Raw genomic sequence first — 144,179 nt, forward strand, 5'->3', positions numbered from 1 at the left:
AGGTTGACACTAAAAAATACCAAAGTGTCGATCACATCAAGCAAAAGCATCGCCGGAAATGAACCCAAATACGTCAGAGCAACATTCGGGTTGGATTTTCATTGGCCTTTTGAAGGCCATAATTAGTGCCATTGTAAAATTTGCTATTTCCCACATTTTTTTGTTTCTTTCACTCAATAAAATTAAAAAAAGAAATATATATGACTTCGTTGCAGTTTTTTATATCACACTGTATACCAAAATATTTCCTCCGCCATTAATTTCCTCATTTCCGTTCTCTTATAGATTTTTCTGGTCTTTCAAAATCTACTATTTTTTGTGATAAGTTGACCACACTGTCGATATATCCGCAGTAAGGGCCTCGTTATGCGTATAAATGTGTGAATTTATGAGTATGAGAAGTAAACAGACATAAGTGTTTGTCTGTCTGTTCGTTCGCCTCTTTATGAGTAATAATTGGAAAATATGAAATTCTTTGAGCGTTTAAACATTAGGTTGTAACGAAAAAATGTTGGACTTGTGAGTAAACAACGAAACCAGAATGTGAAATTTCTTAAACATCAACATTTTCCCCATTCTCACTATCACAATCCATATATACAAAAGTCCTTCAACTTTGATTGTATATGTATGCAATGCATGTGTATAAGTGTTAAATAAATGGATAAATTATTGTCGTTGTTGTTTTCTGTTCTTCTTGTATACGTGTGTGTGTGTGTGTGTGTGTACCAAGCACGCTTTTTCATCCATGACACGCACAACAAACGCAAAGTCGAAAAATTACAAAAACATTGCACGCACGTACGCTGGCAGGCAGTCACACATACATGCACGCCAAAAAAAACAAACACTTCATCGGTTCATTGTTAAGCAGAAGAAGAAACAACAACTTAACGTCGAGTATAAAAATCAGGATTTTTCTTTCTTTAGGCCATACAAAATTACAGAAACAGAAAAAAGTCGAAGGAAATTTGCTTTTGTTTCTCACTTTTAGAACTTCTTAATGCTCACTCTCTCACACACTCACACAAACACTTTGTTTTTCTTTATACTTCGTCGTGTTTTTTTCTCATTCCTCAAGTTCCCAATGGAACTTGACTTCGTTTCTACTTCACAGGATTTAATTTCATTACTTATTTTCCCATTCTTTTTTTTGTGATTTAAATTTCTTTAAATTATTTTGTTGTTGTTGTTTTTTTCTTTTTTAAATATTTTTTGCTCTCTTTCACACTTGTATCCACTTTATGCAATAACGTTGTTCATCACTTGCTTGCTAGCGCGCTAGGATACGTTTTCTAAAGGAGTACAATGAAGGACTAACTACTCAACGCAAAAAATATTGCCAAATTACATGGATTCTCCTCTATTGGTTTAAGGATATTCTCATTATTGTTGTTGGTCAAAAATATCCTGGCTGAATAAGTTTTGCAAAGGTTGTAAGCTTTTTTTAAATCGAAGCTTTTCTCGTGAGTTGTCAAATGCGACGAAACGCTTTCTCTTTGTCATCTCTGTTTTGTTTTTAGTTTATTGCGACGAAAAGCTTTTGCCATATATTTTTTGACATTTTCTCAACCCTATTCCAAAACTGAACTGTGCGGGTAAACCTTTTGTACTATGTTATATACAGAAATTGTTCAAGCTGTTGCATGCGGTGTACTCGATAAGAAGTTATTGAGGAAGGTCTAATTATCTACTGGTCGTGGAACTTTACTTGGAACTTAATAGCGGTGACTTTGCTTAAGGTTCTTAATTATTTATTTATTTCATTTATTTTATTTATGTTATCACTTTGGTGGGAAATTTGGCTAAAATCCGGGTTATACCAAAACATCAGTAACGTTAGAAACGCCACTGAAACTAACGACATATACAATAACAGCCCAAATCTCTAAAAGCCGATCGCCCAATCGCAACTGGGCTACTTCAACTTCAAACCATATCATATCGACCACACACCATTGGAGAAAGAAAGACCGTCTCCAACGTAGAAAAAGTACATCTTTGTGATGTTACTCAAAAATGACGAATTGAATAATTGAAACAATTGGATTGAATCCCTGCTCATGACATATATAAAATTCTTGAAACCATATTCTCACTACTAATACATATATGTTAGACCCTATACAAAATTCTTGAAACCATAATACATTCTTGAAACCTCTCCGCGCCTATAAAATACCGTTCAACTGCGAAGATCGGAGAAATTGTGGAGTTTATGAGTCGAAGGAGATAATGGTCGGAGTGATCCAGGAAACATAGCAGACCGAGAACTGTAGCTTACTGCGTTGCGATGGTTACAACTTGTGCGAAAGGATCGTACCGGAAGCTGAGGTGGGGGAATTGCATTATTGTTACACTATTCCATCCAGTACAGACCTATCTTGCTTTAGATAGATTCAATTGGCCCATCACTTCTGTTGGCAGTAGCACAGATACTTCAAGCGCTACTCCTCCCAGTCTCATGTGGAATTCAGAAATAGGATTTCCAAACCCAGTAGAGTGAAGCAGGGAGTTCACCAACGAGGTGTCGTATTGATTTTTTGATTTTTATACCCTTCACCATGCTGTGGTACAGGGTATTATGTCTTTGTGCATATGTTTGTAACAGGCAAAAGGAAACGAGATAGACACATGGTTCCTTTTGACAATATGCATAGAATTACTTTTTAAGTCGATATATGCATGTCCGTCCGCCTGTCCGTGTTAAATTGTAAACAAAGTACAGGTCGCATTTATTATCCGAATTGGATGAAATTTGGCATACATCACTTATTTGGCCTAAGGACGAACCCTATTGAAATTGGAAAAATCGGTTCAGATTTAGATATAGCTCCAATATATATGTTCGTCCGATTTAAGGTAAATGGTGCACCAAAGTCCCTATATATCTTTTGATTTGCACGAAATTTGGCAGATCGTACATAATTATTCCTAGAATGATGTGTGCTAAGTTTCATGAAAATCGGTTCAGATTTAGATATAGCTCCCATATATAGTTTCGCCCGATTTTAGGTAAATAGTCCACTAATGTCCCTAAATATCTATCGATTTGCACGAAATTTGGCACAGCGTACTGAATTAAGCCTAGAATTATGTGTGCAAAGTTTCTTGAAAATCGGTTCAGATTTAGATATAGCTCCCATATATATTTTCGTCCGATTTAAGGTAAATGGTGCACCAAAGTCCCTAAATATCTTTCGATTTGCACAAAATTTGGTATAGCGAACTGAATAAACTCTGGAATGGTGTGTATTAAGTTTCGTGAAAATCGGTTCCGATTTAGATATAGCTCTCATATATATTATCGTCCGATTTAAGGAAAATGGTGTACCAAAGTCCCTAAATATCTTTCGATTTGCACGAAATTTGGCAAAGCATAATGAATTGGGTCTTGAATGATGTGTGTTAAGTTTCCTGAAAATCGGTTCAGATTTAGATATAGCTCCCATATATATTTTCGTCCGATTTAAGGAAAATGGTGCATCAGAGTCCCTATATATCTTTCGATTTGCACGAAATTTGGCATAGCGTACTGAATTGCGTCTATAATAATGTGTGCAAAGTTTCGTGAAAATCGGTTCAGATTTAGATATAGCTCTCATACACAGTTTCATCCGATTTTAGGTAATTGGTGCACCAAAATCTCTGAAAATCATTCGATTTGCACGAAATTTGTCATAGCGTACTGAATTAAGGCTAGAATGACGTGTGCTTTGTTTCGTGAAAATTGGTTCAGATTTAGATATAGCTATCATATATATTTTCGTCCGATTTTATGTAATTTCGATTTGCACGAATTTTGGTATAGGGTACTGAATTAAGTCTGGAATGATGTTGCTAAGCTTCGTGAAAAGATCCATAGCTAGGCCGATTTTCACAACGTACTGATGTAATATAAATTAGTCTCTAACAAGTTTCACTGAAATCGGTTCAGATATATTCTAAATATGGTAGGATACATATGTAGAATATACCCAAAGTGGTGAAGGGTATCATATAGTCGGCCCAGTCCGACTTTACTACTTTCCTTACTGGTTGCATTTCTAGTTTGTCTGTCTGTTGTAATCACGCCAATATCTAAATTAATTGAGATATATCGCCAAAATTTTGCTTAGAATTTTGTTTTGTCTGCAGGCAGATTTAGTTGGATAATGAGCTATATCGGTCCACCTTTACATATAGCCCCCATATAACGGTATTCAAAATTTTTTTGCGAATTTTGCGTTTTTCTACCGAGTTCAGTCTTTTTATTGGGTATCAAATCTCCACACTAAACATTATCAATACCGATTCATATAAAGGTAACCCCAAAATCTCGATATTAGGCGGGTTTCAACCGGATTTTTGGTACCAAATATCCACACAAAAAATTACCAAAATCAGTTCACTTGTTGCAATTTGGTTTTTGGCTCCTTATTTGATACGGAAGCTCTCTACTAAAAATTATCAAATATCCTGAATTTGAGGATTTTGGACAGATTTTAAGATTGAATTGGCTGTAATTTGGTATGTTTGGGTTTTAATTGCGTCTCACATATTTATTTAACAATGGGACCAAAAAAGAACGACGGAGCAAAGATGAACGAGCTAGCAAAAGGAACTATGTGAACGAGAGTAAGAATGAACGATGGAGCAAAATGAACTAGGTGAACGAAAGATTTGGACGTAGTTCCGATCGTTCCTGGATCGGAATAGTTCCGTTGAACTAGTTCGATCCAGAACGACACAACTCTAGTAACTGATTTGTTTCCCGTGTTGAGATTGCCCCCGTACTCTGAACTCGAAATTGTCAGTTTATATCCTATAAAATAATTAGTGTGTATCAAGATACAGAACTGGAAGGGGGCCTATTCTAATGTAAATGCCGTTTAAATATACTTCGAAAACCAACTATTAGATCAAACATGAAACAACTTTAAATTCATTACACACATTAATTTTTATGTTGGACAACTCCGGCTAAGGGCATGCTGTCATTCGCTGTACAACAACCCTCCTTGCCCACTTCCGTTGAAAATTACAATATTTTTAATTGACTTATTAACAACTGTCACTAGTAACAAGAATTATGGAGATGATGAAAATATGATATAATATTAAAAAAAAATTTATAGAAATTTATTACATTTTAATTACACTGTATGTTTCGCACTTTTATTTATTGCAATCTTTCACAAAATTTAGAGTATGTGTATAAGAATTTGTATTTTTCGCATTTTCATAATTCCACAACATATTTTCCATTTGGAATATTTTCTTTACACATGAATTGATTCACATCAACGAGAGCAGCAACATGTTTTTCTTTCACGTTTCGCCAATGACGTTATTTTTGTTTGGAGAAATTTCTATGGTACCAACACAAGAAGTCGAGTTGTAAAAATGTTGTATATTGTTTTTTTTTAATAATATTGTTGTTCTGATATATATTTTTACTCTCAGATAATTAATATATATATTTTTTTATTTTATTTCAACATTCGTCTGTCCGAAGTTGTAGTATTGCGAATGACCACAACGATGACTGTGTGTCAGTTGAATTTCTCCAATCTCTACTTCTTCGTGTAGTTTTCATTTTCTCCATCTAACGTGGATGTGCGTGTTTCGTTTCTACTTCGCTCTGTCATTCTATATCTTCAAGTTTTCATTATTTGTTCTTTTGTTATGTTACCGTTTTTGGGTTTTTTATTGTTTTGCCATTTTTCATATCTTCCATTCCATTTAAGCAACCTTCATGGTTTACTTGATGTCACCCCTTAGAGCTTTTTAGCTTTATGGAGCGAAACTTTAAAGCTCTATTGTGCAACGGTTTGAGCTGAATAAGTTTTAATTGTCTAAGAGTGCCATCTATATATCATTTTTCCCAGCAGTGAAGTTTTGTTGTATATAAGGTAGAAATAAATATTTATAGCAGTATACAATAAATGTTAAAATTGGATTTCTTTTAAGTTCGTTTCACAACCTCGTGTCCTTTAAAGTTTCGCTTGTATGTATTGTTCTTATAGATATAGAGGTTTGGCTCTTTTAGTTTTGGTTATGATCCACAACCTGCAATATTTTTAGAAATGTTTCATAATATGTTAAGTGTGTTTTATGCACCTATATTCATCATCAGGAGATGATTTAGCCCTGTTCTTCAGTCTGTTGGAATCCCAAGTAATTTTGAAGACATCGATATATAATGCAATTTCTAAGGTGGTCTATGTCGGACCACGAGAGAGTTATAATTTCCTGAAATAGTCATACCAAAAAAGGTTTTGACCACGTTTACAATGGAGTTGGCTTTAAATTGATATTTTATATTCTTATGGTACGTTTACATTTAACCGGATGTCGTTAACCCAGTAGGTTTCAATTGTCAATTCCTTTGCATATATGTCAAATAAATCCTCATATAGTAGGTTAACCCGGTAAAAAGTTCTAATGTATATGCCGTTTTAATGGGTGACACACATCCATACAAAAAATTATCAATATCCATTTCTTTTTAAATTCAGCCTTTCCTTTTCATTGCACCATTTAGATAAAATCGGACGAAACTATATATGGGAGCAATATCTAAATCTGAACCGACTTCAACAAAACCCCACATGCATCAAACCGGATTTAATTAAGTACGCTGTGCAACTATATGCCACTATGGAAGCTATATCTAAATCTAATCCGATTTCCATATTACTTCGCATACATCAATATGGACCTATTTGTTTGGTCAAACCTTGGGAGTTTGGTGCACCATCTACATATAATCGGACGAAACTATATATAGGAGCTATATCTAAATATGACTGGGCCTAATTCAGTTCGCTGTACAAAATTTTGTTTCAATCGGGCAAATATCGGGTGCTTGGTGCGCCATTTAGATCAAATCGGACAAAAATATATATGGGAGCTATATCTAAATCCGAACCGATTTTCTCCAATCAATAGGGTTCGTCCTTGGATCAAATAAGTGAGCTGAGCTAAATTTCATCCAAATCGGATTATAAATGCGTTCTGTAATTTGTTCACAAGAATACATGGACAGACGGACATGCATAAATCAACTCAGAAAGTGATTCTATGCTTATTCCCAAAAGAAACCATGTGTCTATCTCGTTGCCTTTTGCCTTTTACAAACATATGCGCAAAGACATAATACCCTGTACCACAGTGTGGTGAAGGGTATAAACTGTAAGAAAAGTTCACCACCTTGGGTGTATTCTACATATGTATCCTAGCAGACGTCGCCTTTTCGAAGGCACATTGACATAAAATTAAAGAAACTTATTCTGCAACCTATGATAAATTTCATTTCATTCGGCCATATTGAGAGTCGTTCGCATACAATTGGACTAATTTAGGTAAATCGATTTAAAACGTACTTGGCGCACGCTATTCGGTATGCCGCACTGTTCAAAATTTAATCTCAATCAGACCTCCGTCGAAAATATATAAAAGCAATTTCAAAGAAACAAAAAACGTCATTCTAGTCTAAACTTGATACGTTGTGCAAAAAAAATGTTGGTGCAACATTTACCTAAAATCGTACGAAAATATATATGGGAGCTATATCCAAATCTCAACTGATTTCAACGAAACTTGCCAAAGACTAATATATATTAACTTCAGTACGTTTTGCAAAATGTTGTGTCAATCGGAGCCGCTTGGGGCCTTATAATTCATTACGCAAAATTTCGCTCAAATCAAAAGAAATATTGGGGCTTTTGTGCCCCTTGTACATGAAATCGGACGAAAATATATATGGGAGTTATATCTAAATCGGAATCGATGTTCACGAAACTTAGCACACATCATTCTAGACCCAATTCAGTACGCTATAATAAATTTCGTGGGAGGACAAGTAGTGGATGTTTGGTGCACCATTTTCATAAAATCGTACAAAAATATATGTGATCTATATTTAAATCTGAACCGATCTACTCCAATTTCAATATCGTAGCGACGTGTTCTTTGCTCACAAAAATGAATATTCAGCAGAAAAATCCGTCTAAAACACCAATATCCATATGTTAACGTTTGTTTCCAGGACAACATAATAAGAACCAGTGAGCGGAGCAGTATAGTCGGACGGCGCCGATCATATGATACCCTACACAACAGTGCTATATTTTCGCCCTCTAGTTGGGTAATGGGTTACTAAATAATATTTGAATGTACGTAAACAGTTGTAAATATTTAAGTGTAACTCCCGCATCCGAGTACATACGATAATATAATTGGTATCAAATTAAAGGCCTTCTCTTGGATATACTACCAACTTCTCGGATCTATGCTTTTCAGGATTAAATCTATTCGCTATATAATACAAATTTTGTAATTTTTCAAACAAAAGTCGGGGTCCGATTGACCGATATTTATTAAAACAGGCATGCATTTTCTTTGGCCCTATCCCATTACTTACTTACTTAGCTGGCTTGTTACAGAACGGTTGTTCCATAAGTCGAGCTTAAAAAAGATTTCCAAGCGCGTCGGTCTTGTGCGCATATCCACCAATATGGAAGACCACGTTCCAAGATGTTGTTTTCTACTTGGTCTTTCCATCTAATTCGTGGCCTTGCCCTTCTACGGGAACCAACAATAGCCTCGTTTTTATATGCCTTTTGAGCTGGGGCATTCTCATTCATCCGAACAACATGGCCTAGCCACCGTAGTCACTGCAACTCAATGCGACTAACTATGTCGATGTCCACGTATAAATTGTAAATCTTGTGGTTCATTCGACGCCGATATTCACCGTCGACGCAGATCTGCCCGTAGATCTTTCGGAGAATTTTTCTTTCAAGCACCCCAAGAGCTGATTGCGCAAGTACCCATGCTTCGGATATATATAATAGCACGGGTAGTATCAGCGTCTTGTAAAGTGTGAGTTTGGTCTGGCGGGAGGTGGCCTTGTTTCTAAACTGCTTACTTAGACCATAGTAGCATCTGTTGGTCATTACAATCCTTTTCCGAATTTCAAACCGGATGTCATTCGTTTTATTTGTGGCGGTACCAAGGTATATAAAGTCTTTAACTACCTCGAAGCTGTAGTTCTCAAGTTTCATTATCCATATAAAATTTCGCGACGTTCGGGACATAATTGCGGCCTCTGGAGCGACCAGAAAATCCGACAAAAATTATGTATTTGGTCCATTTCATCCCCTAAATATTAACCGATCTTTACCAAAATCAATAGGGTTCTTCATTGGCCAGAACCCATTCTACAAATTATAATGGACAGACGGACGGACACAGCTAGTCGAGATATGACGATCGGTATACTTAAAGGTGGATGCGAAGAATTCTAATAATAGAAGTAGCGTAAATTATAATCTGTGCTAAAACTATCGAATGTTCTTATATAAATTAATGATTTCCCTACATAAATTTGTAAATTATATGGAAATATGTTTTTTATCCTCCAAGAACCGGAAAGTGACATTACAACCATATTAGTGTATTGCAAAAACGCTTACTCAAAATATCGAAAATTGGGCGGTACCGTTTTATAGGGGCAATACCGAAACATATTGTAATTTATAATTCTCCTTGTGACGGAGAATATCAATTATATCCCTATTCGATTACATTTTATCCACTATGTATATAGAAGTGACATCCTCTCTAGCCACTGTTTACAATTGAAAGTGTAAAAGATTTTACGCAATCCCAAATTGTAATAGATTAATCGAATAGCAACAGTAAAATGTTTTCAAAGAGTATACCGTTAAAATTCAAACGAAAGAAGACAAACACAACGAATGGAAAGAGCACACAGCAGGGTTAACATCATCCTAACATCCAGCAATAAGGATTCCACGCACTGCTACCAAACCAAAACATATAGCTACGGAGAAAAACAGAAAATCCGCAATAAGCAACAAAAAAGGAGCAAAACAAAAAATCACCCCAAAGCGAATAACGAACGGAACGCAACGCCTGGCAAGTTAAAGAACCACAACGAAAGAATGCGAGAAAAGATGAAACAAATCGAATGGAAATCATCAACCAACCAACCACCCACTCAGTACACCTTCTTTTGTGGGGGGTACTGACTGACTGAATACCAGCGAATTTTTGAATGCAAAGGATATTTGTGAAAACAACTGAGAAAGAGAGAAGTCTGTTCGCGCTCCTAGAATAATCTATTGTGTCCCTCACACACACACACTCTCGCCTTCTCAATACCCCCCCCCCCCCCCCCCCAAAAAAAAACCAGAGAACTATATGAATGTATCCCAATTTATGAACCTGTAAGGATGTGGGTGTGTGGAAATGTATACAGAAGTACACTCGTGTTAGCTACCCTTGAAGAGGCACAACATTGCAAAGCACAACAAACCATAAAGCATCGCGTAAAGGACATTGTACGATATGCCGGCGATATAGTGAATGGAACAAGTATTTGTATGATTGTAGGTCCAAATTTATTTTTTCCTTTTAATGAGGAAAATTATGTTATGACCTCATATTTTATAGAATTGAAATAGGAAATTGTATCCCTTCGATATAATCATAAGGTCCTATTTGAGGCATACTAGATTATGTAAATCAATTTACGAATGTATTTTTAAGGCTGGAAATATTACCAATATGGACCTCTATTTGCAATACCAAACCCTTCAAAATTTTTGTTCTTGTACCAAAGGTTTCTATTTTCATCTTTTACTTCAATACGCCTTTTAATATCTTCATAGTCAAATCCTCGAAATTACACTTTGAGAATTTCATCAAATTTAGGTTCGACTGTATAAACACAAGCAAGACGGACTTGTGACTTGGACAGACAAAACAGTAGCATAAAGTAAAATTCGATTTATGACCAACACATGGAAAACGCAACGAAATTTTCGTGTTTTGTTTTTTTTTCTTTGAGGGAGAAAATGGTGAGAGAATCCGATAAGTGCGTCTACTATGATGACAACACAGAGAGTGGCGAAATATGAGGCGAAATAAAACAAATAGTATATTCGTGCTTGGTACTCGTAGAAGGATTTGTTAGAGGACACACACACACACAAAGAGAAGATATCGTCATCACAATGGGAAAACTCATAAAGAAATGTACACGCGACCATATTCATAGATATATAGTGAGAGAGGGGGTGTGAGGGTAATGAAAAAGGAAAAGGGGAGCTACAGCTGTAACCACGGTAGAATAAATGGAAAAAATACCAGGGATGGAAATTCGAAAATAATGACATTCCTTTTAAAAGTACATTTTAGGAAAATATTCCCTCGCGACAGGAGAAAAGTAGAAAAGGTGGACGGGGTCGACTTTACATGATACCCTTAAACTAGACTTGCCTTGGGCAAAATAAAATTTGTGATCTATAAGTTATATCAACCGACTTCAATAAATCCAATACACGTGTCATTCGGTAATATGCAACTTTGCATATCAATCGGACAGACTTAGGGACTTTGAATTTCCATTTATATAAAATAGAAAAACATGAATAAATTCGAGCCAGTTTGAAATCTGGAACGACATAAAGCAAAAGTGGCACGGCCCACTGCACAAAATGTCATCTCAAGTGGACAAATGTTGGGTATTTGGCGTACCATCAAGACTATCTCGGTTAAAAATATATATGGGCAATATTGTCAATTTTTTAATATTCCATTTTCAAAAAAATCAGTTTTTTTGTTTTTGTGGCACATCAATGATTTTTGGTACACATATAGAGAAAAATGTTCTGACTCCGAAACCGTTCGCGATCAATTTTTTGGTTGATGCGCGCAAAAATTATCGAGGCTTTAATTTTGGGCACAAGAAAAAAATCTTAAAATTACGCCGTTTATTATATTGACAAAAAACGTTGATATATATATTCCTCCGCAAAAAGAGAATATGAATAATCGCATAAAAGTTGCACATCTTCGCAAAATATGAGAAAAATAAAAAAATACAGGAGATGACATCAATATTTTTATTATATTAATGATCACTTTTTGTGTATAAGTATAAGCCTTACGGATTATATCAAGACCCTTCAGATAAATCATGGGGTTCTATAAATAGGAGTAAATAAATAATAATCGCGTAATTCTCAAAATCATTTGATGCGCATGCGGTTTCCAGGAAGTACTGAAGTTTATCTTCCAATCCATATATATTTAGCGGAATTTTATTTCACGGCTAAGATGTGCTACATGTTGCATTGCAGTACCCAAAAACTCGTAAAACGCGAATTCAATGTGGTCCATTAAGAACCATGGATGTGCCAGCTCACACTATTTTTGAGATAAATTGGGTACATCTCTCTTTCGGTTGACGTCTTTAAAGTTCTCTTTTTGAAAAAGATCAAAATCAGTGTCAGGTCATTTATTGAAGCGGAAATGATCCACAGAAAACGCAAATAAATCCGCGATATTTTCAAAAACATTTTTTTTCCAAATTTCGTGTTTTTGGAAGGTAAGTTCCCGCCGTTCTAGTAGATGGATATTCACGAAGAAGATTTTATATCATCCGAAACGTAAAAAACCTTATTGATCGCGGGTAACCATATCATTCAGTTGACAGATCTAAAAATTTGGCCCGAAAAATGGGTTTTTTAGAAATTTGATCGCACAAAATTTTCACCATCGGTTGAGTATTTCTCTGAAGCTGTGCACACTACATACACAAAATACATATCAAATTACGCAGATTGGCGACTACAATAATCTTATAATCGATTTTTAGAAATTCCTGTTTGCGTTTTAAAGCTAGAAGTAAAATTCCAAAAACACTCAAAATCGAGCTTCAAAATGTCAGCATCAGTTAAAGGTAGATGCAGTTAAAATTTTGAAAAATGATACATAAGGGGCGTAGTCCCCATTTTGTTGGCTTCTACTTTTACTTTGACATGAAGACCGTGAAATGAGTTGCTTAATTACAAATCGATAGAGAACATAAAAAACGTGTTCGCCTCAACCTGTTTTTACACATTTTTTTACATTAAAGTAGACACAGCTTCCACCAAAATAAAGTTTGGAAGTCAATATCATGAACAATTTGCAACGACAAAAAATTGGAAATATTGCCCATATATTTGTTATGTTTGATCCAGCTTTTCACACCTTCCATGTCCAGCTTTCAACAGTTTGAAAATATTCACGAGATTCGAGTTAATCGTGCAGACGTAGAACTTAATGATGGACCGTTTTAACACAAACTTGACATATGCTATTAGGTATGCTGCAACACTATGGTGCACAATTTGCACGATATACATGGGAGCTATATCTTGTTGTTGTGCATACTTTGGGTATTGGGTGCTCCATTTCAATAAAAAACAGTAGCGAAAGTAGTAAAGTTGGACTGGACCGACTATATGGTACCCGTCACCACTTTAGGTATATACTACATATGTATCCCAACCAGAGACGTACGCATTATTATTATTATTATTTTGTTTTTTTTTTTAATAAACTTAGCTCGGCAACAGAAAATTTTTAATTCTACTAGAGTTCTCCAAATTTCTACATGAACAAGAAGAATGTAACAAAATCCCAGATGAAATCATAAACAAATTGGTGGAGAATATGCCAAATCACATTAAAAGTGTAATGAATGATGGATGTGTCGAGAATGATGGATGTTTCAAAACTTATAGAACATGTTACGGACAAAAAAGCTTTAGATATATATGAAAGAACAAAATTATAATGTTAAAGTGGCCATCGTCTTGAGGGGAAGTAAAGCCTCCTGAATTCTGATGATTTAACAAAAAAACCCTGCGATTTGGAATACAGTTAATTTTTATACCCTTCAGCACACTGTGGTACAGGGTATTATGTCTTTGTGAATATGTTTGTAACAGGCATGGTTCCTTTAGAGAATATGCATAGAATCACATTCTGAGTCGATTTATGCATGTCCATCTGTCCGTCCGTCTGTCCATGTATTTTTGTGAGCAAAGTACAGGTCGCATTTATGATCTGAATTGGATGACATTTGGCACATCCCATTGGTTTGGCCCAAGGACGAACCCTATTTAAATTGGAGAAAATCGATTCCGATTTAGATATAGCTTCCATATATATTTTCGTCCGATTTTAGCTAAATGGTGCACCAACGTCCCTGAAAATCATTAGATTTGCACGAATTTTGGCATAGCGTACTAAATTAAGTCGACAATGATGTGTTCTAAATTTCGGGAAATCAATTCAGATTTAGATATCTGAATATATAGTTTCGCCCGATTTTAGGTAAATGGTGCACCAAAGTCCCTTAAAATCATTAGATTTGTACGAATTTGCCATGGCGAACTGAATTAAGTGTAGAATGACGTGTGCTAAATTTCGTGCAAATCGGTTCAGATTTAAATATAGCTCCCATATATAGTTTCGCTCGATTTTAGGTAAATGTTCCATCAAAGTCCCTGCAAATCTTTTGATTTGCACGAATTTTGGCATAGCGTATTGAATTGAGTCTAGAACGGCATGCGCTAAGTTTCGTTAAAATCGGTTCAGATTTATATATAGATCCCTTATATAGTTTCACCCGATTTTCGGTAAATGGTACGCCAAAGTCCCTGAAAATCTTTTTATTTGCACGATTTTTGGCATGGCGTACTAAATTAAGTCTAGAATAATGTGTGCAAAGTTTCGTGAACATCGGTTCAGATTTAGATATAGCTCACATATGTATATTCGTCCCATTTTCGATTTTGGTATAGCGTACTGAATTACATCTCGAATGATGTGTGCAAAGTTTCGTGCAAATCGGATAAAATTTACAAACACCTCCTATATAAATTTTCGTCCGATTTGAAGTAAATGGTGCAGTAAAGACCCCTAGCTTGCCCATTGATACAATGTACTGAAGATAATATAAATTAATCTCCTGCAAGTTTCATTGCAATCGGTTCAGATATAGATATATCATAGCTCCCATATATAATTTCGACTTATTCATGTTTATTGTACTCCAAATAATCAATGGGTGTTTGATTGAAATTAAATTTTAAACAGTGCAGCATACCGAATAGCGTGTGTCATGTTTGCTTTAAATCGATTTACAAAATTTAGCATAGGTTGCAGAATGGCATGTGTAGGGATTTATGTTTCGTCTGGATATTGATTGTCATGTTTAGTACCTTTTAATACTTTTCGTAACCTTATAGTTCGAATTTCCCCAAATCCATGCCTTAACGTTCATCTACATATCAATACTGACCCACATTCAAATTTTTTGCGATTTTTTTGGTCTTGCTGAATAAAATTCGACTCAAATATTTAAGATAGATTTTTGAAATTTTACGCATACATTGCTACTACTCGGATATTGTTTAGTATTGAAAATAGTTATATAAATATTTTGATGTGAAAAACATCCTTGAAATAAATGATATATGCTGTTTCACACGCATTTGCCTGTCGATGTTTTTTTTTTTTGCTGAAAATCTTCAATATTGGTCCATCTGTCCTGCCATACAAATTATTAAATTTGATTATCGGTATAATGAAGTTCCTAGACCAGTTTTCCAAACTGATTGGTATTAATTTTCTATGACACTGTCAATATATATTGGTCTCGACCGATTTAAGGCAATTTGAATGCAAAGAATCCTTTGTCCATAATGTGTAAATAAAATATTAGACTCGTTCCCTCAAAATCAACATTATTCATTTTCCATCTCTGCCTTTGGGTAATAGCAAAGGCAATTGACAGCACACCAACAACAATTCACGTTTCTTACACACACACATCTACTGATGTTTTTCCTCTACACTCGCACTCACTCACTCACACACCCATCCATCCATCCACACTTAAATACGGTACGTTTTGTTGTTTCTGTTGTTAGTAAATTGTAGTACATTTTGTTGTTTATGGCGAAATGGCGAATGAAGGGAGCGAACAAATCCTGCCTGGCTGGATAGCTGGCTGGCTGGCGACTGAGACGTCAACCGACGACGACGATAACAACGATGGGTGGCAAATAAACTTTCGTTTCGTTTTCGCACATACTGACAGCAACTTTCAAACCAACCATAAATAAAAAACTTTTTCATTCCGACGACTGCGAAAACGGCGAATGACACGAAATACCGAAAGAAAAAATTCACGGTAAACGGTAAATAGAATCAACCAACCAACCGACCGACGACCAACAGCCATAAAGAAAAAGTCCTTTTTTAGTGTGTGTGTGTGTACGATTTTTTTCCAATACGAAATGAAATTTCAATAAAAATTAATTATCAATTAATAAAAATAATAACGGTAAAAAGTATGTGTGTGTGAGAGCATTTAAAAAATAATATAAAACAAAGAAAACGAAATGTGCGAATGGTGTGAAAATTTTTTGGAAAACGGCACACCAAAAACGAGAATTGTGAACAAAAAGCTGGTGGCTGGTGTCTGTGTGTGTTAAACTGTGTGGTGTCACTTAAGGATAAGGATTTTTTTCTAGAATTGAATAAACTGAACTTTGGAAACATAATTGAGGATTCTAGAGAATTTCCCAAGAAGCCTAGATTTGCCACGTCATGTGGAACACCAGAAAATCTGAATGTAGAACTTGCTGTATGTGTTTAAATTTCCGGTAACAGGAAATGGGCGTTGGATGATGGTACTCCCCAAGGAGTCTACTACATTCAAATGAACGGTTTTCCATGAAAATTCAATACACAAGATTGTCAGGAATTCGATTTGGGGTATTTTGGAAAATTTTTCTCAAAATTTGTGGATATATATTTTGGTTTTTGGGAGGTGTTCCTTAGAGGAAAAAAATCGAAAAAAAATAACCAAAATAAGGCTGGTGGAACCAAATCTTCTTCACAGGACGAAGACGACAAAGAAATTTTGTACACTACACATGTACACAAACATCAATACATGCACGCACGCACTCAAACATAGGGAAAATATCAAACACCAAACAGCCAAGCACAAGCCACAGCCAACCAGCTAACCAGCTAACCAACCAACAATAATCGTAGTGTTCTTTCTCGGCGACGGTGGCAGCCAGCAAAAGCGGGAGCGGGAGCAGCCGGAGTCGCGTTAAGCCATGTCGCGTATTGAAACGTCGTCTCGCGGGTGTATATAGAGAAAAACGAACGAATATGAGTACAAAAAGTAAACGCAATCAATTACAATAACACAATATACAAGAGCAACAACAACAACAAGAGCCAACGAAACAGCCATCCAGCTAGCGAACAAATAAAGTGTACTCATCGTTATCCGCATCCTCAGCAAATGTTGAGTGTAGTTGTCGCCGACGTCGTGTGGTTTCTAACGTGTCCTCGCAAAATTTGCTTCACACACACACATGCACGCACGCACACGGAGTCACTCTCACAACCACCAAATTCAAATTGAATTCGCTGTGAAAATAACGGTGAAAAGAAAATTGTACGAAAAACAACATTGAAACGGAATGTCAAATAAAATTAATATACCATAACAGTGATAAACAACCAAAGAAAGAGAGAGAAAACATCAAGAAGAAGAAGCATCTCCAACAAAACTGAAAAGACGAAAAAAATAACAACAAACCCCACTTCCACCACAACAAATTGACTTCTTTGAAGACAAATCTCAATACAAAAATCGTGGCTCTCTCTCTTTCTCTATATGTAAGCAAAGTGCGTGAGAAGAGATTTTATAAATATCCCCCACAAATTCTCAGAGAGTAACAGGAAGAGGGCAAGTGTCCTTACACTCACCTTGCATATGCAATGAGCATGTCCGTGTGGCGAAAAAGGGTGTTTGTTTGTTGTATAGGTATGAACAACTAGCAGGGAAAATTTGGAGCTTATACTACAAGTTAGAGTGGGTGTGTAGGTGTGTGAGGCAAACGCATAAAAATTTAACACTACGAAATTTTGAAAAAAATATAATATTTAAAATAAATGCAATTTTGCCAAAGTTTTAATATTTATTCTATCGAAGTATTTATAATTTAATACAAATAATATAACCACTCATTTTCTTTTCTACCCAACTTACAAAAATAATAACAACAAAAATAAACAAACCCCCTCCCCCAACCAAAAAATAAAGTTTAGAGAAGAGCACCAACCAACCAGAAAAAAAGGAAAACAACAAATAAAAATATAAATTGTGACAGCAGACACAATTAACATAAAAATACAAAAAAGGAAATAAATTTTAAAAAAGGAAAAGAAAAATTGTGAAAACAAGAGAGAAAGTAAAAGAGAGAGTGAGCGAGTGTAAATCTCGGTTTTGTGTGAGAGCATTTTTTTTTGTGTAAACAAAGTAATAAATTTTAAAGAAAAAATAACACATTTATATTAAATTATTACAATAACAACAACATGATAATAAAATAGAAAATAAGGAAAGAAAAAAACAAAAAATGTGTAATTAAATTAAATGTAAGTGTGATAATAAAACAAAAATATTTCAAAACATATTGTGCTCCATTAAAAAAGTGTTGAGTTTGTTTGTGTTTTGTAGTTTTCGAAGTGGGAAAGTTTTAAAAAAGTTTTCTTGTATTTTTGCCGGCTATACAAAAGTTTTTTTTGTAATGCAAACAAGTGTGGGAAGGTTGAATGATTTTATTAAGAATAAAATTGTCTTTGAATATAACCGGTCGATTTTGTACACCCTTCACAAATATATGTGTATCAGAATATGTATCAGAATAGGAAATATCCGAAGTATATTTACATATGAAGGATATTTACATATCCATACATTTTATATCGAACTTCTATGTTTCCACTACGACTTCATTTTGGCAGGACCGTTAACCTTTTCATACCCTTCACCACACTGTGGTACAGGGTATTATGTCTTTGTGCATATGTTTGTAACCGGCAAACAGGATCGAGATAGACCCATGGTTCCTTTTCAGAATATGCATAAAATCACTTTCTGATTTATGCATGTCCGTTTATCCATTCGTTCGTCCATGTATTTTTGTTAGCAAAGTACAGGTCACATTTATGATCCGATTTAGATGAAATTTAGCACTTGTCACTTATTTGGCCCAAAGGCGAACCCTATTGAAATTGGAGAAAATCGGTTCAGATTTGGATATAGCTCCCATATATAGGTTCGTCCCGTTCTATCAATATGGTGCACCGAACACCAAATATCGGTTCGATTGAGACAAATTGCACAGAGTACTAATTTAGATATAGCTCTGATTGGTAGTTTCGACCAATTTTATCATACTGTCAATGTTTATCCTAAAAATAAAAATAAAATCGTCCGATTTTGTTCTATATTCAAGAAATTTAGAAGCGGGCATTGAATTTAGTCTAGAAACTTTTTGTTAAGTATGAAATCAACTTTTGAACTTTCCTTACTTTTTATACCCTTCACCTCACTGTGGTACGTCTTTGTGAATATGTTTGTAACAGGCAAAAGGAATCGAGATAGACCCATGGTTCCTTTTGAGAATATGCATACAATCAGTTTCTGAGTCGATTTATGCATGTCCGTCTGTCTGTCAATGCTAAATTGTAAACAAAGTACAGTAGGCCTATTCTGTAACTTTTAACAACATTCAATATTGTTTAATTTTCTTTTTTTTTATTGTAAAAACAACAAAACAAACAAATGAAATTGTTGTAAAATAAACAATGTCGAATGTTGTTAAAAAGTTACAGAATAGACCTACAGGTCGCATTTATGGTCCGAACTGGATGAAATTTGGTATAGATCACATATTCGGCCCAAGGACGAACCCTACCAAAAAGCGAATTGATATTGGGAAAAATTCAGATTTAGATAAATCCCATATATATTTTCGCACGATTTTAGGTAAATGGTGCACCAAAGTCCGTGAAAATCATTCGATTTGAAATTTGGTACAAAGTACAGAATTAAGTCTAGAATGACGTGTTTGAAGTTTCGTGAAAATCGGTTCAGATTTACACAAAATTTTGCACAACGTACTTAAGATAGTTTAGACAAACGTGTGTCAAGTTTTGTTGGAATCCGTCCAGATTTGGATATAGCCCCCAATTGTTTTCGTCCGATTTTAAGTAGGACCCAAAATATATCTATTAGGAACAAAACGTGCATAAATTAGTGTAACCTAACCAATTCATATTTGGATATAGCTTTCATATCTATTTTCATCCGATTTTATGTAAATGTTGCACCAAACTCTTCATGTTTTTTTTAGAATAGAATGACGTAGTTGCGTGTGGAAGTACAGATGTAGCCCATATATATTTCGAACCGACTTCGTGTTCCAAGTATTCAACGGGTGCACGATTGATATTTGCTTTAAATCGATTTACATAATTTTGTCCCATTGTAACAATGAACGGCATATTTATGGATTGGTTAGACTTAAATCACATTTAGATAAAAGCCACATCTTTTAGTTCACCCAATTTCATGTTAATGGCCCTTCTGTTAGGATGCATCTTTTAAATATATTCATAGTGGTGAAGGGTATCATATAGTCGGCCTCGTCCGACTTTACTACTTTTCTTACTTGTTTTTACTTATTTTACCTAATTTCTAAAACAAATTTTGAACTTAGTGGAGTAGAAAAAAAGTTTCAAAAAGTTGCGCTCTATTTTTTTTTATTTCAGTGATGAAAAATGTGTTAATTAACGTGTAAAAAGGGAGTTATTAATTATTACTTGGTAAAAACGTTATCCGAAGCGGACATTCTACCACACTGCTTTTAAATAAATTTTCGTCAGTTTGAAGTTTATACATAGTTATCGCATTATTTACGACATCATAAGGAAAATAATAATCTAAATTTAGAGGACGCACACTGATTACCTTTGTGGAATGTTCATACAGAAAAATTTTTGTTCATGACATTGGATATGCAAAGTGCAGTACATTGCGCCGCAAAATAATTAGGATCAACCCGAACTTTTGTTAAAGCCGAGTCAATTTTTCTATTTGTTTCGAATTTTGCTGAATATTAATGATTTATAGGCCCGAAAAGCGAATTTTTCTATATGAGAGGTATACCAAATCTTGGTCCGATCCATCCAGTGTTAGTCGCTTTATAGACATAAGTAACTATAAATAGACAACTTTCATTGAATATGGTTATATATTGTATAGGACAAAAGAGTGAAATTTTCTAGACCCATTATATGGGAGGTACATCTAATCTTGGTACAATCTATCCCATTTTATAGACGATTGCTTTATAGACTTATGAAGATGTAAATTGCTCCATTTCATTGAATTTGGTTGAATAGTAACTGTTTTATATGTCAAAAAGAGTGAATTTCTCAAGACCCCTTATACGGGAGGTATACCAAATTGGTCCGAACTCTCTAATTTTTGTCACTTTCTCTTCAGGCCACCAGTAAGAACTTGTTCAAAATTTCATCCACCTACAAAAGCTCCTTTTATTTTTGGCCGATGTTAATATGAACTCCCAATTTCGTGCGATATTACGGGATATGGGATACATACGATATGGGAGATACATCTAATCATGGTACGATCTATCCCATTTTATAGACGATTGCTTTATAGACTTATGAAATGTAAATTGCTCAATTTCATTGAATTTGGTTGAATAGAAACTATTTTATATGTCAAAAAAAGTGAATTTCTCAAGACCCCTAATACGGGAGGTATACCAAATTGGTCCGAACTATCTAATTTTTGTCACTTTCTCTTCAGGCCACCAGTAAGAAGTTGCACAAAATCTCATCCACCTGCAAAAGCTCCTTTTATTTGAGGTCGCCGTTAATATGAACTCGCGACTTCGTGCGATATTACGGTACCCCCAAATATTCGGTATATTATAGGTAGAAGCATGCTTCTACCTAATTGGTTGTAATTTGTTATTTTGGGTTGCGATATGGTAGTAAATCTTCCCACTAAAAATTAATATTGGTCCACTTTTTTGGAAGCCCCCATATAAAGCTACACTCCAAACATCTGTACTTGAGTACGTGTTTCAACCAATTTGGGAACAATTTAATATTTAGGATCCTCAATGAGTAGAAACTGTCCCTACCATATAATGGCAACCTCCATTATTCGTTATTTTGGTGGTTTTGGGCACGTCTTTTTACCGATTTGGATCAACATTTGGATCACTGAGTAGAAAATCGCATTATAAAAAATAATCAATATTGGCCCAAGTTTAAGGTAGCTCCCATATAATTGTACGCCCATTATTCGATATTAACCGTTTAGGCACTTTAGCCCAGAGATGGCCTGTCAGAAACAGTGACGTAAATGACATACATTTCCGACGTATAATACATACGTCAAAAACGTCGGAAACCCACCCAAAATCATTAGGTTTTTGATAAAATAGGTATTTTCATTTATCGATTTGGAATAAACGTATGCATTACTCAAATTCATATCAAATTAGGTGGAGTCATATCATAGCTTAGACTTTTGGTATGACCTAAAAAAATTGTATATAAGCCAGCCTTCCAGAACGGGCTGTGATTAGGTTCTGGAAGGTTTTTTAAGTATATATATATATAGGTCCAACTTATGATATAACCTCATCTAAATTTCAGTCTCTTTTTCGGTATTAATAAATATTTGATCGAATTTCTCATGGAAATTGGTATAATTCAAAATAACGGATTCCTGGTGAACAAAAAATAAATTAAAAAGTTCCGTTTAAGTTCTCCAACTATAATGTTTGTAATTTGGAACACTATTTTTTCGGAACATGAACAACCTACTATCACATAACACCATAACATAAACCCCATATAAATGTCCCGAATTCACAATATGCATCCTAACAGACGTCACATTTTTGAAGGACCCTTGACATGAAATTGGACATATTGTAATATGTGATCTTTATCTTCATGTGAGCCGACTTAAATCAATCTATACAAATGCCAATCTGCAACCTATGCTAGATATTATTTCATTCAAAAAGATGTGAGTCGTTTGTTTAGAATGTAACAAAATTATGTAAATTGATTTAAAGCAAACCTGACAATTACAATTCGGCATGCTGCAGCACAGCGCACAGTGGAAAAATTTAATAAATAACAAAAAGTGGGTCTATGCTAAGGGCTATACTTAATTCAGTACATTGTACCAAATAGTGTGCAATCGGCCAAACCATAACGCTTTAGTGCACCATATACATAAAACCAATCGGACGATTTCATAAAAACATGACACACGTTAAGGTATACTAAACTCTGTACATTTTGCAACATTTTGTGGCAATCGGTCAAATTTTTGGTCTTTGGTGAACCGGTTTATATTATTTTAGATTTAAGAATTTCAGGAATACCTCTTGAATACACCGTCCTTTCCTTGCCGGAACAAAACTAATTGTTAAATTAAAGTTCCCTTAATAAATTTCTATCTTGTTACTCCTCTTGGAGCATAGGACTTCCACAAAGCATCGCCACTCGGCTACTTGCTGTTGATTTTTTTATCTTCCCATGGAAGATTATTCCATCTTAGTTCAAAAAACGATGAACTGTCCATAATTTCGATAAGTACACTCATTGAAATTTATAATGGACGGCAAAATATGGGTCTAAGTCCAATATTTCGAGTTACAGACCATTCAAAATTAGAAGAAGAAACATTACTGAAATATGTTGATCTTTAGTCATGAATCCTTTATTGAATTTTGGAATGATTAATGGCCAAACATACTTTTCAACATTAACTCCTTTCAGCTCGACAATTTCCTTAGAAAACCTCCTTTCATACAAGTATTAACACAGGTATACAAACGTGGAAGTACCACATAGAGTGACCCATATGCTACACCTTTGGGCTGTGGGTATTAACAAATGTATAAGAGCCCCGACCGATTTTATAAATTTTTAATGCGCCATTGTTGTTCGTCCGAGCTATTATTTTGTATGTTGTACATAATGAAATATTTATAAATCTTTAATAGCACTTAAATCGAATCCAACTAAACTACAAAACACAAACAAAATCCTACAAAAAATATATAAATTCTCCAAAAACCTTAATATGGTTCCATATTCCACCTTCCATATAGAATGAAATCGACTATACGATTATAGTTAACATATTTTTCCTCGTATACGAATCGTAAAATAAAAAACCGCCACCATTACGGAAAGAATTGTGATAAAACTCTCGAAAAAGAGATACGAAATGTCCAAGTCGAACGCCGATTTTAGTGCGTTCGACTTCAATGAAAGCTCTGATAATTCCGATGGGGAAACACGTGGGCCGTTTGTGAGACGTTCTGCTGCAGCTGCGGCTGCGGCAAACAACACTGGCAGCAACAAAAATAGCATTGCTCACAAGAACAGCGGCAGCAGCAACAATAACAACAGCAATAACAGAAAGAGCTCAGGACATAATAACAATCAGCATAACAAAGTCAAGTCCACCACCACCAACACCAATAATAGCAGCAGTAGCAACAACAACAACTCCATTAGTAATAAAAAGAATTCCGGTCATATGTCCAGTAGTGCTTCCAACAGCAGTGCTTCAAGCAGCGAAGATGAGGGCGAAGAGGAGGAAGAAGAGGAGGAGGCTAATGAAGATGATGAGGATGAAAATATTTCATCAGCGGAACAACAGCCGTCACAGCAGCAGCAACAGCAACGTCAAACAAATCAACAACAACAGCAGCAGCAACAGTTGCACGAAGCTCTTACCAATGGAACACAACGCACCACTGATCCACCCGATGATGAGGACAACAATAGCAACAGTAGTGCCAGCAGTACCAGTTCTAGCGGCAGCAGTACTAACGACACTCGGGGCAATGCTGGACTTGGTCCACTTGGTACCAATGGCAGCAATGCTCAACAGTCTCATAACTCAGAGGCCTTGTTAATGGCCGCCATAGGTGCCAGCAATGTTCCACAAAACCACTCGCCAACAACACAAACAACGTCAGGAGGTGGAGACGGGGGAGGAGTAGTGGGGACCGCCTCAGCATCTTCACCATCATCTGTGTCACCATCAGGCCAACAACATTCAAATGGTTTACCAGATTCTTCGGCAGCAACCGCCAATATTGATGGCAATGCCCGTGATGGTAGCCTTGGTGTTGGTGGTGGTGGCAGTGGTGGTTTAGCCTCTGGCCTAACAAACGAATCCAACAACTCCTCGCACTACCAAAACAATTGCAATGTGAACAGTTTACTTGATTCGGCACTGGCTGCTGCCGCCAACAATCATCACAGCCAGAACAATGGCCATTCGAATGCTAGCAACAGCAATTGCAACGAATTGATACGCAGCAATAGCAGTGCCAGTTTAAGTAATGCCAGTCATGTTGGCCTAAATGCCATCGGTGGAACTAATGGCAGTGGTGGTGGAGGCGGTGGCGGTGTGGGTGGTGGCAGTATTGGTGCTGGCCTCAGTCTTAGTGGTATTGGCGGAGGATCGAATAGCGGGGCTGGTGGCATTGGTAGTCTTGGTGGTGGTGGTGGCGGAGGAACTGGTGGAGGCGGCAGCCTTTGTGGTGCACCTACATCGATGGGTGGCGGCTCCAATTTTCCCATGTCAGCATCCGAACGGAAAAAATATCGCCACCAGAATTTCAGCAAAAACATCTACATCGGCACAAAAAATGCTGAGAAATGGGAATACATGCGAACGAGACTTCAATTTAAAAACGATGTGGAATTTGTGGCATATCTTCTTAATTTGGCTGATAATGATACGGAACGTTTGGCAAAGTAAGTACCGAAGAGAATATTTCATTTATGTATGTACACTTTTTGTTGTCAAGTTGAAGTTCAGTTTTTGAATATTGATTAGAATCGAAAAATAAATAGATTGTTGATGTCGTTGGTGTTTTTACCCCATAAGGTCAGGGTGAATATATATTTGAGGTTATAATGATGCAAAGCAACAATTAAATTCGCTATACATAATCGCTGGTAGTTCAAAGTTCAAAAATCTCTTTAAAGTAAACACTCAAAAGATATTTGCTCTTAAGGTCATAAAGATCTATACTGACGTACCTGGAAGAATGCGGCCCAAATTGTAAAAAAATGATGGCCTCAATATATCTAAGAAAAATTCATTGATAAACCAGTGAGCGGAGCAGTATAGTCGGACGGGGCCGACCATATGATACCCTACACAACTTCCACGAAAATCTAACTTTGCGTTATACCTGGATCCTCATGGAAAATTTCAGCGCTATACTTCCGCCCTCTAGTGTGGTAATGGGTTACTAAATAATGTCTGAATACGTAAGCACCTGTAAATATTTAAGTGTAACTCCCACATCTGAAGACATACGACCATATAATTGGAATCAATATAAAGCTCAAACACTCCTCTTGAACATACTATCATTTTCTCGGTTCTAGGTCCTTCAGGGGCAAATATATGCGCCATAGAATACAAACTTTGCCATTTTCACACAAAAGTCAGGGTCCATTTGACCCGCTAAATATTGACCGATCTTTATCAAAAAAGGCATGCTTATTCTTTGGCCCGATCCCCTTCTCCATACAAAAATTCGCGGTGTTTGGGCCATAATTGCGGCCTCTGAGGCCGACAAATTATAATGGACGGACGGACACACATGTCTAGATCGACTCAGCTAGTCGAGATATGACGATCGGTATACTTAAAGGTGGGTCTAGGGCCAATATTTCGCGGCGTTGCAAACTTTTGGAGCTGCACAAAGCTATAATACACTGACAACATAGTTGTGTTGGGTATAAAAATTGGATTGCCGAGGTCCCAACCATCCCCAGTTTAGCCGCATTTTACCACTGAAGTGGTTGTAATTTCAGATACCCAGAATGGTGAAAAACATCTTAAATATAAGACCATGTTTCATCATAACACCTCATTTTAAAGGTAACGCACATTTTGTAAGAATTTAGGCTAATTCTCCCTTATCTTTGGCGATTAATGTCATGTCTTACTTTGTTCCATAAGGCGAACTTAAAAAAAAGATTTCCAAGCGCGTCGATCTTGTGCGCAGTTTTTACAATTTGAAAGACCACGCTTGGATATGTCATCCTCCACTTGATCTTTCTATCGAATACGTGGACTTCCCATTCTGTTAAAGATCGGGTTTCATTCGATGGCGATACTCATAGACCTTTCGGAGAATTTTCCTCTCAAACACTCTGCCTCGTCTGCTTGCGCTAGTACTCATACTTCTGATCCATACACCAGCACGGGTAGCATCGGCGAGTTTGGTCTGGTCTTGTTTCGAAATTGCTTACTCCGAATCCTTCTCAGAATCTTGAAAATTTGTTTTATTTATGGCGGTACCGAGGTATATGAAATCTCCGATTACCTCAAAGTTGTAGTTTTCAAGTTCCACAGTTGGTCCAAATCTACCATGCGCGTTAATACTGTTACGTTCTTGGATTTTACTTAATCCCGTGTAGACGTTGTTTTATTTCCCAGCACAGTTCGTACTAAATAAAACGCGGGTTCTTTCTGATTACGATTATTACAATGATTTTATTCACTCAACTTTACTTTGCACGTTACTTTACAGCTTTACGTTGACGGTTTCAATTCACGGTTTCAATTGACGGTTTCAATTCGCGATCTGATTCACAACTGACTGACTGCCTTTCCATTTCCCCTATTTATATGAGCCTCGCCTGTCGCTACAGAAGTTTCTAGACGATCTGGTAACACCTAGATTACGAACAATCTACAAATGCAACAAACACATACAACCTTACAGTGAGTAAACAATAACAACAACACATATACAGGCGAGGGGGTAACAAAGAAAGAGGATTTAAGCGATCATCAATGATGACGTTTAACAAGAATTGTACGTCAACAACAAAAAATAGACCATGAAAGAGGAAATGGAAGGATGTAGAAAAATCTATACAGTAGTTGTTGTTGTGAAGTTATTCAAATAAACTGCGTAGTAGAAATTTACGTTACAATTCAAATTCTTAAATTAACGGAATTCATCTAAATTAACTTAAATCTAAAGTTATATTCGTAACATTGCCCCCCGCTTAAGCCTGTTCGTCCCGAATAGGCACAGTTCCCGTTCCATAGGGGGTCAGCCGCTCCAAATGTACAACTTTCATCTTCGACCTGGGACTGTCGCTCCTCTGGATGCGATAAACGACGCCATTTATTTTCGTGACAATCTTGTAGGGTCCTTCCCAGTGCGTTTGCAATTTGGGGCATAGTCCTTTTTTCCGTTGTGGGTTGAACAATAGTACCAGTTGCCCTTCTTGAAACCCATCGGTATTTGCCGCTCGATCGTACCTTGCCTTCATGCGGTTGCTAACCATTTTTATTCGATGGCGAACTGCATCATGGACTTTACTAAAAGAGTTTTGACTGCCTTCATCTTGGTTCACATCGTCGTTTGGGGTAGCACCGAATATCAAATCGCCAGGTAGCTTTAATTCATTTCCGAACAGAACTTTGGCTGGGGTCCGGGATGTGGAATCATGAATGGCCGATCTATAGGCCAGTAAAAACTTTGGAATATGCTCATCCCAGCCTCGTTGGCCACTGTCCACCACTTTCCGTAGATGTTCTTCCAGGGTGCGATTGAATCTTTCCACCATGCCATCTGATTGTGGATGTAGGGGCGTCGTTCTGGTTTTCTTGATTCCGTAGGAGTCACACATTTCCTTGAAGATCGCTGATTCAAAATTCCTACCTTGATCGGAATGAACCTCAGATGGAACACCATAGCGACAAATCCAATTTTTGCCGAACACATCCACAATTGTCCTGACTTCTTGATTTGGGATAGCATAAACCTCTGGCCATTTACTGAAGTAATCCATGACCACTAAGACATACCGGTTCCCAGAGTCGCTTATTGGGAACGGTCCAGCTACATCCATTGCGATTCTTTCAAAAGGGGCTCCTGAATTATACTGCTGCATGTAGCCTCGACTCTTCCGTGTTGGACCTTTAGCTCTTATACACCTTTCACAATTGGCGATACAGTCGGCAATGGATTTTTGACAGCCGACCCAGTAGAATCTCTGCTTTACATTTTCAGCGGTTTTTGCTATGCCAAGATGTCCTCCGCTTGGCCCATCGTGAAACTCCGACAAGACATTATTTTGGAGTCTGGGACGACGATCAAGTTCCGGTGAGATCTACCGTCCTCACTTTCCCATTTGCGATATAGGCAACCATCTATTATAAGTAGACTGTCCCACTGGGCCCAATAGGATTTTAAAAGAGGGCTTTCGGAGGTAATTTCTTTGCGACTAGGTCGCTTGCCCGTTTCTATGGCCGAAATTATTTTGCCCAGAATGGGATCTCTTCGTTGTTCCGTCGACCAATCTTCACCCGACTCTCTTTATTCTCAACCTTTGAGCAATGCCTGCATTCTACCTTGCTTGGACGACGAGACAGGGCATCAGCATTACCGTGTTTTCCGCCTTTTCTGTGCTCGATTCTGAAATCATAATCTGGAGCCTCTCGATCCAACGGGCTAGTTGACCTTCCGGATTCTTAAACTGCAGCAACCATTGGAGAGCAGCGTGGTCGGTCCTCAGCAGGAAATGCTGACCATATAGGTATTTGTGGTAGTGTTTAACGCTCTCAAGGACAGCAAGCAGCTCTCTCCTCGTCACACAGTAATTCCTCTCAGGCTTCGACAATGTCCGGCTGTAGTACCCGATGACTCTTTCCTGTCCGTCGATTTCCTGGGAAAGGACGCCACCGATGCCGCACGCACTTGCGTCTGTGTCCAAAGCAAACTTTCCACCAGGTATAGGGTATGCCAAAATGGGGGCTCTGCATAGCAGGTCTTTGAGCTGAAACCTCTGGCCTTTTTGCGTCAAGCGGTGTAGACAGGCGGCGATGTTGGCAAAATTTGGGACAAATCGACGGTAGTAGGTGCAGAGACCCAGAAAGCTTCGCAGCTCATGGAGATTTCGGGGCTGCGGCCAATCTCTGACGGCTTGAATTTTCTCCTTATCCGTCGATATGCCCTCCGGTGTCACGTGGTGCCCCAGGAACTTCACCTCTCTTTGGAAGAGACTGCACTTCTTCGGGTTTAACTTGAGGCCTGAAGACGAAAGCTGCTGTAGAACATCCCTTAAGTTCTTGATGTGTTCGTCGAAGTTGCGTCCCATGACTATGATGTCATCCAGGTATATGAGGCATGACTTCCACTGCAGCCCTTTTAACACACGCATCCAGTTCTTGAGCCTTTCATGACTATGATGTCATCCAGGTATATGAGGCATGACTTCCACTGCAGCCCTTTTAACACACGTTCCATCAGCCTTTCAAATGTAGCCGAGGCGTTGCAGAGTCCGAATGACCCCCATTAACGCCAAACGCTGTTTTCTCTTTATCTTTCTCGGCGATCTCTACTTGCCAGTACCCACTCTGCAGGTCGAGGGTGGAGAACCATGACGTCCCGGCTAATGTGTCCAATGTGTCGTCGATTCTTGGGAGCGGATAGCTGTCTTTCTTGGTGACATCATTCAACTTTCGGTAGTCCACACAAAATCGCGTGCTTCCGTCTTTCTTCTTGACCAAGACCACTGGGGAGCACCATGGACTTGACGATGGTTCTATTACACCACTCTTTTCCATTTCACTTATCAGCTTCTGGACCTCGTCTCTTTTTGCCAGGGGAACACTTCTTGGAGGCTGTTTAATGGGTCTCGCGTCTGCTGTATGGATTTCATGCTTCACCTCTGATGTTCTTCCCTGGTGCTCTTTTGTCAACGCAAAGGTAGAGGCATATTTCCATAATAGCTGCTTAGCCTTGTTCCTCTCGGAAGGTGATAATTGGTGTGTCCACTCTTTTATGTAGCCGTCGAGGTGCTTCTTCTCCATGGCTGCTGGCTTTTCGGTGCTAGTTTCCAAATTAATTACAGCTTCAGCTGGTGTGCATTGTCCAACATCGGAAAATTGGCAAATTTGCTCTTGCTTGTTTGACAGGTTCAAAACTCTAACAGGAATCAATCCGTCCTTGTTGCTTTTCACCAGGGCATTCGCTATTAGGATGTTACTGTTTATGTTTTCTGCTGGTTCCACCACCCACAACTTCTCGGCTCCACAATCTCCATTCATTGGTACCCATATTATTGCTTCGGCACAGGGCGGTATTATCTCTGGATGGTCCGTAGTCAGACGTCTAATGGGTGTACTTTCATCGTAGCCCACGTTTAACGGAATTTCGACGTTAGACCAGGTCATCACACGCTCTTTCATATCCAGATTGATACCAAAGGCAATCATAAAATCTGCGCCTATTATCACTTCGTCTACGATATCGGCAACTATAAACTCGTAATTCTCCGATTTATTGGCAATAGTTAGTCTCAGGGTAATCTTGCCGTGTACTGCCGCGGGCTCCCCCGTTGCTGTGCGCAGTCTGACTCCATTAAGTTGCGTTATTTTTCCCTTTACCAGATCCGATCTTATGATGGACTTTGATGCGCCAGTATCTAACGTCAGAACTCGCTTGTCACCATTGATGTACCCAGTTGTTGTTAGGTTGTGACTTTTCTGTTGTACTATTGCTATGGAGATTGTGGGGCCATCGTCGATGGGAGCCAGTTCATGCCCCGCTGGACTGGCTCGATTTAGTTTAACGGTGACTCCTTGGTGGACTGTTGAGCCATTCTTCTACCATCTTTCGTTGGAGGTGGTGACAATGACCTGGATCGTTTGCGCTTAGCTCTGCATTCGCGCGCAATATGACCTGCTTTATCGCAGTTGAAGCATCTAATCCTGGGTTTAGTCATCCCTACTGACTTTGTTTCTTCTATTACCTGCCTCATGGCGTCCTTGATCGAGTTAACGAGAGCTTTGGGTTCGCAACATTCGGTCTCCAGTTGACGAATCTTGTGGGTCTGGGGCTTAACAATTATTCTTGCCGTCTCTTGGGCAAGAGCAAACGAAACGGTTTCGGCAAATGACGCTTTTGGTGACGCATATGTTGCACATTTAATCTCAGGGTCACGTATGCCATTCACAAAGGTTTCGATTTTCATACGGTCCAGCAATGGGTGATTCTCTCCTGGATACGTCATTAACACCAAACGTTCCACCTCAGCTGCAAAGTCTTGTAACGTCTCGTTTGCCCTCTGTACTCTTCCCCTTAATTCCATAAGGTAGATGTTTTGTTTATGTTCGCCACCGTACTTACGTTCCAGTGCCGCAATAACATCTTCATAGTTGCTTCTAGAAGCGACAGGAATACTCTGTATAACATCAGCAGCACTGCCCTTCAATGCCAGAAGTAGTGCAACCGCTTTGTCGCTGTCGTTCCACGAATTTCTAGAAGCCACTGTCTCGAACTGTAACTTGAAAACATTGAATGACGTAGAGCCGTCGAATACAGGAGGTTTGATTTTTAGTGTTTCCGAAATTTTCTTCTCCAGATTCGTAAACCTGTGGTCGTGGACCAGAAATTTCTCATCCACAGACAGAATCTTCTCGTCAACTGCACTTTCTTATCCAACTCTTTAATTTGGACCTCCACGGTTTCCACTCTCCTTCCAATAACTTCTGTAATGTTCTCGAGTTTCTCGTTCATTATTCTCGAATTTTAATCTAACTTTCTGGAATTCTCTTCGAACCTTCTGAAATTTTCCTCAAACATTTTGGCCAGCATTTCTCTGAAATCGTCACCCCTGGCAGCTACTGACGAGACTTCCCATTCCGATAAATCCACTTCATCCTTACTGTCAAACTCATATGTATCGATGTTCATACCACGGCGCTCGAACTCATCCAACAGACGTTTTTGTAGTTCAGCCTTGTTGCCAGTAGAGGACAATTCCAATTTATTAAGTAGCATTAAAAATGTTTTAATTTGAATTAATATTTACCCCTGACAGACTTCTTCAAGTCTTCCACATAATGGATGATGATCTTAAAACATCAGTTTTAGTAAAATTTCTAGATCCTTAAACTTCATCGTAGTATTATCGTAATCTCACTTCCGACACCAATTGTTACGTTCTTGGATTTTACTTAATCCCGTGTAGACGTTGTTTTATTTCCCAGCACAGTTCGTACTAAATAAAACGCGGGTTCTTTCTGATTACGATTATTACAATGATTTTATTCACACAACTTTACTTTGCACGTTACTTTACAGCTTTACGTTACTTGACGGTTTCAATTCGCGATCTGATTCACAACTGACTGACTGCCTTTCCATTTCCCCTATTTATATGAGCCTCGCCTGTCGCTACAGAAGTTTCTAGACGATCTGTTAACACCTAGATTACGAACAATCTACAAATGCAACAAACACATACAACCTTACAGTGAGTAAACAATAACAACAACACATATACAGGCGAGGGGGTAACAAAGAAAGAGGAATTAAGCGATCATCAATGATGACGTTTAACAAGAATTGTACGTCAACAAAAAAATAGACCATGAAAGAGGAAATGGAAGGATGTAGAAAAATCTATACAGTAGTTGTTGTTGTGAAGTTATTCAAATAAACTGCGTAGTAGAAATTTACGTTACAATTCAAATTCTTAAATTAACGGAATTCATCTAAATTAACTTAAATCTAAAGTTATATTCGTAACAATACCATCAGCTTGGTCTAGTCGCCATTTACTGCCAGACCCACTATGGCAGACTCCCTTTCAATTTGTTCTGTTACCGCTAACAATTTTCGACCCATTATGTCGATGTCATCAGAATAGACGAGTATTGCCATTTCTGTTTACCTTTGCATCTTGTATCCTCGTTTCGGTATTCAAGGGCTTCGAGAGGTCCTTTTCGACTCTAACTGCTGACCTTGTGCCAGTGTGGTCTGCAGAGTTGTCCTATACTCGGCGTTTTTCACCACAGTAACATTACGACACTTCTGATCGTACCATGGATTTCTTGATGGTACACATGCGTTGTTTTTGCTGTAGTTTGTAGGGAGAGGGCAATTATTTGATCTTCTATATTATCGGGGCAAGAAATGCTTTCGTCAAGCAGGTGGGTAAGTTGAACAGAGTAGGCTTTTGCAATCGGTTGTGTTTACAGCCTGTCGACGTCAAGTTTCCGTGCTGAGCTAGATCGCGCCTTTGCTGCTACATTAAGACGAGTGCGAACCTTAGCTGCAACAAGGTAATTGTCCGAACCGATATTCGCTATTCGTCTTCTGTCTTTAACACAACATGATCAATTTGATTTATCGCTACTTGATCGGGAGAAAGCCAGGTCGCCTTGTGTATATCGAGATGCTTGCATTTGATGCTGCTAACTACCATGTTTTTTGCTGCCGGAAGTCTATTAGCCTCATGCCATTGTTGGATGTCACTTCATGGAGGCTGAATTATCCGACGGTGGTGCCAAACATATTTTCCCTTCTGATTTTTGCATTAAAATCTCCTAGCAGAATTTTAATGTCATGGCCAGGGCAGTGATCATATGCTGTTTCTAGACGCTCATAAAATATGTCTTTGCTCATCTTTGTCTTCTGTCGGAGCATGGGCGCAAATAAGACTGATGTAGAAGAACTTCGCAGTGAATCTGGAGACGAGGTATTTTATTCTCCTGTTAACCATTAATCCACAGCCAAATGCATGTCTCGTTTCATGGAAGCTATAATACAATGCGTAATCATGTGATTTACTTACGCCTGTCCCTTTCCATCGGATTTCCTGTAAGGCAATAATATCTGCTTTGTACTTCTTAAGTACCTCCGCCAAGGCGAAAAATGCGCCTGTTCTGTTCAACGTGCGCACTTTCCAAGTGCACATACGCAAATCGTGGTCATTTATACGTTTGCGGGGGTCGCCAATCTTAGGGGGTTTGATTTTCTTTTTCGTTGCTTTCTCATAGTAGATGGAGTTATTCGAGTGTGAGCAACTATCCCGACGCCTCACGTCACCATACTAAATTAAATAATTTAAATCATGGCTAGGACAATTTCGGGCATAAGTTCCTACGATGTGCCGATTTTTGCTTTATTGTAAATAATTTCTCTTAAAAACAAAAAACAAATCGATTTTTTTTTAAATCAACACCTTATCACACAGCAAAAAGATTTCCTTTCAATCCAATTTTCGGCATCACCAAAAGACCTCCTGAGCACAAAAAGCTCCTCCACCATTGTTTTTGTTTTTTGTGCAATGAAAATCATGACAAGAAACCCAACTAATGAATACAATTGGAAAAACAATAGGCTTACAACATTTACACACACAGACACTTACAAAGTCACAGACAAAGTGTGTGTGTATGTGTAAGGATATGTATTTTCTCCGAAAAAAAAAATGAAATACCTAAAAAATCGCACTCATGCGTTTGTTTTTTTGCCAGCGATGAGTATGGGTTCACATGATATGGATCTTTGCCGCCACACACAGTTTTCGGTGCCCTTTATTTTTGGTGCTTCTTCACAGGCATTGTAAATTACACGCTCCCATGGCGACAGCGATGGCAATGGCGACGATAATAATGATGTTAACGATGGATGGCGAGCCGCTAACAAACAGCAACGGCGGGGCAACAGCGCAAACAATGTGTTTTATTTTTTGGTTACGATGCTGCTTGGATCGTGTGTGTAATTAGTATACACAAATTTGAATTTATTAATTACGGAGGTGTTATATTGGTATTCAAAAAGATGTCATTTATTTTTGAGATAAATAACAATAATGCAAATTAATAAGGAGCACACATGCAGGACCAAATCCGTTTCGTTAATTTTCACACAATTTATCTTCGAGGACCTTATATTTCACGTGATCCCCACGGAAGAAGTCACAGGGTCCTTACATCACTATATCTCAATGCCCAATTTTGATAATCCCTTCGAAATATCAATTGGACCGGTTGTTGGTCTGTCATAATGACTTTTGAATGGATATCCCTATCATTTTCTTTTCAAGGACCATATCATTAAATACACGACATTAGTGTACTTTATAAACCTTAAGTGCAACGTTTTTTATGCAAAATACGGTATAATGAGCTTGTAGAATATGTAATTCCAAAGAAAGACGAGGAATGGATCAGGGACGTAGCCAGGATTTCACTTCGAGGGGGCCCACTGAGAACCACAACATATTTTTTTCTCGCGTTATCCTACACCGTCGTTAGCTATTGAGTAGTTCTACGACTTTTAAGGATTTATAACGGAAATTCGTTCACAAATTCAGAGCTTTTCCGTTTTCATACTATTTTCTATAAAATTCATGCTAAGAGCCATTGCAAATAAATGTGATGAATAAATAAAAATTGAGTGATTTAATTCTTAAACGTTGTAGGATTTGAACGACCAGGATTAAAAAATCACATCATCATATTGATTTACTATGCATACACTGATTTTCAAATTTCACTTTATTAACGTGTTAAAAATGTCCAATAACCCTGAACATACTGTAAATTGGAGGATGACCGTAATGTAGGGGCCGCACAGAAACTAGGACCAATGTTAATAATTTTTGGTAAATAAATTTTGGTAAACCCAAAATATCAAAGTACAGCCGATTCGGTTAAAAATGTTTTAACAATAGACAGCTACCGTAAAAAGTGGACCAATATTGACCATTTCTGGTAGGGAGATCCTTCGCCCATTAAAATCCAAAAAAAAAATACATCAAAATTTCTTCAACATTGAACATGCCTTGTTTTCTAAAAAATTTGTATCTATTTTGTTTTAAAATGTTCAAAATTAAAAGCTTTTTGAAAGCTTAACCATAATTTGTCTACATTTTTACAGAATAACATTATCACTACGGCAAACGATGTTATGTGTAGACAAAATTGTCGATTGTCGGATGGTTATAAGTTACTGAAGCGACCAACAGGTTTAGTTAAAATAATAGGGTGTCAAATTGGTTCAAATCCGATGGTCTGTTCCCAATTCCCCATATTCGAACTAGATTTAAGTTTGAAAGAAATATTACTATGTGCACAGTTTGGACCAAATCGGACATTCCATTCGCTTTATATTAGATTTATGTTGACACTTTGTGTGAGAGGCACCAGAAGAAGAGGACCGATAGGATTGTTAAAAATATTGTGTTGTGCAAAGTTTGCATGAAATTGGCTATTGCGTTCGCTTCATATGAGATTAACAAGTGTTGAAAATATTGACCCTTTGTAGGGGAGATACTGGAAGGAGTGGTATACAGGTTTCGATAAAATATTAGGTTTTGCAGAGTTTAGTTGAAATCGGATAGTCAGTTCGTATTATATTATAAAATTAATTTTCATCAAAATGTTGATCATTTTGTGGGGTAGCTTGATTTAAGTTTGGAAGAAATGTTACGATGTGCAAAGTTTGAAGGAAATCGGTTACTCCCTTCGATGTATTCTCAAAAAGTCGAGTACTCAAGGTACTATGTCTTTATGGATATGTTTGTAACAGGCAAAAGGAATCGAGATAGACCCATGGTTCCTTCAGAACCATCACTTTCTGAGTCGATTTATGCATACCCGTCTTTATTATCGCATTTATTATTCGATTTGGATGAAATTTGGCACAGGTCACTTATTTGGCCCAAAGACGAACCCTATTAAAATTGGAGAAAATTGAATTGGAGAAAATCGTCCAATTTTATGTAAATGGTGCACCAAACTCCCAATATTGGTTCGATTGAGAAAAAGTTTTGCACAGAGTACTAAATTAGGTCCTGGTTAATGTATGCGAAGTTTTGTTGTAATCGATAGCATATTGAAATTACTACAGGTTGACGCCCATGAAGTCTTGTTGAAATCGGATCTGATTTAAACATTGCTCCCATATATAGTTTCGTCCGATTTTATGTAAATGAAGCCCCATACTGCCAATGTTTGTCCGATTGAGACAAAAATTTAGCATAGCAATTTTTCATAAACTTCAAAATGGTATGTGTTGTTTACCATTTATATGGTCCTCCAAAGATGCTGTATCTATTCTATTTAACTGAGCATCTCTTGTATATACCCAAATTGGAGTAGGGTATCATATAATAGGCCCCGTCAGACTTTTGAACTTTCCTTGCTGGTTTAACATAATGACTGTGGTTTGGTATTTCGGATTCTCATTTGGGAAGCAAATCTCACATCCAGTTATTAGGGTAGCCTCTATATAACTCTACCTTCCAAATTATCTTCAATTTAATATTTTGTATATTCTTCTGCATGGTATAATTGACAATGGTATAATTGCACTCATATGTTCAAATTTTTTTTTTCTTCTTCAATCTTAGTTATGTACGTACTGATGCTGATGGCAAAATAAAAAACTTCTCATAGTGTAAAAATTTTTAAAAGATCAAAACGGTAACATTTTATTCTATGTGGGTTTGGTATTTATAAAGCCCAACCGGGACAACCGATCATGACTAAATCGTAGTTGTGGATTATGCTAATATTAAATAAATGGTGGACATCAAAGCGAAATGACACGATTTACATATCCAGAAACATCAATCGCTGGCTTAACGTGAAAAGGCAATAAGTCATTCTCAATAAGTAAAAATACATCGACAAATTTATTAACTTTTTTACTTTCTTGGGGCAATATTCCCAACAAAAAACTAAGGGAACTGATGAGGATCAGTGGCGAAATCCGAAACTATAATCTTTCCTGCCTTATCCCTAAGTGGACAATACTTTCCCCACTTATAAACATTTTTTTTATAAAAACACGAAACTGGGATTACGCGTAACTATTTTCCAATACCAAAATACAAATGGTATCCCAAATAACCCGCCATCTCTACGGACGTTAATAAATAACATTAACTGTCCTGCCTTGAGATTTTCTCATTGAAAAGTTCAAAAAGGAAAGAGGAAAGCTTGCAAATATAGAGAAACAGACCATATACACTAAGACTTTAGAAAAATTATTATAAATTATAATTTATTTCAATATTTTCAAATATGCCATTCGTTGTACGTAAATGTTTCAAGTATAAACTTTATTTGAAAATGACAAAATCAAGTATAGAGTTGCTGGGGTTGCCATTATCGATTTAGCAAATGACACTACTTTTAATAATTATGCCATGATTCTTCTGATAGAAAATCTTCCTATTAAAAATTAATAAGTTTCAGGTGGCACCCATTATTCGTTTTTTTTTATTTTTTGAAGATATTGGTCATGTATTTCAACCGAATTGCCTTTTATGTTTATATTCTGGTTTCTATCATTGACACCTAAAATTCATTAAAAATTGTCAACCAACACGTGCTATTTTCGGTATGGTATAAAGGTCTTGACCCAATTTTCCCAACTAAATGCCGATAGTTTGGTATTTAGTTTTTCCTGGCAGCAATTTACCATTGTATAACCTTCATATTAAAGAATAATGATTTTAGGAACTCGAAATGTCGACCACATGGTAGAGGATAAAAAAAGTTCGACGCTGTCGCACGGTATAACATTTGAACTTGTTATTAATATGGTGTTGTCTGAAATATCAGCTTATATTTATTCCCGGGTTTGAAATATCAGTCACCCTTTTAGAAAGAATTTCAAACAAACACATCTGAAATAAGGCCTAATGCATGTTGGTTTATTGAAGTTAGCCTGAAAAGAATTGTTTTCTTGAAATTCTTTGATCATGTGTTGCTTTTTCTTGAAGTGTGAAAATAAAAAGTATACATTAGATTTCAAGTCGTCAATGAATGGCCCATCAATTCCAAGTTTTGGAATGTCAAAAAGACACCGGTTTAAACAAGTTAGTGAGAATCACATTGTTATGGTACACAATGATTCGTGTTCTATTATTCGATTTTGATTTTCTTCGAAGACTTCAGACAAACAAAGTGTAGTGTTCCTTAGTATTAACCGTCCAAAGTTACTCAAAAGGAACAGCAGATACAAAACCAGTTTTGCCCAAAATGCAGGCGACTATTTGCTTCGAAGTGATTCTTTACGGAAAAATTTGCGATGGCTTTGGTTAGTTTTCAAAGACCCACACTGCCTATTTCTGTTTTATTTTGGGCTCATGCATGATTCGTTATTTAGAACGAACTTATAAACATCGTTTGAAACGTGGTGGTCGTATTTTTTGTTGAACTATCTTAGCATCGGCGTGAGTTTTTTTGGCCAATTGTGAAATTGTTCGGAATCAAGGAAAAAAATCATATTACGTTATGCGACGACGCGCACAAATATTTAAGCGACATTAAAGCGATAGTCGATGAGTCTCTACGACAAGTTGAAGTTTAGTCAGAACCTATAAAACCTATTACTTTGGAATTTCGTACTATACGAGTACGTAAAGATATATACCCAACAGAAAAAGTGAATCGAAAATACCCGAAGCGTTTCGTTTGGACAATTCTTCCACCAAATCTACTTACTACAAAATTTTCCATGTTGGCCCACTTCACATAGTTGACACCATATATAAGGGTACATCTCAAATTAAAAATATTCTATAGAAAACTAAATTGACCCAATTTGTATACCCTTCACCACACTGTGATACAGGGTATTATGTATTTGTGCATATGTTTGTAAAAGGCAAAAGGGAACGAGATAGACACATGGTTCCTTTTGAGAATAGAAGATGCATAGAATCACTTTCTGAGTCGATTTACGCATGTCCGTCCGTCCATGTATTTTTGTGAACAATGTACAGGTCGCATTTATGATCCGATTTGGACGAAATTTGGCATAGGTCACTTATTTGGCCCAAGGACGAACCCCATTGAAATTGGGAAAAATCGGTTCAGATTCAGATATAGCTCCCATATATATTTTCATCCGATTTAATGTAAATGGTGCACCAAAGTCCCTATATATCTCTCGATTTGCACGAAATTTGGCACATCGTAATGAATTAGGTCTAGAAAGATGTGTGTTAAGTTTCCTGAAAATCGGTTCAGATTTAGATATAGCTCCCATATATATTTTCGTCCGATTTAATGTAAATGGTCAACCAAAGTCACTCTAGCGTCTAATCGAGTTGAGATAGATCGCCAAAATTTTGCACAGAGTCGTCTTTTATCTGCAGGCAGCTCAACTTCGAAGATGGGATATATCGGTCCACGTTTAGGCATATCTCCCTTATATGGGTTTCTTGAGAGCGTTTTTCAACCGAATTCGCTGAAATTTGGTACATTGAGTTGCTATTGGGTACCCAATTTTACCACAAAAAATTATACACATAGGTCCATTTTTCTGGTAGCCCCCATAAAAGGGTACCCCCAAATATCGGTATTTTGGGGTTCTTGAGCGCGTTTTTCAACCGAACTCGCTGAAATTTGGTACATTTGGTTCTTATTATGTGGCAAATATATCCACCAAATATTTTAAATATAGGTCCAATTTTTCTGGTAGCCCTCATATAAGGATACCCCCAATTTTCGCTATTTTGAGGTTCTTGAGCACGTTTTTCAACCGAATTCGCTGAAATTTGGTATTTTGTAGTCGTATATGGTAACAAATCTCCCTACCAAAATTTATTTTTATTCGCCCCTTTTTTGGAACATGGTTCACATTATGGTTTACATAATCGCGTTATAGAAATGTCGGTATAGGTCCACTTTTTGGTATTTTCCCTACATTTTTATTTCAAGTACATGTCATTATTTCTATGGTGGAGGGTATACAAAGTTCGACCCGGCCGAATTTAACGCTTTTTCACTTGTTATTTATTTCAAGAGGGGACAATACATATCAATTTATTTAGTACCACACAAATAAATTATCCAAATTCCGAAAAATTAATATTTTAAAATCCGTAATAAGTTTTTACGTCCTTGCCAACTTCCCTTGACCACGCCTTCCTCGGACAACTCGATATAGAATGTAAATTATCCGTTTGCCCTCTAAAAGTTGCCATACCCTATGTAAAGTTGTGAGGTCTGTATATGGACTAGAAAACATTGATTACAATTATCGTGCCTACGAAAATATTGATGTGTCTTGGGATGTTGTCTTTGGTCCCTCAAATTTTAGAATAAAATCCCTTAGGACTTACATTATCCAGATAAAGGGGATATTAAACGATCATAAAAATAGATGGTGATAGATGGATGGGGAAAAATCAATCTTAACTCTACATCACGATAAATACACTCCAAAACCACTCGATTGCTTTACTACAACAGTTTTTTGTTGTTATTTTTATTCAATTTTGTCAACACACAACTGTCTTTGACAGAATTATGTCTTTGTCAAGTGACTCGGTGGTCCACAGTGCGATATGAACGACTACTGATGATGTTGATGTTGCCATGTTAGCGGAAGCGGAAATAAAAACACAAACGTAACGAACACAGAAAAGAATTCGCAAAAAACAACGGCATCATCAGCAAACAAACAGCGAGGAGAACAACAACAGCGGCAGCAAAAGTAAACGTTCTTTATGCCACTTTTAACATACAGGGTATAGTATGCCGCACATATATATATAAACATAACAGTGTTTTCAGTGTTTCACCACACGCCATCATACAGCCGTATACGTTTTCCTTATCTACATACATATACATGTGTTGCTGTTTATTTGTAATGCCTTCGCTGTGTGTGTGTTTGTATTTACGCCTTGGTACCGAGTCATATTGAATTTCTTGCACATTTTGGGCTCCACTTGTTTTGTGGCACAAACATAGAACGAAACAACAACAAAAACCGTGGGGTAACGGGGTGGTAAGGCTGGTGCATTGGTCAAAATGGAAAAACAAACGAAATATCAACAGCCCACCATCAGCTCCTGGCTGGGGCTTTCTGATGTGCCTTGTAGCAAATACAATGGCAAATCCTTACGCATCTCAGTGCGCCATTATTTTCCCAGAAGTTCATACACAAACACCCTCACATATATTCATACACATATATGCACATTTGGCTGAAACATCATCTCCTGCTGTTACTTACAGCCGAAATCAAATGCAACAAATGCCCACACAAACACACACATACACTTGCACACCCTCGCGCACACACTTTTCCTTTGTAAATTTCGTTGAATTCGGTGATTCCGTTGTACATTTCTTCATCACTTGGCCCGTTGTTCATTTCATATGTAGCTGCATGCGTGTGTGTGTGTGAGTGCTAGTTCACATATGGGCACTGGTGCACCATTATTATTGAGCCCACTGCATTGCATTGCAGGATTTCGTTCGTTGCTGGTTGGTTGCTAACGAAACATCAAATCCAACCAAAAGTGAAAAATTATTCAAGTGCAATTACTTCAGAGCACACACACACACGAAATCTAAGAAGCGGATGTGAAAATGGTGCGCCACGACGGGGGTGGTGGTATGGAGCTCCGAAAGGATGGTTGTGGCATAAAATATTGTGCGGTTGGCTAAATTTACAAGGCATGAATGCAATTTCACTGAAGTATTTGTATTTGTGTGCATGTGAGTGTGTGTGTATGCGAGGAAATGTTTGATGCATCAACGATTGTTGAGGGATTATGCGAGTACACCTAAAGTGATGCGATATTCAAACATATATATATAAGTATGTGGACAGTGGTGTTTGATGATGGCGAATGTGGTATATTTATTCGCAGCAGATCATTTCGAATCTACAGAAAAACTTTTGAAGGGTTATAACTGGTGACGAATCATGAGTGTATGGTAAAGGTCTGTTCGGCCAACTGAGAATATTTTTCAATTTTTTCTTTGACATGCATGGTGCATCATGAATTATTGTTCTCTAGAATGAATTATCGTTCTCTAGAAGTTATGATACATCTCACAATATTTAAGATAGGGCTTTGAAAATTAGCCATAAACTGTGGCTAAGCGAATGTTATTTGTGGCGGTGATTTGTCATTTTTGAAAATTAGGTCCATACCGTTTTGATATTGTACTAACATAGGTTAGGTTGAAAATATTAGGACATACACTTAAGCCTGTAAATGGCCTGTTGTGCGCTCTAGAGATGGAAGAAAGTTAGAAGAAGTCATTTTGGGTTGGATTGTCCTAAACCTCTAGAAATTCTGTTTGGTTAAGGTCGGTTAGTTCACGAAAGGTGTCAATATTTCTTTGGACCAAATCCGTTACAGAAAATTTGGATTTCATCCAAACTTTGCCCATCATACTATTACTTCCAAACTTAGTTCAAGGCTAGGGCTACGCATACATGCGGGCTATAGTTCATATAAAGTTCATTATGGAATATTTTAATTTTTTATATCGATATCCTCCGCCTGTGAAACGATTACAACAGAGTCTTAGAACCAAACCCAAAACGCGGAACAAATCAGATAACTTTTTTAATATAAAACCAGTAAGGAAAGTAGTATAGTATGAGTATATTAAACAGGACTATTATCATGAAATTGTATGAAATAAAATATGTGATATTTATCTACATGTGAAACGACCTAGATCTATCCATAAACATGCCATTCGTTTGTTACAATGGAACAAAAGTATGTAAAACGACTTCTAACAAATATCAAAAGGCCACCCGTTGGGCTAGGTCTGTACTTCTAGAAAACGCAACTACGTTATTCTATACTCAATTTTGTACGTTGTGCAAAATTTGATGTCAATCTAACAAATATGAGGCGTTTGATGCACAATTTACATATATATGGATGCTATATCCAAATATGAACCGATTTCAACGAAACTTGTCACAGGTCAGGCTATACTGATTTCAGTACGTTTTATTCTTATCAGCCATATATTGGTTCCTTGGTGCGTCAATTACTTAAAATCAATCTACAATATATGGGAGCTACATCTAAATCTCAACCGATTTTCACTAAACTTGGCACACATTATTCTGGATTAAATTCAAAACGCTATGTAACGTAGGAACTTGGTACATTATTTAGATTAAATCGGACGAAAATATATATATATATATATCATAATCTGAATCGATTTTCACGAAACTCAGCACACATCATCCCAGCATCAATTCAGTATGTTATGCCAAATTTCGTGCAAATCGAAAGATATATGCGACTTTGGTGTACAATTTACATGAAATCGGACGAAACTATATATGGGACCTATATCTAAATCTGAACCGAATTTCACGAAACATACCAGACATCACTCTAGGCTCAATTCAGTACGTTGTGCCAAAATTCGTGCAAATCGAAATATATATAGGGATTTTGGTGCACCATTTACATGAAATCGGACAAAACTATATATGGGAGCTATATCTAAATCTGGACCGATTTTCACGAAATTTGGTAGACATCACTCTAGGCCCAATTCAGTACGTCATACCAAATTTCGTTCAAATCGAAAGATATATAGGAACTTTGGTACACCATTTACATTAAATCGGACGAAAAGATATATGTGAGCTATATCTAAATCTGAACCGATTTTTCCCAATTTCAATAGGGTTCGTCCTTGGGCCAAACAAATGAGCTGTGCCAAATTTTATCCCATTTGGATCATAAATGCGACCTGTACTTTGCTCACAAAAATACATGGACAGACAGACGGACGGACATGCTTAAATCGACTTAAAAAGTGATTCTATGCATATTCTCAAAAGGAACCATGGGTCTATCACTTTTCCTTTTGCCTGTTACAAACATATGCACAAAGACATAACACCCTGTACCACAGTGTGGTAGAGAGATGAATATTAATAGTTTTTGGTAGGAAATTCCAAATTGCAGTGTATGTTTATATGTTGACACTCGGAAATCTCAAGAATTATTATATGAGGGCTATCCTAAAAAAATTGACCTATACTCTAATTAATAATTTTTTGTGGAGAGAATTGGTAAATGTTAAGAACTCAAAATACTAAATTACAGCCAATTCGGTGGAAAAATATGATTAAAACCCCCCAAAATACTGAAAATTAGGAGGCACCGTTATATGGGGGCCAGCAGAAAAAGTGGAGAAATTTACTACCCAATAAGGACCCAAAGTACCAAATTTCAGCAAATTCGGTCAAGAACCCCAAAAAACCAAACAAAGTACCCAAAAATCTAATTAAACTGAAACGTCAACTATACTCCTCTTGGCAATAAAAAATGCCATTGAATGATCCCACTGCCCATGGCCTTAGTTCTAAACACGTTGCACTAAGAGATTTGACATTACCCGTGTTTACATCTATTGTAAGTCGGTCGGTTGCACTTTTGGCGAGTAATTTGCTATCTGGGTTCCTACTATTTGTGACTCGGTATCCATACGATTCGTATAAAAAATCAAATTCCCGACTTCCCAGCAAGCAGGGGAGCCATCTGTGTAACAACAGTTACCAGGAGCCATGTTTTTTAATTCTCTACTCTCCCATGAGTTCCTGTCTGGTATCAAAGTTTCACATGTTGTAAATACTCTTATTTTAGATATTCGCTCCGACTCAAATGACTTTTTGAGGACCCGATTGTGTATAATATATGTTGGTTCGGTCAATTGTATCAGGTGTCGATATAGCGACATAGCTTTAGTCTTAAAGCTGCGACGGCCGCATCATATCTTATATGGATGTTAATTGGATGTATATATGCAATATAGTATTCAAAACTCTCGTTGGCGTTCTCCTCATCGTCCTACCTATGCATAGGCAGCATGTTTTCTGGACTTTCTAAAACGATTTTACATTACATTTTTTGTCCACCAAACCACCGAGGCGTATGTTACAATTGATCTAACAACGCTCTTATAGATCCAGTGTGATCCTACGGCTCTTCTGCAGAAGTACCAGCATAAGGGGGCTTTATCTAGCCGGACCTATATGTGGTCTTTTCATTTAAGTATACTGTCCAGAATGACCCCAATATATTTGAATTTATTTGATTGTATTCACATAACGGTACCGCCAATTTTTTGGTATTTTAAAGGTTTATTCAATTTTCTTTACCGAAGTGTTTGTAATTCGACAATTCGTATTTTGTGAAAAAATATATTTTCTAAAAATCTCCAGAATAGTTTATGTTTTGGACTATGGGATTTTTCAGTACAGAACACGGTATAGACCTTTGTTATAAGCCGCTAACCATTTTCCATATTTTGAAGATCCCTGCCGAACTTTACAACCAGTCTATATTCATGGTAGAGAGATAAAAATCAATTGGAAAGGATCGGAAAATTCAAGAATTATTATTATTTTCCTCCTGTGACAGTAAATTGGATTAATAGTCCAATGAAGGCTATACTCTTTCAAAAATGAGTTTGGATCGAACTTTGTTAGGTTTATCGATACCTACTGAAAATGCAACCTATTACAGTTCACAGTTACCACAGTGCAAACAATAGTTTTCGACTAACCGAATGCCTACCTCATTCGTACCAATTCACAATGGAATTGTATTTTGAAGGATGTTAGAGAGTGTGTATGTATGTGCGTGTGCATTTGCCTATGTGCACATGATTCAATATTAGAAGAACAAAAACAAGAAGAATGAATAGAAGAAGATGATGATGAAAACGGCACAGGAAATTCATCAGTGAAACTGCCACCACTACCACCGTCGCAGCAACAACAGCAACAACAACGGCAACGGTAGCCAAACATTCAACCACAACATAACTAAGGCCAGCATTATTGCCGACGCTATACAGCGCCGTGATTATCAACATCTTCATCGTCTTCCACTACTACTCATCCCTGGCAGAGGGTGGTGGTTGGTAGCTACTAGCCATGGTAATAATAGTTAGTAACAAACATAGTGCAATACCGACGACGACGACAACAACAACATTAAAACCAAATACTACTGCTACAACAACGGCAACAAAATCAACGTCATTATCAACAATCACATCATTATCCTGACTCATAGCATTAGCTAAAGAGGATATGAGTCGAACAAACATCGACATATATGTACGTATACGCATCAATGTACCGGACATTGTGTGAGTGTGCGGTATATAAACACGCGCGCGCCTAAAATTATACTCTGCTTTAAATGTGTATATAGTTTTTGCAATAATGTATGCTATGAAATATATATTCATATATTTAACATTTTATTGTAAATATTAGTATTGGTCTCAGCTGTTATGTTAGGGTCCTTCCTTACTGAACTTGAAATTTCTTTCTTGAAATGAAAGTCTGGCAGTAAATTGGTATTTATTTTCTTATAAGCAGGTGGATATATTTGTCTGTTTTGGACATTTTTCGAACTATTTTGAAAATCTAGTTATTGGTATTGGTAAACTTCAATTCGACCCACCTTAATGTTTACACATCATGTACATGCCAATTCCCAATGGTAATTGTAAATATAGCAATGTCTTTTCCTAATCTTGCACCAGCCTACAAAATTTGATGGTCACATAATATAGAATAACAATACATTTTGAATTAATTTAAAAATTTTAATTTCTGATGTGGTTTATATATAAAACATTGAATCATTAATACCAAAGCGAAGGAAATTGTCCTTGAAATAAGACTTAATTCTATTATTTAATTTAATGGAGAAATTTGTTAAAATGTCAATTATAAATTTTGAATATAAACCAGCAATGAAAGCACAAATGGGGTACCGGGCTGGGCTGGCAATATATGAACCGATTTAAACCAAATAGAACTCAAGTCATTCTAGACATAATTTAGAAGCCTATTTAGTGTCAATGAGGCAAATTGGAAGTCTTCGATGCATCATTTACATGAAAGAGAACAAATATATATTTATATTAGGGAGGGCCAATTTGTATGGAGCCGATAAAATCAATTAAATCCAGCCCCTAGAATGATTCTATGGACATTTCTAAGCAACATTGTGGAAAAACCATAGGTATATCTCGTGTTAAGTTTCCTGAAAATCGATTCATATTTAGATATAGCTCCCATATATTTTCGTCCGATTTAATATAAATGGTGCACCAAAGTCCCTATATATCTTTCGATTTGCACGAAATTTGGCACAGCGTAATGAATTAGATCTAGAATCATGTGTGTTTAGTTTCCTGAAAATCGGTTCAGATTTGGATATAGCTCCCATATATATTTTCCTCCGATTTAATGTAAATGGTCCACCAAAGTCCCTATATATCATTCGATTTGCACGAAATTTGGCATAGCGTAATAAATTAGGTATAGAATGATGTGTGTTAAGTTTCCTGAAAATCGGTTCAGATTTACATATAGCTTATATATCTGACCGAATAAAAAATTTTGTATCGGTTGCAGAATCACATGTTTATTGATCCAATTTCATTTTACAGGTCCTTTAAAAATGCGACGTCTGTTTTAAGATCCTATCTGTTGAATATACCCAAAGTGGTGAAGGGTATCATATAGTCGGCCCCGTCCGACTTTACTACTTTCCTTACTGGTTTTAGTATGATTTTTTTAGTATGGTTAAAGGAAAACAGTTTTACATTAATCCTCTAAAATATGCGACCCTTTCTTCTTCAAATTCTTTTATATGATTGTTAAATATCGGTATATTCATCTGATAACAGTTTCGACTGTAAAAATGACTAAATATATTGCAGTTACAATACATAAAAATTATCAATATAGAAAAGCATGCAATTCGTGGAAATCAGTTGTATAAACCGAATCAATCTCTTCCAATAATTGTGAATGGCTAAAAATGACGCAAATTGCATAGGATTTTTATGCGCATCAGATACGTAAAAAAACTAAAATCACGCGGGGTTCAACGGCATTTGAGTGGACCTTTTTAAGACCCAAATTTTCGTCTTTGGAATCCAATAGCAAAGAAGCTACAATGAGCACTTTCCTGAGATATTCACTAAACGAAGCAAAATCACGAGTTCTACAATCCTATAATCAGTTTAGCCCATTATCTGGTTGCGCGTCCCGATTATAAGAAAAATTAAAAAAAACGCAGAAAATTCGGCTTCAAAGAGTCAGCATTCGTTTTGGGTGGATGCAGTGATTATATCGAAAAATCATATATTAGAACCATATTGTCCATGGGGTATTCTGCAACTTAGTCACTGATCACATGTTCGTACGTTGTGTAGTTTAGCCACAAATCAGGAACGAACACAAAAAAAAAACCGTTGCATTCAACCCTTTTTTAACCATTTTTATACCCTCCACCATAGTATGGAGGGTATATTAATTTTGTTTTTCCGTTTGTAACTCATCGAAATAATCATTTCCGATCCTATAAATTATATATATTCTTGATCAACGTAAAATTCTATGACGATATAGCCATGTTCGTCGGTCCGTCCCTCTGTCTGTTGTAATCACCCTAGCGTCTAAACGAATTGAGATAGATCGCAAAAATTTATTTTTTCTGCAGGCAGGTAAAGTTCGATGATAGGATATATCGGTCCACGTTTAGGCATAGCTCCCATATAAGGGTACCCCCCAATTTTCGGTATTTTGGGTTTATTGAGCGCATTTTTTAACCAAATTTGCTGCAATTTGGTATTAATATTAATATTCGCCCCATTTTTGGGGTAGTCTCCATATAACCCCGTTTTTTATATTTAAATAGTTATCTGATTTGTTCTCCTGCGGAGGATAGCGAAGTACGAAATTATAACGTAAGGTTCGATAATGAACTATAGCCGCATTTAGACCTAGCCCCTGTGTGGAGGTTCCAGAAGGAGTGGACCGATATTCCCCATCTTTGAATTTGAACTAAGTTTGGACGAAATCTAAATTTTCTGAAACGGATTTGGTCCAAAGAAACTTGGGGTCTATAACCAATATTTCGATAAGGCACATTTTCACCGTGTTAAATTGTATACACCCTTATTAGCCATAAAGCAGAGGGTATAATTATCCATTAAAAATTTCTGAAATTTGTATTATGGTTTACATAATCCCTTTTTAGAAATGTCGGTATAGGTCCACTTTTTCGTATGTTCCCTATTTTTTTCATTTCTAGTACATGTCAGTACATCTATGGCGGAGGGTATCCAAAGTTCGGCCCGGCCGAACTTAACGCTTTTTCACTTGTTTATACTAAAATAGTTATCTGATTTGTTTCGCGTTTTGAGTTTGGTTCTAAGACTGTGTTGGAATCATTTCACCTGCGGAGGATAGCGAGATAAAAAAAATTAGAACATAGGGTCGATAAAGAATTATAGCCGCATTTAGACCTACACCCTGTGTGGGTGGTACCAGAAGAAGTGAACTGATATTCCCCATCTTCGAACTTGAACTAAGTTTGGAAGAAATAATAAGATAGGCAAAGTTTGGATGAAATCAAAATTTTCTGAAACAAATTCGGTCCAAAGGGACATGGGGTCTAGAATCGTTATTTCGATGAGGCACATTTTCACTGTATCACAGTGTATACACCCTCATTAGCCATAAGGCCGAGAGTATAAATATCCATTATAAATTGCTGAAATTTGTATTATGGTTTACATAATAGTTTTGTAGAAATGTCGGTATAGGTCCACTTTTTTGTTTTTTCCATATATTTTCATTTCAAGTACCTGTCAGTATATCTATGGTGGAGGGTATCCAAAGTTCGGCCTGGCTGAACTTAACGCTTTTTCACTTGTTCTACATTACCACCATCACGGCTTCCACCCAACTTATTATTTATTACCAATATTTTAAGATTTCGACAAGAACACTTCATTTTATAGACATGAATTTAAATTATATGCAATATGTTCATATTTCGCGAGTTATAAGCTTGCAAGGAATTTAAAAGATTTTTGTAATTTCCCATATATATTTGCAAAGATTTAAAGTCCCTGTCATTCGCATCAATCGAACAAACATGAGTTCTTGGGTATATCATTCACGTTAAGCTTCGAAGGACGTACCAAATTTCATGTCACTTCGCTATACACAATTCCTTGTCAATCTGACAAACGGTGGGACTTTGGTGCACCATCATGAAATCAGACCATAATATCTAAATTAAATATCATCAATTTCAAACGGCTTCGTCCTTGGGCCAAGCAAATGAGACTTGCCAAATTGGCTAAAAAAGATCAAAGATCAAGAATATGAATCTTGTTTCCTTGTGTGTATTACTAACATATGCACAAGAACTCGACATAACAAGTAAAGAGAGAACCAAAGTCAGATGGGGTCAACTACATCGTACACTACTTTGGTTATATACATGAGAACCTTATACATGAATAAATCCTCCACCAATCGAGATATGTTGCTGAGATTTTGCAAAAACTAAGCCTATATCTGTGGTGGGTACCAGAAAGAGCACCAAGTGCAGAGCTACCAGAAAAAGTGGACCAATATTTATAATTTTTAGTGGAGAGGTTTGGTACTCAATAGGAACCCATTGTACCAAATTTAAGGGAATTCGGTTGAAAAACGCTCTTAAGAATCTCCAAATACAAATGGGGGTAACCTCATAATTGGGCTATGCCTAAACGTGGACCGATGGATTTGATTTTTCAGATACTCGACATGGTGTAGAAAAACTCAGCTTATGCTGTGGTTACCGGTATCGTTATAAAGATATTTATAATATATTTGTTATAATAATTATTTGTAACAATATATTTATATTTGGAAATAGATTTTCGTCACATTCTACAACTACATCAAGTGGGTGGTCGGGGATCCCCAAATTCAGTTTCAGATATTTTTTTTCATAAAATTGTATGATTTCTTTAAAATCTATACATTGAAAATTTACAATTCTTGATAATGTTTTATATATTTTTTTCATTTTCCAGAAATCTGCTTGTCATATTTGCAATTAGTTCATGGGACAAAAAATGTAGTTCTATAAAAATACTCGGAGGTCGAACTCATTACATTTGACCTGTACTTTTGCGTACCTTCTTGGCACTGAAACTTCTACTTCTTAGAAATAAATCAAAATTGAATGTTACCAATTTCCCCTATTTCTTCCAACGATTGTACTATCCCTTCTATAGATTCTATACAAATATTTATACGCAATGATCGTGTTTCACAATATGAATGTAGTCGTCTGAAAGATTTACTTGCTTCTCGAAATATTCTACATTAAATAGCAGAGTTTTTTTTTATTTTATAAAGAATGTATTTGCTTCTCGAAATATTCTACATACATTTTTTCATTTTCTCATTCCTGATCATATCCTTGACCTCTCAAAAATTTTGAATCCAAACCCAAACTGATTTCTATATTTATTATGACGGCCGAAAAATCCTTTTCTGTTAATCATTCTAATTCCACGTAGCAAAGTAAACATTCTTTGACTTCTTTAGATACCATGTCAAAAATCTTACACATATATAGTTTCATTCTCTAAAACCGAAAAGAATAAAACACTTTTCACTTCGTTAACAATAGACTTTTGGATGTATTCTCCAATTAGTTCTATTAACTCGTTCTGTATTGTGGGACTCGGGTATGTTCAATTTTTGAGTGTACTCTCCAAATATTTTCTAAGTTTAAGTCTAACGAAGGCTTTACTTCCCATCAAGGCGATGTCTTCCCTTTCACACAATAAAATTGTCTCAGTGGTCACTTCAACTTTAGAGTTTAGTCCTTTCAATATATAGAGGAATCTTGTTTATCCATAACAGGTTCTATACCCTTTGAAAAATTTTTCTCAATATAAAGTCCTGAGTCCTCATGCGGATGCGACAGAAGTAATTTTGGAACTTGTTGGTTGGCCTTCTTTATTTGAAAATAAGATGCCGACTGTACAAAAAGCTCCTTTAGCTAAATCTGAATATGCGATACAAGAAACCATGTGGCCCGGTCGGCTCGGGTATGATTAAAGTGAAAAACTACCCAATTCGAACCCTTTTGCACGTATAAGAAAAAATTAAAATATTAAGCTTGCTCCCCCTTACGTACTTTCATGGTTTGTTCCATTTTTCCGTCTTCTGAATGTTTCAGATGCAGTTTCTATCCGGGGCTTTAGATCGTAAAAAGTATGCATGTAGAAATTTGTGACATTTCTAATCTGGCATTCCTGGTTCCTGGTGAATCAAAAACATCGATCCAGAACATGTTCTATGTCGATAACACTCATATGAAGGTCTCGTCCCATTTCCAGTATATTTAACTTCGCAAACATCGATAAGATTGGATTGAAAGCACCTTACTATCGCTCTATTTTTCAATTATGGGCTTTTGTTATCTCTTCTGTAAAACTTTGGCCGGTCGTTACAAATGAAATGTGAAAAAACAATAATACTAAGTAAGTCAAAGAAGGAATAAAGGAAAACGCAACTGCAAACAATAAAATCCACTCGTAGAACAAATGTGTACCGAACACATTCTGTTTCTCTCTCTTAAAAATCATAACAAAAATCTTATATTTTACTTAAGGAGGTGGGTGGGGTGCAGTAGTAGAAGTAGTGCGACCAAGTGTCCTTAAGAGAAAATACGTTCAGCAACATGCTGTGCCTTATAACCTTTTTGTTTGCAAGACAACGGCAAAAACAGAACTACCCTCCTTTTAGAGAAGAAAAATCCATTTGTGTGTGTATGAATTTCTGCTCTCAATGCAGGCGGGAAAGCAAACACTAAGCTTGGGGAGGGTGTACGCCAATATTCACACTTGTTCACCTGCGTATATTTGAGCAGCACACGCATTTTACTTTTCCAATCCTTAAGGGCGAAAAGAGAAATTGGGCAAAGAAAAATCAGAACACCCTACAAATTAGAAAGATATGATGCATTTAAGTGTTTGTATAATCGAACACACTCCTATACATCTATGCCCAGAAATGTAAAATACATCGTATGAGAATCAATCAAGAAAAACCAGGGTCTGATGTAATAAGTAAGGGGTTGCCGAAATTGACAGCCTTTATGATTGACATTCCTTATAAATATCCTCCAATTTTTGGTAGGATAGGATAGTTATTTTATGTACCTTTGGTAAAGGACATACAAATGTTGGTCCATCCCTGCTTCCTACTCAGACATTTAGACTTAAGCCTTCCAAACACCGAAAATGAGGACTATGCCAAAAAAATCTACGGGGCGTTGCAACAAAAATTAAACTCGAGCGCAGCCGAACCCCTTTATTAAACTTTATAAATTCAGCATTACTTTCGGAAACTCTTACAGACTTCTAATCTCTCCTTCTCTACTTTTCTCTCTCCCTTTCCAGTTTACCACCACCATCGACATCGACAACACCAACCAAATCATTCGATAGCAATTTTAAATTGGAACCCAATCTAAGTGCCAAAGATTTTGGTAGCAACAGTCAAACGGGTGAGAATGGCCCCAATATTAGCGCCACAACACCAGGCCCCGGCAGCAGTAAAGCACCCAGCTTGGCCGGTGATGTTGCACCACCACCAACAAAACGTAAATACCGGAAACGAGTGCAGTTCAATGATAACCTGAATGGCCTCAACAAATTGAAAAACTTTTCCAATTTTGCTTTGAAAGCTAAGAAACAATTAGCTGCAGCGGGAGCCGGAGCTGGTGCTGAGAATGCAACAGGTGATGCAGTGCCCGAAGTTTTGGATTGTCGTATTGCGGAGAAAATCAAAAGTGAAATGGAAGAAAAGTCGGCATCCAAAGAATCGCTGGCCTTGTGTTTGAAGAAAGGCGATGGCTTCGGGGATGATGAGGAGGACGACGACGAAGATGCTGGTACAGCTTCTATGACAGGGGAGACGATTGATAGTCTGAATAATGGTCCCAATGGCAATTTCCATGTACGTGTCAAGGGTAAAAAGGGTGGAGCGAAAAATATGAATCCACCACCACCTGCTTCGTATTTGGACGAATATGAAGACTGCGGTGCTGGGTTGGAGGGTAGTGATGATGACGAAGAAGATGACGAACCGGACGAAGAAACATTGGCACGAGAAATGAAAAATGAGCAGAATTTCGTCGAAGAAGAAGATGAATTGGATATAGCATTCCGTTCGCACCAGTCATGCCGAGAGTGTTCCATTGCCCATGATTATAAGGTGTGTCCGTTGCGTACGGCCATTGGTACCGTTACGGATGCTGTGGACTTGGCGGAATGGTTGGAAAGGAAAAATCTGGAAGCTTTGGCTAAACTCAAGGCGGATGCTCAACGTCAAGCCAAACAATTGCATGGAGATGATGATGAGGATATGGATGATTCGTCACAACTGTCGGAGCTTGAAACGAAACCACTGATAACATTCGCCGAAGCTTCGGTGCCTGCGGAATTTGAATTGCATAATGTGGAACCACATGTAACGGGAGTGTTTTGTCGCACTGAAGTTAGGGCCTTCACCAAATTGGGTCCACTGCGTGGACAATCAGTACAGGCAACGGAAATTCGAGAGGCCAGCGATATGAAATGGATTTTTGAAATCTGCGAAGCTGGAGCTGAGAAATCGCAATTCCTGCTGTGTGATAATCCCAATTCATCGAATTGGTTGCGTTACATACGACCTGCACCAACCTACGAGGAGCGGAATGTTAATTTGGTCTTTATAGAGTCGCAGGCATATTTTGTCACCTGTAGAGATTTGAAAAATGGCATGGAACTGTTGTACTGGAGTGATGACTGCAATACCATGTGGCGTAAGAAACATTGGTCGGAGAAGACAAGTAAGTGGCTATATGACACCTATATGGATTTTAAAATATTTAAAATTTTCTTTCTTCCTCTCCCTTTCAGATTGTGGTGGCTGCAATTTGAAATTTGATCATCCGCTCTACTATCGCACCCATTGTTCGATATTCCACGACCCGACAATGAGCTTGACAATACGCAAATATCATTGCAAAGTTTGCGGTGAAGCCGTTCTCGGTAAAGACAACATCATGAAACACGCCGCCGAAAAACACGATGGCAAGGGGGCACATCAGTGCCAATTCTGCAACAAGTTCTTTTTACGCATCAGCTATTTGGATATGCATCGAACCTATGGCTGTGTGGCCAATCCGAATCGTACACGGCCTATTTGTGATTTTTGCGGTCGCAAATTCTATCGACCGCAAAAACTCAAAGCCCATATCCGACGAATGCACAGTGGTAAGATTTTAAGAGCAACATTGCAATTTGTTCGTCATCTAAACGCATCATCAATAAGAAAATCTGCAACAACAACAACAAGAATAACCAGCAACTACTACTACTCACAATTTGTATAACAAGAACAATTACAGCAACAACTCTATGAATATTATTGTATGTATGATTGTATGACGCACGCACAGCATAAATTCAGCATTAAATTGTAGTTAATGAGATATCGAATGCATTCTGAATGACCACGCACCGAACCACTTATGAATATGTAGTTGTAATAGATGAGTTCATTTTTGGGAATAGAATATATTGAATATATGTGTGTGTATGTGAGTATATCTTAGATTATGAAAATGTGATCGTTGACGTTATATATATATATATTGTCCGAAATATTCACCGGAGAATCCTAAATATATATTTTTATCAGAATAAAATTCTTTGCCATGTCCGTCTGCTTGCTTAAATCACAAAACAACTTTTTATGTATTTCCTTGTATTGAAAATTAGGATATATGGGCACACGGTTTTGTATAGGCCCCATATTTTCTGTATTTTGAAGTCACCGAAGTGGCTTTAATTTGACTTTCCTGTTTCCTGGAGGGTGCGGAACATTTTCAATATGGATCCATAAAAGTTCCGTCCAATGGCGCATTTTCCGAACCGAAATAACTATACTTTGCATTCTGAATTGTTGGTGTGCAACAAAAAATCTTAGCCAGAAATGTTTAATACACTTATACATTTTGTTGTAGTCCGCCAATTTTTTAGAGTTTTGACGGCCTTTAATTTGGCATCCCGGCTTCATGTATGACGAAAAACTTCCTTATAGAAAAATGTCCAATATAAATATGAGTATGAATATACTCCTGGCGCATTTTCAAGCCAAAAAAACTTGCAATATATATACGTCCATGTTTAGGTATTTTGATAGTTCCGAGCCATTTTACAATCGAAGAGGCTGTAATGTAATATTAAGGTTTCTTGGGAGGCAACCAATTTACTATATTTAGCCAAGTTAGGGCATGGCCTACATATAAGCAACCTGACCTACGGCATAGCACTTTATATGCGATGGGAAGTAGTCTTATTCCTCTATAGATGGCACATATCGTCTTGTCTCCTTTTTTGCACGGGACGCAGGATGCTGAGGTTCCAATCATTGGGCATGCATTCCTCTAGCCAAATTGTACTAATCACCAGCAGATGCCCCTGGCCAGCATCTGACCACCAATCTTGAATTGTTTGGCTGGCAACCCATCGCCTCCTGCTACTTTATTGTTCTTCTGCTGATTAATTGCTATTCTCACCTCATATTAGCTGGGTGGTATACACTCTACACCGTCATATCTTATTGGTTGTGGGGTATCTTCTTCACCGTCATTGTTTGATACCAAAAGCTTTACAAAATGCTCCTTCCAAATCCTCAACACGATGTCTGTATCTATCACCAGGTTTCCTTCTTCATCTCTACAGGAGGATGTGCCTGCACCAAAGCCTTCGGTTTGGTGTTTTACTTGTTGGTAAAATTTCCGGACTTCGTTCTGACTCCTGTACATCTCGATTTGCCCACGCTCACGTTTTTCTTGTTCTTTCTTCTTTTTTCTGAAAATACGTTCCTCCTCTCTCCTTTTCTCCCGATAATTCTCCATCACGTTACGTGTTGCTACTGTCTGCAGGGTTGCCCTATACGCTGCGTTTTTCTCATCAGTAGCATTACGACACTCCTGATCGTACCATGGGTTTCATGGTGGTGGTTTTGGTACCCAATTGTTCTTTTTGCTGCAGTTTGTAGGAAGCAATTCTTTGCCATTGTGCTTCTATACTATTATCGGGACAAGAAGTGCTTTCTTCAAGCAGATGGGTAAGTTGAGCGGAGTAGGCCTCGGCTACCTATTGTTATTGCAGCTTTTCGACGTCGAATTTCCGTGTTGTATTATATCGCATCTTTGCTGCAACATTAAGACGAGTGCGTAGCGGATCGATCAGACATCTAAAACACTGGATACTTGATCAGGAGAGATCCAGGTGGTCTTGTGTATATCGAGATGCTTGAATCTGGTGCTACTACCTACCATGTTTTTTGCTGCCGCGAAGTCAATCAACCTCATGCCGTTGTCGGATGTTTCCTTATGAAGGCTGAATTTTCCGACCGTGGGACCAAAGATATTTTCCCTTCCGATTTTTGCATTAAAATCTCCTAGAATTTTAATGTCATGGCTAGGGCAGCGGTCATATGCAGCTTCTAGGCGCTCGTAAAAAATATCTTTGGTCTGTTCATCTTTATCTTCGGTCGGAGCATGGGCCAAATAAGACTGATGTAAAAAAACTTCGCTGCTATACGGATTATAGCAATTCCCTCATCTACTGGAGTCAATCAGGAGACTACAGTAGATGCATATTCCAAGTGCAGATCGTAGTCCTTTATTCATCTGCGGGGGTCATCAACATTAGGAGGGGTTTTCCGTGTGTGGGCAACTAACCCGACGCCTCAACTCATTTTTTATAGTTCTTATGGGTGAACTCGCGCACATATCAGCTCACTATTTCCTCGGGTGATGAAGGAAATAGCTACCCCAGTTGACACAGGAGGGATGTCAAGGTCCAAAAGTGAGATGAAAGAGGGACCAAGATAAGCATGGGCTTCGCCATACTAAAACCAATCAGAGCCGTTGCTTGGTATATATCATCCCCTACGCCACCCCTTACAAATACCCTTTCCTAAATATTAAAACTAATATGGAATATAAAATTCTTGGAAATAATTTAAACCAATCAAGACTCATTCCTACCGAAACAATGATATCAAATTACATACGGTCTATTGTAGAAGGGTGTGTGTGTTTATTCAAATTTGTAATTAAGTAATTTGCAAATGTTCGTAATAAGAATAACAATTATTGCATTTGTGTCTGTGTGTGCGTATGCGTTTAAATGAATATGAAATATTGGCGTTGCTGTAATTTAATACAATAATATTCATTGATATTTATTTCTGTATATATGTATGTGTGTATTTGTACTAATAACTAACTTGTAAATTAATATTAGTATTTACTATTATTACTAACTAAATAACTAAACTAACTAACAATTGATAAGCCATTGATAACCACCATTCATTGATAACTCATTTAGAAAAAAAGAAAAACATTGGCATATCCATTCAGTCATTCATCCATTCATTTAGACAATTCGGCATTAATTAATTGCAATCATTTCATTTAGTACACACTAACACAATGACCGTTATAATTTTTTTTTATATTAATTCATATTTTGTTGTTGTTTTTATTTAAGGGTATATTGACATTAGTTTTTATTAATTTGTATACACTCAGCATTATGTATTTTAATTTGTGCTATTTGTTTTTCAATTTAATTTATTTAAATTAATTATATGTTTAGAATATTTAATAGCCCACATTTAATTGGAAATAACAAGACATTTGTCAAATTTAGCAATACTCATTGTCGTAGATATTTTAAAGGTTTTAGCTTCAGTTCCTAGTATATTCTCAGTGGACAGAAATATTCAGGAAAGGCCTCATATAATTTTGCCGCCCTAAATGCCATGTCGCGATAGAACCCTATTTAGAATTAAATATACACGCTAAATGCCGAAAATTGTCCATATAGATCCCTGTTCTGTATGTGATGTGATATCTACATATCGAAGCTTCCCTATTTTAACCAGCAACGTACACAGGATTTCATTTCGGGGGGGGGGCCCGGTAGTACAAAATGAAACCAGTAAGGAAAGTAGCAAAGTCGGACTGGGCCGACTATATGATACCCTTCACCACTATATGTGTATTGTATATATGTATCCTAACAATTTCATGTCATGTCAACCTATGCTAAATTTAATTTCAATCAGATTTAAGGAAATAAATCGATTTCCAAAATGATACACGCGACTCAGTATGCCGCACTGTTAAAAATATTATCTCAATCAGACACCCGTTCGAAATATATATGCTACGTTGTGCAAAATTTCGTGGCAATCGGACAAACATTAGGAGTTTGGTGCACCATTTACTAAAATATATATGTGGGACCTATGTCTAAATTTGAACCGATATTCTCGAAACTTAACACTTCTCATTCTAGACTCAATTTAGTACGCTATGCCAAACATGGTGGAAATCCAAAGATATATAGGGATTTAGGTGCAACATTTACATTCAAATCGGACGAAAATATATACGTGAGCTATATTAAAATCTGAACCGATTTTCAGGTTCATCATCATTCATCATTCTAGACTTAACATAGTAGACCATGCAAGTTTCGTGAAATCGAAAGATATATAGGGACTTTGGTGCACCATTTACGTAAAATCGGACAAAACTATATTTGGGAGCTATATCTAAATCTGAACCGATTTTCAGGAAACTTAACATATGTAATTCTAGACTCAACTCCGTGCGCTATACCAAATTTCGTGCAAATCTAAAGATATATAAGGACTTTGATGCACCATTTACCTTAAATCGGACGAAAATATATATGAGAGCTATATCTAAATCTGAACCGATTTTCTCGAAACTTAACACACATCATTTTAGGGTTAATTCAGTACTCTATGCCAAATTTCGTGCAAATCGAGAGATATATAGGGACTTTGGTGCCTATATCGGACGAAAATATATATGGGAGCTATATCTAAATCTGAACAGATTTTCACCAATTTCAATGGGGCTCGTCCTTGGGCCAAAAAAGTGAGCTTTGCCAAATTTCAACCAAATCGGATCATAAATGCGACCTGTACTTTGTTTACAATTTAACATCTACAGACGGGTGGACGGGCGGACGGACGGACGGACATGCATAAATTGACTCAGAAAGTGATTCTATGCATATTCTCAAAAGGAACCATGTGTCTATCTCGTTTCCTTTTGCCTGTTACAAACATATGCACAAAGACATAATACCCTGTACCACAGCGTGGTGAAGGGTATACAAATTCGCTGTTGCAAACATAAATTTACTGTGAAAAAAATCATTTCGGTGAAGCCGGTCCCCCCGGGCCGCCCCCCCCCCCCCCCGGGTTCTTCCCTGGTCCATTCCATATATGAATCGTTTTAGTTTTGATTTGTTTCAAAAATATTGTTAAGCGGTATTAATTTTGTTTGTGACTTTGTGCCCTTAATAGAATTTGTTTTTTAAACTTTTCTAGAAAACAAATATTTATATCAGAACCTAAAATATCAGTACCTACTTTCAAAATAAAAGACTCATATGCAGAGTCCCGATTTTCTGCATGTTAAGTGGTTATGACAAATATTTAACCCGAGTAAAAACCCCACCAGTGGGATATTTTGGTCCGATACAAACTTCGGACCATGGTTTTGTTCTGATTGTCGAAAATAGATCGATATCGGTATGCAGCAACGGAATTCTTTGAATTTCTGAAATTAACCGGTCCGAATCCTACAAATACTATACAAAAGCTATAGAGCTACCTCTAGTCACAATCGTGAAATTCAATAGTTTAATCGTCGAACTAAAGCGGAGAAAGGAGTTAGAAAATCTGAAATGTTACAAGATCCCTACGGGTTAAAATACATTGGATAAATCGCTGTCGAACCATTCAACGGCACTGAAGTGACAAATCCGAAACCGACGGTTCATAGATCAACTTACGTGCGATAGAGAACTTTATCGACATCGCCTTAAGATATGTCCTTAAAGTCAGAGATCTGACAATGAAAATCAACAGATTATTGTGAGGAAATAATCAAAAATATGGTTAGAAAATCTGAAGTATTACAACACCGGTACCAGACCCTGTAAATGGTTAGTCATAACTCTTAAACTTTGCGAAAAGGATGTTCGGACTTCTACCACAGAAAATGACACTAAAGATTCTAGATCAAAGTGGCATTCGAGATATTTCAACTGCTTAAGAAGACACGAAGATCGATACATGTATCTTCAGAGTAGCTTGGACCCAAGGAATCTCTATGGAGATCATGAAAACATTTCAAAGTTCGGAATTTATTATTAGCTCCCAATGGTAAAAAAAAAATGTTGAAAAGTGACAAGTCCGAAACCGTCGATTCATAGATCAATTTACGTGCGATAGAGAACTTAATCGACATCGCCTTAAGATATGTTTTTAAAGTCAGAGATCTAACAATAAAAGTCAACAAATTATTGGGAGGAAATAATCATAAAATATGATTAGAAAATCTGAGCAAAATCGGTACCAGACCTTGTAAATGGTTAGTCATAACTGTCGAACTTTGCGAAAAAGATGATAGGACTTCTACCACAGAAAAGGGCACTAAAGATTCTAGATCCAAATTGATATTCGAAATATTTCAACAAATGTTTGTTTAAGAAGACACGAAGATCGATACATGTATCTGCAGAGTAGCTTGGGCCAAAGAAATCTGTATGGAAATCATGAACAAATTCCCAAGTTTGGAATTTGTTATTAGATTGTTATTACTTTCAAAATAAAAGACTCATATGCAAATTCCCGATTTTCTGCATGTTAAGTGGTTATGACAAATATTTAACCCGAGTAAAAACCCCACCAGTGGAATATTTTGGTCGATAAAACTTCGGACCATGGTTTTGTTCTGATTGTCGAAAATAGATCGATATCGGTATGCAGCAACGGAATTCTTTGAATTTCGGAAATTATCCGGTCCGAATCCTACAAATACTATACAAAAGCTAAAAAGCTATAGAGGCTACCTCTTGTCAAATCGTGAAATTCAATAGTTTAATCATCGAACAGAAGCGGAGAAAGAGTTATCTGAAGAGTTGCAAGGTCCATACGGGTTAAAATCCATTGGATAATTTGCTGTTGAACCATGCATAAGCAATAAACTGGGTGCTGTCTCATTCAACAGCACTGAAATGACAAGTCCGAAACCGACAGTTCATAGATCAACTTACGTGGGATAGAGAACTTTATCGAAATCGTCTTAAGATATGTTCTTAAGGTCAGAGACATGAACCAGGTCTGACAATGAAACTAAACAGAATATTGTGAGGAAGTAATCATAAAATATGGTTAGAAAATCTGAAGTATTACAACATCGGTACCAGACCCTGTAAATGGTTAGTCATAACTCTTGAACTTTGCCAAAAGGACTATCGGACTTCTACCACAGAAAATGGCACTATGGCACATTCTAGAAAGTTATATTCGAGATATTTCAACCGCCTAAGAAGACACGAAGATCGATACATGTATCTTCAGAGTAGCTTGGATCCAAGGAATCTCTATGGAAATCATGAAAAAATTCCAAAGTTCGGAATTTGTTGTTAGCTTCCAATGGTAAAAAAGGTTGAAATATCTTTCACCGCATATTAGTCGGAGAGTTAAACACATTTAAGGGTATTCCAAGGACCTGAATTGTTTGAATTTATGTAATTATCCGGACCGAAACCTACAAAAGCTATAGACCTATTGAATCTACCTCTTTTCACAATCGTGAAATTCAATCTGAAAATCCAAAGTATTGCAAGATCCGTATGGGTTAAAATACATTGGATAAATCGCTGTTGAACCATGTATAAGCAATTAACAGGATGCTGTCTCATTCAACCACACAGAAGTGACAAGTCCGAAACCGACGGTTCAAACTTACGTATGATAGAGAACTGCAAATATCCATAACCGCATATTAGTCGGAGATTTAAACACATTTAAGGGTATTCCAATGATCTAGCCGCTGTACATTTTCTTAGATATTTCTGGACGACAGCCGGAATTCCAATGCACGTAGAGAGAAGCTGCAGATCCCCAAGGAAGTCTGTCATTCGTTATTGCTTTTCCAAACATTTCCGATACGAGGATCGTGAAAATATATGCTATGAAATCAAGAGCCACAAGCTGAACATCGGTAATCTTACATTCCTGTATAACAAGAGTGTTCAAAATTCAGACTTCCAATTACCCCACGGATCTTAGTGTCACATTCGACAGACTGCATATGTAATGAACGCTTATCACAGCTATTAAAATCATGATCAAGACAAACGGTATCCAATAGGAATCTGCAGGATTACTGATAAGTAGACATTATGGGGAAGTGATATCTTTGGATCTAGAAAACCTCTAAATTTTTGCTAGTCCACACCCTTCTGATGGTGTTGAGATAGTATTGGTATTGGCGTTGTATGCAATACACAAAAATTATAAAAATATTCGCAACGAAGTTCACGGTCCAAGCTCCAATTCAAAGCAGCATAAAACATAAACTAGATTTGTTTTGGGACAACTGAGATCAGGACGTCGCCTCAGTGCATATAGAGTGAAATGGTGACATGTCACAGACTATCACACCAATATAATTATGGGCACTTCCCAAATCTGAAAGATAACTACAACCACAACTACTAGGGACTTAATGAAGAATTCAATTTCCATTACTCCGATATTTCTATATTTTAAATTTTTAATGAAATCTCAATACCTAGAATAACTCCACGCTTCTCCCTGGTAGTAGTAGGTTAAAGCCATATTTCGCAACCAATTTGGCTTTAGATATGTTTCAAGACATGACTTTAACGGTATTTTTGTAGTTCTCTGTAGGAGGGTATATATTGTTTGCTTTCAGTTCACGTTACGCAGGATGGATCTGAGATATATTTTACGGGAATCCATATTTACATAGGTTTAGGTCCTTAAGTTTAGATTCATATTTTAATACCGCATGAAACCATTATTTATATGACATAAGAAAATTAATTATTCCCAAAAAAAACTAATATAGCTGCTGATATAATAACAAAAAAACGTCTACTAACCCTGCATTTGAAATAACTAACTGCAATGAAACTAACCCGCCTTAACAGCCTGCTCTACAACTTGATATGTCTTGGTCGTCCAAGCAGTGAATATAATTTGTTGGTGACCTTGAGCCTTGAGTTTTGAGTTGTTTTTGATTTCGTTCCACACCAAAATCACCACCACAAATCCAAAATTTCATTTTCTTCATTCCAAAATTTTCATTTTAGATATGGCTGATTCTTTACGAGATTTTCAGTGTAAATTATGTTCCAAACTTCTAGGCTCCCGAGCAGCACTGCAGCGTCACACCAAGGAGGTGCACAGTCGTAACTCGACCGTGGTCAGCTGTCCCAGATGTCAGAAGCTATTCCAGAATCGTAGCAATTTGAAGATACACATGTTGACACATTCGGGTGTGAGGCCATTTAAGTAAGTCAGGGGGAGGTTCAAAGCTTTAAAAAATATTATTTATATAATGCATATCTCATTGTTTTCCAGATGTGCCGAGCCGGAATGTAATGCCGCTTTCACCACCAAACAATGTCTGCAGTTCCACTATAAAAAGGTACACAACTATACCCAGGAACAAATGCCGAAAATTGAACGCAGTGTGGCCTATACCTTTGATGCCTATTCGGGTGGTATGAAAGTTGATTTCCTCGGTGAGTTTGGCAAGGGGAAAGCCACCACATTTACCCGCACTAACATTTTACTAACCTCAATATCCACAATCAATTTTCTTTGTAGAACAAGCCCCACGCCGAAGACGTAAAAGTTTGGAGGATCAAAATTCTGTTATGAGTTCCAGCATCCAAAGTGATGCGGAATTTTCCGATGATAACATTTTCGAGGCCATCAAAAAATCAGGCAAATCCATTAAAGATTTGTGTCGTAACGAGCCAAACCTTTCGCTGTTGTCCTCCAAAATTTCCAGTATCTTTGGTGAGAAGCCACCACCGCGTAAGCGTGGCCGTAAGCCGAAAGATTATCATCTCATGGAGCAGCAGGAGCAGGAACATTTGGAACAAATGCGACGCAAACAAAATGCTCAACTTAGTTTGGTGGAGACATTCCTGACCACCACTGCTCAACGTTTAACGGCCCAACAACAAGTACAACAAGTGGTGGCGGCTGCAGCTGCCGTCTCCGCCATGACAGGAGCGGCCAATGAAGATGCCACCAATAAAATGCATATGATGTCGGGATTGAATCCAACACATATGGGTATGGGTGCGCATCATCATTTGCAACAACAACAGCAACAGCAACACCAAGAGCAACAACAACAGCAGCACCATCATCAGCAGCAGCAACAACAACATCACGGAGGCAACATGAGCCACGACGAAGACGATGATGAGGAGGATGACGACGACGATGATCAAAGTCATCATGGCGGTCATCCGGTTGCACCCCATATGGGCCATGACAATAACGGTTATCGCCATCATCCGGGCATGAATGCCATGGGTCAAAATTTGGTTGTGAGTAAAGGCAGCAAGAAGTGGATTAGCGGTGATGATCGCCATTTGAATCGTGACTGTGCGGTGGGTGACATGTCAGCATCGGTCATGAACAGCACTGCCAATCAATGTGGCATGGCGGGAGACAATGATATGCCGTTGCCACCCTTCGCTGTGCCTCAAAGTAATGCCGATGATCCCAACAAGTTAATGGGTTCGAATCGTGACTTCTTGTCGCGACTCATTAACTCCGCTAATCCCACACATCACAATCATCACGGCTCGAATACGCGAGAGGAGGATGAGAACACATCCTTCTTGGATGTGGTGGAATCGAATAATGCAGCAGCTGCTGCCGCGGCCGCCGCCGCTGCTGCTGCAGCCAATAATCAGATGTCACAATTCCATCACCACAGTGGCCAAAATAATGAGGCGGCCAATAATGCTGCTGCCTCAGTGGCATCCAATAATGGCAATGGCACCGGTTTAACAGGTGCTGCTGGCGGCGGAGGTCACACCGGCAACAACAGTCAGGATGATACCGATCAAATGTCCATGAATTCCCTAACCCAATCCCAAGCCTTTATGAGTTCTTTTTACAACAATGCAAATGCAAGACTGAGCGGCACAGCCACCGGATCCTCTTCCTCGGCCAGTATGCTGGTAGAGGCAGCCCTCAATTCGGTCGGCAATATGATCGACAATGATAACAATGACATGAAAGTCCCCACCGAGAGTAACATCAACACCGACAGCCCCATGAGTTCGCATGTTGATGCGGAACCGAATCGGTTCGCCGGCTCCCACAACCCCATGGACAACCTGGAGAGTGAATTGAAAATGATGAAGAATCTCAATAACTTTCCGATGCAAATTCCACCACTGCCAATGTTTCCGAATGCCGGCAATAATCTCAACTCCTGTGACATATCGCCAAGTGCTTCGACACCAACGAATCCGCGTAGTAATCAAAATGATGTAGATGTAGATGCCGGGTCAACGCCCCGGGGGCAGCATATGGGCAACTCTTCAGTCAATGAGGCGGAAGCATTTCCAGCAGCGGCTCAACATCGAACACCACCAACGCCACAACCCATATCACCGGGCCGAGATTATGGAATGTTTGGTGGAGGTGGCGGGGGCAATCAGCCTGGGTCGAATGGTGGCACACCAGGTGGTCCTGGTACAGCGGGCAGCAATAGCAGTGCCAATAGTACCGGTGGTAATAGTAGTAACAACAACATATCAGCATCATCTCCTCTACCTGCCGCTTTGGTACATCGCCGTAATGCTCCGAGTGTGGGTAGTGTCTATCCCGAACATGAACTTATATCGCCGGCATCATCTCCTTCCATACCACGTTATAATTTCAATAATGGAGATGTTATGCGTCACAAACAGCGGTCGGATTCGGAAACAGATCGACGTCATGTTTTGGCAACGGGGCATCATAATCATCATCATTTGTCCAGTGATGAGGAGAATAGTATAATGCCGCAAAATAGGTGAGTACTGGGAGATCCAAGATAATTCTTCGAAAGGTTTTCATATGCGTAGACTTTTAAAATAATTTTTTCAGGGTCTATTCACCTCTGTTTAACTTCAAATACTAACTTAACCTCTTCTTTCCTTCCAGTGTCGGTCAAGATATGCGCATGAAATTCCCCCAAACCCAAATGGATTTAATGTATTCGAAATACGAAAGTCTGGCCAATCAAACAGCTTTAAAATACAACAATCAAAATATGGACTCACCGTCGGAATATCGTAATACCAATTCAGCGGCCAGTGTTGCTGCCAGCTCTAATGACATTTCCGATTTACAAGGCCTGGACATGTCATCGCGATCCAATGTCAGCGCCTCAAATTATCATCACAATTTCCAACTGCCCAGTAATAGCTCAGCTAATTTACCCGGTATTGGTCGTTATCATCATCACATCTATGATATACTCTCGGAACGAGAACAAAATCAACAATCCCAACAAAGTCAACAACATCATTCGGCGTCGACGGGTGCTTCAGCGGCTGCTCAACATCAGCAACAAGAACACCCTAGCCAATTGGCTATGCAGCAACATCAATCGGCCATGCACAGTATGCTGTCCGATCAACTGAATGAACAGGATCATGATCAGGCTACTTCGGTGGATTTAAGTCGCACCGCAAATTATGTGGTCCCATCACCACCACAATTACCCTACAATCATCCACATCATGATATGCTGCGTATGGCCTCATTGGATCTGACACCCAACACCAATATGTCGGTGGGCAACAATCGTTCGTTCCTCTCATCGCAAATGCAACATCAAAGTCGGGAAAGTTTAGAACATCATCGGTTGCTTTCAACCGTTGAACAGCATCGTATTTTGGCCGCATCAAATGCTGCCGATCAACATCGTTTGCTTGTCGATCCCACAGCTCATTTATTGATGGAACAAAACAATCGTTTATTGGGTGGACCGGATCAATCACGACTTCTCGGCGAATCTGCACAAAATCGTCATATGGCTGCCCGTGGTTTTGGTGCCTATCATCAAGTGGCATCGAGTAATTATCATCCGGGTGTTAGAGCCCCTGTGCTGCCATCAGCAAATCATCATGCTTCCAATCCTTCGAATTATCATCCATTCCCGGCCTATTATTAGTTAAGGATATAAATTCAGTTTGTCGAAAAAAATATTTACATTGAGAGGGCTTGTATAGAAAAGGGTTGCTTGGTTTTTTTCTTTGACATATTAAAGCAGATGTCGTTGCACGAGACCATATCTATGCTATCAAGATGGCGATTGACTCAAGACACCGAATTGTGTCAAAGATTTCATATCACCATGGAATTTTGCGCATGTTACGGGAATGAGTCTGTAATGATGTTTATTAAGGTTCGATCATCTCAGTTTGTTCATACATAGCTTCGGATCTAAATTATGAACGTCTGTCCGATCGATAGGTACAATAAAATGTTTCCTAAGACAAAATATATTTTCAACTGATCTCAAATAGGTTAATCACTACTGATGGTGAATCTTTTGTTTAACCGCCACCGCAAGTGGAGTGTATATAAAATTTGTCATTCCGTTTGTAACACCTCGAAATATTCATCTGAGATCTTATATATATATATATATATATATATTATGGGATTTGGGGACTTTGGACAGGCTCCCATATAGCGGTATCTCCATTGTTCGTGATTTGTGCACGTTTTTCAAACGGTTTGGGTCTAATATTGGTTTACTTACTTAGCTGGGGTCTTGTACGCAGCTTTTCTAATTTGAAAGACTTTATTTCGAAATGGTGTATTGATCTTTCCATCGAATTCATGGCATTGTCCTTCTGTGTGAACCATCAGTTGGCTTGCTTGTAAATGCCTTGTGAGCTTGGGCATCCTCATCCATTCTCACAGCATATCCTAGCTGCAGCTCGATACGTCTGACAATGTCGATGTCCGAGAAATGATGGCACCTCTCATGGTTCATTCGACGTCGATATTCACATCGACGCAGATCGGCCCATAGATCTTCTGCAAGTACCCATGCTTCAGATCCATACAACAGCACGGGTAATATCAGCGTCTTGTAGAGTGTGAGTTTGGTCTGGCGAAACGTGACCCTGCTTTTGAATTGCTTACTCAAACCATTGTAGCATATGTTGGACGACACTATCCTTCTCCGTATCTGAAAACTGATGTCATTATTTTTTATGGCGGGCCGAGGTATATAAAATCGTGGGCTACCTCAAAACTGTGTTTTCAAGTTCCACAGTTGATCCGAGTCTACTGGACGTCTTGCGCGTTGATACCATAAACTTGGTCTTCTCGACCTTTGCTGTCACCTGAATCTGTCTGAATCCTCGATTGGTGTTGAAGACCTCGGAGAGGTCCTTTCCGACTTTAACTACTGAACTTGTACCAGTTAAAGTTATCCTGCATTACCGTATTAATTTTACAAGAATGCCGGGCGCAGTCATGGCTTTAAACACCTCTTAGTGGATTGGCTTTCGAGTGCGTCTTTATGGCCGACAAAAAGGTGAAATGTATCGATGTGTCTTTCGTGTGTCTTTTCCAGGATTAGTCGCAGTGTCGATTTCCCAAATCTGAAGCCGTATTGATAAGATCCAATAATATTAGGTTGGGGAAAATAAATCCATTATTTTTATATAAACTATAGGGCATTATTTAACATGCTTCGGAATGTCCGTTTTGGGCTAACCGTTTTGTTGTATGATTTGTTGCCGTTTTAAAGCTATCTTCATAACGCCTCTCTCGAGAAGTCCTGATCTCCATTTGCAAAAAAACTCTAGTAGTCGATTCTCCTTAGATATCAGTTTTTATCATTAAAGAAATTTTGCAATACAACAAAAAGATGGTAATCGTTTGGTGCCAAGTCCGGATTATATGGCGGATGCATTAAAACTTCCCAACCAAGCTCCGGAAGATTCTGGCGAGTCACTGTAGATGTGTGTTGCCTAGCGTTGTCCACGACACCTCTCCGGTTGGCCAATTCTGGCCGTTTCTGGTCAATTGCTATCATCAAACGGTCCAGTTGTTGACAGTAGAGATCAGAATTTAGCGTTTGGCCATATGGAAGCAACTTATTATAAATAATTCCCTTCCAGTCCCACCAAATGCATAGCAGAACCTTCCTGGCTGTATGTCCTGGTTTGGCCACCATTTGAGGTGCTTCGCCGCTCTTTGACCACGATCGTTTTCCTACAGGGTTGTCGTATGTGATCCAGTTCTTATCTCCAGTCACCAAACGTTTAAGAAATGGGTATATCTCATTCCGTTTGGCCAAGGCTTCGCAGATAGAAATTCGATCGATCCTATTTATACCCTTCACCACACTGTGGTACAGGGTATTATGTCTTTGTGCATATGTTTGCAACAGGCAAAAGGAAACGAGATAGACACATGGTTCCTTTTAGGAATATGCATAGAATCACTTTCTAAGTCGATTTATGCATGTCCGTCTGTCTGTCTGTCAATGTTAAATTGTGAACAAAGTACAGGTCGCATTTATTATTCGAATTGGATGAAATTTGGCACAGCTCATTCATGTGGCCCAAGGACGATTTAAGGTAAATGGTGCACCAAAGTCCCCAAATTTATGTGAAATTGATATAGGAAAAAAATCGGTTGTAGAATGACATGTTTACTGATCCTTTAAAAATGCGACGTCTGTTAGGACGTTTATTGATGGTGGTCTTTGCAGTGCGAGTGCGAACCATTGCTGGTCGGATCGATCGAACGTCTAAAACACTGGATGAATTCCTTCCGACGGTTGGACAAAAAAAATATTTTCCCTTTCAATTTTGCATTATAATCTCCTAGTAGAATTTTTAGCGTCATGGTCAGGTCAGCGGTCATATGCTGTTTCTAGGCGCTCGCTAAAATATGTTATTGGTCTGCTAATCTTTGTCATCGGTCGGAGAATGGGCGCAAACCAAAATCCGCTCATTCTCCGAATCCGAATCCTGTTAACCAAAAATCCGCAGCCAAGTCTATTTCTCGTTTAATGGCAGCTATAATACAGGGCGTAATCATCAGATTTACTTACGCTTGTCCCTTTCCATCGCATTTCCTGTAAGCCAATAATATCGGCTTAGAACTTCTTGAGGACATCCGCCCAAGCGAAAACTGTACCTGTTCTGTACAACGTACGCACATTCTAAGGGCAGATTCACATATCGTGGTCCTTTATACGTTTGCGGTGACGTCAATATTAGGGGGGTTTGGTTTTCTTTTTCATAGCTTTTTCATAGTAGATGGGGTTTTCCAAGTGTGGGCAACTAACCCGATACCTCAACCAATTGTTTATAGTTTTTATGGATAAACTCGCAGCACATATTAGCTCACAATTTCAACGGGTGTTCAAAGTAGCTACACCTGGTTACAACTCACGGAGGTCAGTATCCACTTTTGAGATAAAAGAGAGCCGTTACTTGGTTTCTATCATCCCCTACGTCAACCAATATTGGTTTAGCCCTCAAATAAAGGTACCGAAGCCATTTTGGCATTTTGAAGGCTTCAACTGCATTTTTCCATTGATGAAACTGTACTTTGATATAAAGGGTTTTGAAGGCTGATATATGTACATATTTATATTCCCAAAATTATTTTCGAAATTGGTAAAAATAAATATGTTATTCAAAATTAATGTCTGTTCTTACAATTCTCAATGTAAATAAATTAAATATCCTTGCCCAATCTTAAATTTCTCTATCCACGATATTATAGTGCAATACTTTGTATAACTGTTAACTAATATATTTATTTAAAAAAAATAATTTTGTATTCTCTAATTTCTTAGCAATTACACTGTATTGCAATAGCAAAAAACAAGGAAAAGAAATTACACTAGTCAACAAATAATAAAACAGCAACAATGTGTTTTAAAATAATGTTTTATGTTATTATTTTTATTAGCCATAAAAATATTAAAAATAATTTAGTAAATTTTCTTAGCAAACATAAGCAAAACAAATTTTAGTTCCTCATATTTTTTCATAAGACTAGTCAACGGTTCCAAATGTGAACGGATGGCTAAAGACATGTAATAGCCGATATGTCTCTATCGATTTTCCGTTTAAACTTAGTTTTTTTTTCCTCACTGATTAAATCATTGTGTTGTGTATCAATCAAACATAGACATACATACATAGTTTATGTATTATTGTAAAATATCATATATAGAAAACAAAAAACAAAATAAATACATAAAATATTAATTTAAAATAATAATAATAATAATTATAATTTAGTAATAGCCTCTAGTAATTATAAATATTAATAATATATGTATGAATATATATTTATGTATACAAGAAAAAAAAACGAAAAACAAATTGAAAAACTAATTTATTCTTTTATAAGACAAAAAAAATTGTGCCAAGTCGTGTCGTGTCGTCGAAATGTTTTCTCTTTTCTAAATGTTGAAAAGTGTTAACATTGTATATAACAAAAAAATTATAATATTGTAAGTGTAATTAAAAAATCTATTTAGAAAATAATAATCGAAATGGAATTTATAACAGAAAAAAAAACAAATACATATATATGTTTGTCTAAAATTATTCCCTATCCACCTTCTTTAAATATCATTTATATTTAATGCTAAAATGAATTTAAAAAATTACACTGTGCTATAGCAAAGAAAAATAAAATAAATGTATAATTTGTATTCTCATAAAAGTTAATTTCAATATTTTTATAATACATGCCTAGACAGTTCTTATTTTTTCCCATAAAACAGTACGGCCCAATTTCCGGAATTTGGTGGATTTTAGACACAACTTCCCGCGATTTTATCCACAACAACAAGCCTTCATACTAAAAATTTCCAATATCGATCCACATTTTAGTATAACCCCATATAAAATACCACTGAATTGTCGGAAGTTTATTAGGTTGGGGAAAAAGAAATCCATTGTTTTATATGAACTATAGGACTTTATTTAACATGCTTCGGAATGTCCGATTTGCACCGTTTTGTTGTGTAATGCCTTTCTCATAAAAGTCCTGCGCTCTATTTGCAAAAAACTCTAGTACATAGTCGATTTTCACAATTCTCCAATTTTTTTACATTAAACGGTCCACTTGTGGACAGTAGAGATCAAAATTTAAGCGTTTGGCCATATGGAACCAACTCATAATAAATAATCCCCTTCCAGTCCCACCAAATGCATATCAGAACCTTCCTAGCCGTTAGTCCTGGTTTGGCCACCGTTTAAGGTGCTTCACCGCTCTTTGACCACAGTCGTTTTCGAACAGGGTTATCGTATGTGATCCATTTCTCATCTGCAAGGGAGAAATGGGTCTATCTCATTCCGTTTGGCCAAGGCTTCGCAGATGGAAGTTCGATCCATCCTATTTTTATGTTAATTGGTGGCTTCTGGGCAATATTACAAATGCTAACATGCCGATGAACTTCGATCATTTCTCCGATTCTATCGACATTTTCGACAACCGGCCTGGATGTTTTTTCTCCAACCTATATATCAAAATTTCAATAGAGTTGGACAAAAAAAAGGTTACAAAATTTCTTACAAATTTGGTTATTAGACCCCATAAAAAATTAGTCTCATTATAAATATTTTTCATGGTCCTAGACCGATTTTCCAGCCGAAGTGACCATATTTTTGTATTACGTGCACTTCGTTGGTAAAAAAACGTCCCGCAAAAGTATAAATTTCCAGTGCCTATATTTTGACATAACCAATAAATAATTGTCCCAACTCACTTTTAGTACTTTGTAGCTGTTTTTCTGCAATTTGGTCCTCCCGATTTTTGGTGTATAAAATATCGAAATAGAGCTCTGATCAAATTTGATCAATATTGGTCCATGTTTTCTGTCAGTCCCCATATAATGGTAACCTCCATTGTATTATTGTATTTTTGGGTGTTCGTGTACAATTTTTGACCGAATGGGATCTGATTTGATTTTACAGTTTTTATGGGGTGTGAAATCTTCTATTGAAAGTTCATATATAGATACCATATAACGGCGCCGACTAGTGTCCGTAATTTTCTGCAAAGGGTTCTTGAAGAATGACACACATATATATACAGCCCCCTTATATGGGTAGCGCCCCATTGTCAGTATTTTAAAGGTCTGCCATAGTAGTGACTATAGCTTGTCTGTAATTGGAACATGATTTTTCCAGAGGATTTAAATAATTTGCATTCCAGAAATGCACTCTAGGTGGTGGAGGGTATAAAAAGTTCGCACAGACCGAACTTTTACTTGTTGTTATTTTTCTTTGCTTAGCACAGTGGATGTTTTTTTTAGGAATCGTTGCCCCATCCCTTGTTTATAAAAAAATAATGTTTTGATTATTATTTAATTTTGTTTTTCCCCCCGGAAAATTAAAAATAATAATGAAAATCAAGTGCAAACAAAATTTTCAAATGCGATACGATTATAAATAGCCGTTTAAATATAAAATTAATTTATTTAAATATAAAATATGAAAAATCATCAATGAGTATATAAATATATACATATTTACTTATAGCTGGATATAACGCATTTTCGTATAACAGTTTTCTTTTCTTATTTTTTTCTTTTTTGTGTTTTAGCATTTCTTGTAAAATATTTATATAAAATAAAAATAAAACAACAACAAATTTTTTGGCATATAAGAACATAATGATAAAAATTAATTATACTTACATATATTTAATACCATTATTATATACAACAAAAAACATAAATTATATAATAATAATAAATAATTAAAAATACATAACTATATACATATGAAAATAAAAATTTACCAAAAATAAATATAAAAGAAATCAAATTTATAAAGTTGTTTTCTTAAAACATATTATTTTTTATACTTTTATATAAATAGGTACACAAAAGAGGAACTTGCAACGTCCGCCATGAATAAGTACAGGGTTGTCAATTTCGTGGTTTCCAAAGTAAATGTAAACAAATAACATATTTGTTTATTGTTGGGCTAACAAGTAAATTACAAAAAATTGGATAGATCGGATAGATCACTAGCCTATAAAATCGTTAATATTCAACCAAATTTGATGAAAATTGGCAGTTTGCTGCTAATTAGGCCTATAAAGCAAGAGACAAAAAATTAGTCGATCGGGCCATGGTACCATAACAAGAGGTAGGTTAGTGGTACCTGCTGCTTACAATTTTTTTCTTTTGTGTGCCCCTGTAGGCATATTCTGAAACTTTTTACCAATATTCTACATTGACAAAAAATGTATTCTATAGCGTATATATTAAATCCAGAAGGACATAGACCCGAGAAGTTGATAGTATGTCCAAGAGGAGTGGTTGACCTTTAATACCAATTATATTGTCGTATATAATCGGATGTGGGAGTTACACGTAAACATTTACAGGTGTTTACGTATTCAGATATTATTTAATAAACCATTACTTGAAATGTTCCATGAGGTTCTAGTTATGGCCAAGGACAACGTCTATAATTTTCGGTGATGATCAGATAATAATTTTAGGACGAAAACTTATCTTTGTGCTTTTTCAATTCGATCTAAAGGCTACAATTGAGTTCTGTGGTAGTAGTGTAGGGTATCGTATGGTCGGCCCCGTCCGACTGTACTCCTCAGCTCACTGGTTTTTCTTATAGAGGCTATTACCACAACATGTCATCAAATCCCCATATACATTCTGAAGTTATATTATTTTTCGGACAAATTTCTAGCTTAGTTAAAATTCTGCTCGCGGTATTATCCAAAATTGTTTGTAGATGTACATTCATTCTATATCTTCTGGAATCAATTTTTTCTTAGCTCTACTAAGAAATCTATTTTCATGAATTGCATTTACAGAGTTTCTCATCATGCTGTACTGTCTAACTGATAAATCCATATCCATGTAGAGCGTCAAAGTTTTTTCCACTGAAATAACATATGTTTCCTTTGCATTCCCCGCTGTTGTTATGATGTCCGCCGAAGTAGATGCAACAAGTTCATCTATACCTCGCCATTTTGTTCTACATGAACATTCTAAATAGTTGGCTTAATAAATATAATCTTCAAATTTACCGAGTTTCAACTAAAATAAAGATCTAATTCCATAAATTTCAATATTTGCTTTACAAAAAAGATGAACTAAACACATCTTCGGACCGAAGAGTGCACCAAACAGGGTATATTCTTAATAAAATACCCTGTCTTCAATTGCTTGAGGATTCTCAGAACACCAATACGACAATTTTGTTTATAAAAATGCCCACAGATTGAGAAATGTGTTTCATCGCTGAAGACGTTTTTGCCAGATGATTCCAGTGACATATTTTTTAAACCACGAAATGGATAACCCTTTACTTTTTTAGAATTTTGTAGATTTTCTTTTTGTTTATTTTGATATTCATGGCATGCACACATGATTTTTTATTTTGAATTAAAAAAATAATAATAAACAATGGGTTCTTGTAATGCCAAATATATAAATTTTGAAACCCCTATTGAAAATAACGACAATGTTTTAGAAAACAGCGTGGGAAATGATTCCGAAACAGGTCCTCAATCCAAATATAACGATGATGAGTTAAAACACCGTTTAGTAGGTAAAATTCATATTAACATTTATTGATCTAAATCGGTAATAAATTTTCCTTTTGATGTGTGTTTCAGCTGGCATTGTTCAGGTGTATGCCACCCAACCGTTCGACACGGTTAAAGTGAAACTTCAAACTTTCCCGAACACCTACAAATGCATGTGGGAATGTTTCAAAATAACCTATGGAAAATATGGTGTCTATCGTGGTCTATATGCTGGTGTTATACCAGCAGTGGCAACAAATATCGCAGAGAATTCCTTACTCTTTGGAACATATGCGAAGTGCCAATCGCTAGTGGCAGAATATAGAGATATTGAAGATGTTCATAAACTGTCGATGCTAGAAAATGCGTATGCGGGAAGTTTATTCGCTGTAGTTTCTACTATAATTCTATGTCCTTGTGAAGTATTGAAATGCAAATTGCAGGCGATTCAAGAGGTAAGGATTTGCAAATTGAAAGATACCCAGGGATTTATTCATTTCACATAGGTGAAACGCTATATAGAAAAGGGAAGCTCCACTGGCGTGGTGACACCATATGAATTAACTAAACGGATTTATAAAAATGATGGTAAACAAAATAATTTTAAATGCTGACATTAACTCTGAATATAATCTCTAGGTATAACTGGCTTCTATCGAGGATTAGGATCGACATTTTTACGCGATATCCCAGGATTCTTTATCTACTATAGCAGCTATGAAATGGCAAAAAATTATTTAATAAGGTAAGCTACGATGTATGACGAATCGGTGACAAATTCATATTGCGAAATTTCCTAGAGAACTTGAACCCGCAGACGACACAGAGACGTGGAGAATAATGTTAGCGGCAACAATTGGTGCTGTGGTTCAAAGCATTACAACATTCCCTTTGGATGTAATGAAATCACGTATACAAATTGAAAATCTCAAGGGTAGTTTTCGTCACATTGCCTCAGATATTTTACGTAAAGATGGTTACCTTGCTTTCTATAGTGGTATATTACCAGCGATATTTCGGACGATACCATCAACGGGGGCGCTTCATTTGGTATATGAGAATTTAAGGATGAGAAAAACTATTCCACCTGCAATACAAAAAGAATCCTCCGAAAATGACAATTCCGAAAGTCGTGATATATAATCAATAAAAAGTGTACTTCAGTAAAAGTAAATAAAAATATTCTAATAAACCCATGAGTCATAGATCATAAGCTATAAGAGGAGAAATAGAGGTCATCATTCTGGAATAATTACTTTCAAATTGCTGCAACATATGTATTAATCACTACACTACTAATGAGGACAGAAGAATCGAGCTATTTTAGCTAGACTCGGACTCCAACTCCCTTTTTCGTGACCCTTGGGCCACAATCTTTATTTTGGTCTGTTTTTATACCCTTCACCGCACTGTAGTACAGGGTATTATGTCTTTGGGCATATGTTTGTAACAGGCAAAAGCCCAGTAGAAAATACTCTCTTGCGTGACAATTTCATTGACGAAACGTTGACGAAATTTATGGAATTGTCATTCATGACTAAACACATGATATGTCGTCGAAAATGTCGTTCTTCTCGAAATATGAAAACAAAACAAAAATAGTCTGAATCGAGTGTACTATGAAATATTGACAGAAACGAAGAGAAAAATGTTTCTGAAAAATATATGTATGTATAAGAAATTTAAGTCAAATTTAAATATATACGAATTAAGAATCTCGGTTAAAATAGGTAAGTTTAACGGAATAGATAATTATTTGTATCATTTCTTAAATGCTTTCTTTTACTCTTAGGATGGGGCAAATAAATGACAATTGGTGAAATATTGTAAGTAATATCTGAAAGATATTTCATATTTTAAAGCGTTTTAATGTTGTTGTTTCTCTACAGATGATGTTAAAATGGAGAAAATTATCTCGACAACTTATCATGCAATGTGTTTATTTATATTATTATAAACGTAAATGCAATGTATAATTCTTGTTATATAATATATTACATGCTATAAAAATATAAATGGAAAATGTATATGTATATTTTTATTTTAATTTTTAATGGGGTATGATTGATGACAATGGGTATTTAGTCGTCAACGACTGTGTGAACGACATAGTCGATGATAGCCGTCAACGAAAAGTAGGGAGTTTTGTCGCCGAAGTTGTCGTCAACGACAACTTCGCTTACCTTGTCGCCCAAGTTGTCTTGCATGAATACTGCGACACTTGTGTGAAAATTTCGTCAAGGATCTCACATTGTTGTCTGCAAAGTGTCTTCAAGGAATTGCCATTGTCTTGCCCGATTCGTTAATGTTGTCTGCAAGACACTTTCTACTGGGAGGAAACGAGATAGACACATGGTTCCTTTTGAGAATATGCATAGAATCACTTTCTTAGTTGATTTATGCATGTCCGTCCGTCTGTCTATATTAAATTGTAAAAAAAGAACAGGTCGCATTTATGATCCGAATTGGATGCAAATTGTCATAGGTCACCTATTTGGCCCAAGGACGAACCCTATTGAAATTCGGATAAATCGGTTCAGAATTAGATACAGCTCCCATATATATTTTCGTCCGATTTAATGTAAATGCTGCACCAAACTCCCTATCGATTTGTACGGAATTTGGCATAGTGTACTGAATTAAGTCTAGAATAGTGTGTGTTAAGTTTCGTGAAAATCGGTTCAGATTTAAATATAGCTCCCATATATATTTTCGTCCGATTTAATGTATATGTCTTTTGATTTGCACGAAATTTGGCATAGTGTACTGAATGGTGTGTGTTAAATTTCGTGAAAATCAGTTCAGATTTTCGCCCGATTTAATTTAAATGGTGTACCAAATTCCCTATACATCTTTCGATTTGCACGAAATTTGGCACAGTGTACTTCATTAGGTCTAGAATAATGTGTGTCAAGTTTCCTGAAAATCGGTTGAGATTTAGATATAGCTTCCATATATATTCGTCCGATTTAAGGTAAATGCTGCATAGTGTACCTAATTGTCTAGAATGATGTGTGTTAAGTTTCCTGAAAATCCGTTCAGATGTAGATAAATATTTTGCACTAAAGACCCAATGTTTGTCAGCTTTCCACACAATTTTGTACAATGAACTAAAGTTAATATAAATTAATCTCCGGCAAGTCTCGTTAGATGTAGCTTCTTCATAATATAACCTAGCGTGTGGAAAGTTTTTTTTTGAAATCAGATTTGGATAGAGCTCCCATATATATTTCTCCCGATTTTAATTAAATGATGCAACAAGAACTCATATCGTATGTGGCTGATATGTGACAAGTTTCGATTAAATCGGTTCAGATTTCGATAAAGCATTTATATATTTTTTCGTCCGATTTAAGATATTTATCCAAATAATCAACGAGTGTCCGATCGATATTTGCTTAAAATGTTTTACATACTTTTGTTCTATTGTAAGAAAGAACTCTATATCTGATCAAATAAACAATTTAGTAGTGGAGAGGGGGGCACCTTTGAACACTTTTTGCTTTCAAGCCTTATAAATTTTTTTATTTTATAATTTTTGGTTTCTTATAATTTTAACTAATAGGTACATATGTAACCTTTAAAATGAATATACATATGACATACTATAAGCTTTATAAATATATTTTATTACTGTTTTAATGGACGAACTCAATGGCATTTTTGAACGACATGGTTTTTTACAGTGCTTATGTTCAAATATGTATGTATTTTATTCATACATATCAGAAATGCATGAATTCATTAAAAAATATATAAAAAATGTTCAAAATTTAAAAAATTTAGATAAAAAGTTATTAAAACATAAAATGACTTAAAAACAAAAATTAATATGGTGAAAAATACAGTTCATTTCGTAATCTTATTAGCCCATTTGAAATTTTGAGAAATCAAAGACAAAAGTTAAAAACTCTTTTTTTTACTCGAGTTCAATGGGCATGTTCAAAGGTGCCCCACCCATGGCATTTTACGGAAATTTAAAATAACTTTTTTTGTAATAAATATACCTATATGAAAAAAATTACATTAGTTATGTTTGAAATGATTGTTGGAATGCAAAAAAATTGTTTGACGAAAGAAAACTATCACAGAATTCTTCCTGCGTCCTTAGAACCAAATGAATAAAAGTTTACAATGACACTGAGAAAACATGGTCACCCATGCACAATTTTTCGACAACTAAAAAATCAAGCCAAAGTGGTTTACGCATATAGAGAACAAGATTGCCATATACAAAAATGTGGTTGCGGGTCGGAAAAATAGTAAACCAAGATTTTATGGGCGCTGTTCAAAGGTGCCCCACGTTCAAAGGTGCCCCCCACTCCCCTATAGGTTGCAGAATGACATGTTCATGTTAGGATTCATCTGTTGAATATATCCAAAGTGGTGAAAAGTATCATGTAGTCGGCCCCGTCCAACTTTACTACTTTCCTTTCTGGTTTTGTAATAAAGCTGGTAAGACGTTGTCTGTCCCATCTACTTTGAATGGTGAAATGCTCTCCAATGGAAGTTGTCCCAGTATACTACAGATTTTGTACTCTGTTGTAAAGTCTTTTGGCCTCTTTACCTTTGTTCCGAATCTCCCCTGTCATCCAGGGGTTTTCGAAGGCAGATTTTCTTTCACGAAGTGGACAACTATATTCCAGTCTATGTCGTCAGTGTTTAGGCTATCATAGTTGGGCTGCCCTTACCCAGTTAGTCTTAGACATGTTTCCGAAGAATATTGGTTTCGGGGGTGGACTAATATATTAATGATTTTAATGAATTTTTAGGACGAAATAATTTATCTCCATTTTTGAGCCTTGTCTATTAAGTATGCAGAATATAGAGTTATGTCTAATACCTCCTCTCTAATACTATTGAAGGAAGCTGGTTTATTGTCTATGTTAAGGGTTTTTAGATCGTTAGTATTGATTAATAGTCAGAGTGCCTGACCTTGTTTGTTAGTATTATTTCTACCACATGAGCTAGCTTCATTAGCGTCGCACTATGTCGCGAGTTCATATAAACAGCGGCCAAAAATAGAAGGAGTTGTCATAAGTTAATGAAATTTGGTACATGTGCTTATTATTGGCCTAAAGAGCAACTGACAAAAAATTGGATAGATCGGACCAAGATTTGGTATACCTCCCATATAATGGGTCTGGAGAGTGTCACCCTTTTTGGCCTATAAAATCTTTAATATTCAACCAAATGCAATGAAAATCGGCAATTTACATTTACTTAGGCCTATAAAGAAACTGACCAAAAACTGGGAAAATCGGACCAAGTTTTGATATACCTCCCATTCAAAAGGTCTTGAAAATTTTTACTATTTTGGGCTATATAATATTTAATATTCAACCAAATTCAATGAAAATTTTCCACCACTCAAATAGAAAAATAGAGCTAAACTTTTTTTCTCTGCTCCGCTAATCTCAAAATTTGTTTTAAAAAAAATTGATGAACAAAGTACTACAAGTGTGGACACTGTATACATCATATGATATCTATATACATACAAACTACAGCGAATCCTAGTTTTTAATAAAATTGCATATTTATTCTAATTGTTTTGACCATTTTTGGCCGCGGTCGTGACACTGTGCGTCGAACGGAAGGTAGACTGATGCTAGGTAAATAAAATAGTTTGTTATTTATGTGGATTAGTTCAGAGACCTTGTTTTTTACACTCCAATGTTACTGTATTTACTCGATTTTTATATTGCCTTTAATTATTCTTGCCATCAGAGCCAGTTTTGCCGTCTCACTCCGATGGAGGTTCACCTGGCTTACTTCTGTCAAGTAAACGGTTTTTTGGGAGTCAGGTGTTTTTTCCTCGGCTCCCTTTCTTTTGTTGCTAGGTGGTTTTTCCTTCTAGTCGGTTTTTGAGTCTTTGGCCTAACCTTTTCAACCGTATTAGGATTATTTTTTATTTCAAGAAATCATTCATACCGATTTTGCTGGTACTTCGCCATCAGGTACCAAGATGGCGAAGTATTAGCTCAAAGTATTTGTAATAACATACTTTTGAAGTATACTGTAATAATGATTGGTATTTTTATCTCTTTCAGCTTGATCTTTCCAATAATTCGAATATTTTCAAAACACTTTTTTTCTCATTCATAAAAATACAGATAAAAGTATCCATATCCCAAAAAATCAAAATTCTCTTAGTTCAACGAACAATTTTGCTGATAACGCTGAGAAACGACATCAGAGACCAGTCAAACTAAAAAACGTGCTCGCTCATATGACGCAATTTTACTGATAACAAATGAAACTCGCTATACAAGAGAACCACCACAATTCAAGCAAAGAGGCACCTTTTGTTCGAGAGTGGCAATGCAAAGAGAGTGAGGCCCATTCCTTATCTTGGCATAGTAAACAGTTTGTTTATTGAGCTCTCCAGTCTTTTCAAGTTCAGTTCATTGATTAGTTGTGTGCCAAAAGTATTCTGGGGGAGTAGTGTTTGGTGTCCCCCATGTAATTGCAAACTATTCTTCAGATTTTGGATTATTCTTGTTGCTATTTGTGCCGACGAAGCCGCTGCTACTGCTGTCTGTTATTGTTGTCATTGTTATTATAAGCAAAGGAATCTGAATTAAGAAAGAAACACAATCAAAATAAAGTTTTATTTATTAATAAAAAAAGAAAATTTAGAAAAAAGGTGTCAACAATGTTGGGTATGTATGTTTACGATTCATTTCGGGAAATTGATTTTATTTTCATACTCCCCTCTATCTATTCGACAGATCAAAATGTTTCGGCTTCAGATGGCAAATTGCGACAAGGTCTTATCGATTTTACGGCCGGTTCATTGGGTAAGTGTTAGGAATATGGAATATGTGGTTGTTGTCAATGGCAAATTTTCGACGGCTTTATATCTCCGGCGTGGAATTTGTAGTTTATTTTTGTGATTGCCACTTGATTTTAGTAGATAATTTTGCTGATTCTTTATGTATTTTGAGAAATTAGTAAAGAATAGAAATTGTAAACATATTCAACAGTTTCACATGTCACATTTTGAGTAGATCGATTGCCAAGAGATATTTTAATTACACCATTTCCAAATAACAACACCGTAGATTACAAAAAAAAAAAAAAAAAACGATATAAGACAATCGATTTAATTCCTTATTACATCAGCTCAAGTGCCATAGATGAACAAATCGAAAAAAATACCATTGGAATCGGGCCTAGTGGATTTCGGTACGTGTGTGAGAATGAGTAAATGAGCTTTGAGAACATTAATAACGCTTAAGTTGGAAAACTGTTCTAGGATATTCAACCCAGTATTGGGGTCACCGTCATATTGATATTTTTTTTGCTATGCAATAAGAACCCAAAATGCCAAGTTATAACCAATTCGTTTTTTTTAACCCAACATCCCATTAAGGGGTACCGTTATAAAGGGGCTATACCAATACATGGACCGATATGTCCCATCAGAAATCTGAAATGGCTAATTACATCAACAAAATACGGAAATGTCAAAATATAAAACTATGTATATTGAAAACTGTTTGCAAAGATATTTTTCTCGCTTCAGGAACCTTTAAACATCCGTCAGAAATTCAGGGGGAGATCGTCGGTAGCATTGTCCATGCAATCTGTGCATCAATATGCGGTCTCCGAAGCCATAAACGGCAGTGGAGTATGGTGTCAGAGCGCTCGGGGAGTCCTAGTTGTGCTCGGGCCACTCACAGTTTTATGCTCTTTTGGAGGGGCTACCGTGGTGGACTTCGCACGTGATGTTAGAATTTTATCAATTATGAAGTCACTCGCAATATCATTCCAATAGTTCCTGGAAAACTTCCGGGTGAATTTGAGGTTCCTCTTAATTATAAGGAATTCTTTATCCGCAATCGAATCTCTGTACCGTCCAATAAACCGGTTGCAGTAATTAACCGCTCTCCCGTAAATCTTCTTGTCAGAGATATCTTTGGTTTTGACTCGTTTTGTGGTTCCCGGTTCTGATGATTCATCCATCTTTTCGATGGGAGACTAATGAGCAGTATCCACTTAACTACAGGCAGGGGATGTATTTTGGAAGAGGATCGCCAGGGTTTACTCATCATCTAAGAGGACTCACCTTGATTAGGAGGAATCACCAGAATAGCTTTCGTGTTAGTCACTGTCTGACTGTCAAGGATGAATTGTCCAAGATTTTATTCGGGATTCTCTCCTGACTAATGCAGAATGTGACGGTTTCGATGGGAAGCTCACCAGCCCCAGTATCCACTTCGATGGTCAACTGCCTCAGGAGTCTCGATACTTCACTACAGGCCGCGGAGATGTAGTTTGGATCCTCTTCCTCGCCAGGGTTTTACTCATCATCTGAGAGGACTCACCTTGATTAGGAGGAATCACCAGAATAGCTTTCGTGTTAGTCACTGTCTGACTGTCAAGGGTGAATTGTTCCAGATTTTATTCGGGATTCTCTCCTGACTAAGGCAAAATGTGACGGTTTACTCTATAAGGTTGAGGGGAAATCCGGATGTCTCTCCATGCTTTCATTTACGTCGTCGAAAGTAATGGGGTTTGAGGCAAAAGAATGGTCCGGTAGAATAGTGTTGACCGTCATCGTTTTTGGGGGTTGAATAAGTTCCGGCATTGTCGGGTTCGATACTGAGATCAGTCGAAAATTCGCATATATGTATATATTAAAATTCGGATCCATACAAGATTGATTTTGTAGGGATTTTAGGTCGGACATGGCATATCCTCTTACCATGGCAAAGACAACTAAGCCTGAAATACAGTCCGGACCCTGACTGCAAACCCCAAAACTGATGTTCATGTGGTCGCCTAAACCCAGCGTTATGGGAATGACCTAAGACTTTGAAAATGGATATTTGAAGGCGTCATTCTCACCTCTTCAGTCCTGAGATCATAGGCATTCTTTCATTTCCTGTCTCAGGACCCGCTGATTTTTCGCGACTGGTTATTTGATATTCACAGCTACCCAAAGAATTATATTGGGCTTCCCACAGGCTGCCCGCATTCTTCTTCCCATGGAAGAGCTGCAGGCATTCTTCCTATAGGAGAGCTGGAGGTATGCTTCTTCCTGTTTAAGAGCTGCAAATATTCTTCTTCCTAAAGAAAAGCAGCAAATATTCTTCTTCCTATAGAAGAGTTGCAGGTCTTCTTCTTCCTGTTTAAAAGTTGCACGTATTCCTCTTCCTATAGGAGAGCATACCTCTTCTTCCTGTTTAAGAGCTGGAGGTATTCTTCTTCCTGTGGAAGATCTGCAGCTATTCATCTTCCTGTTTAAGAGTTACACGTATTCCTCTTCCTATAAGGGAGCTGGAGGTACACTTCTTCCTATGGAAGAGCTGAAGGTATTCTTCTTCCTGTGGAACAGCTGCAGGTGTTGTTTTTCCTGCGGAAGAGCTGCAAGTATTCTTCTTCCTATGGAAGAGCTACATGCATTCGTCTTTCTAAGAAGAGCTGGACTTTTTTTTCTTCCTAAAGGAGAGCTAGAGGTCTCCTTATTATAGAAAAGCTGATGGACGCAAACTGTGGACGCGTCCGTTAGCATTCAGCTCTGCTCTCCGTAGGCGAACTTCTTGATATTCTTCCATTATTAAATTTCTAAGCCAAACATTGTTATTAAATTGTTCATTTCTCTTCTCCAGGTGGTGCCCTACAGGTATATGTCTCCCAACCCTTGGATACGGTAAAAGTTAAACAGCAATCATTCCCACAAATGTACAAAAATATGATCGATTGTTTTGTAAAAACATATCGTGCAGATGGTATCGTTCGTGGTTTATATGCTGGTTCTGTACCAGCTGTAATTGCAAATGTTGCTGAAAATTCGGTGCTATTTGCTGCCTATGGCGGTTGCCAGAAAGTTGTTGCCTATGGCATGAACATAGAAGAGGTGAAAGATATGCCAACAGTGGGTCATGCATTTGCTGGATTTTTGGCAGCATTCTTTTCCACCTTTACCCTGTGTCCAACGGAATTGGTTAAATGTAAACTGCAGGCATTGAGAGAGGTAAGAAAACCAAAAACAAATGTTAGAATATTTTGTTAAAATTATATTATTTCTTTTCAGATGCAACAACACAATCCCAAGGGCAGTAATAATTTGCCAATAACACCTTGGAAATTGACAAAACACATCATGGCTACGGAAGGTAATGTTATAGAATTGTTTTATTCTGCTAACATTTAAAAACAGATTTAAGATTATCAATTGTTTACAGAGTGTTTTTGTAGTATCAGATGACTGAAGAATCACACAAACAAAAAATTCTTTTAGATTAGATATGGCGCCGAGAATTATAGGAGAAGTGCACTAATGATTTGGAAGGTGTGTCTAACCCTGTTAGCAAGCAAGTTGACTGATTAGCATGCCACTGATATACAAGTGTTGTGATGTTGAAACAGGGAGTTTAAACCGAATTAGGAATAATGTAGAGAAAAGGAAATATATTGGTCCAACTTTTATTATTTTCTGGGAAAATAGTTTAAATCTTAGCTATTTAACAAATAAAATGTCCTAAACAGACGAATATGCTTTAAACGTTATAAATATTGGTTTGATATGACAGAGTGTAGTGTTTTCAATACTCCAAGATAGTAATTCTACCCAAATTATAGGGGAGGGGATCCTCCAGTAATATAAAACCGTCTTCCTCTGACTGGCGGGATGATGCCGATAATTATCAGTTTATTATAGGGGAATTTTATTGCACTCACTCATACACATTAAGAAATTTAAATAAATATAATTTTCTATTGCAGGCATACCCGGCTTCTTCCGAGGCCTAACATCAACATTTATGCGTGAAATGCCTGGCTATTTCTTCTTCTTTGGAGGTTATGAAGGAACCAGAGAACTTCTTAGGAAGTAAGTTCAATAAATTACTTTTAATAGCATTTAAATTAAACCACATCATTATTTATTTGTTTTTTATTTCCCCACAGACCAAATCAAACCAAAGAAGAAATTGGCGCCCTGAAAACAATGTTTGCCGGTGCCGTGGGTGGTGTTACCCTATGGACTAGCATCTTCCCAGCTGATGTTATTAAATCACGCATCCAAGTCAACAATTTGAAACGTTCTATGACTTCGGTGGGTTTGGAAATTATACGTAAAGAAGGATTTTTAGCTTTATACAATGGTCTGCTGCCGTCGGTGTTGCGAACAATACCAGCCACTGCCACTCTATTCCTTGTCTATGAATATACCAAAAAGACTTTAAATGAAATATTGTGACCTTAAAGAATGCATTTATTTTGTTTTGTTTCTTTTTTTAAATTAATTGCATTTGTTGTTGTAAATGTTTTATACAGGTACTATAAGTTAAGAAGGAATAATAAATGGTTTTTTTAGTAATGAAATTGATAAAATATTGATAAGACTTAATTCACTATTAGTGTTTCTATTGGTATAATGAATTGATAAATGATTTGCCATCTTACGCCCGATTTTCTCGAAACTTAACACACATCATTCTAGAATCAATTCAGTGAACTATGCCAAATCGAAAGATATATAGGGACTTTGGTACACCATGTACATTCAATCTGTTGATGGCCGCACAGCCATCAAGCCGTACGTGGGTACCACACCGATGGACACCGATGACGACCTCATCGAGTTGGACCTGTAGTCATCGGCGTCCTCCCATCTCATAAAGGGGAACATAATCGATTTCCGCCCATCACTAATCACTCTTGAAAAAGTAGTGCAACAAAAAGATCGTCCTGATCCTTATTTTTGTAAAACCCCCAACTACCCAAATCCAATCAATAAATCTGTCGCCTGACAGCATTTTCAATAATCAAAACAGTGAACCGTTTTCTCCTTTTTTATTTATTTGTGCGTACCATCACGTGAGTATAAAACGTATACTTGTGGTGTTGTCCGTATATTTCGTATGTGTTGTAGTTGTTGCTTTTGCCGGCAACTCATAATCCTAAGGCTCTAAATTCGTCTGAATTTAGACTTCACAACAGATCCTACGTCCTTGTGGGAATCTGTACATGGTCCTTCGAGCCTTTTAAAACGAATTAGCGGCCTAGATTTGCCATTAAATACCAATTTGTTCAAAAAATCTTCAAAAACCAAATTTTTCAACAAAATCCTTTTATTCCACATCAGTGTTGACATCTCCCTGCCGTCTGCTTATATTTCAGCCACAAACACGGCAAAGCCCAACACTGACAATAAGTGAATAAAACAAAAACAATTCTTCATTTGTTTTGCAACGAAAATTTATTTATTATCAAATAAATCAATCACAAATATTTGAATAACAATAAAACACCAATTAAAACACTTCACTATTGTTAAATTTGTATTTAATTTTCATTATTTACAATAGTCACAGACAGACATATTGTTTTGTTTTGTTGCAATAGTGACACACGTTTAAAGAGTAACCGATACCGAGTACTCTTGTTCACATCAATACGATAGTCCAAGTAGTGAACACGTAATATACGTAAACAACCAAAACGTAACAAACGTTACTAAACGTAACAAACGTAATTAAACGTAACGCACGTTAGTGGAAATTGCATTACATTATATTGCATTCCATTTCTATAATAAATACAAATAAAAATTAAAATAAAAATATTACCAATAAAATAAAAGTAACAATAATAAACATAATACAAATAATACCTAATAATAATATAATAAAATAATAATAAAATTGCTCTCAAAATTTAAAAAATAAATATTTGTTGAGCAAAGCCCTATTAAAGCCATATAATTTTTTAATTTTTTCTAACTTCTCTCTATTATTATAATAAAGCAGAAAGTTAACCGAAGGCAAAATAGACCCAAATAATATTACAATAAATAATAAAAATCCATAAATATATATAAAAAATAAAACATATACAAATAATAAAACTCAAATTAAATAAATAATATTACAAATTAAAGAAATGGCAAAGGTAATTTGTGCAAGGTTCCACTTCGACATGGAGAACTTAATGGGAGCATGTGCTAAAATATTAGATATGTCCGAAAACGATCTGTCAGATTCGCTGATAGAAACAAAATTAGAATCATTAGATGAAGACTGGCATAATGTACGTACTGCCTATGAAAACGTCTATCTTGCCGATGACAAGGCAATCGATGATGATTTTAAAAATGTTGCGAAATTGGAGTTTGAATCCGCACGGGATCAATACCAATTAACAAAATCGAACTTAATGGAAGTTGTGAAAAAGAGGTCTCTTCAAAAGTCCACCAGTTCAGGACGAGAAGACCAAACAAATCTCACTTTTTCATAGTTCGGCCATGTATCCCCCAACTACCACATTTGACATGTCAGAAGTGTGTATTAAAGTTCCTCCATGTGATACAAAAGATTTCCACGGAAGCTATGAAGAATGGCCCACCTTTAGGGACATGTTTATGGCCATATATGGCAATCACCCAAGACTGACACCAGCACAAAAATTATATCACCTAAAAAATAAAACTAAAGGTGAAGCTGGCAGAATCGTAGACAGATTCTCATTGTCAGATCTAAACTTTTCATTAGCATGGGACGCGCTAAAGAAACGCTACGAAAACAAGCGAGTTTTGGTAGACAACCAATTGCGGATTTTATTCGAAATAGCGCCCGCAAAAAACGAAAATAACGCAGACATAAAAAGGATCCAATTAACAATCAGTGATTGTCTCGCAATTCTGAAAGCACACGACATCAGTGTGGGCGAGTGGGATCCAATTTTAATATACCTTTGTTCGACAAAACTTCCGATAGAAACGTTGACGTTATGGGAACAGTCACTTGAGTCACATGCGGACTTACCAAAGTGGTCTCAAATGGAAGAATTTTTGATCAACAGACAACAAGTGTTAGAACGAATTAGTCGTATAAAAACACAGAACGCTCCACCATCTTCACGATATAACTTCGGAGCTCAACATAATACGAACACAAATTCAAATAGATGTATTCTATGTGCAAAAAATCATATTCTTCGGAACTGTCCCAGATTCAATAATATGTCAGCTAGTCAGCGAATCGAATTTGCAAAAGAAAAACGTTTATGCAACAATTGTCTTGCAAGTGGACACACCAGCCAAGAATGTGTCAGTATGCATAGATGTATGCAATGCAGAAAAAAACATCATACGAAACTGCATCTAATGAACAATTCGCAACAACAATCGAGCGCTAATATCGTAGCGCGTGAAAACAATTACAATCAATCCCGAACAGAAACACATTTCACTACTGACGAATCAAGCAGTGAGTTGCCATGCACATCGAGAGCAGCATCTGGTACAAACGTTCAAACACTAGCAACAATTAACCACGATGACGTTATGTTACCAACTGCTTTAGTTCAAATTATGCATTCAGGACAAAAATTCACAGTACGTGCATTGTTAGATTCAGCATCTAAAAGAACATTTATTACAAATAAAATAGTAAACCGCTTAGGCATCACCACGAAAAAGGAAGATTTCCAAATAAGTGGATTAAGTGGTACAATAGTAACAAATGCGAATAAATCTTGTTATATTACATTATGTGCCGACAAAACAACTTTCGAACTGGAAGCAGAAGTTATAGTGGTACGAAACCTAACTAGTTTACTGCCAACTAGATCTCTTCCAAACTCAAACACTAACCAAATACAAGATTTAAAACTAGCTGACCCAGGGTTTGCAGTGTCAGCTCAAATAGATATGTTGATGGGAAGTGATGTTCTTCCATCAATAATGCTGGATGGTATCAAAAAAAATGTGCTAGGCAATATGATAGCACAAAACTCAATATACGGTTGGTATATATACGGACCAATTGCATACGACAGTATGGCATTGGCTACAGTCGAAGTATCTTCGAAACGTGAAGAAGAAGACATAGGCGTATTATTACGAAAATTCTGGGAACAAGAGGAAGTCGAACGGGCTTCTATTCCCACCGTAGAAGATGAGTATTGTGAAAACTTCTACAAGAAAACAACGTGCCGTCGGCCGGACGGTAGATATGAAGTAAAATTGCCGTTTAAAAAAGAATATCCACAATCCATGTTTTTAGGATCGTCTCGATTCAAGGCTCTACGCCAATATGAAAACATGGAAAAAAGGTTAAATAAAGATAAAGCGCTTGCAAACACATATAGAGACATTTTAAACGAGTACATATCACTTGGGCATATGAAACGATGTATGCCAAGAGAAATAAAGAATGGTGAAAAGTACTGCTCGTACTACTTGCCGCATCATGCAGTTTTTCGTCCTGAAAGTATGAGCACAAAGGTTAGAGTAGTGTTTAATGGGTCATGCAAAACAAAAAGTTCATTTTCATTGAATGACGTTCTATATACAGGCCCAACGTTACAAAACGATTTAACGTCTGTAATTTTAAATTGGCGGTTATATAAATATGTTTTTAATGGTGACATTGAGAAGATGTACCGTCAAATATTTGTACACGAGTCTGATATACCGTATCAGAGAATATTGTTTAGACGAAATGAAACCGCACAAATTGAAGATTACGAAATAAACACCGTAACATTTGGTATTAACTGTGCGCCATTCCTGGCAATAAGAACGTTATTGCAGCTGGCCACAGAATGGCAAATTGAGCGGCCGCTAGCTGCAAATATACTTAAAAGAGAAATATATGTCGACGACATATTAGCAGGCGGTCATACAATCGAATCCGCAATACAAGCACAACACGAAATAAGAGAAACGTTGAAATCAGCCGGATTTCCATTAAAAAAAATGACAGCAAATCACCCAAACCTTCTGGCGTATATATCTCCTCAAGATTTATTAAAAGAGGAATTGCTAAAAATCGAAGACAATAGCGCCATAAAAACTCTGGGCATTCGATGGAATGCAAAATCTGACACATTTTCATATAAAACGGAGTCACTCTCGGTGGCTGAAAATGTGACAAAACGAAAAATGTTGTCAAATGTGTCCAAATTATTTGACCCCGCCGGTTGGTTAACTCCGATAATTATACAAGCGAAGATACTTTTACAGGATCTATGGCTGGATGGGGTCGACTGGGACAGCAAAGTCTCCGAATCCATTAATTCGAAATGGAAATCATTTGTCGAACAGTTTAAGGGAATAGAATCCATAAAGATACCAAGGTGGGTACAATACAATCCGGACTGCAATATACAGTTGCATGGGTTCTGTGATGCCTCTGAAAAAGCTTATTGCGCAACAGTATACATCAGGGCAGATAATAGGACTAATACTTCCGTCCACTTGTTTGTTGCCAAAAGTAAAGTAGCACCATTAAAAAAAATTAGTCTACCACGATTAGAATTATGTGGTGCGGAATTGCTTTCATTTTTAGTAAAGCATATAACAAAAACCCACCCAATTAATTTCAGTTCGATAAATTTGTGGACCGACTCGACAATAGTGTTAGCTTGGTTGAAAAAACACCCTTCTGCTTGGAACACGTATGTCGCAAATCGTGCGACACATATAATAGAAAATGTACCGACAGCGAAGTGGAGACACGTAACATCAGAGTGTAACCCCGCCGATTTAGGTACGAGGGGATGTAGTTCACTCGATCTATCTCAAAGTTCTCTTTGGTGGAATGGTCCAAAATGGCTTCTAAGCCCAGCGACTAATTGGCCAGAATCGAATTTCGAATTGGTAAATCCACCGGAAGCAAAGAGGACTCTAGCACATTGCACAGACATCAAAAAAAGAGGTTTAGACGACATAAAATTTTTCGAAAAATACTCCTCATATGAAAAGTCGATACGCGTTATTGCATACATGTACAGATTCATTAACAGAGCAAAAAATATATCAAAGCCACAGGAATCTATCGATTTAACGCAAAAAGAAATTGAATCTTCAAAAAAAATATTAATTAAGCTTACGCAGAAGCTACATTACAAAGAAGAGTGTATGGACATAGAGAGTAAAAAATCCGTCTCACGCGAAAGTAATTTACGCACTTTAAACCCCTTTATAGATAGCGATGGTTTATTGAGAGTGAATGGACGTTTAGCAAACACGAATCTGCCATATGACGAACGCTTCCCTATTATCTTACCGACAGAATCAAAATTATGCCATAATTTCATACAATTTGTTCATATAATATTAATTCATGCGGACATAAAACTTATGATGACAACAATACGAAGTCAGTTTTATGTCCCTCGATTAAGAAGAGTGGTCAAGAAATGCATTAACAATTGCATAATATGCGTGCGGCACAAAAAACGTATTAAGTCGCAACTTATGGCAGCATTACCGTTAGAACGTGCAATGCTAACGTTACCATTTACACACACAGGTGTAGACTTTGCAGGACCTTTTCAGGTAAAGTCAGGAAACCTCAAAAATTCGCCATATCAAAAGGCGTATGCATGCATATTCATTTGTTTTTCCACTAAAGCCATACATCTAGAAGCATGTACAAGCTTAACGTCCGACGCCTTCTTAGCAGCTTTCGCTAGATTCATTGGAAGAAGGGGTTTGCCAAAATGTGTTACATCCGATAACGGCACCAATTTCGTGGGAGCAAGCAATGAATTAGTCAAGGAATTTGACATCTTCCTCAAGATTTCATCCAAATCAGTCTCAGAAAAGTATGCTTTGAGAGGCTTTGAATGGAAATTCATTCCGCCCGGCTCGCCTCACATGGGTGGTTTGTGGGAGGCCGGCGTAAAAAGCTTCAAAGCGCACTTCAAAAAGGTAGTCGGACAACAAAAGTACAATTTCGAGGAGTTCATGACAATTCTTGTAAGAATAGAAAGTGTTCTAAACTCTCGTCCTCTTTCCGCTCTATCTGAAGACCCAGACGAGTTGGAAGCTTTGACTCCAGCTCATTTTCTAAGAGGTGGCTCACTTTTATTCGCACCTGAGTTACCCTTAGATAATATATCGGATATTAATCGCTGGGAGAAATTAAAAGTCTTGCATCACGAGTTCAGTAAACGCTGGAAAAACGAATATCTGCAAGAGTTGCACAAACGGTACAAGTGGCAGTATCCGGAACGAGACATAGAAAAAAACGACCTTGTACTCGTCAAGGAAGACAACTTGCCACCTAACGAATGGAAAATGGGAAGGGTTGTAGTGACATATATTGGCGACGGTGAGCACGTAAGGGTAGCCGACATAAAGACATGCGATGGCCTATTAACGAGGCCAATAACAAAACTATGCGTACTTCCTATAGAAAGGAACTCGTAAAGAAACTGTGTCGTTTACATGTTTATGGAAAGATACATTAACAGTTATTAATGGACCATTTGTCGAATGGTCAAAATTTTCTTTTTTTTTTTTTTTTTTTTTTTTGCTCTACATCTTTCTTTCCAGAACATGAACAAAAGTCGTGAGCAGTGCTTAGTGTGCTACCGGCACCATATCCTAACAGCATGCCCAATGTTTCGTAGGATGGCGCAGAAGGACAGGGAGTATGCGGTGCGGGTGCACAGATATTGCTTGAATTGCCTTGGGAGGGAGCACCTGGTACGCAATTGTAATGCAATAGGCAATTGCAGGATATGTCGGGAACGGCACCACACGCTATTGCATCCCAACAACCAGCGGCAGTTCGACAATAATCAACCGCAGCAGACCAAAGGCAATCTCCCACAGCGGAACAACAACAACAACAGGTTCACTCATCGGAACAGCAACCCCCCTCAGAGGCCCAACAACAACAAGCCCCCTCAGAGGCCCAACAACAACCCCACTCAAAGGCCCAACAACAACCCCACTCAAAGGCCCAACAACAACACCCCTCAGAGGCCCAACAACAACACCCCTCAGAGGCCCAACAACAACAAGCCCCCTCAGAGGCCCAACAACAACAAGCCCCCTCAGAGGCCCAACAACAACGCCCCTCAGAGGCCCAACAACACCACTCAGAGGCCCAACAACAACACCCCTCAGAAGCCCAACAACAACAACAACCCCCCTCAGAGGCCAAACAACAACAAGCCCCCGCAACGATCAAAAAACGCAACCCCCAAGAAGGCCGAAACCCAACAAAAATCTTCCGTAGCGGATCGGCTAAAGATCCCAAAACAGGAGCCTACAGAAAGCATAGAGTCACGGGAGACCAATAGGTTGCTGAAGGAAATTGCGGACCAAATGAAGGTCCTGGCAGCGGCAGTTAAGGTTGCACCAGTGCAAGGGGCGGAGGATGTTGATGGCCGCACAGCCATCAAGCCGTACGTGGGTACCACACCGATGGACACCGATGACGACCTCATCGAGTTGGACCTGTAGTCATCGGCGTCCTCCCATCTCATAAAGGGGAACATAATCGATTTCCGCCCATCACTAATCACTCTTGAAAAAGTAGTGCAACAAAAAGATCGTCCTGATCCTTATTTTTGTAAAACCCCCAACTACCCAAATCCAATCAATAAATCTGTCGCCTGACAGCATTTTCAATAATCAAAACAGTGAACCGTTTTCTCCTTTTTTATTTATTTGTGCGTACCATCACGTGAGTATAAAACGTATACTTGTGGTGTTGTCCGTATATTTCGTATGTGTTGTAGTTGTTGCTTTTGCCGGCAACTCATAATCCTAAGGGCTGAATTTCTAAATTACGTCCTTGTGAATGCCCTGAATGTGTGAAAGGATTTGTAAAGTCTAGACAGTATCTACATGAACATTGCCGATCCAGTCGCTAAGAAAATTGACCAAAGCAGTGCCGATTGGCTCATCCCTTCAATTGGAACTGAAGACAATAATCTGTCAATACTATGAAGCTTAGTTTTAATCCGAATTTGGACATAATGCTGGAGTTGTCTCAGTTTGAATTATGTGTTATTTGATGACAACTTACTGAATGTTTATTCAGTATAGGCGATTTTTTCTTTTTATTTCATTTTACTTTGAATCCATTTTTTTCGACTAATTCACAATGTAATAGACCTCGTCGGATAGGAAATTTGAAGTTAATAACATTCCAATTTAAGTTTTGATTGAAGACAACTTACTGTATGTTTATCCAGTATACACGATTTTTTCTTTTTATTTCATTGTACTTCGAAACCAATTTCTTTCGACTAGTTCACAATGTAATACACCTCGATGGCTAGGAAATTTGTGCACTTAAAACAATGCATTTATTTAGTTATATAAACTTTTTGGCAAACATTTTTTATTACAAGTTAATAACGGAAGATAAACGACGTTTAACAAAGTTAATGCGATCCTGACGGGTTTCTAACTCGCGCCATTCATGCCAATATATCTGAAAGAAAGAAACAAATTATGACATTAAGAATACATATTCAAATACAAATTATAAGACACAAACTACAAGGAATTTTGATGAAGAGAAGAAGACGCAAAAAATTAATATCAAAGCAAGATATTCAGAAGGACTCTTTTATATTATTAAAAGTTTATATATCTGCAGTAGAACTTTTCTTCTATACATGTTTATTAGATGATCCTCAGTAGTTATTCTTTGTGTAGATATTTCAAAATGTTATACAGAGACAAATAATCCAAAAAATTAATATGCAGAAGATATTTTTATCTCAATCAGGTATTTTTATCTAAAAAGTCATTTATCAGATGTAAATGTATGTATAATATTCTATTAATGAAATATCTTTAAAAGTGTTCTATACAATGATAATCTTTAAAAATGGACATATAGGATTTGTTGATATGGGTTATTTATTGATTAAATTAGATTATTAATATTCATACTCACCACAACTGATTTATGACCCAATAATTCCAACTGTTTTAATTTCATATCAAATAATCCGGTATGTCTGTTCTTGCCTCGTATCACATTGTTCCAGCCAGCAATAATGAAGGCAACAGTTTCAATATCCTCATGCAGCTTATCACCTAAAAGCTGTTCTCTGGTCAATATAATACCTAAAATTCATATAGAAGATTAAAAAATTTCTTAAAAACCAAATCATAATTCTAGACCTACCATTATAATCTTCCGGACATGCTGGAGAAAGTGGTACCGATTTTCGCTTCACACGATCATAACATATCACAACATCAGCTCTTTCATAATTTGGTAAAATATGTTTCAACTGGCAATGGGGTAGAAATCCAGCTGTAATTTCTTTCATTTGCAGTAATATTCGATCGGTGGCATTCAATTTATATTTTGGATTATTATCGGGTATATAATGCGTCAACATTTTACCCATTGTTTTGCGATATTTATCAGCCAATTGATTACCCTCATAATTGTCATTTGCCAAATTCACCTTGACAAATGTATCCAAGTTGAAAATTTCTCTACTGATGGCTAAACTGGAACCAACGGCATGTTTTAAAAATCTTCGATCTAAGGCAACCGATAACATTTCTTTATCGTAGAAACCCCTTAGAGTGAGATAATGTAGACAGTTGGTAAAACATTTGGGATGTTTCATTATTTCATCAATACGTCCCTTAAGGGATTCTAAAATTTTTTGGCACAGCAAATCTTCGGTTTTTTTGGGTGTTCTAATATTAAATAAAGCCACAGCCAAGGATATACGTTCCAAGTCCTTAAGGCGGGTGTTTGACATTTCATTGTGGAATTTATTGAGGATTTTCTCTACAATTTCCTCGTGGCAACATTGCAGTTCACAGCCAAGTAGGGCAACATGTAGACTTGTTAGTAAATTCATGTCATTAAATTTCTCGGCGCTGATTTTATCCAATAGTTTCATCATTATGTCAACTTGTGGCAGTTTGGAACTGTAACGCAGAACCTAGGATAGAAAAAAATGGTTGTTAATAACTTATTTAAAATTAGAGGGTTCATTATTTACCTTAAGAATTGCAACAAAGGTGATCTCATCCACCGTATCCAATTCCTGCATTAATCTTTCATAAATATAATTTATGAGCTCAGGATTCCGTATGGGCGTCTGTGTCTTAAAGAACCCCATTGACATAACACCCAACTCTCCCAGTGTCATATCCTTGGCACACTTGGCCAAATTAACTTCAAAATCAAACATATCGAACACCGTGCGACGCATGATATTACAGAAGAACATTGTCTGCACCAATTGGGAGGGTTGCATCTTTATAACCTTGCGACCAAGTTTACGCAATGCCTCCCAAACATATTCACATATCCGTGCCAAATTCAACGAATACCATGCATCACAGACCAACAACAACTCATCCGTGGACCACTTTTCTATGCGACGACAACATTCAATGTCCAAAATATTCCACAGCTCCACAAAATTTTGTACTCGAACATTTTCCTCTTGTGGCAGTAGGGTTAATGCTTTTAGCGATCCTCTCAGCTCTTCATCGCTAAGCAAATGGATTCGATCACAGAATTGTTGGACAAATGCCGTAAATGCGTTATTCGATATTAGGCTATTGGTGTTATGGCAGTATTCACATACCCTTTGGAATTGTGCGAAAACTTCACTGGTACTGGCATTTTCCGGCAAACATTTTACAATTTCTTGAAGTTCAATGGAGCTGACATCGGGATGTAATCTCACATCGGTGGCAAATATTTGATATGGTTTCAATGATTCCTCCAGCACCTGATGGGCATGCAGATTCTCCCGGTCCATATAAATTTTGGCAAAGTTGGAAGGCACCAAATGTAAACACCTGGTGGTGGTTAGTGGTTTCCATAGTTTTGTTGTTGTACTTTGGTAACATTGATAAAAATGTAAATTATTCGTTAAAATACTTCTAAATAATTGTCTAGGAAACATAGTAGCACGTTTTTGTTTTAACTTTAATTCATTATTTAACAATGTTCCCGGTGCGGATTTACTCAATGAACCTATCTAATTTAAAAGCGTTCCACATGTAACGAATTGAGGGAGAAAGGCAAAATTCCGTATTGTTTACGAATGAGTGTAATGCATAACGCCAGAAAACATCTGTCTCAATCATAAACAGAGAGCCGAAACCAGCAATACACGTGAAAGAGCAATGTAAACAAAAATTCTCTCTTGGTTAGTCATCAGCGCGCTTTGACGTAACGTACAGTGAGCCAAAAGTATCCACTAGGTATTTCCATTACAAAAATAGCATTTTTAAAAATGGCATAAGTGCGTGATAAGCATTAAAAAAAATTATATTATTTTTTATATGGGAATATGAACATTTTAACTTAAAATTAATGCAATAAAATAAACAATTGGTCTGTTCCCTTACTGCAAGAATCTACTAGTTTCTAATATTTTTGTCGATATCATAAAGGAAAATTTTGTTAAAAAATTTTTGTTTGTAATGTAATATGACACTATTGGCCTGTTCCCGTACTGCAAGAATCTACTCAATTTTACTATTTTCTTCGATATCATAAAGGAAAAAAGTGTTATCGGATTAAAAAATAGTAGATTCTTGCAGTACGGGAACAGACCAAAAATCAATTGCAACCTCACAGTGAAAAGTATCCACCGATATCATTTACAACTTAATAACGGTTAAATAACAACCTCATGGAATATCAAGTTAAATATTGCATAAGAAATTGTTGTACACTTCACGCGTTAGTTTGCTTATTTGGATAGCTATTGTGAGAATTTGAGACCAAGGGACGCCACACAACGATTGCCGAGAGAATTTAGTTCTTCACCATGCTGAACTAGAATAATCTCAACGAAACATATAGGGAATACTCAATATTACTCGTCCTGCTGACCAAAAAATTATATTAAGGCACAAAACTGAGAATCGAATTTGCAATAAGCCGAAAACTAGCGAGAACAAAAAAAAATATTCTATATAAGAGACGTAAAATGGTTGCTCCGACAAGTGACCGATAATCCAAAGCTAGGTGAACCAAAACTTGCTGAATTCGCAGACAAACATCTGGAAAAGAAATGTAACCCAGAAAAAATTCGAGGAATTTTGCGTAGACATGGTAGAGTTGCACTGAAAAAGTCATTCATAAACACACAAAAAACCGAGAATCCATTTGGAGTTAGTTCAGGAACACAAAAAGGATTTTGCATTTTGGAAATCTATTATTTTTGCTGATGAAAGTAAATATAACTTGTTTCGATCCGATGGACGAAGGTATGCCCGAATAAAGTCGTGGACCCTAAGCACATAGTCCCTGCACTGGCGGAGTAGGAAAACTAGTTTTTATTGAAGATTTGTTAAAAGATAATTTGTAATGTAATGCTAAAAAATTGGTATTAAACGGCATATACGTTAGAACTTTTTACCGTGTTAAGCTACTTTATGAGGATTTATTTGACATATATGTGAAGGAATAGACAATTGAAACCCACTGGGTTAACGAAATCCGGTTAAATGTAAACGTACTATTAGGAACATAATTCAAATTTTATCAATATAATGGTCCCATACACAATTCCCAGATCATTCGAGAACGGATGCTTTATAATTGCCCAAAGTTATTCAAACACCTCCTCAGTCTCCGGATTCGAGTCCTAAAAGGATCTTATGGAGTATTCTGGAGAAAAATATTAGAATCCATAACATCTCAAGCATACCAATTCTGTAAAATGCTTTACATCTTACACGGAAAACTTGGTAAAATCGATGCCGGCAAGGTTGAAATCTGTAAAAGATAACAAGGGATATCACACTAAGTATTATTCATCAAAAAAACATTTGCAAAAAACTTTTATATTTGATGCTTTTCACTGTGAGGTTACTATTGCTTTTTTTCACATAAATATTGTTTATTTTATTGCATTAATTTTAAGTTAAGGTCTTCACATAAATAGAGAATAATTCATTGATTAACATGCACTTATGACATTTCTATTATAAAAAAACCAAGTCAATACATTTGACTGTGACTTACCGCTTCACATCAGAAAATATCTGCTCACATAAATATGTCGAAGCAAAATAAGTTACACATACACAATGAAATATCAACAAATGCATTCAGATCTGTTAATATTTTTTTCAAAACTCAATCAGATCGATTATTTCAAACGGTTCAAGTTCGCTTCGAAGTATAAATAATTCCGATTGAATATCAAAACCGCATTTCATTGCATCGCATTTAAACGGATCAACAAAAATGTTCAGCAAAGGCTGCATTTCTTCAAAATCTTTAAAGCTTTGATTTATGCTGTAAAAAGATCTCGTATAATTTTAGTTCATTTTCTTCCACATATATTTGCGACATTTTGAAAACTTAATAAATTCTTAGAGCACGTTTGGACTACTAAATCCTTTCGATCTAAAAAGTCAATTCCTTAGCATATACGTCACCTTAACCATGTTCACAAATCCAGTGGGTTATTTTCGACGTATGCGCTATGGAATTGACATTTGAGATCGATTGGATTTCACAACTTTAAGCGCAGCGTTAGACTTCTAGAACTTCTAGAAATAAATTCGCTCGGAAATCTTGGAGACATGTCCACATTATCAATCTTCTTATTCTTTCCCTGTATATCTTTATTGAATTCATTTTTAATACCAGATAAGTCTGCTAGAAATGCCAATATTCGTCCATACCTTCTATTTCTAAAAATTCCTTGACATATATTCCTAGGTCGAACAAGCGGTTAAGGCATTCCCCACGGCCTAAAGATTCTATATATATATATATATATATTTTTTTTTTTTGCAGTTTTCATTGCCGGAAGTTCTGTTAAAAAATTAGATAACAGAGTTAATTGATGTATAATACAATATAAACTATGAAACTCAATTTACTGCGTTTGTTGCTGTAAAAATGCTTTCAATGACAGCGCTCTTAAAATCTCGGTTTAGAATTTTTCCGACCCTCAACCAAATTTTGTATATGCCAATCTTGTTCTTTATCTGCGTAAACCATTTTGGCTAGCTTTTTCAGTTGTCGACAAAATTTACATGAGTGACTATGTTTTCGCACTGCAATTGTATACTTTTAATTTTTTGGTTGTAAGAGCTCAGGAAAAATTCAGTGATAGTTTTCTTTCGTTAAACAATAATAAATATCCGTAAAATACCACTGGTGGGGCAACATACACAGTAAACTCCATTAAAAAACGGAGTTTTTAACTTTTGGCTTCGATTTTTCAAAAATTTCAAATGGGCTAATAAGATTAGGAAATTAGCTGTTTTTTTCACCATATAAATTTTTGTTTTTATGTCATTTTATGTTTTAATAAATTTTGATCAGAATTGTTTAATTTTCGAATATTTTTGTATATATTTCTTAATAAATAAATGCATTTCCGATATATATGAATACAATACATATATATTTGAACAAAAACACTGTAAAAAATCATGCTGTTCAAAAATACCAAGTAATAAAATATGTATATCAAGCTTAAAGTATATCATAAGTATATTCATTTTAAAGGTTACACATGTACCTATTAGTTAAAACTTATAAGAAACCAAAAATTATAAAACAAAAAATTTTATGAGGTTGGAAAGAAAAAAGTGTTCAAAGGTGCCCCTCCCCCTACTGATACAGCGAACACATATATACTACATTTGCCAACTTATAAACAAATATCGTATAAGTCTGCACTTTCCTCCAGACATATTAAGAAATATTCGCAACTTTGAAAATTTTCGAAAAAATCGGCTTCTACCAATGACCAAACTAATACTTTTCCTGGTAACAGTATGACGTTATAATAGCAACGATTTTGCCAAATCAACTTTATGATTAAAAGTAATTATTGTTTTGATTATATATTCCAATTGTAAAAGTTATCCCTTGCCGTATTGTATCGAAATTTATTACAGCCTTACTTAAAATTCAACTAGCTCGTTCGGCGTTATTCACCACAAAAGTAGAACACATTTATTTCGGTATCTTTTCATAATGGCCAAAGTCAAACATTCACTATCTCACCTTATTTTGCTCACCCTCCGGAACTTGAACCTTAAAAATTTCTCGCTGTTCTCAAGATTCCGGAGACTCTTTAACTCAGGTTGTCATTCCACCAGTATTTGGGATACCAAGAAAATGCAAAAAAGGAAGTCATCAACAATTACAGGAGTATCAACAATAATTTTTCTTCTATTTCCACATGTGTGAACAGCGGTGTAAAAGGTGGAAAGAAATCAAAAGAAACAATTAAAGAAAGAACCAGCACCTTCAGCGCCGGTGTACGCTAAGGGGAATATCACTTAGGATTTTTTTGAAATGTATGCAAGACTTGTTTTAAAATGGACAATCTCAAGTTATTTCATATCATCCCTACTGAATTTTTGTAGTTTATGAAAGACTTTTGTAAAATGGTCAGTCCCAAGCTATTTTATTTTATTATTCAGTCTCTTAAACATAACATGAAAACTATAAATTTGATGTTGTAGTTTCGCCAGAACTGTCGTAGCCCCTTCCGTTGGGTGTGACAGTTCTGGCGAAACTACAACATCAAATTTATAGTTTTCAATGTTATGTTTAAGAGACTGAATAATAAAATAAAATAGCTTGGGACTGACCATTTTACAAAAGTCTTTCATAAACTACAAAAATTCAGTAGGGATGATATGAAATAACTTGAGATTGTCCATTTTAAAACAAGTCTTGCATACATTTCAAAAAAATCCTAAGTGATATTCCCCTTAGCGTACACCGGCGCTGAAGGTGCTGGTTCTTTCTTTAATTGTTTCTTTTGATTTCTTTCCACCTTTTACACCGCTGTTCACACATGTGGAAATAGAAGAAAAATTATTGTTGATACTCCTGTAATTGTTGATGACTTCCTTTTTTGCATTTTCTTTCGTGTCATAATCTTGTTAATTTATCTTCTCACTTTGGACTGTAAGGACAGTTATGATTCTTAGCACCACACAAAACACACTTTTGTCCGCAAATTTGCTTATCACAGTTTTCTTCTCCGCAAAGGAGAAATCTATGCTTGTACCTGCAACCCATTTTTGTATTGTCCAGCCTCCCACGACTATTTTATCCAATGATCGTAGCTTTCGTGCAAATTCGGATGAAATATGACCACATAGAGATAGAAGCGTTTTAGAAATGATTCGCACATTTTCCTTTGACGCTTGAAAACAAAATTAAGCCTCAACAAAAAATTTGCGCATTATGCATAAATCCACTAAATGCATGTAATCTAATGGTATTGGGGTAATCATTCGAACATTAAAGAATTCTAATGACGTTTATTGAGTTAAGTGCTTATTCGTGTGATGATGAGGACATTTTCACACGCGAAAATCTGAAATAAGTCACATGTCTTGCTCAGGGCTGCCAGATTTTTTTTGGAAAATTGTCAAAATTACGATTTTTTTGAACAAAATTCGTCAAAAATTTAAATACGCACATTTAGATATATTTTTTATTAAAAGGAACATAAAAGTGTTATTCAATTTATTAAACACGTTTGTACTTAAAGCTAATCAAGAAATTCATTTAATTTATAAATAAATATTTGAATAGTCATTTCGACTTAAATAAAGTCATTCATTTTGTAAATAAATATTTGAGTTTATCATTTTCAACATGTCGGCTTTAATTAATGTATCATAACAATTTGTTTTGTTAACTTTTTAATAATCTATGGTATAAAGTATCTATTGAGGGAATTTCGACTTTTCATTTTATTAAGATTTACTTGGCTAAAAACACGCTCAACATTTGCTGAGGAATGGGATAATACCATTATCTTCCGTAAAAAATTAGTTATTATAGGAAAAACATATGAGCCATCACCACATTTCAAATCAAATATTGCATTGCAAAAACGAAATAAATCCGTTTCATCATTTTCACAAATGTTATCAAAATCAAACAGCCTTAGTTCGCGAAATTCTGAATCTATTTTTTGTTTTTCATCTGATTTCACAAAATGTGGAAATTCTTTAAGGATATCGAAAAATGAATTATTCTTTTCATTTCTAATATGCGTGGGACTTATCATAGATAAACTTTTAAAAATGCTTTCAAAATCTAATATTTTAAAATTTGTGTACAAAGTTCAATACAGAAATTTATACAGTTATTATATATTTTACTCGATTCACTTGAATTAAGTTTTGTTTTCGTTAACAATTTGTTTGCATATATGCCTAAATATATTTGATTATTGTCTATGAAATTGTTTCTATTATTATAATGAACTAAATATATCTGATCAGTCTTTAAAAATTCATGTTTTACAATATTACTTATTAAAGTCTTGAATAGTATTTCCATTTGGGAACCCAAATTTTGTCATATTAGTAAAATGACCAAAAATCGTCATTTTTTGGGCAAAAATCGTTCAAATCGTCATTTTTCAATTTTTGACCAAAAAATCGTCAAAATGACGATAAATCGTCAAATCTGGCAGCCCTGGTCGTGCTATGTGTTAATGTTCCATTACATTTCTTCTGCGTACATTTTGAGCATTAATTCCAGACCAAATCCTAAGTATGTTGATAATTCATCCTTAAATCAAGCAAAAATTCTTCACATGTCGCTGGCTTACATTTTGCTATGAAAGGCCAATTGGAAATACTGGTTGACTTTCTACATTTGTAATTATACCCTCGTCCTTAAGGTGAATTGTATATTAAATTTGGCATTCAAAAATGTTAAAATTGGCATTCAATTTTTGTGATCGTGTATTTAAGTATTTTTTCCAACAGGGCATTTATTATGAGAGAGCAATGTTATTTAGAATTCTGTAATATTATAATTATAACAGGACAATGTTATGCATCATTCTGTAATGTCTCCTTACATTTTGTTCTCTCCTCTTACTCATTATCTTGCTCTCACCAACACGCCAAACATGTTGCGGCAACATTTCTGCAAAGTGTTGCCAGTTTGAACACAATGTTGTGGCATGTGGTTTTATTTTTAGTATACATACCTGATTCATAAGTTCGTGTCTATCCAATTGGGCTGGGTCGCTTGTGATTTGTGAAAAGAAAATAATTTTATTTTTTTAGGAAAGGAGTTGAACTAATGGTAAGTGTTGCAAATAATTTGGTAATAGTTTAAGAAATATACTTTTGTATTATATACGAATATGTAGTAGTAAAAACTAACTGTGTCGTAATTTCATTGCCAAAGAGGAAGAGAACAACATGAAAATAATTTTGATAACAAAATAGAGTTGCCATGTGATACGGAATAATTTTATAGTAATAATTCAGTTTCGGAAAAATATACTTTTAAAAGTTCTTTAATATTTTTCTTGAAACCCGTTCGTGTTTTACGGAAGTAGTAACATTTGCCGTTATCATTATAACAAATGCCGTTATCATTATACAATCTTTGCAAAAACAAAACGATTAATCCTCAACAAAATGCATTTTGCAATAATAGTTTGTCGAAAACCATGTAGGGGGCGCTTCTCATTACAGAGACTTTTTAGTTTTAAAACGTTCAAAAAATCTAAGATCATAGTTCAAATTTATATTTTATAAAAAAATCCAGATAACAAAATGTGGATTGAGTGCTTTAAAATCCTCGCGAATGAGAGTACGAATTTTAGAAGAAGTTTACACTTAATGCTTTTGTTTTGTGTGAGAGCTCTCGCGATAAGTGAGGGATCAAGATCAGTGTTGCTCAGCCCTTTAATTTTTCGTGACAAGAAACCACAAGTATTCTCTCTCAATTTAGTGGTGTTTTACGCTGTTAGTCATAGGCATTCGTCATGAGAGTTTTTTCTCTCTCTCTCTCTCTCTCTCTTATTGGTACTCCACTTAGATTTGCCGTTTGTTTAGCATAGGCGGGAGAGTAACATACAAATGCAAGTATTATGAGCATCACTGATCAAAATATAGCAGTGTAGAACAGAACTAAATTGAGAGTGAGTGAGAGCTTAACTGAGAGATCATAATCGAAAATGTCTGAAATGAGAATACATCAACGCTATCGCACTATTTTGTGCAAACGTGAAATAAAGTGGATTTTTACCGATATATGTGTTCGAATATCACAAAAAATTCGAGTGTGTGAGAAAAAAGAGAACTCAGAGATCGATATTTAAAAAAAACAGGATTGGTTTCAGCCAATTGCACTAAAAAAGTTATTAACAAGTCATATTTGCTGTAACCACGGCTGTTGGCTGACTATTTTTTGATAAAAAATGGCGTTACGTTGGTTACTTTATGGTAACTTAAAAAATGTATAAAGCGAAACAAAAAGTAAGAATTAGATGTATATTTGACATATGCAAGGCCTATTAATAATGTCATCCAGGGAATCCAGCTGCATATTGGCGGCTTCTCAAGTTTGCTGTCAAAATCCATTATTGTGAATTGACGTTTATTATGAAAACATAAAGACGTCCAAATTTTTGACATTTGACATGAGAAAAAACAGCAGACTTGCTGGGTGACCTTATAAATAGGTCTTGGACATGTGTGTGTGAGGTATTCTTTGTAGCAGCGTTCGAAAATAAACATTATGGTACCGTTCCATAGTGTTCTGTACCGTACCAAGGTGGATAGGTACACTAAAATAACGTACTGTACCGGAACACAAACACTAAAAATATTTTTAGCGTTACTGTTCCGGAGCACAACGAAAATCTTAGCGTACCAGCTGCGGTACACTAAAAAATCGAAGTGTGCCGACAGCGGTACACTAAAAAATCGTAGTGTACCGACAGCGGTACACTAGAAAATCGTAGTGTACCGACTGCGGTACACTAAAAATCGTAATGTTCCACTTGTCGGAACAATACAAATCGTAGCGTTCCACTTACTTGAACTGTACTGGTAGTGTACCATACATGTCTCTTTTGTTTTTTAAGGAAAAATGAGATCAAGTAATAAAAAATAAAAATGTTTTTGCAAAATAGTCAGGCTTAATCCCAGTTTGTTTGTTTTTATAAAAAACAACTATTTATTAGTGGAGAATGTATGGCATTGTCCGCCGAGGGGTAAGGCAGGGAAGACTATAGTTTCGGATCTCGCCACTGATCCTCATCAGTTCCCTTAGTTTTTTGTTGGGATATTCTCCCCAGAAGCTATTAATAGCTTCTTTACAAAAAACCTTTCAAACCCAAATGTCTCTTGTGACAATTCGAAGTTCTTACGTTACCAGCGATACGACCCCAATGAGAAGTTCGTTTCGTTGGCGCCTGACTTCGTGGTCAACAAGGCATTTACAGACAACTACATTACATTTCCCACTGCTATGTGTCGTCACATTGTGACGAATGCACATAACGTTGTTGTTGGTATTGCTAGTTAAAGCAATAAACCAATAAACCATTCGTCACAATGTGACGACACATAGCAGTGGGAAATGTAATGTAGTTGTCTGTAAATGCCTTGTTGACCACGAAGTCAGGCGCCAACGAAACGAACTTCTCATTGGGGTCGTATCTCTGGTAACGTAAGAACTTCGAATTGTCACAAGAGACATTTGGGTTTGAAAGGTTTTTTGTAAAGAAGCTATTAATAGCTTCTGGGGAGAATATCCCAACAAAAAACTAAGGGAACTGATGAGGATCAGTGGCGAGATCCGAAACTATAGTCTTCCCTGCCTTACCCCTCGGCGGACAATGCCATACATTCCCCACTAATAAATAGTTGTTTTTTATAAAAACAACAAACTGGGATTAAGCCTGACTATTTTGCAAAAACAAAATACAAATGGTATCCCAAATAACCCGCCAAACACTACTGAAAAATAAAAATGAATATAACTTTATTTGCAATTACAAATGGTAGGTATTTTGGCCAGTTTTTGTGACAAAATTATACAGCTTTGGACAAAATGTTCATTAATTTACACAACGAACACGATTTTTCCCATAATATTAGGAGATCTCATTGTAAAATTTTAGTATGAAAAAAAAATCTTAAAAAAATATACCTGCATCCATCTATGATTCATCCATTTAGGAAATTTTGTTTTCCGACAAATGGAACACTTCGATTTTAAGAGTTCCGCCAAGTGGATCACTACGATTTTTAGTGTTCCGGCAAGTGGAACACTACGATTTTTAGTGTTCCGGCAAGTGGAACACAATGATTTTTAGTGTTCCGACCGCGGTACGCTACGATTTTTTAGTGTTCCGACCGCGGTACGCTTCGATTTTCTAGTGTTCCTACCGCGGTACACTACGATTTTTAGTGCTCCGACAGCGGTACACTACGAATTTCGTTGTGCTCCGGAACAGTAACACTAAAATATTTTTTACTGTTTGTGTACCGGAACACTAACGCTAAAATTTGTGTTTGTGTTCCTACGATAGTGTACCGTTTTTTTGTAAAATTTTTATTTTTAATGGAAAAAAATTATAATTATTTCCCATATATATAATTTTTGCGAACACTGCTTTGTATATAACAAATGCAACAGCTTATTTTTTACTCAGATAGTTAAAAAAATACCAATCTGGATAGACAGTCAAAACAAATAAAAAGTTAACGATTGTTGTTTTTCGTGAACTAAGGTTTTTCGATTTTAATAAAATTTGTGAAAATAATGAAACGGGTGTAATTCGTTTTGGGAATGACATATTTGATTTTAATCGTGGTGATGGTGATGTTTTCCTAGGTATTATAGGGAGATTCGTCAGCCAATGTTGAGCGCGTTTTCAGCGAAGTTATTCGTAATAAAATGAAATTCCCCCAATAAGGATTCAAGGAGGGTATACTTTACCATACCAAAATTATTTGAAATTAAAATCGAAATAACTATTCAAATATTTAATTTTAAAATAAATAAATGGTTATGTTCTTTTTAATACAAAATATATTTAAATATATCTAGTTGTGTCTTTTAAATTTTTGACGATTTTATAAAATAGATTTGGATTGAATTTTGTTATAAAAATTGTTATTTTGTCGATTTTCTATAAAAATAATCTGACAGCCCTGGTTATGAATGAAATTGGTATTAGTATTACACTCAAACGCCTAGAATTTCCTGCTACCTTTTATGAACCTATGAAATATTAAAACATTAACATATTCCCAATTTTTATAGTTTCTTGTTCGCGTACTTTTCGTTTTTATTTTTACCACTCATGCACAAAATAGTACGATAGCGGTGATGGCTAAATTCTTACTCTCCTTTTTCTCTGTTAGTCAGTTTTATGATTATTTCTCATTTACGCTCTCACACACTTACTCTCAATTTAGTTCTGTTCAACACCGATTTGTACTCACGTTGGCTCTTTTACTAGTGCCAATATTTCGTGCTGTAACACTTGTATGTAATTAATATTTCATATCCTTGGACCTCAGTACTGGGAAGGAAGGATAGTGACATTTGTTTAAAAGTCAAATCTCTACAATAATCGATGTCGTGTGCATTACTGATATATACTGAAAAATGTTTCACAAAACTGTAACATAACATTAGGCTGAATGGTAACTATGTATGTGGTAGTTAATACGTAATGGCATTGCCAGATGATATTTGTTTGATTATGAAATTGCTCTCCTCTGCCGAGCTGTTGTCTCTATCTTGTCACTCATTTGTTCACATTTTCTTTTAACATACATAAATGAAATGAAATATAGAATGTATGTGCGTATGTTAATGTAACAGTATTTTTGTTTGAATATCATATTTTAGCAGATGTACGATTATTCTATTATAACTGTTAAACACACACTCGCACTGGAAACATGAGAAGGGAGAGTAATGTCAAAGAAAATAATACATTCAGATTCTTTATTTTATAACTAAATGCGAAATAACGAAAGTTACCATAATTCACATTAACATCCGATTGGTCTTTCGTCAAGACAACAAGTAAAAAAGTGTCAGTCGGCGTTGCCGACAGATATATACCCTTACACAGGTTTTATTATTTTTATAAGGTATATGTTAATTAAAGACGTTACAGATTTTATATTGATCAAATATATAATATTGGGCCTTTTTGTATCATTTACTAGATGAGAGGGCAGACGGGTCCCATCATCCGACTTGATCTAGGCTTAGTAAAGTTAATAGGTTGTGAAAAATTTGGTTCAAATCGGGCATTCCATTCGGCTAATATTGGATTCACAAATATTGAAAATGTTGACCATTTGTGTGGATCAATGGAGCCCATCTTCCGACTTGATATATTCTTGGTTATGATAACAGGTTGTGCACAGTTTGGTTCAAATCGGACATTCCATTCGCCAGATATTGGATTCATAAATATTAAAAATGTTCACCTTTTGTGGGGGACGTACCAGATGGAGTGGACCAAGGGGTCCCGTCTTCAAACTTAATCTAGGCTTGGTAAAGATAATAGGTTGTGCAAAGTTTGGTTCAAATCGGACATTCCATTCGCCTGATATTGGATTCACAAATATTGAAAATTTTCACAGAAATTTATTTCTGTCAGCGACAAGATTAAGGAAAGAAGTCTGTTGTGTGTTTTAAGTATAGGAGGGTTTTATTGCTTCGTTTTCGGCACAGTTGATATTGGGGATATTGTGCGAGACTAGGGTAGGGGTTGGGATATGGGGGACAAGGCTGGGATGAGGCCAGTGATCTGGCCGGGGCCAATTGCCTAGAGCTGCCACCTGGACGACGGAAGCACCTGTGCGTTATGTAGGCGTAGTGGCTTAGGACAACTCACTAGCGCCCACCGCTTAGAAAGAGTCCCTTGGTTGACTGGGGCCTGGGGTAACCTGGAGTCCTAGTGGCGTACGAAAACTCACTAGGGGTACGTCGAGCGGCCTGGAAGTGGCTTGTCCAAACTCACCTGTTGTTTCGCGAGTCAGGGGTCGGTGGTTTCAGTGGCAACGGGAAGCTCACTTCACCTTCAGTCCTCTTCACTCCTTGATTCTTCATTGACTCACCTGTTAAAAGGGGTTTATGGTATTTCAACTCAGCAACAAGTCAACGCCCTTTGACGTGCATTTTGTCGCTTGTTGTTTACATGCTCCAAAATATCGAACGGTAAGTTGTTTTGATGCCTAAATCGTAAACAACTTCGCACGGAATTTGAAACAATTTGTTGTGCGAATTCAAGTTCATATATTAATTCAATATCTTAGATTCTAAAATTTAATAAATTGGCCGCCAATAAGTAGGATATCAATACTCGGGTGTAGCGGGAAACGAGCCTGCGACTTCCGACATCACACAAGTGATAAATGTGCATATTGTAAAGTAGTATTTAAAGAAAAATATTTAATTAAAAATATGGCTGCCAAAAGAAAACGACCATTCCATCAGGGTGCGCAAAATTCGTTCACGAATTATTCAAAATACGTTCTTTTTCGTTTTGGGCTCATTTTACGAATGAATTTGTCGCGATTAATTCTTTACCAGACGAGCATTCGCCAAACGAATTTTCGCACGCCCATGACAAACGAGTGAGAGCACACAACAACGATCGTTCCTTTCGTTTGGTGATTGAAATTCTTTCTGACATTCGCTCACGAATAAACCTGGAAGAAAATGTAATCGTTATTCATGAAACGTCATCCGGAATTAGCGCAACGAGAAGCTGAGGGGATTAGCAAGGGAGGAGCTGTTGTAACAGAAGTAAAATCTAAAAATGGTTTTCATAGTGAAAGCAATATCTGACGGGGACGAAACAGGAAAAGTATTGGCTGCAAAAGGATGCCGCAATGTGTACTCCACTTGTTTTTTCGGCGAACGGCAAAACAGCACCCCCAATGGTAATATTCCCATATGTGCGGCAAACAGTATGCCTGAAAATTGGTTCCTAGGTAAGTCAGAAACCGGACGGATGAAACATTTTTTGAATATGTAGTAAATGGTGTAAACAGTTGGCTTAAAGAAAACAATATTCACTAACTCAAATACAACACACACAATGCAGCCAGCTGATGTAGTAAGTGTATTTAAGCCACTAAAATCCGAATGAAAAAAGACCGTAAGAGACTTGCAAAAAAAGTTTGAAAATTTAAGTAAATGTCTATCGATATCAAGTTTTTGCCCGTTCTTAAAATGGTTCTTACTAACATAGATATTAAAACTTCTATAAAAAGAGGGTTTCGGAAATGTCGGCTATTTTCTTTCAATCCAGATAATGTGGATTACACGAAATGTGTAAGAAATACATTAGAAGTGTTCAATAACGACCCTATGAAATGCGATTCAACTGAAGACTATGCTAAAGAGCAGTGTACAAAATCAGACATCGACGTAACTATTCGTGCAATAAATTCTATAGCTACAACTTTATGAAGACGTTAGATGAATGTAAAGAAAGGACTCTAAATATTGATTTGTTAGACGATGATACAACAGGTACATATGTAATCGATACAAATGGAGATTTGGAATTAGAAAGGAATGACGATTCTGCAGAAATTGCAACTGAAGATAATATGAACCTTGTTAAAACTTTCTATTGCACATTTGACGTTTCCACAGTTCCCGACATGGTCCAGCTACTAGCACTATGACTGAAAGTAATAACCTGTTGAAACTTGAAACATATTATAACAACATATTTCATAAATATAATTTCCATAGATTACAAACAGTGCCGCCTCAATGTCGCAATCGTTCGAAAAACATCATTATTTTCCATCACCGACGAAGTCTTCACAATCCAAAACTAAAAAAACTAGAATTTTTGCAATCGTTTTATGGGAAATATATCAAAACCTGGATCGATATACCCCGTTTGTTCCATATATGTTTCCTATTTTTATTTTTGCGATATATATTGCTTGTTCTCTCGTTATGATATCATAACAAAAGAGGAAAAGCCATCTTCTGGCATTTGTTGACGTATGAGTTGAGTAGAAGTTCATCTGTACCTTGTAAGGTGTGAGTACATTGAAAACATAAAACGCATTTTCTGCAAAATAACTTTTTTTATTTATGCCAGTCTTGGAACAAATTAGAGCATTGTCTTTGACAATATACAGAATGAACTTTACAAAAAATGCCTTGTTAACCTCGAAGAGAGGCTCCAGCGAAATTCTCATGCAGTTTATGTCGTTGGTCAGCTAAGTACTTGGCTTTGTTACAAGAGACATTTGGGTATGAAAGGTTTTTTGTATAGAAGCAATAGCTTCTGGGGAGAATATCCCAACAAAAAACTAAGGGAACTGATGAGGATCAGTGGCGTGATCCGAAACTATAGTCTTCCCTGCCTTACCCCTCGGCAGACAATGCCATACATTCCCCACTAATAAATAGTTGTTTTTTATAAAAACAACAAACTGGGATTCAGCCTGACTATTTTGCAAAAACAAAATACAAATGGTATCCAAAATAAACCGCCAACACTACAAAAAAATATTCAATATACAGCTTTGTTGGTTTGCTATTTTGTTGTACGATATCTTATATTCCCAAATGATATTCCATATATGTTTGCAATTTTTTTTTTAATTTCGATTACATAAATGGGAAACATATATGGTTTACTATCAAAAATTAGGGAATCGAAACTTATATTTTTCTTCATAGCCAATGATCGTTAAGTAATTGGGTTCAATACATGAATTGATTTTTGGCTTATACACCCGTACATTACTAAAGCAACATTAAACAACGAAAATACTCAACAGAATATGTTGCATACCCTAAGGCGTTATGATTATTTATAAATGAATAGCAAGAAGGATGTTGCCAGTCAAGAATTATGAATTCTTTTTTGGTGCCCTGTTTAACATGTTGCTGCGTCTTTTATTGTTATTCTTTATTTAGTTTCTACCGAACTGCGGTGGACAAGAGTATATCAGGCCGTTCGTTTGTTGGCATTTGCAGTTTTTGTTTTATAGCTAACATAAAGAGGGTATGTTAAACAAATATATTTACACTAATGTTAATAGAAAATAGAAGATATACGTTTGTTACATGTTCACATGCTCGTTGAATAAGTAAAGGGTGAGTGCAGAAGAGAGAAAGAGACATTTTTATGCCAAATATATGAAAACATAATAAACAGGGTTACCGAGTCCACAATTTTACCGAGTTGTTCATTATGTGAATAATACCATAGACAGACGACAGCCTTAATTTGCATTAAAAATTTCTTAATTTGAATTAATATTTACCCCTGACAGACGAGAGTTTCTGCATTTACGAAACAGTTTTTTGCTTCAAAACAATTGTTTGTCTGTGTGTATGATGAAATTTTTTTACATTTGTTTCGATATTTTTTGGGATTACATCTTTAGGAAATAGATACATGACATAAAGGAGGAATAGCAACTACGATCTCAGCAAAACAGCTCCCAATTTAACAAAATCGTTGAAAATTGCCTTCATTTCTTATTTTTATTTTCATAAATATAAATAAATTTGACAAGAAACAATTAATTTTCGACAGCATTGCCATATTGAAATTGCCTAATTCAGTATAAATTCAGTTTGATTTTGTGCATTAACAACACATAAAAATGAGGATAATGTACAAGTTAATTTGAATTAAGGCTGTTAATGCAAATTAAGGCTGTCGTCTGTCTAGGCTATAATATTTGTAGAACAGGGGCATTAACTAAATAGGTTATAGACGACAAAATGCTCTCACCATTCCTCTTTGAATTGAGTCTGCTGACTGTGCAAGTCAATTTGAATGCTGATATACTTAAATGTTTGAACCATTTGATTTGGAAAACGACTAAATGTATTTTGTTTTGAGCAAATACTATATCATCAGATAAAAAGATTAATGAAAACATTATAATTTTTTTTCAAAAAACGACTTTGAATAATTTTGAAAATAAAATTCTATGTCGCTTAATGCATGTCCGGTCGTCTGTTGATATCACAATAGAGCTTTGCTGATGTTTGATATTGAAAAATTTTCAACCGAATTAGCTTTAAGGGAACCCCCCCGCCCCCATTCATGATTTTAATTTTTCAAGATTTTCAATGTGCTGGTAAACCAACACCAAAGTTTGTTAAGGTTTGTTGTTGTTTTTATACCCTTCACCACACTGTGGTACAGGGTATTATGTCTTTGTGCATATGTTTGTAACAGGCAAAAATAATCGAGATAGACCTATGGTTCCTTTTGAGAATATGCATAGAATCACTTTCTGAGTCGATTTATGCATGTCCGTCCGTCCATGTATTTTTGTTAAAAAAGTACAGGTCGCATTTATGATCCGATTTGGAAGAAATTTGGTACAGGCCACTTAATTGGTCCAAGGACGAACGAAAAAATATTTTTGGAAAATCGCCGATTTTTTACCAAAAACCAAGTTAAAAAATAAGGAAGATCTTCACCGATTGGCTTTATCCTAGTTCATACGAGAGCTATACACTCACAGAGAAACGTGTAAAAATTTGGATTCGATTGGGTTATTAGTTTTTGAGTTATCGTGCCGCCATTCGCAAAAGAGAAAAACGTGTTTAAAGTTTGAGATGCCCTTTAGCCGCCACTTGATGCTGACACAATAAATCGGCTATATCTTCAAGAGTTCCTGAGGTTTTCACTTGAAAATTTGTAGGGACATTCTTGAATTAGTGCAGATTCGAATTAAATCATGCATGCATTCACATTTCGTTTCGTTTTGCGGCTGTTCTTAAGCATCAAACCCGGTTTACTTAGTGCAAGTTGTGTGCTAACAGTTGGAAGCGAACTTCGTTGCGCTAATTGATACGTCAGTGGGTTTAAATTGTCAATTCCATTGTAAATATGTCAAATAAATCCTCATAAAGTTGGTTAACCCGGTAAAAAGTTCTAATGTAAATGCCGTTTAAGTGGCTTTGGTAAATTTTGCACAATCTAAAGAACAGGGATGGTCCGTATGACGAATTTTTAGGTTTTCGACTGTCAAAAAGGTGTAAAAGTCGAAAACGTCATATACCTGTATAAAATGTAATAAATGTAGAAAACGTCATTTATTCGAATATTATTACCATATACCGTTATTTTCAAGAATATATATTATTTTTACATATATCTGTCTATTCCATACTAGAACTAATACAAAATTCTAAACTTTCTGGAGAAAAAATTTTTGAAATTTGATATGGATTTCAGTAAAGCATACGTAATTTCCAAATTCATAATTTGGAAATATCTATTTTGTCAAAAACCTAATGGGTTTGGGTGGATTTCCGACGTTTCTGATGTATGTATTATACGTCGAAAATGTATGTCATTTACGTCACTGTTTCTGACGGACCATCTCTGCTAAAGAAGATCTCCGTATATATTTTTCGAAGATGTTATGGCTCCACACCGTCCCAATAGTATTGGTATGTTGTCCCGGTTCCGAATCAACAAAAGTTTGTTGATGGTTAACTCGATAATGAGTATAACTATTCTCTATTCGAAATTAACCTTCCAGTAATGCAAAACCTGGAATTTTAATAACAGTATCACGATTTAATTAACCTACAAAGACAATGAAACAAATATTACTGCTCGATTATTGGGGTTCTATACTAAAAACTGCTATCAACTGAAATGGACAATTCAAATGGTTCAAATCGCCTTCGCACCGCAACAGGATGTGCTCAGATGGCGATAATTAAGTAAGGATGATGTCAGCACCGCAACATAACGTATTTCTATATCGGCAGTTCCTGCTGGTTTGAGATCCGTGCCTTCAACACATTCTAGCTACATCGCTTAAGCCAGTTGAGTCGTTTATTCTTGAAAGTGGTTTAAGTCCACTTTTTCTTAAACGGCGTATACATTACAACTTTTTACCGGGTTAACCTACTTTATGAGGATTTATTTGACACATATGCAAAGGAATTAACGAAATGCAGTTAAATGTAAACGTACTGTTATATTGAGATATTGAAAGGTTTGAGTTTGATTTGTTTCAAAAATATTGTTAAGTGGTATTAATTTTGTTTGTGGCTTTGTATCCCTAAACATGATAGAATATATAAAGTTAAGTAAACTTTTCTTGAAAACCAAAATGTGTATCAAAAACTAAAATGGACTTATCAGAAATCAAAATAAACGACTCAATTCATACGTCGACAAATGCCGATAGACGGCTTCTTCTCTACTGTTATGATCTCGTAGCAATATATGACAATTATATAAGATTGGAAAACGTATAATTTTGAGTGCAGATCTCTGTTATGCCGGAAGACCCTTGCATACGTTTTCATAAACTATTTTCTCAAAATGGTTTTATGTACCAACACACAGACGGTAACTAATCCTCAATTCAACATCTTTGGAGTTTGACGGGACAGTCATACCATTGTAAGCTGTATGGAAAACAGGTTTATTGTGATATAAATGCAAATTAATAATGTTATATTCATATATTAATGTGTTCTATATGTTCTTGTATTCCTCTTTTCCCCTATCTAGTTTATATTTTACAAGCTTGCAAATGATTAGTTAATAGTTCAATTGATCATTATTGATTAGTAATTTATTGTATGCATCGATTTTTGTCTTATCTTATGCTCATCCACATTGACGCGAAACATTTTCTCATTTAACAGTGTAATGTTGCATACCATCAGGCGCAATGATAAATTTATACATGTTGGCCATTAACATATGACGTTGCCAGTTCGAAATAAATACGATTTTCTGCTATATTGCTTGTATGTTGCGACGTGTTTTATTGTTTTCGATTTAGTTGCTCTTCGACTGCAGTGTGTGCGTCGTGCCGTTCGTTTGTTAGCATTTCGTTTTTTTTTCGTCTATTCTTTCGAAGTATTTTTTGAGCTGCTATTGTAGTTGGCATATCAACATAAAAAGGTATGTTAAATGATTACATTCACTTTTATGTGTTATAGACGATATATAAAATATTTGTAATATTATATTACTACATATAAACATTTAGCCCAATGTATAGTTTTGCTCACTTATATTTTGTTTTCAATAGGGGTGGGTGGCAGTCAAGGGAAATGAGAGATTATGAGAAAGCGGAGGAGTAGAAGAGTAAAAGAGAGGTTATAAGAGAGAGGAGAAATTTAAAAAAGGGTTACCACGTAAACCATTTAAAAGAGTTGCCGTTTAGCAAAAAAAGTTTTATTGATATTGAAAAGCGTATATGTTGGTAATTATAGGTTACATTCATGGCATAATTATACAAGATAGTCTCATGCAGTCATGTGTTTCCAATTCTTTCATAAATTTGCCTTTGACAGTATTTAGCTTTCATAATTTAAATAAAAATATCTTCATTCGAAATGTACGCATATCATGTGTTCAGTGGCAAAAAATGCTAAATAATTTATATTTTTAAGTGATTATTTATACTCTTTCGAGTCGAGTTTAATGATCTAAGTTTTTGAAATGAAAAAGAAAGCCAGGAGAAGAACCTACGTACACACCATATGTAAGTTTCGCATCAGGGCGGAATAAATACAAGTTATCAACATACGACATTTGTAAATCCGGCTATGTGGCAATATGGCTGGATGAGCCGATCAACCATCGGCGAAACGCGTCACATAATGGTGGGTACGTAGGTTCTTCTCCTGGCTTTCATTTTCATTGCAAAAACTTAGATCATTAAGCTCGACTCGAAAGAGTATAAATAATCACTTAAAAATTACTTTCAAATCATCACTGCCCTTACAACGCAAAATTCACGTAACAAAAATTTATATTTATAAATATTTTGAAGTTCCCTGCCTCTAATCTTATATGGTCTGTTCCAGTACTTTTTTAATAGTAAAGCTAGTAAAAGGGAAATTTTTCAAAATTGCTCTCAGAGTACAAAATAATTTGAAAAGTTGGGGAACGCAAATCTAGTAAATATGCCAAAATTAGATGGAAATACTTCAAAATCAACATAACAGGCAATCAGAAGTAGGCCATTTTGTTTTGTGCTTTCTTAAATTTGATTCAATGTTTTACCAGTTTTGTGGGTTAAGGAACGGTTTTCGAGTAAAAAGTTGCAAAACATGTAAAATGAGCAGATTCTTTTAGGTTCTGGAACTTTAAATGTAAGATGTAACAACCATGGTTATATATTGAAAGCAATGTTTAGCTTCATGGTATAATAATAGAAGGTAACAGCAAGTGCTGTTGCACAACAAACGATATAACAACCACATGGAAATTTGTTGTAAGTTATAGTAGTGTCAACGTCATTTGACAGAAAAATGTAAACAAACAAATTATCAACAAATTATATTTATTTTGAAAATTAAATATTTTCGAATCCTCGAAATAAATTTTGAAAAACGTGAATGAAAATCTATCAAATTTATGTTTCTATCACTTCCACATCTTTCGTATAATTGAGCCATTGCCATTTATATGTGAAACACATATGAAAATGCTGGGAATTGAAAGTTATTCCATGAAGAAAGAAACTTTCCCAGCAGGCAGATTGAGTAAATTGAAAACGGGAGCACATTTAATAAAGAACAATTTCAAATTGTGTGCGTTGGGTGATTTTTAAAAACATAATTTGTCAAATTCATATTGACACTAATATTACGTTGGAATTAAATCAGCTGGGATTTGCTGTTACCTTTTATAATTGTACCATGATCGAATTCAAGTAAAATTAATCACTCCGACAGTTAATCGAGACATCAGCTGCGCTAAATGGACTACCTATTTATTGTGCCATGTATCTACAGTTGTGGTGGCGCCTTGTATTGGTAAGGCTTGGGATATAACCCTTACTGTATGTAGACTTGGTTGGTTTATATAATTGGGCAGCGAATTGAAGGAGTACAAGGACTCAGTTTTGCACAATCTAAAAAACGATATATCTCTGAATGTAACACATCTCCTCAATAATTTTGGTATATTTTTCTCATTCCAAATAAACAAAATAAACAAAAACAAAGAAACAATTATTACTGCTCCCTACACTGTCCTGTTTCGGATTTAACATTCTGATTCATATTAGGATTTAATATAGAATATTATACTGGGGTCGCTACACTAAAAACTGCTATCAACTGAAACACCACGACAGAATTTATTTCAGTTGACTACAGAGCATCTACATAGTCTGGATCAAGGCGTTTTTCCAGATCTCGTCGTTAGAAAAATCAGCATTCTTAATCAATTCATCGACTAAGGAGGTTTAACAGGAACTTTTTATCATAATCGAAGAAAAGACATCGTCAATGATTCAAATTCCCTTCTGTTGCAACTGGATGTGCCCAGATGACCGTGCCTTTAACACATTCTGGCTACGCAGCTTAAGCTTATTTCTACCTAGGCAGTCTAGCAAGATGGGAATGAACATGACCCAATATACGTATTCATCTTAGCAGTGGCAGAAGACGGAAGGTTGATGCCCACAGAAATATTTTAGCGCAGTTTCGTTTAAGACGTTCGACCATATTCACCTATTTGGTCTGTTCCCATACTGCAAGAATCTACTCGGTGTTACTATATTCTTCGATTTCATAAAGGAAAATTCGTTATCGTAGTAAAAAGTAGTAGCTTCTTGCAGTACGGGAACAGACCAATTATAAATCAAGAATCATTGGCGTTGACACCAATATAATCGATGTGTGTGAAGAACGACCAACAAATATCGGAAGATTTGTGGCTCCGACTTGAAGAAATATACGATTTCTTACAATTCCCATCTAAAAGTACATTTACATATACGATTTTAAATCAACTCGATTAACGAAATCCAGAAATACACCGTAATTGTTTACACATACCCTTAATCATGATCTAAATGCCGATCAGCTGATGTTTGTTAGTATACATACAAAATTATTAGTTTGCGCCAAAAATATATGTATGCAATTTGAAAAAGAATAGAAGAATTACCACAATGGAAATGTTTTTGCAATACTGTGATCGTTTGGAAAGTAAAAAAAAAACACCTAAAAACACAAAAATTCTATAATTAATTTTTATTTTCCTTTGATCTGTCATTTTTGTATTTGTCAGCCGTTAAATTTAAAAACAAACGGCATGTAAAAACAGTTGCAAATTTTGGTACATTGTGAGAGAGTTGTATTTTTTCCAGGGACCGTAACGGTTATAACTTATATCAAATCAGGTAAAAAATAACTGTTATTATGTGACCTAAATAAAAAAATCCACTTTAATTAATTATTTTTTAACGAAAAAAAACGTTGATTTTTAACTGTTAAAAATGATTTTTATTTTTTCCGTCAAAAATAAAAGTCTTTTTGGGATTTTTATTTTTTCCGTCAAAAATAAAAGTCTTTTTGGGACTTTTATTTTTTCCGTCAAAAATAAAAGTCTTTTTGTGATTTTTATTTTTTCCGTCAGAAAATAAAATAAAAGTTTGGTACCAGTTATATAACCTTTGACCTAATAGTCAGGGGAATGATTCTTTAATTTATATTCATGATTTGGTACACTAGACTATTTTTTAGAAATTTATAACAAATATTTTTTACCTTTGATCTTGATTACTTAAGTGTACACTTATTGTAATAAGGACAGAGATTTATAAATTGTAATTTTATAACTGATTACAAGTTGTATAAACTTCTTTACATAAAAAGAGTTTTATTTCCTGACGGAAAAAATAAAAATCCCAAAAGGACTTTTATTTTCTGACGGAAAAAATAAAAATCCAAAAAAGACTTTTATTTTTGACGGAAAAAATAAAAGTCCCAAAAAGACTGTTATTTTTGACGGAAAAAATAAAAATCCCAAAAAGACTTTTATTTTTGACGGAAAAAATAAAAATCGCAAAAAGACTTTTATTTTTGACGGAAAAAATAAAAATCATTTTTAACAGTTAAAAATCAACGTTTATTTTTTCCGTTAAAAAATAATCCTTAACATGGGAACTGAGAGTGTTTTCTCAAGATCACTCAATATCCTCAATGGGCTCCTCAGTACGAATCTATTGGTATATGACACTATTAGTGTCCCATGTCTCTAACATGAAGATTTTTTTGTTCGCATTTTAAAAAATAACTGTTATTTTCGGTCCCTGATTTTTTCGTACAAAACACGCGTTGCATCTCAGTAATATCATGATTTCGATCATGATTTAAAATAAATCCTGCTGCATCATGATTTAAATTTGTGTGGTAAATCATGGTAAATTTAGCCTGATTAAGAAAATATAATCTGATTAATCAAAATAAACGTCTTTATTCATGCGTCGACAAATGTCGATAGATGGGATTTTTTATGATATCGTAACAACAGAGTCAGCAATGTTAACCGTTTTTAGCGTTATATTGCAATTGTATAAAATGGAAAAATATATAAATTTGAGTGCAGATGACTGATATTCCAATTTTCATGTTCTATTTTCTCCAAATTGTTTCTATGGCTTTGTACATGGTATAATAATAGAAGGTAACAGCAAGTGTTGTTGTACAAAAAACGATACAACAACCACATGGAAATTTGTTGTTGTAAGTTCTACTAGTGTCAACTCATTTGACAGAAAAATGTAAACAAACAAACAAATTATCATCAAATTATTTTTATTTTGAAAATGAAATATTTTCGAATCTTCAAAATAATATTTGAAAAACATGAATGAAAATCTATCAAATTTATATTTATATCGCTTCCACATATTTTCTATAATTGAGCCATTGCCACTTATATGTGTAACACATATGAAAATGCAGGGAATTGCGAGTTATTCCACGAAGAAAGATTTGCTTCCTCAAACTTTCCCAACAGGCATATTGAGTAAATTAAATACGAAAGCACATTTAATAAAGAACAATTTCAAATTGTATGCGTTCCCAATTTTCCTGTTGGGTGATTTTTAAAAACATAATTTGTCAAATTCATATTGACACTAGTATTACGTTGGGATTTGCTGTTACCTTTTAGAATTGTACCATGGGCTTTGTATAATATTCAGTCAAGCAGTATTTACCAACACACAGACGGTAACTAATCCCCAATTCACCATCTTTGGAGTTTGTCGAGACAGTCATAGAAAAAAGGGTTATTGTGATATAAGTTCCGTTCCAGAACCTAAAAGAATATTCTAATTTTACGAGTTTTGCAACTTTTTACTAGAAAACCGTTCCTCAACCCACAAAACTTGTAAAACTTTAAACGAAATTTATAAGAACACGAAACTCGAGAAATTTGAGTAAAAAAAGGTAAACAGTAATGCTAACTTCTGATTGTGTGTTATGTTGGTTTTGAAGTACCACCATCTATTTTTTTCATTTTTACTAGATTTGCGTTCCCGATCTTTTCAAGCCATTTTTTGTACTCTGAGAGCGATCTTGAAATGTTTCCCTTTTACTAGCTTTATTATTAAAAAAGTACAGACCAATAATAATTTGTTTCATGTATTCTTGTATTCCTCTTTTCCCCAATCTAGTTTATGTTTTGCAAGCTGACAATCACTAGTTAATAGTTTAATTGATCATTATTGATTTATTGTATTACTGTGTGCATCGTATTTTGTCCTATGTTCATCCACATTAACGCGAAACATTTTCTCATTTAACAGTGTAATGTTGCATACCATCAGGCGCAATGATGAATTTATACATGTTGGCCATTAACATATGACGTTGCCAGTTCAAAATAAATACGATTTTCTGCTATATTGCTTGTATGTTGCGTCGTCATTTTTGTACTCGATTTAGTTGCTCTCCGACTGCAGTGTGTATATCACGTCGTTCAATCGTTTGTTTGCATTTTTTCTGTCTGCTCTATCAAAGTATTTTTGAGCTGCTATTGTAGTTGACATATCAGCATAAAATGGTATGTTAAATGATTACATTTACATTAATTTATTGTAGACGATATATTTCATATTTGTAATATTACTACATATAAACATTTAGCCCAATGTAATTTTTTGCTCACTTATTTTTTTTTGTTTAAAATAGGGGTGGGTGGCAGAAAAGGGAAATGAGAGATTATGAGAAAGAGGAGACGAAATAGCAAAAAGGGTTGCCATGTCAACCATTTAACAGAGTTGTCATTTAGTGAATAATGTTTTATTGTGTTCATATTAATGTTGTTTATAAAGCTTATATGTTCGTAATTATAAGTTACATTTTGTAATAGAGGGATTTTTTTTCGAATACTCAACAAATTTATGTTCAAAGAATTTATAAAAAATTATTGTGAATGTGAAATCCAATGCCACTCTTTTCCGAAAAGGGTATTTCAGATTTCCCGAATTCTAACGAATTACTACCAAACCTTTATTTATGTAAAAAAATGTTTCTTGATTCAAAACTATAATAAATGACATATTTTTCAAAACCAAGGAGTTTGGTCGAAAGTCACTCGAATTCATTCGTTTAGAATTTTACAAAAACAGGCTGTTAAACGGCATTTACATTAGAACTTTTTACCGGGTTAACCTACTTTATGAGGATTTATTGGACATATATGCAAAGGAATTTATTGTGAATCTGTTAAATGTAAACGTACTATTACTCTTTGGAATATGACATATCTCAACGAACTAAATTGAATTTCGTGTCAAACTACAGGTGACTATTTCAGTTGTTGTTGCCCACAGATATAAACCCTTAGCCTATGACATATGCAGTTTGTTGACTCTCCAATGTAGGAAGGAGCAGACTGGTGGATCCCTTCTCTGGCCGAAATGGCGATATTGGCAGCATAAAATACTTTCCCGATATTTTCACCAAATTTAAATAATTTCGGGAGTTAGGTGTTTTTCAACCGAGTTGTCTGTCATTCTGTATTTTTATTGGATGGCAAATCATCCTACCAAAGACTATCAACGGTAGTGGTCTCAAAATTTTAATTTTGTTCTAGAAAAGCGTTCCCTTTATCCGAAAATTGATTTCAAATATAAAAGAATCAAAATTAATAAATTTCTCTCTTCATATTTTCTGAAAAACGAATTTGACCTAGCACCAGCGTTGCCGATCGACAAAAGATCGGACCAAAATATACGTAAAAATCGACCAAAATTGAAAATTGAAGTTGAATTCTCATCAATTATTAGCAATATTTTTTTAGACCAATATGAATATTTATTTGTTTTTTTTTTTTTCAAATTTGTGCTATAGAGGTCTACAGATTTGACATGAAAATTCACTTTTTTAAGTTCTCTCGCGAAAAAAATCTTAAAATCAATGCATGGCATAATTATACAAGGTAGTCTGATGCAGTCATATGTTTCCAATTTTTTCATAAATTTGGCATTGACAGCATTCAGCTTTCAAAAATCTACGCATATCATGTGTTCAGTGGCAAAAATTGCTATATCATTTATCAGTAGTGTTGGCAGGTTATTTGGGATAACATTTGTATTTTGTTTTTGCAAAATAGTCAGGCTGAATCCCAGTTCGTTGTTTTTATAAAAAACAACTATTAGTGGGTCCGTCGAGGGGACCCATATTTCCCGTAGTTTTTTGTTGGGATATTCTTCCAAGAAGCTATTTATTGCTTCTTTACAAAAAAACCTTTTACACACAAATGTCTCTTGTGGCAAAGCGAAGTGCTTACATTACCAACGATAACAAATCAAAGAGAAGTTCGTTGGTATATTTGGTTGAATTTATTGAAAATATGCCAATTGACATAGCATTTTATGGAATGCATTTTTCATTTTATTTGAAATTGAAATATGAATTCCATATTAAAAAGGGTTGTCATGATCAATTTCTCAAATGAGACTAACTTCCATAATTATACCATGGGCATAATTATAAAAGATAATATCATTTGCCAAATCAATGATGGCAACCCCTGCAATCCTGTACTTGATTCTGTCGTTTTCAAATAAAATTTGTTTTTGAAACCGTAAACATTTGCGTAAGACGAACGACAAAATGATTAAATGGGGAATATGAAAATAAATACCCAAATAAAATTAAAACACAATTATATTAGAATTTGTCCAATAGAATATTGGAGTTTTATTGTCGTAAACAATACTACCTTTTTATTACAATTTGTGTTGGTTCTCTGTGCTAGCTTAGTGGGCGTAATCCTTCAATCGTAGTTTGACAATTTTTCTAGACTGACTGATGCAAAGGCGGGCACTTAAACAACAAACGTCAGTGATTTGACGTTGACAACAATACTTTGAGCCGAATGCGCAAAGTTGCAATTTTAGGATGTATGACAAATAAATACAAATCTGAATAATATTCTTAATTGAACACAAAATTTGAAAATATTGAAATAAGTTATATTGTGCTATTTATACATTTTTATTATTTTACTTTCCTCTGTCCTTAGTCAAATTTTTCAATGAGAAAATCTCAAGGCAGTACGGTTAATTTTATCTATCAATGATAAAACTCGTTGTTGTATAAAGTAATAATTTAAAGTATGAACTCATATAAAATACTGGATCTATAAATCGTGTCATTTCGTTTTTATGTCCACCATTTATTTAATACATATTTGTATAATCCACAATTACTCATGGTCCCTCTGCTTCCAATCCTGTTCTGATAAGACCATAAGGGTATGCTTTGTGTTGGAATATGGACTTTATAAATACCATATCCTCATATTATTTACTTTGTGGATTTTGGTCTTTTGAAATTTTTAAAAGCATGAGTAGTTCATTATTTTGCCATTAGTAGTACGTACCTAACTCAGGAGGAAATAATAATTATAATTTTTGACAATGAAGGTACAACAAGAAAAAAATTTAAACATATGAGTGCACGAGACTACCTTCCTTATTATACCATGAAATCAATGTTAATTAGTTTGAAAAAAATGGTTACCAAAGTGAAGTTTGAGATTTGAAATTATTAATATTATTTTTCTGGTTTATTTAAAAAGGGGATATATGTGGACCAACTGCGCGAAATTGACACCAAAATATGGATCGATATATGTCATTTGCAATACCAAACATCTTAGGAGTACTAATAATGTCAGTGTAAAATTTCAAAGCTCTATCTTTAATATTGTGATCTCTATCCTGATTTCAACAGACGGGAATGTGTAAATCGACATTTTATTCTGATCAAGGATATATGCTTTGTGTTCAGTTAGTGGTAATTTACAGAAATTAAATAAAATGCGATTTTTATTTTTTGAAATTTGTCCAGTTTTCGCTCATTGGTGTGTTTATTATTACCATTCCTCGGTTATGTCAGAAGACCCCTACATACGTATTCATAAACTATTTTCTCAAAATACATCTTGTCAAGCCTTATTCTTTATTTACACTAGGTATTTTTAATTGCCTCAAATTTTGTACTTGGTGGCTAAGATAGACGATTGGAATGGCAACCCTTTACCTCTTTCACACAAACTGACAATTGCTGCAAGTAAAATTGCCTATTGTAAATCAGTTGTGGAATTATGTAAATATTTTTTGCTGTTATCCATGGCATAATTACAGAAGGTAGCCTCATTTGAGAATTTAATTATGGTAACCCTTTTTAATTTGGAACTCATCTTTCAATTTTAAATAATATGAAAAAGAAATTCCTTAAAATTTTGTGTATGTCGATTGGCATATTTTCAATAAATTAAACAAATTATATTATCTGAAGCGGAACATTGCATTCAATATTTAACCATGGTTGTTACATCTTATATTTATAAGTTTTAGTGGCAGGGAACTTCAAAATATTTAAAAATATAAATTGTTTAGCAATTTTTGCAACTGAACACATGATATGCGTACATTTCGAAGGAAGATATTTTCATTTAAATTTTGAAAGCTGAATACTGTCCAAGGGAAATTTATGAAAAAATTGGAAACGTATGACTGCATGATCACCAATTTGTAGGTGATCATGCAAATTGTCGCACTACAGGACTTACAGTGTTGGTTAAAACATTTGCTGAAATTGACTTTGTGGTAATATGTAGTAATAATTTTATTTGAAATTGAAAATAGGTCAACTTGGTATTTTTTTTCAACGTTTTAGGTTCAACTGGAACTGTAATTTTACCAGAAATTTTTGGTATTTCGCTGTAAAATTTATTGAAAAAATAGATAACTCGATATTAGCTAGGTCAAAGTTACCACATGTATTATTTGTACAAAAGTAAACAAAATGATTAATAGACAATTCTTGCAATGAAAGATTTAATATCGAATGATATTTCAATACAATTTATATGATACGGCAACCCTTAACATTTCCACATCCATAAATGTATGTTTTTTTTTAACACAACTGTACCTGAAACAGAACTTTGTGTTTTAGAAGAACCATGGCAACACTCACTTGTCATATTTTCAGAGTTTTCATGGAATCCTAAATAAAATTAGTTTCTCTCTTTCTCTCTCTATCTTTGTCGATTATAAAGTCTCTTTCTTTCATCAACCTGCTGTTGTTGTTGTATTGTGTTTACGAGCGGTTGTTTGATGAGTTCTCCCAAAAAATATATGGCAATGATGTTCATATGTTGCTGAAACATTTGTCGGCATTGCCATACAAAAGAAAAATGTATTGCTCTGTTATTCTCAACAATCTCTCGGTCAGAAGCAAACCCTGTTTGGCCACTCACTCAGCCAATCAGTTACTCTCCAACAGTTGTGACGTTTGGCTGTGTTAATAACAGACGTGTGTGCGGCTAGTTCGGGTGTTTTCGTCGTTTACTAGTAAACAGCAATAATAACAAACAAACGAGCAACATACAGACGTTCAGTGAATAGTGAAATAAATACAATAAGCAAAGTGGTTCTGTTAAATTTTGCTACCAAATACAGAACATAAAGGAGAATAGAATAGCTCCAAATGTAAGTAGCTGTGTTGTGTGTTTTTTGTTTTATTTGAACGTTGGAATGTTTGATATTTTTTCATTTTCTTAACATTTGTTTGCTGGTCGGTCTGCTTGCGAAAATGTAGCACAAAACAAAATCGAAAACAACAGCAACAACTGTGAGCGACTATGTTTGTGGTAGACAGCAAGAGAGTAAATATGTGTGTAAATGAAACACATGAGAGAGAAAATAAGGGAGTCTGTTGGAAATATGATTTTGATATGAAAATGAACAAAAGAGACAAAGAAGGTGTTTGTCTTTGAGAAATGATAAAGAAAGAGTTGCCACTAGTTGGGTTGGTGTATTGAATAAAGTGGGATTTATTTGTTTAATAATGAAAGACAGATGGCGTTGCTACATGAAAGTGACGAATGATAGTCGTCAAAGGCATAAATGTACAAGGATGACACAGCACGTTAGCGAAAGTCGATGCGACAGCATTTAATTTCACACTGAGGCTAAATAATGTGATTTTTATACAACCCAAATTTTAAATCAAATTTTTATTACTTTTAGTTCATGCAATTCAATGAATAGTTAAATGCTGCCAATGGCTTTTGATTTGACCGATATATCCCATTTGCAATAAAATACATCCTAGGACCTGTAAAATTGTGTGTTCGTGATCAACAATCTCTATCTTGGTTTCAACGCAGACGAACTTGATAAAATGGTGAGAGAAATACCCATATACAGTATTTTTCGGTTAATTGCACATCAAAATTTACACAAATTTTTGTTCAATTAACCGAGGAACCAATTATCCGAACCCGTATAATTGAAACTTCTAATCATTTAAAAGAAATCCAATGTCAAATATAAATTATGCTTTCTCGCAGTTTTTCCTTAGGTCTTGATTTAGATTAGGCGAGTTCACTTGCGGCAAGACTTTGTTTGTAGGAGAGAGGGGCAAGGGGTATAGAAATGAAAAAAAAATTGCTCGTACCGACAATTTTCTGGCAATTCGTTTTGTGTATTTCGTATTTGTTGACATTTTATATATATTTAAATGTGAAAAAAAAACAACAAATAAAAAATATTTTGGAAATCGAATTGCCTTATATAGACGCATGGAGCAAGTTCAAAAGAGAACGATAAAAATTGCCGCAAGTAAACTCGCCTAATATAAATCAGGACTAGCAATATACAAATGTTTTGAATTAGTAGAGATGCCACATAGTCTTTTTCACAAATTATGCCAAATATGTATGTAAAAAAACAAAAGGAAAATCTCGTTCATATGGTGCATGGTCCTATACCTTCTATTCTAATAGAAAGTGGACTACCTGGAGGAGGACGTGCCTCCAGTTTTTAAAGAGATAAAAAAATAATTTTAAGTTAAATATTAATTTTAAGTTAAGTTAATTTTAAGTTGACAACTTAATCACGGTTAAACGTCAGTCTTTTCATGGAATATCAAGTTAAATATTGCATCCGAAATGTTTATACACTTTAAGCGTGAGTTTGCTTATAGCCATGGATAGCCATAGTGAGAATTTGTCTCACGAAAAGCCACTCATAAACCCCAAGGCACGAAAAATAAGATTTTGCATTTTGGAAATCTTTTATTTTTCCTGATGAAAACCGTGGACCCTAAGCACACAATTTCGACCGTAAATCACGGAGGAGGCTCTGTAATGGTATTAATTTTATTTTTGCATTTTATCAAGATGATGATCCCAATGCGGATAATGATTAAAATACGCTCTTTCTCACGAATGCTCACGGCGAGAATTCGAATGTTTTCAGTTTATCGCGAATGATAAAGTTATAATGAATGAACCAGCATTTGCAATCTCTCGCGAATGTTCGCGATTCTTCTTTCGCGAGCATTTGTTGCTGAAGGACTTTCTTTTGAAAAACTTAAAAACAACAAATAACAAAAATTCGCATTCGCGAGAATTCGGGAAGGTTTGTTTTCATTCGTGAGAGAATGTCAGAAAGAATTTCAACCACCAAACGAAACGAACGATCGTTGTTGTGTGCTCTCACTCGTTTGTTATGTGTGTGCGAACATTCTTTGGCGAATGCTCGTTTGGTAAAGAATTTATACCCATAAATTCATTCGTAAAATGAGCACAAAACGAAAAGAATGTATTTTAATTCAATCGCGATCGAATTTCTGCGCACCCTCCTTATGGTATTATAAAAAACAAGTGGATACGTTTGACTGTGACTGTTGACGATAATTAATTTCTGTGCATTGAAAAGAGAAAAGTTGTTTACAAATATGTATATAATGAAGCGCGAACTGAGACATTTGTTTGATATATATTTTAGGAACTGATAATCGAATTTATTTATGCTTTTCCAAACAGTATAAATAAATTCTAAATCTTTACAATTTTCTTGCATATTTGGGCTATAATCTACATTATTTATTTGTAAAAATTCTTCAATTAGAGAACACAACTTTTTTTGATATTCACCATTCTTTTCCATAACTCATTTAAGTTGGATTTGTTGTCTTTTAAAGCTCCAAGTTTAACGTATTCACAATATATATCTATATATCTGATAGAAATGCTAAATCCATAAAAGTTTTTCAGCTGATTTCTTTGCTGGAAGGGGCTATTTTAACTTTGATCAGGCTAGTTTATTTGAATCGGCAAAAGACAACAGTTTTTCATTTACAAAGTCAAAAATTTCTTTTCCAGTTATATTCGAATTTAACGGATCCTATTTCTCACTAATTTTTGCCTTAATTTTTTGTTTTTTCTTTCCCATACAAAGAGTTTAACCCCATGCTTTAGAAGAACTGATTTAAATCCTTCTTACTGAAACATCGGAGCAAATAAGAACTAACATTACGGTGAAATACTCCCTCTCAAGTTTTCCGATTTGCTGTGATGTGTAGACTATGAAGGAATTTGATATCGATCGATTAATACTTAGATTTTTTGTAAGAAGAGGCGGGGGATATAATATAATGGACAGAATATCAGTGTCCTACTTTTCTCTAGGCACTTAATAGTTGATATACAAATTAAGAAAAACGTCCCATATATTTCTAATATTTACAACATATGTATGAATGTATGTAACTCCTCTTAAGAATCAGTACTGTTTGAAACCATTATCATATTTACCATGTGTTGGCTGGCCGGCTTTATTTTTGCTTGCCTCCCATCAGATCAAAATCAATTGCTGGCTGCTAACATACCAGCATTTACCTACACACCAAATAACGGCGTGTGGTGGTTGTTTTTCGATTTTGTGAGCGCGCAATTGTATAACAACCATTGTTGTTGTTGCTTTGTTTGAAAAAGAGAATATGCTAACAGTACAGAGGTTTGTTTGAATGTGTGTGAACCAACTCAAATGTTAAGTATAACATTGTTTGATGCAACTTGTTGCTGCGAAACAGCTGAGAATATGTCTTTCTGTTATCACATTAACATACTGCAATGTTTTCTTGTTGGTAACATTTATAATAGTGTTGCCAATTTTGATATTTAGAAAAACGCCCTATTTTTTAAACATATCACACTTTTTGGAGCGGAGAATCCCGACGTAAATAGAACACATTGTTTATATAAAATGCACTGATATGAATTTCGACAAAACCACCGAAACAAACTAGACAATACCAAATCTAATACAAAGTTTATTTCAATTGAAATGAGTGATAAACCGATTGAATATTCGAATACAGTGGTATTGTGTCTGCATCAACCCAAAAAATTGGATCCCATTCAGTCTGATTTGATAGATAACTGATAAAAATAGTTTTAGCCTGTTCAACATTGTTGGGATTGTCGAGAATACTTTTCTCTGGCCATGTTTGAAACGTTGCATAATTAAGTATATATGGAGTTACTATTTAATCTTTATTCCCCAAACTCCCGGTAGTATAAAGATAGTTTCACAGGCGGACGATTGAACGATAATGGCGTCGGGTAGTATTAAACACATATCTCATACATGGACACTGCGGTGGGGGAGCGAAGGCGAACCCAATTTTGTTTTTTTGCAAACAGAAGTCTGCACAGATGTTTGTTTGATTCGATTGCCTTGGCCTACATTGGACATACAATTGACTCGGAAATGGACTTCGACCAGAGGCTGACACTTTACAAAATACATGTGTATTATTTTTGTCATGGGAGCGGACCCTACTCCGTGGAGTGAAGCAGATTTTTCCCCAAGGAAGGTTTCATATTTTAGAAATTGTTTACCCTCTACCTTTCTGAAATTCCCAACCACCGGACGCATAGAGATTTGTGAGAGGTCAAACTTCTACATAGTTGAACTGGAAAATTTCTTCCATCTGAGGAATATCAAAATATCCGCACACAATATCAAAAGCCATATGGGTGGCTGAAATGAAGCTCCCGCTGAACATAATGATCGATGGAGATCCGATTCCGACCACAAACTACCACAAGATACTGGGTGTAACGTTCGATATCCTTTCAAGTCGTTTGCGGAATCTGCTGCTTTATACGATAAGCTGAGAAGTAAGACAAATGCCCTCAAGTCGCTAGCCGGCAGCACTTGGAATACAAGTGATACGCAGTTGAAGAATATCCGGACCTGTCAGAATTTCTGCCCTGAGAACTGCAACAGGATGTCTTCTCATGACTCCAGTGGACCATCTTCATGAGAAGACGAAGATCTTATCTGCCCATCGACACAACTATGTATATGTTTTCAATACGGTACATTCTTGTGTGTCGGGAACACCCCTTTCATAGCCTTATAGACAGAACACCCCCGCCCTGGCACATCAGTAGAGATTTTTATGATCTAGAAACAAGCCTAGCGAGCAGGTATGAATGACAGTCGCAGTTGCTCAGACAGTAGAGCAACATCGTGTGAAAAGCATATTCGGAGACCACCCACCATCCATCGCAGCAGAGAAGAAGCAGCTGCTCCGACAAACACGAGTAGTCTCAGCTCAACTAAGAGCTGCTCAGGATGTTGCAACCTATTGGGAAAGAATTGACTGCCCGATACCTAACACATGTTCTACATGTGGACTAGGACCACACCACACGTTGCACCTCTTAACTGCCCAGCTAAGCCGGTTCAACTATCACCTATTCATGTTTCAAAATGTTTGAATTTGGAGAAAGAGGAACCAGAACTAGAAAATCTATACCCCATAATATTATGTATTTTGTTGCTACAAAAACAGCAGCATTGGACATTTTCTGCGAAGCAGGTTTTTACCCAATATTAGAGACACTTCGGTTAGAAAATGTATATAGGACCATCAAAACATAAACATAGGCAGAACATTAAACATATCAAAAATGGGTCGTTAGCATTATGTGCAGCCATATCTAAACGTGAAAAATTCGTTCAGACCATCGAAATATGTAAAACTGGGCGAAACTTGTATAATAGATCTATGTTAGAACAATGATCTGTATAGCAACTTCACAGCAACTATGTTTTTACCCTCTAACAAGCTAGCCAGCCACTATGATTGGGAAGTTCTATTAAAAACTTCAAAATACCGAAAATTGGACGTAACCGTCCAATGTATCCAAAGTGAGTTAACCTAAAAGCTGGATTGCAACTGTAGTGTTTTCCAAGCTGAAATCTTCGCGATTTGGGAGGCAACGGAATTGATCAAAAAGTCTGGATGCAGAGGTCTTTGAACCGGTGACTATCAAATCTGAGGCCGTCCTCAATTGTAGAACAGCTTTGGAAGAACTTACTTACAGCTATCGGCTGTGTTGGGTACCAGGACACTGACATCTTGGATAATGAAAGAACAGACGAACTATCTAGACGAGAATCTCAATCCACAGATCTAGCAATTGATGACTCAATCAAACCACCCATATGTCATCTTTGCCGGAACTTTGAGGCGTTCTTCAACGAAATAGCCTATGAACTTTGGCACAACGAACCTAGGTGCAACGTGTCAAGATCCATTTGGCCGACTCTGTCTACCAAAAGAACCCACTCACTGTTGAACCTGAACAAAGCTGAATTAAGAGTAATAAAAGGAATCATTACTGGTCATTGCAATATCAGGGCCTTTTACTACTAAATGGGATCTTGATGCAATTGAATACTGTAGACTCTGCGTTGACGAGGAGGAGGCGGAGATAATTGAGCATCTTCTGTGTAACTGTCCAGCCCTGGCTTACAGGCGGCACAGACTAGTTGGTGCTCATTTAACACCGAGTCTTAGCTTCTTCGCAACAACCGAACCTGCTCTAATCTACAACATAATTAGAAACCTAAAGTGGTTGGGAAAGTGCAACTTTGATGCGTTATATATCTTCTGTCTGACCTCTATAGCGATCGATATTATTCCTACCTTACCTTATTATATCTTTCTGTAAGCTTCTCATCTCTCTTTATTTCCCCAATCTTGTCTCCCCTACAGATCTGCCCATTTCTCTTTCTCTTTTCTTCTCGTGGATGATCACAACGGACCTAACGCTGCAGCCACATAAGTGACTGCACATCCCCTAACCTAACATATATGGGGGTTATATTATTTTCAGTACCCAACATTCTAGCAGTATTGATACTACTCCTACTACTAGAATGTTGTATGTGAAAAATTTCAAAGCTCTATTATGATTTCAAAAGACTGTGGGACATTGCTAAATCTGTATAGAATTTTATTATGGCGAATGTATCGAAGTGTTACATACAAATATATAAATAACCGCATTTTTTGTAACATTTTTAGATGGACTGCATAGTACTGGATGAAGAAGATGAAGTGATGCCAGCTGCAACGGAAAGATCAAAATCCAACAACAATACTAAAGAAAAATCCCCAAAATGTTTTGAAAAACGGCTGATACGTCAAGTACGTAAGCATAGGATACTCTATGACAATAACCATAAATCATTTTCCAATTTGGAGAAAAAGAATGCAGTTTGGCAAGAAATTGCCAAAAAATTAAAAACAGATGGTAAGTATTTCACTTTCAAATTTATCTTATGTGAATGTATGCATTTTAAACTGACCTCCTCGCTATTCCCTTTTGCAGTGGATACTTGTAAAACTACGTGGATTGAGCTACGTTACAATTATCAAAGTTATGTTCGACGCCTGCGCAAATACTTTATCAATGGCATTAAAAAGTCGTCGGCAACTCGTCCCACTATGGAGTTCGATAGTGATTTGATTTATTTATTTCGTTTTATTGAAAATCGTAAACACTGTGAAATACCTTATGATATCCCGGAACCAGTTCGTGAACCAGAATTACATCAAACAAAAATTGATGATGATTTGATATTGATTGAACAACCGGTGGAGTTGATTGTCATCGATGAAGACGATGATGCCAAACAGACTGAAAAGCCATTTAAGGTTACCAAAGAAATGCGTAACCTTATTGCAGAGATTAAAAAATATCCTGAACTATATGATACGACGCGTAGTGATTTCAATGATTATACTAGGAAAAGTTTAATATGGAATGCCATTGCAGTACAAGTTAAAGATAAAGGTAAGTTGGATGGAAATGAATTATTTTCGTTTTAAAATTAATGCAATTGTGTTTTTTTGTTAGCCACCAAATTAATGAAGTGCTGGATATTGATGACAACCCGTTATGAATGGGAAATTTCCAAGACAACACAAGGTAGTGATGTGGCCAAATGTCAAACAGAATTACAAAAGGAAATGGAATTTTTTGAGCCATATATTTTAACCAAGTATGTTTTTGGTGATTTTCCTTTTATTGTTTATTTTTTAATTGTTGTTTATTTTTTTTCTCAGCCCCGAAACAGTTTACAAACATTCATATTATTTAAAGAAATGCTGGTGTGAACCCATGGATTATTTCAAAGAAATCTATAATTTCATATTGCGTTTAAAGAAAATACCCGATGTTGTCTATTTAACTGATACTCTGTTGAAGAATTCGGAAAAGACAAAGCAATTTTTTACCTTGTGGGGTGATGTGGCCAAAATGAAAGGTAAGGAATTCATATGAAAATTTTAAATATTTACAAAATCGAAAAGTTTCCGCTGAAGAAATTGTCTTCTTATGAGATGAGAAAAAATGTGTAGTAAAATTTACATTTTTAAACTCGTTTTATTTTTAGGCAACTCCCCCGGTGAATGTGAAACCACTTGGCTAATAATGCGTTTATTCTATTGGGAATTGATGAATATGCGCCAGCACAGCTACCAACTGACGGATAAATGGTATTTTGAAGTTATCATCACCGAACTTTATGAAATGGCCAAGCAGTCACCATTGGCCAAACAAGCAGAACAACAAAGACGCCACGAAGCTCACAAACAAAAATCTAAGCAAAAAACCAACTCCGCAAACACAACTACACATATCAGCGCCACTCCAGCCACAACTCATGCTGCACAAAATGATTCCGCACCATTGCCAAGAATAACATCGGCCATAAGTTTGGCACCACAAATACTCAATGGTGTTAATTCGTCTTTACAAATTCGTCCAATTGGAACACAAATTGTTGCGAATACGGTGCCAACACCAAAACCTCCACCAACAACAGTATTAAATGGATCTTTGGTTCCAGGACATAGCATACAATTGACATATACTTTACCAGAGAATACACATGTCTCAGCAGTTAGTAAGAACTCTTTGGTCAACTCTACTTCCAATATTTCTTCGAATGCCAAACCGAATATTAGGACAGCAATGCAGCAAGCTGCTGCTGCGACGGCCACCAATCAAATTAGTAGCTCCACCAGTCAGAATGATGTGGCTCCCATGGTTTCCATAAATACAACAATAAAATCCACTAATGTGGGCATTAACAATAATAATTATAAGAACAACAACAATAAATCAACCGCGCCGACACAACAAATTGCCACAACCACAATTCCAACTGCCATAACAACATCGCAAGCTCCTCCCGTAGCAGCATCTGCTGCAGGACCATTACCAAAAATTAGCAATGCCGTATCCTTACTCAACCCAAATGAAATTCTAATTGAATTGATAGCATCACCGAATGGTAACCTCTTGGTCGTACATGGACCACCACTAAGTGAGAAATATCATTTGACAATGCCAACTGTTGCCAAATTTATACGTGAAGTCATGTCTATACCACTGCTGCACAACACAAAACCGCACAATCAAGGGCATTTGGTTAATACCTATTGGGAGTATATTTCGAAAATATTCAGTTTACCAAGTAAGTATCAATTGATTTATTCAGAGATATTTGTAATTGATTAAATCTAATGACATTGTTTCTTTCTCAGCCCACATTTGCAAAGCTTGTTGGAATTTCTTACTGGAAAATTTCAATCATTTTCCACAAATTGCTCCAATGAAGGAACTAATGAAACCCTTTACTGCTTCAATTCACATTTGGACGGAGTCGACTGCACTATTTGATTCATTTGATAAGCAAGCTGGTAAGTTATGAGAGGAGACTGTTGGAAAAAATTATAACTGAAGAAACTCTTAAAAAATATACTCAGCAACTTAGGACAATTTTTTGCTATAAGAAAGCTGAGGACAATTTTTTCTAATAGGAAAAACTATCCTCAGCAGCTAAAGACACATTGCTATAAAAATACCTTTACCAGCTGGAAAAATTATACCTTTTAAAGAAAATATCCTGTGTTTAAGCACATTTTTTCCAATAAAAAAATGTTCCCAGGGGCTGAGCACAACTTCTTTCCTATGGAAAAAGTCCTCAGTGGCTAAGCATATTTTTTCTATGAAAAAAAGTCCTCAGAGGCTGAGCAGAATTTCTTCCATAAAAAAGGTCCTCAGTGGCTGAGCACAATTTCTTTCCTATGGAAAAAAGTCCACAGCAAAATTTATTTTCGTATAGAGAAAAGTCACATGGAAAAAAGTCATAGGGGCTGAGCACATTTTTTTTCCTGTGGAAAAAGTCCTCGGAACGATTTAATATTTATTTTATTTTTAGTTGCCAATGGCTGGTTGGAATACAATTCACGTCTACCCGAGATTGTCGAGTGTATTGGAACATATCCTGTCCTTTATAAGGATGTGACAAAGGATGCCAAAGACTCAACGTCAGCTACCGATATGGAAGCTCTTTGTGTTTTTCGTACACTAAATTTACGATTTCCGAATATAAGTAAGTACCATACGCTTCTTCACTAAATTTTTATAAATTGTCTAAATCCCGAATTTTTCCTCTAGATGACATTAGCAGCATTTGGACAGCTTTGAAGAAGGTATTTTGTCAGTATATGGATGATATCGAAGTTAGCATTCATAGCAAATGGCATATTAATTGGTGGCGTGTTTTGGCCCGTATGAAATTTCTCGTTGAGGCTCGATATTCGACAAATGAACCCTATTATTATATTGTTAGTAATAAAATGTTGGAGGAGATTGATCGTTGTGCTATGATTGAAATGAAAGTTCGTTACGGCAAGAAAGGTATGGAATAGAGTTTTATCCCGCATACGATTGTTTTTTAAATTAACTTTTTATTTAATTTACAGAAATTATTAAAACGGAACCCAAACCTTCCACATCAAAAAGTATCTTGGAAACATTAAACGTGAACGATGTTCCTAAGAAACGTGTGGAAATGGTGACATTATTGACAGCCATAGAAAAATATCCCATAATTTATGGAAAAGGTGACTGTTTGCAGAAATTGGAGGCGTGGGAAAATGTTGCCAAGGACTTACAAATGGATGGTGAGAAAAGAAAAATACAGAATCGATCAAATAAAAATGATATTTAATCATATTTATTTTATTTACAGTTACCGACTGTCTATTGTGCTTCCGACGAGCCGCACAAAACTATTGTGTCTTTAAGAAACAGGATACCCTAAGTCGCTGCCCATTGAATCTAAAATATTACAAACGTTTCGAGAATATCTTTCGTAATGTTAAACTGCCGAATCGTCGTAAACTCAACATCAAAACACCATCCGAACTAAATCAAAGTGTAAATGATCAAAGAACAAATAATTCATCGGAATTTGTGTTTCCCGAACGTTATATAAGTGATATAAATATGTCGAGTTGTGATAGTGATTTAGTTGTTAAAAATTGGATTTATGGTTTTGGAAATCTATCACCGTCAGCAGCCGAGGAAAGCTGTTCGAAATTGGAAAATATTTTAAAAAAATATATTCCAAATTTGTCAACAAATGCGAAATAATAATACTAAGTATTGCTTTTCGTTTAGTATACTGATATTGTAGTTTTTAAGAGTTTTAGTTATATCAGTCTTAATATTAATATATATTATTATTTTTGAATTACAATACATTTTTTGTTACTTTGTTAGTTATATATTTTTTTGGTAATAAATATAAATAGAATATGAAGTTAAGTTGAAGATTGAATTTATTTTATTAAATTTTTTGAAATAAATTTTTTCATTAATAAAAATATTTAATAGTTGCGGTAACAATACTGAGTAATAAGGTGATACCTCCGTTGTAATTTCGGCTGCCTTAGCTGGGAAATAAAGTCTCTTCGTCGGATAATTAAATAGCGACTGTTACCCAAACATAACAATGGAATGAATGTTCTCTTAAACTACGATTGGTTAACTCTCGAACTTTGAGCCAATTGTGTTTTATATTTTGTTTAGAGTTGATAAAATCAATGATAATCTCTAGAATGTTGAAGCAAAGAAAAAACGTTGTTCAGAGCAGTACCTGAATAATGCTGTACCAATCGGCAAGCATGCTGAAGGCACACTTTCCCCGTTGGTGAGGGGCGAAACCTCAACCCCCTGATTCCGTGGTACGGAAAATGGTCAGACTCGAGACCAAAGCCTTTCCCAGTTCGACACAAGTCCCGGCTAGTATACCAGTTCAAAAATATACGGCACATGTGCTACTTACTTCTCAGCGTCACAGCAGCAGCAAGGCTCTGTTACAACACGGCTTGCAAGAACCCCGTGCGGCGCGAAGCAACATGCCAACTACAACTGGCAGCTATCAGCGCACAGAACAAAAAATAATTAGCATGTCGCGGTCCTTTGAACTCCTTGTTAACTAAGGAGTTCAAAGGACCGCGGCATCCGACAACAAAACCAAGAATCAACGAAACTGCCCTCACGGATAACCATCACGACATCCACAAAAAGAATGAACCTCGTGAAACACCAACGATACAAACCCATGACGCAAACAGCCACCGGCAGTCAGCTCGTTCATCGCCAACCGCCGCACCAACACCCAACGCCACCGAAGACATCCTCCATTAAGTACTGCATTCTCTCTAAACGCTTCACTAGCAAAACTATTTAAACAGCTTAGAGTCCGATAGTCGTCAAGAAACCTACTGAAATCCAACCCGCCTTTCTATTCGTTAAACCCATATTTGCTACATCTCTCCATCATAGTAACAGCATTCCGTTAGTATATGTTTCCATATTTCAGTCATCTCACATCCAGGCATTTAGAGAACCATGCCCCGTCAGCAAGCAATTTTAAGCCGAAGCGAGAGTCTGGCCGGTCAAGTACAAACGTAGCGCCACTAATAAATTCGTACATCACCCTCCCTTGTCACTGCCCGTCCACGTATCAACAACACACTCCCGAAAGGTAGTGCTGTACCACCTATTATCCTCATCATATACATTCAACTGCATGCCATGCTTAAGCTTATGACAGTCCTACATCAAGCGGCATGGCGCCAAGCAGCAGTGCGACAAACTGTAAACATGCTAGCATGATGTCCCGCTGACACGAATGGAGCTAATTCAGTCTTAAGATAGCCTAGACGACTTTGTGATATATAGTTGAACCATAAGTTGCACAAGCAACAACCCACCGCACGCCTACTCAAGTCTCAATCGATCCGCAAAATACACTTGATGGTCCCTACGACCGTTGTCAGCTTTTCCAACCGATCAAAGTGCGGAAGGAAGTTCAGCCTCTAGGACACCGTTATTCCTTATGCCGCCTTCACCGGCATCACCACCGTCTTTTCGGTTGCCACCTTCACTCCAAATCGGTCACTCGAGGTCTGCACTATCTGCAGCTCTTTCACCACGATTTTCAAGTTCATGATGGGCAAGTCTTCCGCATACGCACAAACCTTGTAGAGGGCAACTGACTCTCGCAACTGAGAGTCCATCATGAGGTTCCATATACAAGGAACACAAACT

General features: G+C 36.1%; 4 protein-coding genes across 4 annotated transcripts; 3 read left to right on the plus strand and 1 right to left on the minus strand.

The window, feature by feature from the left end:
- Positions 1-23,963: 23,963 nt before the first annotated feature.
- On the plus strand, positions 23,964-69,437 carry LOC133338445 (uncharacterized). The gene is made up of 10 exons (XM_061546617.1): positions 23,964-24,255; positions 24,343-24,482; positions 24,528-25,566; positions 54,686-56,118; positions 56,189-56,545; positions 65,528-65,729; positions 65,799-65,962; positions 66,048-66,564; positions 66,640-68,268; positions 68,400-69,437. The coding sequence occupies exons 1-10, from the start codon at positions 24,020-24,022 to the stop codon at positions 69,412-69,414; spliced, it is 6,732 nt and encodes a 2,243-aa protein (XP_061402601.1). The 5' UTR covers positions 23,964-24,019; the 3' UTR covers positions 69,415-69,437.
- Positions 69,438-84,443: 15,006 nt separating this feature from the next.
- On the plus strand, positions 84,444-89,023 carry LOC133338446 (mitochondrial ornithine transporter 1). The gene is made up of 6 exons (XM_061546619.1): positions 84,444-84,469; positions 84,539-84,607; positions 87,425-87,789; positions 87,850-87,931; positions 88,542-88,647; positions 88,725-89,023. Exons 1-6 carry the CDS (start codon positions 84,463-84,465, stop codon positions 89,014-89,016), a joined length of 921 nt encoding a protein of 306 aa, XP_061402603.1. The 5' UTR covers positions 84,444-84,462; the 3' UTR covers positions 89,017-89,023.
- An 8,889-nt stretch (positions 89,024-97,912) lies between these two features.
- Positions 97,913-134,370, minus strand: LOC133338447 (FAST kinase domain-containing protein 5, mitochondrial-like). The gene is made up of 5 exons (XM_061546620.1): positions 134,291-134,370; positions 99,549-100,398; positions 98,708-99,488; positions 98,474-98,646; positions 97,913-98,002 (listed from the first exon to the last, which is right to left on the minus strand). The coding sequence occupies exons 1-5, from the start codon at positions 134,368-134,370 to the stop codon at positions 97,913-97,915; spliced, it is 1,974 nt and encodes a 657-aa protein (XP_061402604.1).
- A 3,517-nt stretch (positions 134,371-137,887) lies between these two features.
- On the plus strand, positions 137,888-142,214 carry LOC133338448 (uncharacterized; the record flags this gene model as incomplete). Its single annotated transcript, XM_061546621.1, has 10 exons — positions 137,888-138,017; positions 138,096-138,560; positions 138,624-138,768; positions 138,833-139,032; positions 139,162-140,247; positions 140,318-140,473; positions 140,995-141,168; positions 141,234-141,476; positions 141,542-141,742; positions 141,811-142,214. Coding segments are annotated over 10 exons (3,204 nt in total), but the record flags the coding sequence as incomplete, so codon positions are not given.
- Between the last annotated feature and the right edge of the window lie 1,965 nt (positions 142,215-144,179).

This window comes from Musca vetustissima, unplaced genomic scaffold (assembly GCF_032173495.1).
Source record: "Musca vetustissima isolate MV318-11 ecotype Yass unplaced genomic scaffold, APGP_CSIRO_Mvet_v1 utg38649, whole genome shotgun sequence".
Lineage (NCBI taxonomy): Eukaryota > Metazoa > Arthropoda > Insecta > Diptera > Muscidae > Musca > Musca vetustissima.

Coding starts and splice junctions, on each gene's coding strand:
- LOC133338445 (XM_061546617.1), top strand. CDS start 24,020: ATGTCCAAGTCGAACGCCGATTTTAGTGCGTTCGACTTCAATGAAAGC. Junction 65,963..66,047: donor TATGAAAGTTGATTTCCTCG/GTGAGTTTGGCA, acceptor TTTTCTTTGTAG/AACAAGCCCCACGCCGAAGA. Junction 66,565..66,639: donor TTGCAACAACAACAGCAACA/GCAACACCAAGA, acceptor AGGCAACATGAG/CCACGACGAAGACGATGATG.
- LOC133338446 (XM_061546619.1), top strand. Junction 87,790..87,849: donor AACTGCAGGCATTGAGAGAG/GTAAGAAAACCA, acceptor ATTTCTTTTCAG/ATGCAACAACACAATCCCAA. Junction 88,648..88,724: donor ACCAGAGAACTTCTTAGGAA/GTAAGTTCAATA, acceptor ATTTCCCCACAG/ACCAAATCAAACCAAAGAAG.
- LOC133338447 (XM_061546620.1), bottom strand. CDS start 134,370: ATGGTTGTTATACAATTGCGCGCTCACAAAATCGAAAAACAACCACCA. Junction 99,489..99,548: donor CCTTTGTTGCAATTCTTAAG/GTAAATAATGAA, acceptor TTTCTATCCTAG/GTTCTGCGTTACAGTTCCAA. Junction 98,003..98,473: donor TGGGTCATAAATCAGTTGTG/GTGAGTATGAAT, acceptor TCTTTCTTTCAG/ATATATTGGCATGAATGGCG.